Raw genomic sequence first — 129,021 nt, 5'->3', positions numbered from 1 at the left:
ATCCCTTCCGGACAGCTATCCTCTTCCATTGCTACTTAAATGCCATTGTGAATCAGGAATGGTTTCATTCTTCAAATTCCCCCTTTCTTGAAAGGATTTTTTTTTTTTAACCAGCTGCCACCTCCAGCCATCGATGTTTGGCACAGGCTCAGGATGCTGAGGGAGATCTGCGGTGTGTCCGGGTGTCCATGTGCATGCGACTCACCAGTGGGAACAAAAGGCCTGGTGAAGCCTGCGTGTGCCCCACGCTGCCTCAAATGCTGAAAGCCACTTTTAGGAGACAATTTACAGAAAAATAAAAAAGTTTACAAACTGCTTTACAAGACAGTTAAATGGCTCTTGAGGGGGGGTCTTTATAATTGAATTATGAGAACAAAAGGAATCTGAAGAGCAGGCAGAGGCCTTAAGGCCCAACATGCTTGACCTCATTTGGTTTAATTGCACTGCTGGCTCTCTTACTACAACCTTCACTTGGAGAACAGTCTCTGGAAATCATTTAAACTCTTTGCTTCAGTTGCCTTTGTTAGTGATTTAGTCAATAATTTTATTACCTCTTTGGTGAGATAGCTCTGAGTGCCCCAGTCTTTAATTAAAAGCCTCTTAGGTTTGACTCTTTTAGCAATATGACCATATCTATCTGAGATCTTTATCAGAACCTCCCATAAATTTTATAACTTCCTCCAAGTCATCCTGGAGATGCTGTTTTCCATTGTGAATAAGCCTGACTCCCCCTGTGCTGCTCGTGTGTCCAGAGCGCGGTGCAGAGCTGAGGGCGAGCCGAGCCCTGCGGGTCCCCTCCGGCAGCAGAGCAGAGCCAGCGGGAGGGAGGCCAGGGCCACGCACGTCACTCGGCACGGAGATCGAAGAAGTGTCTGCAACTGGGGCCAAGTGGGGCCAGCAGAGGTACTGCAGCACTGCTGAATCGGGATTCGGTCCTTCCCCTGCCACCTCTCTCCTGCTGGTGGCTATGACAGTATTGATGCCACAGTCGCCAAGATTCTTCCCTCTCTTGGTACATAATGATTGTTAGATTTTGAGCAAGCCCTTCCTGCAAGCCTTATCCTTCAGACTGACTTTTTGTTTCTATCCTCCCTCCACTAACTTCTTTATTTTCAATACTGAGGCTATTTTTTAAAATGAGCTCCTGTTTTTCAGGGTGGTTTCTGTTCAGACTGTGATCTTCCTGAATCACAAACTCAGTGCAACATTTCCAACTCCGAGTGATCTGAAGTGAATGCCTGCAAAGCTGGAAGCAGTCACTACCCCTCTGAACACGACGGCGGTGGTGTTCAGTTCACTGGGAGCAGAGCAAGGGGCAGTAATGATTACTAAACCACTACAACTCCTGGTAACCTGATTCTGTCAAGGCTCGATCCTGCTGTGGCAGGGCTGTGGAGGGTGGCCTCCCTGGGAGCACATTCTGGAAACACATGGGTTTGATCCTGGCCAGTGTCATGCTCTGAATCCTTGTGCAAAGTGGGTCGACTGTGCCCCTTAGCAGATCTGTTCAGCCCCAACTGTAAGAATGGAGAGAGTTAGACAGAAACAGCAGCAGTGGGTCCATCCCAGCTGTCTCAGGTAAAGCTGCCAGGGAGAATATGCCAGGAGGTGGCACGTTTTCCCCCCATCCAGAGGTTGCTTCCAGCCTCCTCCCAGTGCAGGACTAGCCTTGGCAGACCCGCAGAGGGGCTCACGCATGCAGCAGCTCTCAACTGCTCACTTCTTTGGCTTCTTGCTGCTTGCTCAGCAGCTCTCTGTGCAGGTTCTCTGGGGCTAGAGGAAGGCTCCCTGAACGTCCGACCCCACAGAGAATTTGATGACAATCTGCTTTCTAACAACACCAGTTCAGCCAGCTCTCCCATAAGAAGTGCCTGAGCATTGGTGCCAGCTGTAGCGCTGTCCTCTAGCTCCAGGCTCAGTCACAACCTTCCTGCCTCAGTTTCCCTTTCTGCAAAATTAGGGTAATCGTGCTGGACACCTCACGGGGGGAGTAGAGGGGGCTCAAAGAGATTAATGAGCTCTTTGTAAAGTGCTTTGAATATGGATACAGCTACAGATAGTAAGTGCTAACTATCAATTATTAAGTGGGAGTCAGGTTTCAGGAGCTTTATAACAGGGAAAGGTTAAGCAAGTGTAATAGCAGAAGACATGTAATGAAGCTCAGTGCTGCCCTGTAGCACCGGCTATGAAAAGCTAATATCCACAGGAAAAATTCCAGCTCTGCGGCCTATGCAGAGTATTTTGCTCTGCTGCTATAATGATGACACTTAGAATTAGACCGACATAACCTAGAGAGCTCTGGGGACTCATCATCTCTGAGATTTCACTTAATTATTGGCAAACTCTGTCATTTAGTATCCCGAGCAGGCTGCGCTATGTATAACCAACACATCTAATTTGATTTCATCTTGAATTGCTCCTATGAGTGGTCTTGAATGGAACCGCATCTGGTATCTTGGCAACGTCTCTTCTTCTCTTGGAGAGAGCTGTCCTTGAATCTATAAAATGGATCTCTTACGGCGGGGGGTGCGTGTGTGTGCGTGTGTGCGTGTGTTGGGGGGGATAAACCCTCTGAGGGCACACAAAGGGAGGCTCTGCTTACATGCACATTTGATGTGTTCAGGTTTTTAATATTTTTTTTTCCAGATAAATTATATCCACGAATCTTTGCGTGAATCTTTTTTGAACTAGGGCAGTGGATTTAAGAAGCACTGGGGTTACTTTATCCGTAACTGGGGCTTTCAAGAAGGAATTGGTTGTTGGTTAAATGCACAAAACACTGTTACTTTCCTCTATTTGCAATACACAATTAGAAGGGAGGGTGGGGGGATCAAATTTCACTGAGGAAGAAATAGTTATCATATAAGTCTAGTCAGAAATGTATTTTTCTGTGTAAGAAGGCTCAGGATTTTCCATGTGGAACACGAGGATCACTCGAGGATTCCCACTGCCTCAGGATTTCTCTGTCCAGCCTGCTCTTTCCCCTAACAGCTGGCTTGTGGAGAAGAAAACTCACCCCAACTTCCACATGCAGCAGAAAAATGGGAAACAATTCACAACTCATTACCTTCTTCAGTGTTTCGGATCTTAGGGAAAGCTCAGGTAAATAGCCTGTGGGTGAATGGCAATGGGTAAGTGGTGATGAGAAAATGAAGACGTGCCTTCTGCTGCTCTTGTTCTACATGGGGGAAATGTGCAAATAGCGCACACACATTTACGTGTGACTTTATTTTAGTAACTTCTCTCAGTTCCTACTATTCCTTGATAAAATGCCATTTTTTCTGAATTACTGGAACTTTACCTGCCACTTAAAACTTGTCCTCCTCTATTGCCGTACTATACTTAAATCACTGGAGTTATTCCAGACACTGCAGTATCCTACTCATCAATAAGAATCAATCCTGCAAGGCTGAAATCACAAGACTTTTTTCCATTTCTTTCCAAATATGGAGGATTTTATCAAATTTATAACCTAAACAGCTATGGGGAATCCTCTCCCTTTGTGTCACAAATGAAACATATTTAGGATCATATTTTGGAAGTAGTATGGCACTTTCAGCTCTGAAAAACAGAGAAGTACAACAGGAAAGCTCATGTTCTTGTTATTTCAGGTATGAAATAACTCAGGTTTATTTTTATGCTCTACAACTCAGAAACTATCTGACACTTTTTTCAGTCTTCTCTTGTTTTTTTTTTTCCAGACTATCAAATTAAAGTTTTAGTTGGACTAAAATATAGATTGGAATCATGAACATTATCAGCTACTTGGTAACTTGATGAAGTACTTGCCTACTTGATAAACTGATATTCTTGGAACTTTTTTTTTTTTTTTTTTTTTTTTTTTAACAGAAGGATCTTTTTCTATTCCAAAGAAATCTGTAGTTACTTCTTGCATTCAAGACAGAATTTTATCAGAATCTAGGATGGCACAAACTGCCTATGTGCAACAGATACTTACTATTTACCCTTCTATCCTTCTTTGTCAATTCTCTTATGCAGAGTAAAAATGCATTAACACACGCATTTGTGAGTACACTGTGTTTGAGTGGTCAATGTGCATTCATCAGCTGTAATAAAATGCTCAGTGCTTCCTGGATGCACAGGATATGAATCAGTTAATGTGAAGAAGATGACCACATAGCATCATCATTACAGAACCGTATTAGCATTCTGCTGCCTGTGGAGCAGCTGTGGCAGTGTGTTACTACTCTGCACATTTCAACAGACTCAGCCAAAGAGAGGTAGACGAATGCAGTCCTCTGCTCAGGCACACAGAAGCTGATCATGAAAAGGTGTGATCTTTGTTTGGTATTTTCTTCTGGAGTTATATCCCTTACTTACAGGGCTTCTTTCTGACTGTTCTTCCCAATAACAACATGCTTTGAAGCACCGAGTAATAATTGCTGTTGTTATTTGCATTGCAGGTTTGATTGGATAGAGGACCTTTGTATGACGTTCCAAACAAATGGAGAAAATAAAAATGATGCTGACATGATGATGTTCTGGGTGATTAATAAGGGAAGCAATGTTTGGAATCAGGGTGGAGTTGGTAACATTGCAGGGAGATCTGTACGCCCTGCTGCAGCACAGTCCCTGCAGCCTGAGAGCTGTGTGGGGGACACTTCCTCTGGTGCATTGATCCCACTACATTTCAACGAAGCTGGATTAACTGGTAAAGAAAATGTTTATGGGCATCTATGAAAATAAGTGATGTCAAGACAAAACTAATCAGAACAAGTGGACTTGTACCTGTTTTGAAGTATAAGCAGACGTGGCTTTAATTTTTCTTTGATAACAGTTACTCAGCATTGGCCTTTCTCCAATTTAAAGAATAAAATCCAATTTCTGGTTGTTTTTGTATTTAAACCATCCTGCTGGCACTCTGCAATGGTATAGGTTAAAAAAAAAAAAAAAAAAAAGCCAGGACAGTCCTTTGATTAAAGAAAATTGATGACTGCCAGACTAGACCATTTCTCAAGGTCTCTGCCAGCCTTATGTTTCTCTCATTTGTCATCAGGTCTGGAAAAGTCTCTGCTCTCACTCATATCCATGTAGCTGCACCTCTTCTTTTTAGCCAAAGCAGTGGTGGTGTACAGAACTAGCTTGCCAAGAGTCAAAAAAGGAATTAGTGATCACGTCTGCGCAGAAACCAGACTTCTGGTTTTCCACTGCATAACCAGAGAGCCTGCCCTCCGACGGATCTGCTCAGCTGTCAGATCGGTCCCCCAGGGAGATACAATCTCTGCAAACCTCAGCACCTGAGCCTACCAGTCAAACGTTGAATTTGCAAGCAATGTTTTTTAGGAATTCCTTTAAAATTCCTTCAGCCTCCTTCCAGTTTCGTTCTCACACCTGTCTCTTCACACGGCCACGCATCTCTTGCACACTTTCCAGGCCTCATAGGAAAGCTGCTCCCATCGCTTCCTTCCAAACAGCTTCTGGAGGCACAGCAGAAGGGAGCACATGTGCAGAGGTGGGGAGAAGAACTGGAGACAGGTTGTACTTGTGGGAAGATCAAATAGTCTGAAGAAGGGAACCCAGACTGTGCTGGCTTTGCCATAAAGCAGAGCATAAACGGGAGTCTGTGAAAGCTCTCAGAGGAAAATTTAACACAGAATGGCCAGAAAAGGCCAGGAATGTTTCAGACACCCTCCGGCCTGCCAGCAGCAGGTGTTAAATGCCAGGGCATGTGTGACACCTATGGCCATGAGACTGCAGAGTTCCCTTCCCTATTTAAATCGAACCTGCAGTGACCCCTCAGGATCCGCCTTCCACAGAAAATGAGGCTTCTGCAGTCTTGTTGTCTGCCTGTTCCTTGTCCCAGTAATGTTCGCAATGGACGACAAGTTTCGAGGAGAACTGTTTCAAAGATAGTAAGTTCCTACATTTCATGAAAGTGAGTGTCTGGACAGAATATGAAAGTTTTTGCCATAAAAAGTTCCTGTAACAAAGATCTGGAAGAAGAAGTGAGGTTGTCCATCCCACTCTGAGTTTCATTCAAGTTTATCTCATTTTCCTCTGTGAAGTTTATCTCATTTTCCTGTGTGAAGAGTTTTTGAGTCTGAATCTGTTCTTGAAAACCTCTAGCAAGGGGATGCCTCAGCATCCGCTGGCAAACCCAGAGCTGCCACCCAAGGCTTTGCCTTCCTCCACACACTGCTGCCTCACCAGCTTGCTATGAAAGACAGTTTTAGAAAAAGTGAAATTAAGAAGCTTGAAAGGACATAGAAAAAGGAAAATACTCCTGAGAAACAACATTAGATATCAGCTCAGTATCCTGAGACAACTGCTGCAGACCACAGCAGCTGCCTATAGAGGCAGTCCCTTCCAAAATTTAACAGAATATTTGGAGAAACCAGTCCCAATAGTCCTGTAAGCACAGGCCAAAACACAGCAGTGCCAGATGTTGCCAATTTGTTGCAGACAATGTTTTGTATCACAACTCTCACTTAGGAGCAGGGGATGGTAAATGCAGCCCTACTACTTGTCTCCGGTAGCCTCCGCTCCTTGTGTCATTTCATTTTTGCTCCAAGACTACTCTACATACCATATGCTCTTGTGAGAGGCAGGGACCTGGAGCTAAATGTATATAAATACCACCAAGACACATCCCTCAGCCTTGAATCCGAGCGAGGATATTACTCCATTTTGAAGTGCAGCGAGATAAGAGCACGCAGCCAAATGCCAGCTCCATTAACAGCTCCGCAGAAAGCACACGGGTGCGCGCAGCACAAAGGCACTCAGCCCGCCGTGCAGCCACCTCCCGCACACACAGCACACAAGACCCCAGCCCTGCAGAAACTCAGCGTATTGCTGACCCATACATTTGCCTCGGGTCCCAGGCCGGCCCCAGCTCTGTTTGGGAACCCAGCAGAGGGCAGTCCTAAACAAGAGCCAGGAGATGTCTTGGGCGGCTGCGGCAAACCTGCATTGGGATCCTGCTCTTGTGATGCGAAGACCAGCCAGCTTGCTTTCTATTCATGCAGGGGCATTCAGCAAGGGAGGAAATCCTGACAGAAAACGAGCTTTCTGGGAAAAAAAGCAGAGACATTCGTTGGCACATTGCTCCTCTGCTGTGTGTTTGGTTTGCCAGGGGAAAAAGTGACAGCTTTCCGTGTCCTCCAGCTCACAGCCGTGGCTCCAGCCGCAGTATTTCTGCCAGGTTTGCTGGCAGTGCCTGAGAGCTGGGGATTATATTTCAGTATTTATTAGAAATAAAGCCAGGATATAGGGAAGGATAAAAAATCTTGTTTTAATGGGGAGAGTGCAAATGAGGCATCAGCAGTTTTTGCTCCCCTTCACACCTTTGTGCTATCTTGTTGTTGCTGGTCCATCTTCCCTTCTCTCTGCCATCCTGCCAGACCAGCTCCCGTTGCCCTTTCACCCCTGCCATAGCGCAAAGGGGGGTTACAAATCCATCACTGCTCACAGAAAGCATTCAGCAGGGCTGCTCGGTCACCCTCTGCTTGGGTTGCTCCGTCTCTCAGCAATAGCTCGTGCATTTTGATTGCAAGCTCCGTGGGCCATAGCCACCCATAAATAATTAGGAAATACTGAGGGATTTAGCTCTGGCTTTCCCATTTTCAGAGCTGTCCTTTTCTCTGCTTTCAGTATCATATTTTATTTACTCTATGCTGAAGATTCTGTCCCTGGACCTTCCACGTTTCCAGGAAAGTTACTTCAGGGTATTGCCAAACTGGCTGGGGTCAGACAGACAGGGCAGGGAGGCAGCCGGGCATTCACACCTTCTTCCCAGCACCTCTCACGGCTCCGGAGTGTGCCAGCTCACAGTAAATCTTCCTGCTGCTTTCCGGGGAGCTAACTGCTTCTCCGCATGCAAAATTGCAACGAAGATGTAAGGAAGACTTAGTCAAATGTTTTGTGAGATAGGCCACTGTTTAGAAGGTAATCGCAAAGAATCAGGGAGGGCAGGAGCTGGCAGATGGCTGTGGGACAGGGGGTGGAAGCAAGCGCTGACTTCTGAACCGCTTCTGAGCAACGCCACAGCCCGGCCCGGTGCAGGTTGTGCTGCAGGATGGCGAACACGGGCACAATCTCTCTTCTGCCCTCCCGATTTAACGCCTGCAAGAAGAGATGAAAAACTTTTCTTGCCCTCACTCACAGGAGGGAAGTGATGGGTATGACACAAACCCCCGACTTTGGGAAATAAAGGCACTAAAATCAGTTCTACACGGGCTCCTTTGCTTCAGGTTTCAGCCAAACCCACCTCTGTCTCTCCATAGGCTCAGTTCTCCTGTAAGTGACAGAAATGTCTGTTGGACCAGGAGCTCGGGTCACGGCTCAGCCTCAACACAAAAGCTTGTCCATCTATTGCTGGGTGTTTAAGTTCTTAGGTTTTGAATTCTTGTGGGCGACTCAAGGAAATAAATCTGATTTAGTGGCATTTAAAAAAATTATTGCTTGTAAGAGACACAGACAGATTGCAAACAAAGGGCTGGTTCCTGCTCCTGGTGCAGGCATGGAGCTGAGGCACCAGAGTTCACTCCTGACTGCTGCAGGACAAAGAACGAAGTAAGAGCCAGCTGGAAGGCCAAAAGCAGGCACCAACTTGCTGTCAGACCCTCGTGATTACCTCTGAGGGGAGAAACACAGCTTGTAAAAAAAATTATAAGAGGATAACTGCACCTTCTCCTTCATGAAAATGAGCGAATTCCAGAGTGTTTCTTCCTCTGCCTGCTATGCGATTTGCTTCAGCTTCATTTCACGTGCTGTCTCACACAATAGCCTCCAGGGATTCTCAGGGAAAAAAAAATTTAGCTGCCTCACCTTCTATGCCCAACTCCTGCCTTCCTGCAAGAAAATTATTTGCTGCTTTCCTAACAAACCAGCTTCGGTTGTCACTGTAGTTAAGGTTATGTCAACACTTCTATTATAAACTCCTCTTGTCAGGAATTTACAAGTCGGCTGTAAAAATTCCCTTTGCACTTAATTCTGGCGTAGATGAAAAAGCCCCAGGAGCACATTAAAAAAAAAAAAATCAACATTTATGTATTAGATTTTAACACTTTCCAAGAAATGAAAATTTCCATGTTAGTGCAGACACCGTATCAGCAGACAAAGATGTACACCAATGGCTCCAGTCAGCGTGTGAATCCTCTGCTGAATTAAGTCACCTTGGAACGCTGCACGCCAGGGTTGCAAATGCAGAAACATCACTTTGAGAGGTACCGCTGGAACAAGAAGACAAGTCCCCCCCCAAAAAAGTCACCTAATTAGACTGCAGTAACTGAAAAGCAAGCCAGTCCCTTTACTGAGGGATACATCCTGTCTCTTGTACTGAGAAGCTGAGTTTAATGTATGAGGGTTTCACAGGAGTTGAGGAAGGATTATTTTCACCTGTCTAAAATATTTATCTCACCTTCATCCTCATCTGAGTTGCCCATAATCACCAGCACATTTAGCTTTTCTGGTGCATTACTGCCGTTTATTTTCATTTCAGAGACCGAACAGCGATACGGAGCGAGGTTAAATGATGTGCCCAAGGTCTCAGAGGACAAGCCTCTGGATTGGGAAAGGAACTTGTACCCGTGACTGGGATCCACCCTGGTAGATTCTCCATCCTCTCATGGCTTGCAAAGAAGTAACAGCGATTTATCGTCCTTAATACAGCTCTGAGCCTGCAGTTTCTTCCGTCTTCCCTAGCTACTGCTTGGCGGGGTTTAATAGCAGCTAGCTTCTCTCTCTCCCTCCGCTTCCCCCCTTGTTTTTTAGGGTTTAAAGAAAAGCCTTGAAAAGATCTGGATTTGGCTATGGGGAAGTCTAGAGCTCATGCATGGGCTCTGCAAATCCTTTGTCTATCGGAAGTTTTGCTGTTTACAGGCTGAAAGGGAGACAGGCCAGGATTTGCTGTGTTCACAGAGGTATGTACTTTGGGGTTTTATCCAGCCCCATACAGAAACAGCAGATTACATGGCGCTAAACAAAACTCCGTATGTCCTGAGGAAAAAAACAGGGGAAGGCAAGGAGAAGGAATAAGAAGATATATGTTTTGCCAGGGCAGACTTTAGTCTATTTTCAAATGTTAGAGGAAATCAACAACCAAAAGGGATCATAAACAATCCAGTCAGAACTAGTACATCTTCAGTAAGACCACATTTTAAAAGTATGATTCCAGCTCTGTAAACTATTTTACATATTTAATTTATGCAAATACCTACACCCATGAATATGATTTACCTTTGCAAAGTTATGCTCACGTTTGCAGCATTGCAAGCCACATTTTAAACAAAGGTTCAGATCTCTGTCTTTTACCTTCTTTCAACAGCACTGACACATGTACAGGGAACACTGCTTACTACAGTGACAACTAAGAAGGACAAGAAGTAACCCTGTGATGATTTAAGTCCAGTTTTGAGCTTGTGATGGTGTAAGTCTGGAGGGAAAATCACTGAATTTTGTGCAACAGAATCAGTCCCAAGAAGCGCAAAAAGCATTTACAAAGCAAGATTTTCTGTAATATGGTCCATTGGCTTTTGATAATAAAAAACACATTGTAAATGGCCAAGAAATTAATCTTTAAAAGGCAGCTGTAGCCCATGTGTATTAACTATTTTTTCAAAGACATTTCCTCTGGATTTTTGTTACCTTCTTTAATACGTGTTTCCAGCCAGCAGAGATGTTATGCTCTGTGGGCGAAATATAATATGCATTTTTAAAACATTTATAAATATGTATACACCCTATGGACTCACATGGCACTGTAGGAGCTGTGTTCTGGTCTGCCTTGAAATGAAGGCAGTCTTTAAAAAATAATTACAAGTATAGTAAGGTGTACGTTCAACACAATGCATGGGGATTTAGCCAAATAAATTTCATTAGCACTAATGAGAGGTGTGCAGCTAAAGCCCTGCATATCAAGACATAATGCATAAAGAAAAGCCTGTCTAATGATGCAGTTACTTATTAAACCAGAACAGCTCTGAAGGGCATGCATGTTTATCTATTTTTATTTATTCCTTTTTGAAAGAAATGAAATGCACACACACACATACACACACACAAGAGCATCAATATTCTACGCAACAGAGTATTTCTAAATTTTGATATATTATTATATTGAGAAATCATTTAAGTGATTCTTCAGCCATTATTATTTTCTGCAACAGTCATGATTAAAATGTCCCTTGAGGACATAAACCAGAAACATGCAAATAATTTGACTATGTGCTATGGCACTTTTGTGCTAGAATAAACAGGTGTGATAATAAAGGCGTTGGTGGGATATTTTAGTTGAGTTGAGACTGTGACATGTACTACTCAAAGCTGGGAAATTCTCAGTTCACCTACCTTGTTTTCTTTGCTATCACTTTTGTCTTTATAAAACTTCTTTCCTTTTCTCAACAGCAGGGCATGCAGAGGGCACACAGTCTGTGTTATGGGAAAGCCGTGTATTTAGTGCATGCATGGAGGTCAGTAACTGGGTATTTTTCATCAGAGTTTTGTTAATTTCTGGACGTGAAAGGATGCATTTTTATTTTGGTTGTGCTATCTGAAGTAATTGTTTATTTTCTTCTGTGGATGGCAGGTAGGTTCCTTTGCTGAATAGATACAACGTGCATTTGCTGCCAAGTTCAGGGTCCGAAGATGCTGCTCCGATGTATCATTTCAACACTTCGATGCCATCTACTAGATCATTGTGTTATGGGGCCAAGTTAGGGCCAGCAGGGTAAAGGCAATTTATAACCCACATAGTGACATCAATCTAACCTAGCAACCTCCCTAGCAACACTGCCAAAGCATCACAATGTGGCCCCTATAGCTCAGATGATATGAAGATAGTAGCATTGTTAGGGTGGGAGGTTGCCACTTTGGCCTAGCAACAAATAACAGCCTGACCTTGGGATCTATTGAAAGCTGAGAAGCCAAGCAGAACAGAGGGAGAACCACCAAATGAAAACCCACGGGTTCCTGCCTGTTTCTTTTATGTAACCTAAACAAATTCTTCAGAGAAAAATATGGCTATGCTTCCAGACATGGTGCATGCATATATATTCAACATTGCTTTTCCACATGGCTGCTTACGAGCTGTACAGCTTTTATGCTGTGGTTTGGAAATCATAAAATCTGGGTGCAGGCAAATGACAAGTATAGAAATCACTACAGCCAGCTCAGAGTGGTGGCAAATGGGTTGCATGTTGCTGTTAAAGTGCACTGATGTGTGAGGGCTCGATGCACACAGGTATGGCACATGGTAATCCATGGGCTACACGCACGCCAGGCCTTAGGTTCACTCAAGAAACCTAGCTGGAGCCAGCTTATATGCAGTGTTTTGTCACTGAAAATAATGAAATGGATATAAATCACATCCCCCCCCTTCTCTTTCTTCTTGTTACTCATTCAAATGAGCCCCCTATACATGTCATTGTGCCAGTTCACCACAAGCAGCTGCTGAAGCAAGGTAACGTTTCTCTCCCTTATATACATCAAGTGCAGGGCATCCTCTGAACACACTCTGGAGCTATAAGGAGTTGCACCTGACCTTCTTGATGTTTCCAGTTCCTAACCATAATCCTATACTTCTGGTGTTTGTAACTGAATACCACTTACAGCATCTTGACAGTTACAGCGATTCAGAGGCAACTGAGAGAAACAAATGGAAAGTGTGGAAAAAGTAAGTGATGTGTTTGTGTCTGTGCAGGTGGCACTGAATGAGTATATGGTGATGGAGGTTACCTCGTGCTGAGCCTCCAGGCACTGTTTGGTCTTGCTTAAAAAAATCTATAACAATATTAGCCCAACAGTTCCTGTGAATCATAAACCATGTCATTTCAAAGCTATCCTGTACAGTGACTGCTTCTACGACAAACCAGTGGGGATAATTCACCTCCCCCTCCCGGTTTGCTGGCTTTAAGCTACCAGCTGGCCAGTGCAGGGAAGCTCAAATTGCAGCTGCCTTCACCCTGTTTAGCATTCAAGATAAACAGATGACTTTGGTTTTCAGCAACAAAATATTGCAATGGAACTATTTTATTTTCAGAAAAGCTATTTCTTTTGTTAAAGTAAATATTTGCACAAATGCATGCATCTGTGTGCATCTGTGTGTGCATTAGACATGCACATATTTATATATAATTATGTATATTTAAATGGGGATTTTTTTAGGTTTTTAATATCTTCTATTTTGTGACTTGTTTCCCCATTGTATAACACTTGGTATCACTTTCAGTTTATAACTTCACTTGAGAGAGTAGCCACAAGCCACAAATAGTCAATTGTACACTAGCAGCAGACTTTAACAAAGGGACTGATAGAGCTGAACTGGAAACGGTATGTCTATACTGCAGTCACTGCCACAGTAACCACAACCATCATTTTGGTAACACAAAATTGGGTAATTTATCTTACAAAAATGTAGTGTAAGTTTCATAATACAATATAGCATCTATTAAATCCTTTTTGTTTTCTGTTGAGACCGTGACAAATTCAGACATTGTGCAAAAGTGCATGGAAGTTTCTCCTTTTGCACATTTCTTAAACTGAAATGTCTATATGCATTGAAAAATAGTGGGCACTGGGAGAAACCTCTCATGTTTTAGTGCCACTTTATCCATTCCATACTTCTTCAGACTGAAACTGGCCAGCTGGATTTTTCAAATACCTTGAATTTCCCTTAACAGCCCGTGTTGCAGATGTGCGTACCCAAACGGTAAAGCAGAAAGGGTGCAGTGGTAAACAAAGCAGTGTGCCTACCTCCCTGTGGTGCAGTGCTGCTGGGATTCCCATAGACACAGAGCAACATAAAATTTCAGCTCCCTGAAGGGCTTTCCTGCCCGTCTGCTCTTCCTCCTCCTGCTGCTGTCCCTGTGGCATGGTCTCCTCAGAAGGCAACTTCCAGGCTGTGAGAGAATGGGAGGAGAATGGGAACATGGATGAATTCTTACAGACCGACCATATGACTTTCCCCATGTGTTTCCCACTAAGCTTCTCGGTAAACAGTGGTAATCTCTCCCTAGCCCTAATGCTGGCTTTCCCCATGGGTCTAGAGGCAGCTCCCCAGCAGTAAATGAGCCTTCCCCCCGCCCTTTTCCATCTCATTTCCTTCCCCTCTTTGAACCACACTTCCTGAGGCAGGGCAGGGTCGCGTGTGGAAGTTTCTCCTCCATGCAGGGCTGCCAGAGAAGGAATGGTCGCTCCTGGCTGTGTGTCTTTTCCTTGGCAGGGTGTTTTGCCACTTTGTGGAATACCGTGTGAAGTAGACTTGCACAAAATAGCAGAAAAGCAGCTCATTTCCTCCTCCTGCACCCGCTTTAAACCCCCTGCCATGGCAGCCTGACCTCTCGCCAGTCCCAGCCACTGCATTTGAAAGCTCCAGCTCCAAGCATCCTCTGCTCTGCTGCAGTGACTTCAGCCAGAGCAAGAGCCCGGTGTAATGAGGAACCAGGAGGAGATTCAACAGGACCCAATGCCAGGAAAACAGCTTGATCTCTGCTTAAAAAATTCATTGTGATTCATTTTTTTTCCAGTTCTGAAACTGAGTAATTGAGGCGAGTCCAGAGTCAGTCCCAGGTACTTAGAGGATGAGACAAAAGACTCTTCATGAATGTTTCAAGATCAGGCAATGCTTTCACATGACAGACGTTAGGACTGCCTTGCATGGCTTTGTGGATGTGTGTACACTTAACATTCTTAATAGCTTTGTTATTTAAAAATAAAAGTAATCTTTAAAAATAAATACACCTGACTAAATACTTAAAATTCTTGTCCTTTCCCCTACAATTCATTCATAACTAGCATTGAAGCTGGGCCATTGCAACTGGGAGAAGTGAATGATTCTTCAGACAAGATACAAACACACTCTGCTAAAAGCAGACAGATCTGAGCATTAATGAGCACGTGGGGCTGGGGCAAGATGACAGCAAACTTGGGTTTGGATCTGGGATTTATTCCACCTGCGAAAGGGAAGATGATGGATGCAGAATCTGGGACCCAGTATACATAGAGTTATCTGTGTCTGATGCAAATATAGGGTCCTCTTTGGTGTAAATCATGGTAAACCTCATACACAAGCACTTGGGAAAGCGCAGGCTCACTCAAACCCATTCATTCTTGCACAGGAGGGAAAAAGAAGTGGCCCTGCATTTGTGAGAGGAATGTAGCTATATATAAGGATCTCCAGTGCCTGCGGTTAATGCCAAGGTCAGCTCCAGCTGACACCCGTGCCTGAGGCTGTGGGGGAAGGGGCTGCTGTACTCTGCAGTGGAGCCACAAGATGTCAGGAGACTGCTGCTGTGCTGCTGCTGCTGTGCTGAGCTGAGCTGCGCTGCTGCTGCTTTGCTGCTGCTGCTGTACTGAGCTGAGCTGCTGCTCTGCTGCTGTGCTGAGCTGCTGCTCTGCTGAGTTGCTGCTGCTGTGCTGCTGTGCTGCTACTTTGCTGCTGCTGCTGTGCTGAGCTGCTGCTCTGCTGCTGCACTACTCTGCTGCTGCTGCTCTGCTGCACTGCTGCTGTGCTGGCACCAGGGTCTGGGAGCTGCCTGCAAGCTCCTACTGTCATTTCTGGGGGCCAGCTTGCTTCTCCAGTGGGCTATCCAGCCTCCTTCCTGCGCCCCTTCATTTCTTGATGACAAGGTGTCACCAAGGAAATGAAGAACCCTCTACCTTTTGACAGCTTTTCCCAAGTCCCTATTTTACAGCTTGCTAACTCCCTCACCGTGTATCTACATGCAGCTTCCTCTGTTCTATCTGACTTTATCTGGTTGAGTGTGTTCATGTTCTCCACAGGGTCACTGGTGGTTACTTCATGCTATGAGGTCACTGATTCACCTCCTTGTTTTCACAACCCGCCCTACAGCCCCCTGAAGTAAAACTGAAAACCGGTCATATGTGAGAAAAGAGCAGTTTGCAGGTACACTCGCAATAAAAGGGTAAACAAGATCTTACTTGGGACTGTGCCTGGGCTTGCATCCAAACACGTTGTGCTCTACCTTTAATATAGAAGGATGCTTATAAAATGCATTTCATACTCACTGCATGCACTCTTCCAGTGAACACCCTGATAACCAGACACTAAGCTGGGTGCTATGTGCAAATCCTGCAGGAAACTGCTGGAGGAATAAATCCTTTTCCTGCACTTAAAGCACACCCCCGTGCTAGTTCCTGCATGTCAGACAGCCAGACCACAGCTGTGCACGCTTCTAAAGCAGCAATGCTCGTTCCACATGGTTTAGTTCAAGCAGGTGGTATTTAGGGTGTATATGACTGCTGCGAAATTGCACCTACATGTAATTCCTTTAAACATTCCTTCAGATCCAGCCTGGTGCAGAGCCAGCATCTATCTAATGGACTGACAGAGTGCTGTCCAAAGGGGAGCAAGTGATCCCCATTTTGTTGCTCCTGCCAGACCAAAACCGAAATGGTGGCCCAAGGAGAGGAGCAGCATCCCTCTCCCCCTCACAGGCACACTGCCACTTACCTGCCTATACTTGCAGAATTGAAATTCTTTTACGGAGAAGCAATTTTTTTTCCAAGTGTAAAACTGTTTTAAGTAGAAGATATGTGTCGCCAGATCTGCACAGTGCACAAACTGGACTGGGAATTTCAGGGGCCAGTGCTGTATGTGGTTGTTATTCTCATCCCCTTGCTCTGGCTGTAAGCCATTGCTCGTCTGAATCAGGAACTGTCTGTGAGCGTAACAGAAACACAAGCCACTTACCTGCAGGGAAGAGTCAGTCCCTTCTTCCACGTTAGGAACTTTATCTCCCTGTATGGTAAGTGCTGCAAAAGCTCAATTGCTTTGGACAATCTCCACTGTTAAGATACTTTCTGGTATGTGTTACATCCGATTACCCAAATGACTACAGCAGTATACCTCCAGAGACTCCAAGGAGACCTGAAAGCCTTTGTTATATGGTGGCACTGCTGGTGCCAGGAAAGGATGAAGCAGTGCCACTGAGGTACCCCATCCTGTTCATGATCTGATCTTGACTGTATCTGAGTCCCTCAGCTTCTGGATACTGGACAGACACAGTGAAGTCTCTCTTTTGACACTAAACAGCATCTGCTAAGATCTAAGAAAATCAGAAGACGCTAGAGAAAAATGAAGAGTACAAAATTTGTTAGGGTGATAGCACATTTGCCAGGGCAACTTGAAGAAATACAACACAAAGACCAGCTTGTCTTGCTCCACATTGAAGAGTCATTGCCAGGGATGTCGAGGTGGGATGCAGAAATGGATGTTAGATAATTCGAAAGCAAAGCACAGGTACTGGCCTACAAGATATTTTCATGCACTGAACACTGCAACATTCAGCTCAGTAGAGACTGGAAATTTTCATTTCACAGCTTTTGACTTGCTATGTGAAATGACATGAAAACCACCAAGTTTATGTTCACATCAAAAAAAAAAAGAAAAAAGAAAAAAAAAAGCACCAAAAAACAAGCACAGATGGCACCGTGTCTTTCTGGCAGCGTCAGCAGGTTGTATAAGGATTAAGCAGGTAAGAAGGGTGAAATGCAGGCCCCATGCCTGCCACTCATACAGCTCTGCTGCTAGAACTGATTTCGGCAGCATTGCTATTCTCTCCGTCCTGTCCTGTCTCCCACACGCTCATGCTCTCTGTCAGGCCTGAAGCTTATTAGTGGAGCAGCGCAGGATGCTCGCTTTGTCACTCTGCATTTGGTGCCTTGTAACTAGAAAATTTGTTTTCAGCTCTGTTAAGCAAGCGACTGACTAGCAAGTCAACTAGGAACATGAGTTATTTCGGAAACAGAGAAGTTACAAGCTCCTCCTCCGCTTTCAGCCCCACTGAATGCATCTGGTGCAAGGATGAGAGAAGGCAGGGAGTTAATGAGTGATGAGTGCTGAAGTTAAGTGGGAAAGGAGGATGTTTACAGGTCTGATCCTACTACCCGGCAGGTCAAGTTTTATGTCAACTTACTGCTGTAACTGTGAATTCTGAATTGAGCACTGATGTGTGAGAATGTACAAGTTGTGCAGGACAAGGCTGTAAAATTCACAGTATTTACCAAATTCTGCATTTGTTATCGTAATTGAATACCTGTATTTTATGAGGAAGTAGAGCATGCAGACTAATTCTTACTGCTGCCAATTACCGAAACATCAGGGAAGCAAGAATTACAGCCCTCTGCCTCTTTTAGGGATGGTGCACACTTGCTTCATGTAGAGCTCGACTGTTCTGTCATAGACATTTCTTTTGTGTGATTGCAATGTAGACCAAGCTCTGTTAACAAAAATTGTATGGCATTAGTTTTGTCGCTGTGACACCAGACTGGTGACAAAAATATTAATGTATTTGGCATTTTGAGTTGGCAAGCATTGAGAAATTATGGCACTTTCATTTTATCTTAACAGCTTATTTCCCAGAACGGTAGGGAGAAAGCTGCTAGATATCAAAACTGCTGGTTACTGACACTCTTGTACTTTAAAAGCAATTCTTAAAGAAAGCAAAGATAATGCTATCAAGAGCTGGTAGATAAAATTCTGCAGCATAATCTAATGCGATGTTTTTGCTGTTGTTATAAATAAAGTTTTTGATTCTGTAGATCCTGACTCCCTATTCATTAAGTGTACAGTTTATGTTCTGTGATACATATTAGTTTCTTCCAAGAGAAACTGCTTGGAGTTTTGTAAACTTACAGTTTTTTACCAAGTCAAGTAAGAAAGGTTGAACCTTAATAACCCTGACAATTAACTAACTTCCTCTATTTCAAGTAAGACCTTCCTTCCACTGCACCCAGCCCTCACCTTACCAAGCACATCCCAGGTGTTGCAGCACCTCCTTATCAAGACTGCCTTTTCCATGCAAATGTCTTACAAACCGACTTCCAGCTTGAAGCAAAATTTCTTGTGACTACATGGTGGTGGTATCCTGTCTGAACTGAAAACTGCGGGCTGACTACTTGCACGGTTGTGAGCAGAGAAAAAAATGTATTAGTTTCAGTGAAGCTTGTTTCCATGTTCAGAGTAAGACAAGCAGAAGATGCAACAGATTAGGGCAGCTGAATGAAACTTCCCTATAAATATTTGCAATTATTTTCAAGAAAAATATTCTTATTACCCAGCAATATCTTGCTTCATATATGATACCAAGCATTTTAATAAGTGAACTCTCGCACTGGTTAGAATGAGTTAGCACTTTTTTACTTTCTGGGAAAGTTTTTTTTTGCAAAACCACCCGACTCAGGCTGAGCATTAGCATGATGGATCTTTTTAGAAATAAATATTAAAAGAACCTGTGTTCCACGAGCCCAGCCCTTTCGCATGGAAACAAGGACAGCAATGTATTAGGACCGCTGCATGGTGTAGTGTGGTTTTGCACCTCACGTTGGTGGAAAAAACAAGTCAACAGCAGCCCAGTTTGTAAACCAGTTGCTGCTTCTGGAACTGATGGTCTCACGCTGCTAACTGGGGGTCTAGCAGGATCAGGTGTTTGACTGCAGCGATGACCAGACAAGGACAAATTAAGTGCTATCCTGAGCTGCAAGGGAAATATTACATTTCTTGCTCTACGTTAGCAACACCGAAGTTTTCATTTAGACTTCAAAGGCTTACACAGAGGCCAGAGCAGCATGTTGCTCTGCGGTGAGTTTACATCAAAAAGCAACAATGCTGGATTGAAAAGAAAACAAAAAGCCACTGAATTTGCTCTTGCATCGAAAAGACCACAAACTCTGTGAGCATTTGGCAGCGGTCATGTGACGGCCTTCCCCTGCCTCTGTTTGGTGGATTATCGGCAAAACTATTCGGACACGCACACATGACCTCACAAAAATGTGCAGTAGCAAAAATTTACTTTTTCTCAAGCCAGAAAGGGAACAATTTTTTTTTTTTTTCATAAGAGAGACCTTGCTTTTGCACTAGTGATTGGATTAGGTAATCACTAATTAGATGAAGTCATCACTTTCTATGTCACATATATCCAGTATTTATGGAGAATTTGCTCTTTCTAATTAACAAAGTAGGAATAGTTTCTCGACAAACTTCATTTTCCTGAAACTAAGAGCCTTGAATTTGTTCCACTTTTGATCTTTCTTCGGTGGCTATGTTTGCTTTACATTAAAATAACTTCTAACATTCCCATTAAGGATAATCCCTCCAGCAGCCACAGTATGACATTTCTATATTAATCTTTTAAGCATTTTAGAAAAGCAAGGTTTCATGTTTTAATAATCACAGTGTTTTTCTCCAAGGAGTTGTAAAAATTTATGGGGCCTTTCTATCCTATTTGACTTCTACATCTTTAGAGTTTGGTGCTAATGGCCCATTCAGCCTGCTTACTCTTTGACTCCTTTTTTATTTCTTTTTCATCTTCTTACAAAAGAAAAATTGCTTCCGTGCCTTATGCTGTTGCAGATGCTATTCAAGTGGTAAGTAATTTCAACCAACTAGCTGAAGAAAACCCACAGTTTACCCTCATCTTGGAATCACTTGGGGGTCTCCACTGTAGACATGTGCATTTAAGCACTTTAATTCTTAATTAAGAACAAAATATAGCCATTTGTTTAGAGCAGCAAAAGCGGAAACAGCAATACACATACATACATGTTAGCACGTTACCGAGCCATTAAAAAAGTTATTTTTCTGCTTTAAGATTTTATCCTATTCTTGCTTTTTTTAGCAGAAAAATAAAAGAGGTGAAGTATTTATGCTTATTGTAATTTTAAGATGGCCATAAAAGTGGTTATGCAGTGCCCCTAGAAGCACTCTTGTCCCAAACCAGTCACGCTTCGTTCTACGCAGCGCCAGGAAAGCCACTGAGACTACTAAAAATCCAGCCACGCAATCACAATAACAAAGCCAGCAAATTCTTTGCTGTGTCACCTACACCTTTCTTACTGCTCACCATCACATGTTCTGAGAACCAAGTCTCAGCCCTTTAGGACAAAGCAATTTCCAAGGCAGAGAGAAAACAATATGCCCTCTTTAAGTTATGTTTGTCTCTGTTGATTTCTCCTGCTGAAATCCCTGCAGAAGAGATGCAGCATCTCAGCTAGGCAAGTCTCACAGCACTTGTGGTTACGAAGGACAAAGCCAATAAATACACTCTGTTCCAACACAGGTGGAAGGCATTTAGCAGGATCAATTTCCTGTGAGATGCTTCGTGCAAGAAACAGGTTGACGTGCTTCGCACAAACGGCATTATCATCAGAAGAGTCCCAAACTTGGTTTTAGCCCTTACTGAAGCCACCATGAGTCAGTTCTCAACTGCCTACCCCGCAGAGAACCAAGGGGATCAGGAAGCTTTGCAGCACTTTATGTAGCAACAGTTACCTGTTTCTTGGTGCAGTCCCACTGTGACCAGCAAAGATACTGGGACAAGAGGATAAGGAACAGAGCAGTCAGCAGCACTTTGGAGTGAGTTTGCTAATGAAGGAGACAGAAGTTTCATGGGCTGGGAACACTCACCGGGTAAGCTGCAGTAACTCTAGAGGAGTGGGAAAATGTAGTTTCAGTTGCATATTCAGGACTGCAATCAAAGAGATAAGTGCCAAGAAAATCTGCAGCATCCAGAAACTGTCAGGGTTGTCTTGCCACAGCTTCCTCGGTGATCTTATCCTAAGACAAGTGTTTCATAACAGATTGAATGATAGCTAGACTGTGTGTGTAAGAATATACCAGGAGGATGCAAGTCTTTTTTTGCACCAGAAAGCTCTGTGCCATCCTCAAAAAAAGATCCTGTCAATCACCCCTGCCAGAGTCAGCAGTGCCCCAGTGCCCCGCAGCCCAGCAGGCAGATGGGGCTCCCTGCACCACAGCCTCTGTGCCTTGCTGCGTGCACACAAAGCCAGTCGCAGGAGTGCCTCTGGATGATCCGCAGAGGCGTGGGTTGCTCAGCTAAGCAGGGGAGTGGGATGCAGAAATGCCTGTGCTCCAACCAGTTTCTGACACGGCCTCCTGTGGCCCAAGGCACGTCACGCTGCTTCTCAGCCTCTGGGCAAGTTCCCAATTCCTAAAGCAAACCTCGAGCACTTTCAGACGTGCTGTTTGAGGCTCCAGGAGAAGGGGGGGAGCTGGCAGAAGTGCCCAGCTGTTCCGCTCCAGCTCCCCTTCCTTCTGCGCGCCCCTCATCCAGCCCCGGGGGGAGCACCGAGTCACTTGGTATGCAGCAAGGTGCGAGGGTTTCCTTCAGGAGCCATCCTTTGTCTCCTGCCTCTGGGAGAGCAAGTGCAGTGGATCTGTTCTGCTGGATGGAAAGGGCAGCAGTGTTGCTCATCTGTTTCACAACCACAGACTTTTTCTGGTCCTTTGCTACTGCAGAATTTTCTTTGGGCTCATGTTTGCCCAAGCACTTGGAACGACGATGTGCCACTTCGTTTCTCTAATTGTACAGCTATGACTGTTAAATTTCCTGCTCCATATCCTTCTCTAGTGTTTGTAAAGCCATTGAAAAATATAATGTCTGAAATGCTGCATTTCCACTGACAATCTATAGGTATCTTTTGGCAAATAGTGTTGATGATAGATATTGTTTTGCTCTCCACATAAAATTCAATCTTCGGCGGACTTTTGGGATAAGTAGGCTATTACCAGGCAACGTGTTGCACAGTTTGCAAACTTTACATCAAGGAATGGAGCCAGCAGCACAATTTAGAAGCTCAGAATTCGTCACCAGAAGTTAAGCAAAAGATGAAAATATTTTGCTGTTATTCAGCCCAGAGTTCTGCTGGGGATCTCCCTGGCATGTTAATGCTGCATGGGTGGGACTGGGTGGCCACTGCAGTGTCTTTGGTTTTCCCAGTCCATGATATTTATAGTTCCCTGTCCCTGCACCGTCCTGTCACCCATCACTGGTTAGGGCAGGCTAAAAGCTGCTGTAAATGACAGTCTGGCCCAGAGGCAATAAAATAGCACCTGCAACTCCCATTTTTATCTGGGTTTCTCGTATGTTGCTTTGTACATGCATTGTCCTTAAGCTCAAATGGTGTGAGAACATTGCCAGAGATAACGTGCCTTCACAGAAACTAAAGGAAAAAACAGTACAAATAGTAAAAAGAGGAGTGAGAAGCACAGTTTGCATTCCCATATATAATCCCTAAACTGGTATTATATCTAGAAATCCACAAGAAACCTCACTCAGCTGTTGGTGCTGATACAGAAAAGAATGAAAAGAAATTGCCCAAACATTCATAACCACTTTTCTGTCTGCTCTTGAAAAAAAAAAAAAAAAAAGAAGGAAAAACAAAACCCACCACCAATCTCTTGTTCTTTGTCCTCTGAACTGTAGTCACCTTGCATTACACGGCATGAAATGACTAGCCAGGCTCCCCATTGTCGTCGGTGTTAATCACAGAAGATGAATATGAACTGACCAACAGTGTTTTTAACCTTGTTTAACAATGTCAGGCACTGGGCTGGATTCTTCTCTTCCTTTCTCCTGTATCATTCCAGCAGCTCCAGTGTAGTTATTCCTGATTTACACCAGCACCAGTGAAGTCAGAATCTAACAGAAAGGCATTTTCAAGAAGGAAAAATCCAACAACATGTTTGAAATATAAAAAAGAATGAGAAATAATACCAAAACACAGTGAATTTCTTATTTTTTTTCCACTCGGGTGCACACAACAGACACTTTCCATGAAAACAACATAGCATGTGCTAGAGTAAGACAGGCTGGCCTCTGAAGCAGATCCCTGCCAGCATAAAGCAAAATATATTTCGCTCATGTCTTTTCACTAGCATTCATAAACACTTATGCAAAATCATAGCAAATACTGTTCACATTGGTACCAAACCAGAAAACGTTTCTCTGGTGGTAGAGGAACTTTTATCTTTGATCACCAGTGCCCTGCTGGCACTGGAGCATATTTATTTTTTTAGCATTCAGTGACCTTTGGAACCAGTAAGTACAGAGGGCTGCCAAGCTGCCCATGGGCTCTCCCATGCCAGTCTTTATCTGTTTGACAAGAGGTAAATAGGGCAGGTAGCAGCACCCTGCAGGGACCATGCCCCGAGTGCACGTGTGTGTGTCTGTGTGTACCATGTGAGTGTGCCTGGGGACACACACACTGATTCTGGGGCCACCGATACTCAGTTTATGCACACCCATGTGTGTGCATGTAATCAAGGGGACTGCACCAATCTAATGGGCAGGCAGAAGTAACACTTTGTCTCTCATATATAATTGCTACTGTATAATACAAAAGGAGGTATTGCGTGTCCATTGGATTTAAGGAACAGTCTTCACCTGGGTACAACATGTCCTAATATTCTGGTCTCCACTTTACATGGAAATGAGCTTTTTTGTTGTCCTTGCCTCTTGTCATTATCTTCTTCACCACATTAATTACAAACACTGCTGTGAACTGACCAAACGTGGAGTTCTTCCTGGCTTTACATTTTACACCAGGGCAGTGCTAACTCTGGGGAGTTTGCATTGCCTGACTGCTCCAAAGCAATTCCATTTTTTCCTGCTAAGCTCCCAGCTGGAGAGGCACGTGTTGTCCTGAGCTTGCTACTCCCATGTGAAGTCCCAGCAGTGACAGTTCACCTAGATGTGACTCTGAAAAAATGCCAAGTTGGGGAGGGAGGAAGAGATGACTTTTGGTTAGACCTCCCCCAACTCAATCAAGCTAAAACTGCCTATACCCTTTGCTTAAGTGCCACTGCTTGAGAAACAATCTCACTACGTGTGGCAAACATGTAACCTCAAAGGCATTCAGCTCAAACCAATCCTTCTGCTGTCCCCTGGTCACCGACTGGCAACAAAGCTCCACTTCGACACCCATCTGGCAACCTGTAGAGTTTGCCCTCTATTACATTTTGCTTCTATAAGCACTGCTATTATTGGAACTGCTTACTTGACCATATTGTGTGCTTTACCTCCATCTGACAATAAGTCATTCTTCCAGCCTGCAGCATTAATTACTTATGCATACTGTACACACTGCCATTCAAAGCACACACACAAAGAAAGCAAAAAGATTTTTTGTACAGACAAGTTTGCTGTTCTGTTGTGGGCTTTTTTTTTCTTCTGATTTGTATCAAATGTGAGGACAAGAACAGATTTTATGCTACCTGTAGCTTGAAAATCAATACCACGAATACTTAGAAATACCATTTAACAAACACTGGCTGGCTCTGTGGGTTATTACAAACCATACAAGATACAGCTTAGTATCTCTTTTATCTTCAAAAGAAAGACCATCAAAACATCACTTAAATAGGTAATTACAAATGTGTGTGTACATGTGTATGTACACACTCACATATACACTTACATGTGAACTCAAAAAAATTAAAGTGGGACCAAAATTAGTCAAAATATACACATGCTTTTGGTGATAAACACTCTCCTATCTATTCCTATTCCTATTCCTATTCCTATTCCTATTCCTATTCCTATTCCTATTCCTATTCCTATTCCTATTCCTATTCCTATTCCTATTCCTATTCCTATTCCTATCCCTATCCCTATCCCTATCCCTATCCCTATCCCTATCCCTATCCCTATTCCTATTCCCATGCTAGCTTTAGAAAGCTAGCATCTCTCATCATTACTCTGGGCATCCTGATAAATGAATATCTGTCTTAATCCCTGTGATGAGATCCTACACAACAACAGACACAAAGGTCTAGCAGCGCTTTGTATAATGGCAGTGGTGCCTTTCTATTGCTACTGGAAGAGTTTCATCTGGGATCATCACATTTATCACTTCTGTTACTGCCTCACGTATCCATGGTTCACAGTCATGCACTGACAAACTAATGCATTCAGCTCCTTCTTTTTTTTTTTTTTCCTTTTCTTTTTCTGTAGTCAGTTTTCTTCCTTGAAGAGAATTTATTTTCTTCATCCTTCTGTATAGGATCCTTTAGAGCTAATAGAGAGACTGACACATCCACAAAACAGTTCCTCTTTTCCTAAATTAGGAACCCAGAAGATGTGGGACAGACCTCCATCCCTGAGGTATCTTACTCTCTTTGTTGAGTACAGAAGCCCTGATGACCAGCTTGGTCATGACTAACTTTTGATGGCTAATGGTGAAGCACATTCCAAATGTATGCTTGTTTTTGCATGGAATTGTATCCAATTTTCACTGCTCGTTGCTTTCAGTGTCTTCCAGCTCACTGTCCATGACATTATGATCCTTTTAATGTCAGTGCCTCTTGATTTCATAGCATCAGACTTTTTTTTAGCACACTCCAGCTTAAATTACAATAGATCATTATAGTAAATATTAAACAAGTTCTGTCTTGAATCACCAGTAATCTCTCTATCCCAATAGTAATCTATTGGCACCTCTCCCTCAGACAATTCCTTATGCATTTTACTGTTCTTGTACTAATCCCCATCTTCACCATCTTAATTAATAACTTCCCATGTGGCATCATATCAAATACTTGACTAAAATCCATATAGATTAGATCTACTACATTTCCTCTTGCTTAGAATATCAGTTATCTCAGCAAAGAAATAGTTCAGGATACTCCAGCAAAATCAGCTTTGTGGTTACATTTTATCCTATTTATCATCTCTTTCGCTCTCCTGTTGTTGGGTTATTTTGTGTGTGTGTTTTGTTTTGTCTTTGGTTAATTGTATTTTCCTTCAAAACTCTTCTGAAAGCTTGAAATGGTCTCAAAGTCAAGCTAAGGAGCTCAGTGGCTACTTAGGTAATTTTTTATTACTTTTTAAAATAAAAGCATTCTATATATGTACTATTTTTAAAACATGCAAGAACCACCTCCAACTCAAAAGTGTATTTTAAAACTTTGCTATCAATCTGTTGTTTCTCTGGAATTCTGGGATGGAAATGACCTGATCTCCCTCACTTGAATATGTGGAGCTCTTTTATATTTACTTTCACATTTAGTGGGATAATTTCTATTTTCATTCCCTCATTCCAATTAATCACAGTGTTTTTGCTCCCTTCTTTAAATCCATTCTTTCTCTTAAAAGCTATGGCCAAGCTTTCATTTAGATTGTGTGTGCAAAAGTTATCTTTGCTCTTTTCCTTGTCCACACACTTCATAGTAGCACCTGTTCTTTTTTTGTTGCTCCCTGTTTATTTACATGGCTAAAGAAACGTTTCCTTTTTCTTTTAATTTCCTTTACTCAACTACTTCAGTGTTATTTTCAGCAAATCTCCCTTTATTCTTAAGACCTATAAGTTGTTTTTTGTTTTTTTTTTTTTTCATCAGATGTTTTCCTTATTTTTTAATGCTCTCCCATAGTCTAGTGAAATTGTGCCATTGCACAGACTGCATTAACTAACAGGGCAGACACAGTTAAATACAGATGTTTTGTAGATAGGTACAAAGTGAGCATTCAGCAATGAAATTCATGGGCCAACAGAAATCAAAGATCTTGGTATAATGGAAGCAATGTTTTTATCTGATTAGAGTAGCAAAAAACCTTGCATCAGCCTCGCGTATGCCAGAATGCCTAGCAAAAAGCTTCAGCTTCTAGCAATAAAAATATTGTATGTTCCTTCTCTTCCAAGGAAATTAAAACTTTCTATCACTAAGAATACAACAGAAGCAGAAGGGTACAAAATGGTACTTTGTACAAGCACTAGATGACTAGCATTGTTTTTCAGGATGTTACCTTCAGGGTTTTGTTGGTTTTTTTTTTTTTTTTAGATGGTTTTCTAACCCCATGACTTTTAAAAGAAACCTTAAAATGCAAGCCAATGCAGAGCTGACTGAATCTGTGATTAGCTGCAGTATAAAACTAGCTCAGAACTGGGGTTCTTTGTAATTATTTTTGATACTACAATTTCAGATTACATTTAGAGATTTCGATTTGCCTTGATTATCTGTAAGTTTCCTGAACGACTGTAGTTTGCTTTTCAGCTGCGTTAGAATAAACCTGTGAAAAAATTCATCGTCGAATTTGGGTACTATCAAGTTTTGGTTAGTAACAACAGGAACAGATATGAGAAATTAAGGTATCACTATAGAAAGGTCAGAACGAAATATTCTTTGTGTCCATCCACCCGCTGCAGTCAAAAGACCAAAGAAAGCAGTGGGGGAACCAACTCATACAGTGAACTATATAGGGGCTTTACTGCAGATAGTATATTCATACATAGAGGCATCTGCAGCTAAGAAATGAAAGATTTTCACAACACATCTTAGCATAAAAAAATAGTCTCCCCCACGGACACTTCGAAGTCTGTTGGAAAAGACCTTCCAGACCTGTGTGTCACGCTGCAGAGAGATATTTCTATTGAGGAGACAGGAAAACACCTTCATTTCATGAGCTATCACTGTCTGTTCTGTTGCCATTCAAGCAGAACTCAAAAACTTCTCCCAGGTCACTGAAATGCCTCCAAGGATGCCTGGTTTTGGTTCCTATCTGACGTTCTGGTCCCCAGCATTTTTAGGCACTGTCAGGACGACCCCTCTGCAGAGGCAGTAACTGCAAACCACTGCTCAGAAGCGTTTTTATTCCTGGAGCTAAATCCTTTTTCATTCTTGAGGAGCAGGCTGGCCAGCCCTCGCCTTTGCTTTGCTCTCAGACACACTGCTGGGTTGCCATTCTCTGCCCCGTGTGCTTTCCCGAGTTCCTTGAATCGCCGTTTTCTTCCTTTTCACTTCAACTTTTCCTCTCAGCCACCGGTTTACTACTGTAAACAACTGTTTTGCCTGCTAGATGGCACTGGCCATCCACCAGCGTCGGGACTGAAGGCAGGTGGCACTGAAGAGCTGTGAGGGCACATGGCCACACTTCGGTCGTTCCTCTATTGACTTTCTGCAGTGGCATTTTCTTTGCTCAGATTTCTTCATTCCCCATCCACAGCACTGACTCGCCACTGTATCAATTCTACCCACGTCCTCTTCCTGTTTTATGATGAGTATAAACTTGCCATTAGCACTGCTACAAAGGACGGGAGGTGCTCCTGAATCCATCAGTTGGTCGGAAACGATTAAAAACAAACCGAAGCCCTGAAATTCCTCTGGGTTTCTGCCACCACTTTGATTTGAATCCAAATATTTTGCCAGCAAGAACTTGGGGGTAAGCAATATTAATTACACTTTTATGCCTGAAAGCAGCATTACAAAGCTATTTGTGAATAGATACTGAGGGCTAACACACAAGGATGGCATGACATTCCCATGTGCTTTGAATTCTGGTCTGAATTCATTTTATGCAGTTAGGACAAAAATCTTTTCTTCATAGCTACCATGGGCATGTAGTATTCAATGCATTCATCAACACATTGGACTGGGAAGTCGAAGCTTTTATTTGTAGCTGCAGAGCACCCAGCACAATCCACTACCGAGTCCTTACTGTGCGCTTTTTAAAATAAATGTTAAAAAAAATACAGTCAAGCCAATTTTGGAAACAAAGTTAAGCACAAGTATCTATCTGGAACCAAAGTGCCTCTTTCTTTGAAGTGTCCATGAGCTCAAAACATCCTTCCTGATACACTCATTGTGCCACCACACCTGCAAACAGAAGGCCACCGTTGCCTTTTTATTCTGGTCTTTCACCTGTGAATGCCATTCTCCGTGCCGCAGTAGGCATTTGCTTTTCACGTACATGGGCACGGGTTTCACCCGGTGCTAGGCATGCCCACAGTGGGTGTGATTTCCTGGAACTTGAGGGTGTACCCTCTGTTTGGATGGCAAGTTCCCTGGCTGAGGTTGCTTGGAGACACCGTAGGTATCATGGTATCTCCCTTGCATGCCTGTAGATGTTTTCCAGGTAGGTGTGGTCATACTTCTACTTGGCTCATCAGATTCTCCGCAGATGTCCATGGTTCTAGTGACAGCGCCAGGTCTAGCTTTCTCATTAATTCCTTTTCAACCTTATAATTATCATGTATATATGAAGCTGAATGCAGTGTTGCATCCTACCATATCATTTCCAGGTGCCAGACACCTAATTTCTCTCTTTTTTTTTTTTTTTGTCTTCACTGAGACATTTCCTCCATTTCCTTAGGGATGCTCATGAATTGATCTTTCCCAAACCTTGAAAGGATTCAAATAAAAGTAAAGCTTTTTGCACACCAGCTCCAGCAAATCTTATGATGGGATTTTAGGATGTTTTTCCTCTTCTTCCCAACCTTCTTCGCTCTGTTCACACTTAGAGGTTATCATCTGCATAGCAAAGTTGGCACACAGACTGAAATGCTTATGCCTCAAGCCATTCCTGTGCAAAACCTGGCACCTTTGTTCAGATGTTTGATGAAAGTGGGTTTGAACTAAGACGTGGGTCTGTGAACTGGCAGGGACACACAGACTGTTCTGCTGACTCTGTTTCTGGGGCGGTAAGCTTCTGGGGAAGGAAGGAAGGCTGAGGGCAGGCAGTGGCATTGTTGAGGTCTTGAAATGACACACGGATTCACAAAAGTGAGTCTTTCTAAACTCAACTGCCTAAACCAGCCTGAAATAACTCCAGGATGCATTCTGTTTCCCTGTTTAGGTAACATGGTGCAAGGACTTCTGTTTATTTGCCTACCAATTCCTCTTGCACAGCATGAAGCAAATGGCTACCTACACCTCCCTGGCTATTTGCAAGGCCGCTTAGCTTTAAAATACAGCTAGGAGCAGCACCACCAATCTTAAATTAACTTTCCCGGTGGGGGAAGAGTCTTGAATTGATCCTTATCTACTTCACTGGGTCTTGTGCTGACAGTCAGGTTTGCTGTTCTCACTGCGGTTAAAGTGTTCTGCTCTTTATGGGGTGTACTGTGAACAAACCACCAGTCCAGACCTTTCTGATACGGCTGTTGTGATCTGTCTTATCTTTATTTGCTCCTCGAGCCACTTTGGTAGGGCTGAAGAAACCATCTCCTGCAAAAACACTTTGAACTCTGGATGAGCAACTAAAAAATATCTTTATTATCGGAGAAGGAGAGCTTAGGCTGCAGCTGTGATACAGCTGAGGTGTACGCGAGCTGCAGAGATCTGCACAGGAAGTGGCCGAGAGCCGCTGGTGTTGGAGCTGTTAGGGAATTCTTAGAGCTGTGCTAAATGGTAGGCTCGGCTTCACTAATGAATCACCTTGCTCAGGCTGCAGGGAGTTTTGGTTATGGGTGGCAGGGATGGCACAGAAGGACAAAGAATGTCATCTCACACTTGCAGCTAATACAGTGATTCTCACGTGGGATGGCGGAAGAGCTCTTGTGCATAATTACTATAAAAATGTTTATATGCATTGCTCCTGTATTACAGATTAACTAGCTACTGTCTTTATAACACTGAAGGGGAGAAGACGAACAAAGGTACAATTCAGAATTCTGCACAGTTGCACTTCATGGCAATGGTCAGTAAGATTAAAATATCAGTTCACTTAACATTTTACAAAATAGCATTTTGAGCTGGCAAGCTGTGCACATGCTTGGTGTAAGCATCTGAGTAGCCTCTGCTTGCTCAGAGTGATTACTGATGTGCTTAAAGTTAAGCATGCATGAAAGTCTTTGCAGGACCAGGGATGCAAAATACAAATAACTTTTTCCCTCAATATACTTCCAATAGGTAAACTAACCAAAAAACTAAAACTTCAGATTTCTACTGATTCTATAGGTGCAAAGGCCACGTCTTCATCTGTGTCACGGATGGTACGAAACGCACTGTCAGTCCTTAACAAATAGACAGGAGTGATAAAAAGCTAATATGCAAATTGTGTTAACATGAGCATGTTAACACAATTAATTCGTGTATAAAGCTCATTTAGGATTCCGATACATGTGCAAGTTATAATTTCTATAATTTCCCTTAAAACACACTTGAGACCTCATTGGTGATGGAGGAAATAATCTTAATAAATGCCCTTTTTTGCTGCTCAAAATCTGGGTGGGAGCTGCAGTATTTGGGCTGCTGGGAGCCAGTGGTCGGGCTCGGGGCTGGGTGTCGGGGTGTGGGTGGCAGGGAAGGGGGGCGGCTCGGGGTGGGGGAAGCCCTGGTCCCTCAGTGGGAATTACCCAGCTCCCATCCCTCTCCCAGCCCTGCCGCTGCAACATTTATTGCAAAAGCAGGAAATTGCTTATTACTAAACTAGCTGGCAAGGGAGCGGGAGCCGATGCTGTTCCACACTGGCACAGCACTTGCTTAGCTGCTGCTTCCCCTGCCTCTCCTTGTTCCGCTCTTTCTTCTTCTTCTTCCCCCTCTTTCTCTCTCCTCTCTCTCTCTCTCCTCTTCTTTTTTTCATTTTGGCTTCTATTCAAATGTGGGTCAGGGGTGAGCGGCTCCCAACGTCACAAGCTTGCAAGATGGCGCTGGGAGGAAGGCTGTGAGATGAGGAACAGGCTGGTATAAACCGAGAGGACAGGAGAGGGAGAGGAGGAGGAGAGGGGCAGGGGAAGCCAAGCTGCTGCTCCAGATGCAATAAGAAGGTAACGCGGAGCGGGGCGCGGGCGCGGCCGGGGGCGCGGGGCCGCGCGTCCCGTTGGGGCCGGGGGCTGCCGGGCTCCGCGGTGCAGCCCAGCCCCGCTCCCCCGCTCTTTATCCGCCACCCTCTTTCTGTGCCCGGCTGCACCGGGGCCACCCGGCAGAGCCGCCGGGGGGGTGGCCCCTCGGTCCCTTTGCCCTGCGCTAGCCGGGCGGCAGTGCCCCGAAAGCAAAAAGAGGATTTTCCGTGCTCGGTGCCGTGCCCCCTCCCTTCCCTCCCGGTCCCCCCCGGCTCTCCCAACGCGCTGCCCCCGGAGCTTTGGGGTCGGGGCGTGCAGACGGTGCGGTGGCCGCGGCGCCTGGCTGGGGATCGCCGCTGTTGGCTATTTGGTTGGAGCGGCTGGAAACTTTCCCCCTCCTCCCGTGCCATTTGTGTGTGTGTGTGTATGGGTGTGTGTGTGTGTGCACGGGGGTGCGCTGCCCCTTCCCCGGCGGCGGGGGGCTCGGGGCGGGGGGGCCGCAGCTGCCGCCTGCCCGCCGGGGGTGCCCGGCAGCCCCGGAGCTGCCTTTTCCCCATCCCCACTCGTGCCTTGCAAGTGAGCCGGAATTTTTGTGTCTTTATTTATTTATTTTTAACCCCCCCGAAGGGAAGGAACGGAGCCTCGGGGTGCAGGGGTGGGGGGGGTGGGGCGTGTTTGTGTTGGGAATCTGGCCGTATTGTGGAGGAGAGGGCAGGGAAGGGGCTCCCGGGACTCGCATCGCCTCCTTCCCCCTCCCCTGTCCCTCGGCGGGGCTGCAAGGCGACGGAGCCAGGCCGGCATCCCCCAGCCAAACCCCCTGCCCCTGCCCCACCGGGCACCCCCTGGCCCCGCAGGCACCGCGGTGAACTTTTGCCCCGGCTCCCCCCTTTCCCCGCCGCCCCCCTGGGCCGCTCGGGATGGCGGAGGGAAGGAGCCTCCGGCCCCGCTCTCGCTGCCCGGCGCTGCGGGTCTCTGGCTTTTGTTACGGCACCGGCTGGGATGCAATGGACGGAGCGCAGGAGCGCGCACCCTGCCCGCCCGGCTTTGTGCCCCGGAGGAAATGCACGCCCCCCGCCCCGCCAGCCAGGGCGCAGCGCTGTTCCAAAAAAAATATATAAAAATATATATATTATTAAAAAAATAAATAAAAACGGTCCGTCCGGGCTGGCAGCGCTGTGGCCGGGGCTCGCTCCGCGGTGACGCCGGAGCCGCGCTGCCCGGTCCCGTGTGAACGCGGCGCGGAGCGGGGCGCAGCCCGGCCGGGCTCCGCATCCCGGGCGTGCCGGTGGCGGGGCGAGCCGGGCTTTTTGGTGGTGCTGGTGGTGTTGGTGGTCTGCTGTTTAAGAGAAAAGCAAAGCCTTGGGCGGGGAGACGGGGGGGGGTGTGGGCGAGCCCGGGGGGTGCGCGGCCCCCTGCGCGGTGCGCGGCCCGGCTGCGAGCCCCGCGGTGCCCGCGGCGCCCTGCTCCCTCCCGGCCCCTTTTGTATGGGGCGAGAGCCGGCGGCGAGAAGTCAATAATTGACCCGGGCTTGGCCGCGGCCCAGGTGGCAGTGGGCACAGCGGCGAGCGGGCGGCTCTCGGCGCGCCCCCCGCGCCCCCCGTTATCGCGGCCGCCAGCTGCGCTCCGCCCGGCCCCGCTGCGCCATCGGGCGCTGGGCTCTGGGTGCCCTGCAAACTTTTCCGCCGCCCAAGCCGCAGCTTTTGGAGAACTCGGCTCGCCCCCGGCGGGCCGCCAGGCTTGTAACTTCACGCTCGGTATCCGCGAGTCGGGAGGGTGGACGCGGCTCGGCATCAAATTAATGAATTGGCTGAGGAAGCGAGGGGTTTAGCGGTGGGTGCTGCGACCGCCCTGGATGGTGCTTAGCTGTTAGAGTGGCTCTGAGGGAGCAGCCAGAAGGCAGAGGGAAGAGCATCAAAATTGCATTCTGCTAATAAACTGTCCTTTGACCAAAACTGGTTTAAATTTATTGCGGAATGCTGTTTATATTTGAATGGCTTCCATGTTTTTCCACAAATTAAAGGGGAAAACAATATGCAATAGTCACTTTCGTTGGAAAATGTCAGAACTGCGAGCAGATGTTTGCTATGCTTGATAAATACAGTGTATAAACAACTAGTATTTCAGGATGACTTATTACTATTTTTTATGACTCAGAACTATTGTATATGCTACAGCGGCTCTGGAGAGAAAGCTGTAAATGGCTCCTTAGGATTTCACAGCAAATCTACATGGAGAAAATGACATATGGAAAGAAAATTGACTTATTTCCACAACTGCAAGTGGCCTCCCTTTTGCGCCTTTTCATTAGCAATCTAATCCTAAAAGCATTAGGAGCAATTATTTGCAGTGGTGCCTGACATTCTAGGTCTAATTATTTAAATCAGTTTAACTTTTGATGGTTGACCCATCAGGTCAAATCTGTGTGCCCTTTGTTATATTTATTAAAAAAAAAAAAAGGAGGGGAGGGGGGTCTTCAAACTTGCCACCTGCCACTGACATATCATTTTAGCTCCGGAGGAGATCAGCATTAAGAATAAGCAACCTCTTACATTTGTTACTTTCCATTCTAACACGGGTAAGGAAACCCTACATGAGCGCCGTGCTCTTTTGCATCTAAAATGCATTGCTTAATCACAGCAGACTTGTGTGGCTGGAGGGGTGCAAGCAGGAGGAATGGGAGAATCTGAGGATACAGCAGGTTTTTCTTATGTCACGCTTCCTAATCTATGTGAAATGCAGATGAGGCACAGATACATAAAAGGGATGATTTTTCAGTGTTTGGGGAAAATGCTTCTGCCAAGGAGCTGGGTGAGCTCTAAATCTTTAATGCATAAAGACATAGCTCATGTTAGTATTCACATACGTTGCTGGGCAGAATGACTTATGGATGTATAGATAGTAATAAGTATGGCAAGATGCTTCAAGCACTTGGTATCACGTGGTGCGTCCTAGTGTCAGTGCTGAATTGTTTGGCAGAAGCCAATGTGTGACAAGGGGTGGGGGAGAGAGAAAGAGAGAAAGAGGAGGTTGGAGGCCTTATTCCGGAAGGGTACGCGCTCAGTGCACTTTGGTTAGCTGTTTAGAATGACTGGAACAGAACCTAATGTTAGTCAGTTTGGCTGTGTTAGTCGGCTTGGCTGTGAATGACTGAAACTCCCTAACACGGCTACTGTAGCCCCAAATTGGTGGTCGCAGTACAAAATTTGAAGTTGTAACCAGCAGATCATGCAACAAGAGTTCTTATTTTCTAGCACCTTTACAGCTCACAGTAACTAAGAACTGTCAAACATAAACTGCATGTTGTGCATTCCTTTGACCTTGTCTAGAAAATAGTGCACGGCTACACGGCTATTTTTTGAGCTCTTGCTACCTTCTTTGATGACAGATGTAGAGAAACAGGATAATGTTTGAGAACTGAAGTACATTTCCATTTGTATCAGAACTCCTGTATGTGCTAACTGCAGTGTTTAACCCTCATATCCAGTCTGATGAACACACTATAGCTTGAAAGACAGAAGGTACTGGCATTAGGAGGTTTTTGTGTTTCTCCTACAGAAAACCAACCTTCCAGCCCCCTAACCAAATCATCCTGATCAGGTGTAAGAACAGAGCTGCCCTCCCTGGCAGTATCAGTGGAAGAATGTTGCCACAAAGTGGCATTGCAGTGTAGCAGCAAATGTGGTCTTGGAATGGAATAAAATAGAAGACATTTGTGACATAGCCACTGTATTGGCTATATGGTGACGGGCAAAGCTCAGTGGGAAGGAGAACCATTTCAGCATCAGTGGACATGCCTACCCTGCTGGGCTTGGAGAAAAATTAACAGGGCTCAGCTGTGGAATTAGAACAGAGTCCTGACCCAACCGTAATATCTTTTAAAAATAAAGATGATTTCTCCTTTGGTTTGGTGTGGATTGAACCACTAAGGCTGCTTAAATTGGTTTTAATCTTGCTGTAGTATCAGGGACAAGGACAATGTAATGTAATAGTGATTTCAGTTTGCTGCGCTGCAGCTCACTGGCAAAGCAACTGTATTGGTTTGTTTAGTGTTTTTTTTTTTTTTTTTTTTTTAATCAGCTGTTACAGTGTGCTTACTCCTCTCAAAACCAGCAGAAACAATGTAAAAAAACGTTCCTGAGAGTTGTATTTTCTTGTTCAGTTAGCATCTCCAGCTTCCAACAGAATGCCAATTTTATGCTGGGTTTCTTTCCTTGAAGTGTGTGAGTATTACGCGCTAGCTGTCCAAACATGTAAGTTACTCACACTTCTTGTTTGTAATTCCTGGAAAGAAAATTCACCCTCCAGTGCTGGCTCCCGCAAAACAAGGAAGAAACGAAACGGTGAGGTCAATCCTGAATTTTAAGCTGATATAAAAGGGATTGTTACAGTAGCTGTACGAAGGCGGCTGCAACACCGCAATAGCTGTACCTGCTGTAAATGACAGGTGGGAGAAGTTTTGTTCTTTTTCATCTATGCCTGGATGACGGCCCAGTGCTGGCCACAAACTGCAATCCAGGATTAATCCTCACATAGTGTTTTCTTTCTATATATCAGATTTCTCATTTTGTTAATAAGCACAGCCTAGCATGCACTTCAAGTCAGCTGTTCTGGAGTGGAAGCAACAGGGTTGTGCATTATTGAAATGACGGCTCGCAGGCTTTCCTAGAGACCGTTTTGTCTGACCAGGGCAGGGCGGAGGGTGATCCTTGTAATCACAAATCCTAAACAGGGATTCTAGTTACTGATTTTACTTAATGGAAAGGGGTGGGGAATCTAGTTTATCCAGGATTACGTACGTACATTTTCTTATTTGGAGAGGCTAAAGAGTGATCTTTTACACTGAAAACCTCAAGTGGATGTTCAGAAATGGACCTATTGTGGGAAATGGTTGTCAGCAATAGGCTTCCTTCAGTGTGGGCTTATTGCTAATGTAGAGAGGACAAAACTGCTTGGTTCTGCTCCAGAAGACACACTGCAACATGCGCAGACAGCTAAGCTGGGAGATGAAGGGTCCCAGTCTTCAGCAGACAATTAGAAGAGTTTATAGAAGTGTAGGGAGCTTCCTGCTCAAAACAGTCATCAAGGGCTGCTTTCCTAATAAAAATGGCCCTGAAAATAGGATATACTTGCTCCTTTTGTAAAACTTTCTGCGACTTCTATGTGGGAACTGGGAACAATTCCCTCCTGTCCTTGCAGTTTTAGATACTGGATAGAAAAACTTGCCAGTGGTGTCCTCAGTCAGGTTCTGGATGGGAGGTAGAGAGCATTTCACTTCAGTATGCTGGCCTGAGGCATTAGCTGTCCTTCTGTCTCTTGGGTAAAGGAAGAGGATAGCTTTCAATAATATATGTTTGCCCTATCCACTACCTTCCCCCGCTGAACCAAACAATATGCAAGATAAAATTGTCTTCAGATCAGCCTTTTGCCATGGGTTTAAATGAGACACAACAGACTAACTGGGGAAGAAACCTCAGATGGCAAACAACCTCGCTACGTTCTTTACACTGTGCTAGTCCCATTTATACATGGGCTGGTTTAAGACGACAGAGGTGTACAGCAGATTTTTTCTGATAAATGTGTGATCATTCCCTATTGTATAAGAAAGGATTCAGTGTGTGGATTCAGTTTTCTGGGCGTCACATAAAGACGCTGCCATGTAAGACTCCACTTACAGTGTTTCCATCTGCTGTCAAGATGCCAGCAGTCAGTTTGACAGTTTGGAGGTCTTCTCTTGTCCGATAAAGAACAGAATAGAGTGATTTGCATTGCCAATTTTAACTGTGAATTGACACCAGCCAACAAGAAACCTTATTTTAAAGCTCTCTTGCTTGCCTATATAGTAGATACTCTCCAGTGGAAAGACTGGATCTCACTGGTTTGTATCTATTAAAACACGTGGACATGCAACTAAACATACCATTAAATTTGGCATTGTTTTCTGTTAAGCAGGAAGACAGGGCTTAACACATTCAAGTTATGATTTAACATGCAAATCAGAAGCAAAATTAATGTACTATGTTATTGTTTATGATAAATATACCAAGCAACTTCTATAGCATTTATTTCAATTAATGCTATAACTGAGTATTTTGAAGTGCTAAATTAAAAATAATACTTGGAAAATGCTTTCTTATCAAAACACTTCTTGATGTCCTCCTAAGATCCCTTCCTATGTGACTTACTCCATGATTCTTATTCAGCTCCATTTTAAATGCAAAGCAAATGAAATGTTCTTCGAGCAAAAGGGGATTCATGATTTTCTAGCAATGCTGTTTTTTTATGAGTTTAGAACTAGCAGATACTAGTCTCTAACACCTAGTTTTAATTTGGAAGGAAGCAAGCTTTCCTGCCCTTCTACCCTTCCCAAATTTCCATTGCTTTCTCCAGTCTGAAAGAACTGGTTGTTGAACTAAAACTAAAACTGGAAGAAAACATCCCCTCTGTCCCTTTACAAGAGGGTACTGATGCAAAAGGTTAGTAAAGTGCCCAGAATTTGATGAAACAATAAAGTAGTGGCTTTCTCTATGTAGGATTTGACTTTCCTCAGATCACATACAATTGAAGACCATCATTTTTTTAAACAAGAGCTATTTAAAAGTATGCTTGAAATTATGCCAGTGTATAGTGAGACTTGAACTTGTGCTGTTTTTATGTAATGTTCTTTCCCCCACCTCTGGAAGGGTGAGTTGCTTTGTTGTTTTTCTTAGTTTCTGTTCATCCTTATAAAGTATATAAAGGATTCAGAATGGTCCTCATGTGGAGCTTTTTGCATCAAACTTCTTGAGTCCTTGAAAAAGGCTCTTTGTTCATTTTCTAGGCAGTTCAAATGCTCTTTGATAATGTGATATTAATGACATGATCATGCTCAGTCTTCAAAGAAAAACGTGGATGTCCTCCTAGGCAGGAAAATATCTACCAAAGTTGTATATGGCAGGGAATCCACTAAAAAATACAAATGTGCATGTACATCTATGAAGTGTACACAGCCAGCACTGAAGTACCAAAACACTAAATAAAAGGAATTTGGGGGTGAGAATGAAAGCTGTCTTGTACTTCAGATATCACCAGACTGGTATTGGCTGAAAGTGTTTTAAAAGCAAAGGAACTTGAGACTTGGGAAATATTTTACACTGAAAACCTGGTTTTAGGTATTTACTGTTATGAATTGGTGCAGTGCTTGAACGTATGCACACATTTAATTCTTCTAGGTGAGCTGTGGTCTAGGGAACTCTGGGTTCAGTTTGTGTCACCGATTTAAATTTTCCATGCTATGGTCATAAAGGAAGTTAAGCAACTTAAGTTTTCTGCATGTTTAAAGTATGGAGAATACAATGTTCTTGGTTTGTCTTGTGTATTTATCTTATAAATACTCATCATATTTAAACGTTTGCACAACGGGACCCTGACCTTAGCAGGGGCTGTAAATGCTGTCATCGTACACATAATTCTAATCAAGCTTCAAAATGGTAAAGCTGCCAAAGGACTAACACTACGGTATTCTGCAAAACTCACACTGGGCAAGGAAGAATAGAAAAGATCGCTCTCCTGTCTTTCAGATATGCTGCATTTCTCTTTCTTACTGTACTTTCTCAAACAATGTTTCAAAAATTGTTATGAGAATTGAAACATGCCAGGTATAGCATTCCCCTGCATTGAAAACTATTTTTTTGTATTTTTTTTTTGGGGGGGAGGTCTGTTTTGCAATGCCGGTCTCTTCCTGGAAACAAATAAGTCGCTCTAAATAATCGCTTTCAGGATGCGCTGAGCAGCAGCTTTGATTTTTTTGCCTTTCCTCCTTGGGTTGTGTGGTGCAGTGCCAGCATACAGCATGACGCAACAGTCTTGGAAATTCTTGGAAAAGCACTTCCGCTTGCTCTAGGTAAAAATTGTATTGGCAGCAAAACTGACTCTGCTGTTTACAAGTTGGCAGCATTCTTAAGTGAACTCCAAAAAGAGCAGTTAAATGTATGTGGTTCGGCATACCCATCCAAGACGCAGAGGTGTTTGAGACTGTTGGCCTGTTATTATGGGTGGTGCCTCTGGAAAGGGAATGTCTCGAGTATTTCCCCAAGAGTGGACTTCTTTTTAGTAGCTGTAGACAGCTGGCTTGTCCCAGTTTTGCTGGGCCTTCCAGTTTCTGGCTGTTCATTTTAAGTGATGGGTGTAATTGCCATAGTGATATTGCTTAGCTCCTAAGTGAGGGAAAAAGTCACCTGGGTGAGGGGAGAGGACTGTTACCCATTATCTTCATTCTGACAGTCAGTATTACTGGGGCTAAAACAAAGACTTGAGTATGAGAACCTGCTTGCTGCTGATTTACCATTTGATTCTGGAAAAAACATTTCATCTATCTGTACCTCTCTGTTGCTACCTGGGTAAGGGCAGGATAGTCTGAAGATGGGCAGAATTTCCATTATCATTTAATCATCAGTAAATAACAGTAGTAGCCGCTATTGTCTAATATTTCACCCTGCTAATGGTACGCGAGGATATCATGCTGAATGCTGTGCTAATAATTCAGTGGCTTGTAAGAGGAAGCAAATGCCCAGAACACCAGCACACGTAATTGTGCTGCAGTAGTGGAAACCACGCTGTTATTTAAAAGCTGTGTGAAGGTGTAACTAACAACAGAGGACAGTCATGGAAGACGTATATTTTAAGGGTCTTGATGGAAGAGTGATCTTTGGAATATGGAATTAAAGTATTTACCTAACCAGCAAAGAGATTCTTTCTACCCTAGGATCTCAAAATGCTTTCTTAATTGGTAAACTATGCTTTGCAGTTCTACCTCTGGTATCTTCATATAACGATGCTATGCCCAGCATTTTTGAGATGTTTTTTATGACTTTCTGAAAGCTGCACAAGGGTTCTCCCTTAGCAGAACAGAGGGCACGGCCACAGCCAGACAAACCAGCTTCCACTCCCAGCAGATGCAGCAAACGACTGATTAAGCACCCCAGTTTTTCTCATTTGTAACAAACAAACAAAATCTCCCTTTCCCTTCCAAAGTTTGAGAGGTTCACGTAAAATGGACCAGGGCTATGTGACACCAGCTGTACCATTTCAGGAGATCTATCAGTCATTTTAAACCTAAAACCCAGAGTATCTAACACCATATGCCAGAGGCTTGGGATGTTCCCCAGCCCTGAACTGGTTGGACTAGAAAGGGGGAAAGGAGTCCAGGTGAGTCCAAGCACATTTCCATGTGCGTCTACTCTGATATTATTCAGAATATTTGCCTATTTGTGCTTGCTTCCTCCATGGTCACACACGGACCTGTGCTACCCCCGTGTTTGTCTGCAGCGCCTTGGGTTGCATCCCCACCAAAAAGCAACCAACGAACAAAAACAACAGAAACAGCCAACCAACCAATACCCAAAGAAACAACAACAAAAGAACACAACCCGCAAACCAACCAAACCAACCAAACCCCTCAAAGAGCCACCCTGAGCCTAGCTGGAGCACAGGGCAAACGTAGCCCTTCGCGAGGTGGAGGGGAGGCTGCTTCCCTACAATGGCTTTGACCATCAGAAGCGGTGCGTGGGAGGGTATCTGCCAGCGCTGGGGCTGTGCATTGACTGGCTGGGGTCACGTTTTTGTAAGTGAGAAGGTAGCAGCTGTCCTTTGTGGCATGCAGGACGCAGCATTTCAGGGGAAGTTGGGGATTTTTTTCCACTCGCTCGGTGCTGTGCCACGCTGCTGTCCCACCCCCTCCCCCTTGTCTGCTTTCGGGGGGAAGGGGCTGGGTGCCCAGCAGGAACGGCAGCGCTGGCACCGGGAGGGAAGTTGGCCTCTGCTAAGCTTACACACGACCGGAGGCTAACCGGTCACGTTTGCTGCTTTAATTTTGGATTTGGTTCCCAGTTCTTTTAAATCTTCAGGGAGGGAAGGATGGCAGCGTCTGAAGTGGAGTCAGTGTAATGCCAGGGTGTGGGATTTCTATAATTCAGTGCTTGACTGGTTACTTTTTAGCAAAATGCTTGAAATTAAAGAAGTGGAGAGGCAATATGGACACGGTGGTTTTGCAATAAAACAAAATAATGAACAGTGCAAACTGGCTGTTGGTCAGAGCGCAGTCTTCAGGGGAAACTGTCTCTAATAGATGTCATTGTAAGGGTAATGCTGCACTTGGCACCAAAAATTAGATTTAATGCCATAAATGGAGATAAAGCACGTTGCAGCTGACAATATACTTCCAGACCATGTCCCTGGCTAAGAAGCTTGCAATGCAAGGCACAAATAGGTGCAGTATAGATAACTGCCTGGGGGGGAGCAGATTCTGCAAATGCTTACTCAGGCACTTCGCTTGAACCCAGTGTGACTGCTGGGGTAAGAGCTTGCACAATCCTGCCCGAGGAGCGGGGCTGGAGCCTTATAGCTGTTGGGTAAAGCAGAACTGCTCGGGGGGGTTATTTATTTTTCAAGTGCCTGGTGAGGCTGGTGTTAAGTAAAAGCCTGCTTCCGACCCTGACTTGTATGCCTGCTTATTTGCTGATATTCTTAATCACCTGTAATCTAGAATTGCAAAACTCCCGTGGATACGCTAGTGATGCCTTTGTAAAGGTTTTCTAGCAGAAAAAAAAATCAACTGGATTTAAAAATCACATGCTTCTTTCAACACGCTTAGCTATAACGTTCAGTCCTGCCAGCCTGGTGGGCTGAGGACATTTCGGAAAAGGTCAGAGGGCCACACTGAGTACTATGGGTCCAATTTCCCAGGCTGATTTGTTGCCTGAACACTTTAAAGGGAGTGGAGCACCTGCAAATCCCCTTCTGGGGATTCCCTTAAAATGTGGGGAAGCCTCCAACAGGTGTGTGGAGCTGGCATGGCCTTGGCCCTAGGTGGGGAGAGGTGTGGCTGGGACACGTCTGAACCCGCGCCTGGGCTGCAGCAGGGAGGCAGAGGCTGTGCTGGTAGCAGCTCCCAGCTCCTCTCACTTCCCCGCGTGTAGGGGAGGGATGCTAACCTCCACAAGGCACTTCTGGGAGCTGTTTCTACTTTCCTGCAGCCCATGGAGAGGAAGTGGGCAGTAGGGCAGCATTTGTAGGGCAAGGCAATTGCAGCTGCTTGTACCCCCTTGGAGAGGCAGCGGCTTGGCTGCAGGGGCAGATGCTAATTGTATCAGGAAAGAAGTGGGAGGCAATAGAGCTGATTCAGATCCCTGGTTTAAAAATCCTTAGCCTGGCTGTGTGAATGCCTGATTAATGTATTTTCTTCTCAGATTCATTTGCTTTGAGGTCACAGTTCAGAGGCTTGAGAGAAATTGGCCAAAACATTACAGGTCTAGCGGGAGGTATGGCACATGCTCATCGTCTAGGTGCTCCTCATGCAAAAGGCTCTGACAAAGCTAACTCCCAGACAGGCTCCAGTACTTCTGTGCCAGAGAAGGCTTTGGCTGGGATGTCTGCTTGGGTAGGGGTTTGAATCTTCCCTTTTATTAGGGAGCAGTTTGTTGGCTGGCACTAAAAAGTTATTCCTTCTGATGGGTCACTGGATCTTGCTCGTAAAGCTTATTTAAAAAAAACTTTATGTTTAAGGAATAAACAAAGCATTTATTTTGCTTTCATAAAAAAAAAAAAGCATAAGCACTGATTTTGAGTAGGAAAGAAAAGAATTATTATTCATATGAAGTCAGTCTCTGCAGTGAATGACCAAAAAAAGCCAAATTAAGAGGGTACATCAATTCTACTGAGGGCAGTAGGCTTTTAAATTCTGTTCATCCCCAGAAGTCTTAGAGAGGAATAAGTTTTCTCTCTCTTGCTTCTTGTCAGAGGATTTGGCAGAAAGAAATCTACCTCCTTCTCAATCTAGTTTTTAGAACGCATTTGCTCTTTAAGAACAAGTCAGCATGGTAATCCTGTTTCATGTTAACTGCTATGAAATATGGTGTTAACTTTTTAGCCCTATAGTGGCAGGAAATGGGATTTAAGATTTTTTTCCTTGAGTATGGAAGAGCTTAGGAGCAGGATTTCAATAATAAAATTCCTTACAATCCTCCCTCTGAGTCTATTCCCCTAGACTAATCTTCTTTCAATTCGTATCATTTGTCTATTATGCAATTTGGTGTACGACTAACCATGATAGTCTTTAAATGCAAGCTGATGCTTTAGATCCCAGTGCTGGCTTCGACTTAAGAGTCCATCGAGCCATCTTATTTTGATTTGTACTTTGCTTTGCTAACTTGCTGGATTCTTTACTTCCTCCAGAATTCTCAGCTGTGCACATACTTGCTTTGTCCAACCATTTCTACATATTTGCCCTATCACTGTAATCAGTTCATTCTCTGGCATGTGCCCATTCCTATCTGTTTTCTCTGTCTCTTTCCACACAGACTTTGCACCATGTTCTGGGATGTCCTTCATAAACACAACAGTCATTTCTTCACTTTAAACTACTCCAGAACTTCAGAGAGTCACCAAAATAGTCTCAGACTGCGTCCACGCAACTGCTGGTGTGGCATCTGTTTGTGCGTGAAGCCTCTCTTTAGAAGGAGATCTGTGACCCAAACCTCCCTGCAAACATTAGTCCTACTAGAATACATGAAAAACGCTGGGCAGAAATATTTGTTATTTGTGACTTGCATCTAACTGAGATCCCAGTAAATAAGAAAGCATCATGCTTTTAGGGAGATGAAAGTGACAAATGTCCATTATGACTTGCAGGAAAATCTTCTGGCTGTTCTGTTGGAGAAGATGCCTTTCTGCTTCCCTCAGTTTACCTTTCAATGTTTGATTAATTCTTCTGGAGAAGAAGAGTCATATGATAAAGTTCTAAGGAATATTCCAGAAGAGAGGAACTTTGATGTTTTGCTGCTTTGTCTTGCTAGATACCAGCGGTTACATTGAAGCCTCTGGTTGTACAATTCCCACTTGTTTTGAGGCTCAAACCTCCAGCATGTGTCAAAGTCCTGCTTTCCAGGTCTACATGCCCTTATATCTGAGGGAACTTGTGACTGATGGAGGGTTTGATACCAAGTGCTCTCAAATCCCATTGAAATGAGTTGAGAGTGCTCATTGCTAAGATCAGGCCCAACAGCTGAGATGCAATTTGCAGATCAGATCAGTCATTCCTGCACTTGGGTCACAGAGCTCTGGGGAGAAGCTGTGTGGGCTCATTCCCTGCCAGGGACAGCTTTGAGCCTTCTCATTACATTGATTATTACTTAATAAAGGCAAATATAACACATGCACTCTTTCTCTCATTTGAATATTGGTATAATACGAAACAAGAGTGTGCCTGTGTGGACTAACTGAACACATTTACGCTTGGTGCTCAGTTACAGCAGGAAAAAGTAGGTTTTGGTACTTAGTGCTGAACAGCAGAGGCCAACTCATCAAGTTTTCCAGCTGCAAATATTCTATGTCTGAATTTCTTAAATAGTGTGTGTCTATCACAGGCCCAGAGACATGACAGCACATGTGGAGCACATGAAGGGGAAGACACAGGACATGAATTTTTCTGCAGGTTTTAACAAAGCCAGAATTTTCTGTGCCCTCTGCTCTGCCACACAGAATGGAAGCCCCTGGGGATTTGTTTCTAGAGTCATCTGAGAGCTGCCAGCACAAAATGAAAGCCCCAAGGGTTTCTCCAGTCACTGAAGGGGCACCCGGTGCCTGTAAATGTGAAAATGCAACTAAGCTGCACTTTGAAAGTGAGAGGACAGCAGCCTGGCACAGTCTCTTGCAGTCTCTACTGCACAGTCACTGAGCAGTAGAGACTGACACAATGTGGAAATCACGAACACGTGCTTAAATAAGTCATTTGGTTAGCTAGTATGTGACTTCCTACATCTGGGTGGCTGCTGGGCCCCACATCCCAAATGGGGCTGTCCCTCTGCCACCTTTCCCATGTCTGTGCATAAGGCAGCTTCCCTTCAGGAGGGGCAGGACACCTGCTGTGACACCAAGTCCTCCTCCATCGCAGAGCTGGGCCCGTGGGATGCCTGGCTCTAACGAGCAATGTGGGCTTTCCTCTGCTGTCCCTTTAGAGGGCCTGCCACCTGTGTGTGTGGAGACAGAGGTCTGCATGGCCTCTGTGGGGAATTTCACCATGAGCCTGCTCCCACTTTTGGCTCCATCAGACAGATACACAGGCCGTGGATGTGAGTGATGTTGCTGCCCTCCCCAGCTGCCTCAGGTGCAGCTCACCTTGGGGGAGAGGAGCAGAGAGCGCTGCAGGAGGGCGCTGGGGGGAGCGTGGGCAGCGCAGGGGGTCTGGCTCCAGCCCCGGGCTGTTGGGACCCCCGGCAGCAGGGCTGCTGAGTGGCTGCGGTCACGGACAGTTGCACCTGACGTGTGGGAGCTACCTGGCACCTTGTGGCTGTAGCTGCCCATTGATTTTTGTGGAATTGATTCATAGAGCTATTTAATGGAATTGATTCTTTTTACAACTTTTTTCCTCTCTTAAAGACCAACTGTTTTTCTTGAGTGATGGCTACAAGTTCGTGTTTATGTATTAATATACTCACGCACCCACGGCCCTGACTGTATTCCTTCTGCTCACACTGCGAAGGAAAGTTTCAATCTCAAATGCAATCTTAAATTTTAATACTACATTTGATGTATGACCTGGAATAAATTAAACATGCTACAACTTGTGAGCTGAAATCCTAGTGGTGGGTATAACCACAAAGCAGTGTTCTATTAAGCCAAGGACTGTCGAGAATGTCTGTTGTGGTTGTGTCTGGGTTACGAGTGGCTCCCTTTGGTTTAGTGTAGGTGGATATTTTTATTCCGCCTGGCTTGTGAACAAGGGGATGAAAATTCAAAATTTACCTACGAGAAGTGTAGGACTGTGCCGAGTTTTCCTTTACAAGCCCATAGGTAGGAACCACATTTTTATCCTAAACCCAATATTTTTATTGTACTTAATCTCTTTCATTGATTGTTGCTAACTGGTTTGCATTAAGAAAATCTGGTATTATGTGCCTGGAGGAATACTATGAGAAACACTAAATATTATCATTCTTTGTCATTGTTTTGTACCTTGTAGGTCAGTTCTACCAGTAAGTTTAACTTGCCACGAATTTCTTTTATGTTTTTAGGATTCATTCTTTTTTCCTTACTTTCTGTCTTACTTCTTTTAAGAAGCACCAACATAAATTTGGGCAGGGTCCTAGCTCTGTGTGAGAATCCTGAAGGGATATTGCACCACCCAAACTTCCAGATCAGAGAGACTTAAAAATGTTGCTGAGGGGTTAGGATCCTGCTAACAACTGCCTGTCAGGATACACTGAAATACATAATCTCTGAAATAGCCAGCACCCAAGTCATACAAGGTATTAATAATCCAGAAGTATCTCCTTGAATGGCAATGCCAAACCAACAGGACATCAACAATCACAGTTGTTCTGTGTGATCCCTGTATGAAATTTAGCTAAGCAATTTGGCAGCTGTACGTACTACTAACTGCAGCCCTAAGCATAGTACATTTTGGTAATCTAGTTATCACCAGAGAAGTGACAGAGATAGTACAAGCCAACACCCTATTTGAATAGAAGAGCTCTCAGCTTCATGACTGCATATCAAAACTTCCACCCCTGCCCAGCTATCATTTGTAGCCATCTAAAAACTGTTGAGAATCCAGCAGGGCCCCCTACTGTGCATTTAACTTATACTGGGAGTTTAACAGGATGGCCAAGAATAATATCATTAGCATGCTGAATGTGCAACTGCTGTAGAAGTGGGTTGTACATGTGAACAAAGCTTAGTAGGAAAACTGTAGATGGTACGTGCATGATGCAGAGCAGATAATAGCAGTTCATCCGGTTGTCTTATATCTGCAACTCTAAATCCCACATGCCATTAGTTTTGGAAAAGGACTCCAAATGTAAGCAAATTGCCTTGACCCAGATTTTAAACTGGTAAAGGGACTTGAATTCACATGCAAGATGATATGGGCCTTTTTGCAAAACATGGTATTTAAATGTGGCTTGCTTAGAGAGGCTTCTAACAACAATCAGCCTTAACCATGTGTCCCAGAAGACAGCTAAGACTTTATTCAACATCTTAGTGATCCTAAATGGCAGTCTTTGAGAGGGAAAACTACATCATTACTTTGTAAATTAAACCTGCAGCAGTTGAATTATACTGTAGTTTTACAGAGGTGTTTTATATACCACAGCCACATTGTAAACTAGATTTTGTTTGCTTGGAATTATACTAGTGATTTGTAGTCTGTCTCTGACAGATGTGTATGTGTTTCTCTCTAACCATCATATGCCCTAAGCAATTATGCGGAGTTAACAAAACCTACAGAGAAGGCAACTGCTCTTATCTGTCTTGCCCCATGCCAAGTCTTTGCCTTCCAGTCTCTGCTGGGAAATAGTAGAAATTCCAGGCATTCTTTGGAAGGGAGAGGGTTAAGTTTAAAGAGAAGGGTATCTTGTCTTTCACCACTACTGGGGTGGAAAGTTTTTAACTGTGCCTGCTCCCTAAAGGTGCTTCATTACAGATGTGATGATACGGGTTTGACATGTCCTTGTAGGATAGCTTGGACATTAAGGATCTGTACTGCTGAGGGTCTTCCTTGTCACATGGACAGATTCTGGCATCATGACTCTCAGGGTATCAGAAGAAGCATTTATGTGAGTATATGAGATTTTCATAGTTGGTGGTACATATACTCCTCTATAGCAAAGACTATAGATAAAAGCATTGTTTATTTTAGGGAATGCAAAGCCCTAAAGCTTTCACTAGGTATGATACAAGCACAGTCTCTTCCCTGAAGATGCCACAGTCTAAATGGACAGGATAAGCAAAAAGTGAGAAAGGAAGCAAAACCATGAAGAGATGCATTTGAAGCCAAGGTAGTATGACAGATACAAAGGACTAGGAGAGGGAGAGAACCCTGAGTTCCAGTTTACCTTGCTACCAGAACAGACTACTGTTATCATAACACTTTTTTTTTTTTTCATCCTTATTCTTCCAACTAAATTAACTTGCCTTGCCTCAACAACTGACCCAATCCCTGCAGTCTTCTGGTATATTTTAGCTGTTCCAGAGAACTGGACCAGCAAGCACGCTAACAGCTTACTGCACACTGACGGATCACTGCTGACACTCGGTATGGGAGTCTTTAGCTCATGGCAGAGGAAGGTAACCAGACAAGACAGCTTTGTGCCCAGGACAAAGGCAGCCACACAAATAGAAGTTGCTTTTGGGTTTGCACAGCTACATGTCAGTCTTGCTAGTTCTGGAGATGCTTACCTTCTGTTTTGTTTCCTGGTGCTTCCCACAAGCAGGAGTAAGACAAGACAGTGCTAACACCACACGAATCTGCCCTAGGTGTGTTCTGGGCATGCATGTGCATCTTACCTGAGCTGTGACTGAGCTGTAGTCAGCTCTCTGATTAAGTCATAATGGTGCAAGTTGTTCTTGACTATTTAACTTATAAAGAGCAACATCATTCCCCAAGACCGAGTCCAACCTCTGGGCACCTACCCTCAGAACACAGAGTGGAGGCAGTTTTTATGTGTCTTCCCTGAGACACAGTAACAAGAAGATAAAACACATACAACTTCTTACCACTCCATACTGCACAAGAGTGGTTTTATCAGAAAGGTCCTGTGGTTGTCTGCTCTAATCTTGCTTGTTTAAATTTTCTTGCCAGACTCCTGTCTTACCAAGCATTTAAGGGATTGCATTTCTGCAGTGCTTGAACTTGGAAAGTTGTGAGACGGAAACAAATATTCCCACTCCAGTATATGGTAAACTGGACCAAACAGTTACTTAGTCTTTGTGAGTTGCCTTGGTAAACTTAAAGACTTCCTTGTATTAAATAATGCAATAGCAAATTCTTCTCGAAAAATAAAAATAAAATGCCTGTAATCAGATAATGGTTGCTCTGGTGCTAGTGGTAACATGGCATTGAATATCTCTTGGTTTGGCTTCCACAGTTCAGGGGTGAGGGGAACTGGAATGGTGTTTACTGAGCCAATAAACTTCTCACTAAACATAATTCATGGGCTCTAGCTGGCTAATAACCAGGACCTCAATGCACTAACAGTTGGCCTCATACATTTTAAAACAAAGCTTTATTTGAAGTGAAAACTTTAAGAAAAATAAACTTTAGGATTTAGTGGCCTCTAATATTATCCGCCTCCATAGGCCATGGGAGATCTCATAACCAAGGAGTGCATTTTTAAATATTTCTATTGCAGATTTTTGACCAATGCTAAAAGACTGCTTGCTCCATAGATTGCCTCAGCATCATTTTTTGTTTATTTGTTTTGAAACTTACAGGAATCCATACAGCTCTTTTAAAACAACACTATGCGGGGATATTTTTGCCCTATTTATGTTTAAAAGGAATTTCTGCTGGCCATTTGAGTGCTCCAGGCAATCAGCGTTTCTTCAGTTAAAAGAATAAGGTGAAGCGCTGAAACAAGGCTCTCTTAAGATGGCATTTTTGAAATTATTTCCATGACCTTTCTTGTAGTATTAGATTTCCTCCAGAGAGGAGAGATCTTCATCTGAACAGGTTTATTTAAACACTTGCTAGGTTATGAAGCAGCATTTTCATTCCTCGCCTCATGAATGAAAACCTGTGCTTCTGCAGATTGAATCAAGGAGTGCTTCTACTTGGAGCACTGCAGAACTTCAGATTTGGATTGGTTTCCAATCCCCATCTTTTGCATTTGTGGAGAAGAGTGCTGCATTCCGTATTTGTTTAGTTTCTAATGAATGTGATTTAAATTCTTAAATAATCCCTAGCAGTTCTCGGAGGAGCGTGGGTGAGTGGTGGTTCTGCCCTCTGGTGCACGTCTAACTTGTACTGGGAGCAATGTAGTTCCTTTATAAGGACTGGGAATTAGTTAATTTAGATTTCTGCTAATGGTTTTACCTTGTCTGGTAGACATTGCCACTTTGTGCTTCAGCTTCTTCCTTGGATGGATGGAGAAACAACGCCTGCCTGCCTCCTGTCAGCTGCTTTGAAGTCTGTAGATGAAAGATATCATATGAATGCAAAGTACTTGCCAGTTAATGTCAGTAAGTCATTTTGCTTGTACCTTGATGGAAAAAGCTTTATTGTAGGCTTACAATGAATAGATTTGCATATGCACCAGCAGTTCTTTCCCTTTTACTTAAGTCTTTTGGAGAATTATATTGACTACCTCTCAGAAAGATAAAGGGAGGTTAAATAACAAACAATAAAAGATTATTAGAGGAAATTCCTTGTCATGTGATACCTTAAAGATAATACTTGTTAATATTTTGAAAAAGAAAGAAAATAACAACTATGCACCTAGTCACAAAGAGTTCCTGCTAAAGAGTATCTCCTGTCTTTAAGGGATTATTTTCTGATGCCAAGCCAAACCTAGTTCCATCAATGCAGAGAGAAGTTCTATTATTGTACGCTGATTTGATAAGATAATATAATTAGTGTCTTGGTCCATTGATGCAGACCTCTACTGTCCAAAAACAACATTAGGTTATTAAATCAATTCTCATATTTGTTACAGTAATAAGCTAAAATAGCATTATTTAGATACCACTTGTCTAAACTTAGATAAGTCATTCAACTGTATCTGTGTTTGCTTATCCACATTCTTCTGCTGCTTTTAAAAACCAACACAAATTCAATAGGTAGGTGTAGGCTTTGGATTTCCTGGTTTTTATTATTTGGTGTGGCAAGGTCTTTGCTGTCGGCTATTTGTATCTTGTCTGTTTAGCTCTGCCTCCCCGTGAGCAGATGGGCAGTAAGGAAACGAGGGCTCCACTGGATAAATGCATCATCATCAGCTGCTTTCAAGAGTACCCATGAAGCAGGCTACAAGTGAGATAGTGCCTGGGCAGCTAATCTGAACAGGTACCTACCAGCAATTTCTGCTAACACACAGACTGGGAGACCTGGGTTTGAAGGTTAAACTGGCAGAGAGCCAAAATCAACAGATCGAAGAATATTCAGGTAGAAAGGCAGGGCTAAGTTTCCCCAGAGTACAGCTGGCTTGAGGGACTTGGAAGCCCTCTGGCTCCTAGACATTCGAGGAAGAGTGGGCCTTGCAAAATGCTCATTTCAAGTATAAATGCTATCTCCAAATACCTAGTTCCTAAGCTGCTACAAGTATTTACGATTCTACGGGAGATGTGCTGGCTTATTCAGAGGTGGCAGAGAATAGGTTTTGTAGGTAAACTTTGATGGGCTCTTTTTAGCTGTAGAGACACAGATTATACAGGACAGTCTAATGTAGCCTGATGTTGAGGGACTATTGTGTCTAGTGAGATCTGTGTTTTTTTTTTTTAATATTGCATTCTATATTAACTTGGGCTGCAGTCCACAATTTTGCTGTGGCCCCCTGTTCTGTAACACATTTACTTGCGTGGGAACATCCTGCTTTTTGTATGAGTGAGGACTTCCAGGGTGAGAGCCGAACCCTGATCAGCTTTGATCCCGATTCTGCAGTGGAACACAGAATTCTTTGAAAATGTAAAGAGCCAAGCTCTGCTGCTGTGTGCTCCCAGCGTGCTGCTGGCAGGAGAGCGCAGGGCCAGATGGAGAAGGAAGGCTATTTAACGGGCCGTGTGTTATTGGAACTTGCCATCTAACATTCCTCGCTTTCCCCAGTGTGTTCTCCCCCTTCCAGGGTGGAATGCAGTAATTGCCATACCAGAAAGAAGCCATGATCTGTCTGTCTAGTCTGGCATCCTCTCTCCAAGAGAGGCAAACACCAGATGCTTGAGGGAAAGGTACAAGAACTCCTAAAACAAACAACTAAGCAATAACTTGCCTATAGAGGAAGTTAGTGGTTGGCTTATGCCCGAAGGCAAGAGAGTTCCTAGCCTTTCCGTGAGTGTTCTGTGTAGCTGGGTATCCTCCTTCACGTACAACACACTTGCAGTTAATCCATTCTTGCTGACTCCTTGCCTTTTTGGGCAGGGGACCAAGGCACACTGCAGGTCAGCTGCACCACTGTGCGCTGTGCTCCAGTGGTTCTCAGTCTTCAACTTTCTGTGGGACAGGGAAAGCGAGATGTGATGTTGTTCCTCGGTGCATCACTGACATTGTTGCCTACAGACCAGTGCTCGCTCTGGGCAGCTGCTATTCACGCCTCCTTTTGCTTTTCTTTCTTTTGCCAGCTGTGTTTGCTGACCTTTTTAATTCATCTGCCAACAGTAAGTAGCCCAGCCTCTTGTGCTAAAGGCATGAACTATGTTTGGCAGTGTGCTTTTTCGTAGGGCTCAGTTTTGCACGTCTCTGTCCTCTGCTCTCAGTCCTTTCCACCTCTGTACAGAAGTCTTCCCACACTGTGCACGGCCTTATGCTGTGCCTCATCTCTTCCTGCGTGCTGGGCCTGGTTAACGTAGTAAATGTCCCTGGTCTTTCAGTAGATTTTCCTGGAGAGGATCCTGAGAGAGTGTGTTCCAGGTGGCACTACCAAATGATGGGATTTACCCTGTCCAGCAGAGTGGGATCTGAGCTCTCTCCTACTCCTCCCTTCCAAACACAGGAGCAGGAGGCTGGCTCCACTGGTGCAGAATCAAGGCCACCAGTAAAGGGCCACTGAGCCTCTACTGCAAGGCAAGATAAGAACTAGCATCTAGTTCCCTCCCTCCTGGTGTTCTCCAGTGGCTAAATCTTTCATCACAAGCTGCACATACGGACAGCATGTCCTGCTGCACAGGAACATTGCTGGTAACTGGTGTGAAATAGCCTCCAGCAACTGAAAGCAAGAGGGAGAGAGACCTGCCTAGAAATGAGAAAGACCTCAAGCAATATCTTCATTCTCTGGTGCTGATGTGGAAGTCAATATTATGCAGGACCTGTGTTCACCTCAGGGATGAGGAAGGGGAGAGCGCTTTTTTAATTATGTATTGCTAATTCTTTCCCAACCAGCCAGCCTGGGATTTCCTTGCATTCTGAGGCGATGCTTTCATCTGTCTCCTGTTAAACAATCTTTACTTGCTTGAGAAGTTGGTTTTCCCTCCTGTCGAAGCCTGCATCAGAGCCAGAGTGTTGCTTACTTAACATTTATAATAAAAATTCTTTATCCTTTTTTTCTTCTTCTCCTGCTCAAAAAGAGGAGCGTGTATTTCTGGAGGGGGGGAGGGGAGAGGACGATCTTTGGGGTTCAGCCTATTTAGTAACCACAATTACCAGGTGCTCTCACTTCAAGCATTTGGTCAGTTTCCCGTTGGCTAGCTGGACTTCTGTAGTTCATTTATATAAATATAAGAGGCGTTATTGTATAGGTATGACTAGCAGGGAAAGAACTGGGTCTTCTGGTTCTGATTTCCTCCAAGATGTCCCAGCAGTTTTAGGTAAACTGAAGTAGAGAAGTTGAGTCTCATTTCCTAAGTGACAGCTAGAAATTTACCATTGCTTGCTATTTCTCATCTGTGAAATGATCTTTGCTGAACACTTGTGATGAAAAAATGTTGTGGCCATGCAGCTGAATTGTGGTGTTGTATGGCCATGCATGGAGCTAGCTCTAAGAGGTTTGGATTGCTTAGGTAAGCTGGAAACATACCAGTTGCTTACAAACAGCACAACAATGTTGCCCTAAAGCTTGAGAACTGTCTGGTAGGTGGTAGATGTAGGTCATGGAAATGGTGGAAGTCAAATCTAGATGTAGGTCCACAAGCAGCCTGTTGTACAGATGTGGCTGGGGTCTGGCGTCTGTCATTTCACTGCATGAAGTAATACCATGAGTGTTTCTCATGCGCTGCTGTCTTTTCCCAATTTTTATGATATCAACGTCCTTTTTCCTCACTTTTGCCTGCTAATGCTTTTATTCTTAACAACACATGTTCTCTGGTACATTGAAACAGAAGGCAAATGTAGAGCCAGAATTCTGTTTCATTGTTGTTTTTGTTTACTTTTAATGCAGCTTGAGATTTGTAGATATTAATAATTAGTAAAGTTGAATTTATAATTTTAGTTTGGCTTGTTTTTAATTGTGGGTGATAATTAACTTCAGCATGGAAGTGGGGGGACTTCCTATGCCACATTCAACTCCAACGTAACGTGTAACTTCATCCTTTGTTCAGCTCATTAATCCTGCATGGGCACTCTTAGAATTAAAATGCTCTTAATTCAGTAAAATGAGATAAACCAAATTAAAGTTCCTTTTCAAACTGAATGAGTGTGCCTGCACAGAGATGTGGTTTAGCTCATTCACTTTAAATTTACAACTTTAGTTAATCTGAATTAAGTTTCTCAAGTCCTGCATGTAAGACCTCTTTATTTAGAAAGAGCTGCTCTTGTGGAAAGAGGGATGGACTCAGCCCTGTCCTGAGGCATTCGGGCGTGCAGCTAGCTTTTTCAGGGAGAGTTTCTGGGCATTAGCAAATTGTCTACCACATCCTTTTCTTCTCCTCCCAGAACGCCTCTGTGCCACCTCCTAATACCAAAGTTTCTGAGCCCTTACCCTGAATACTTGCTCTGTTCTTATTTGCGGTGCAGCTGGAGAAACAATATTTCAGCAACTTACATTATTTAAGAACAGGGAAAGGCAAACGCATTGTAAAACCAGCCACGAACATACCCTTTGATTTGAAAGTCCTGGCTAGTGGACACTTACTGCCCACTCCAGATACAGAGCAAGAAGCAAAATGTGGCATCTCTCCACAGCAGTAAAGGTTTGCATTTCGATGTGAAAGCCAAACTATTAGCAGAACTATTTTTTGGGGTTGGACTTGAGCTTGGAGATTTGCATTTGGACATACATGCTTTTCTACCTGGAAGTGATCTTGTGGCCATGTTACACTTTTCTTATGAAAAGACAAACTGGTCACATGGGTCAAGTATGTCCATTTAGGACAAACACTGCTTAATGAAACTTGCTGCTTGCCAGATGTAAGGAGCGTTGGACCATGTGAGCTCTGCCTGCAAGTTTCACCCAGTCCTGTTTATTGCACTGTTTTCCAACTCTTGCCCTAATGGGATGTTGTTCACAGAATCCTTGCATTGTTTCACAGGTTGCTGTTTTTGCCAAAAAATCAACTGGGGAGGATCAGTTGGCTTCCTCTAAATTTTTTTTTCAGTTGGAATTTCCAGTACATTGATCACGGATGTTATGAATAATGGGGAGGAGATAAAAGAGCAAAAATTTTCTTTCACTCCAAATCTGAGCTGGAGTACAGAAGAAGACAAACACAAGGGAGGTGGTTTTCTATGGATCAGTTGAAGAATTCCTGTTCCTTCTAACTGGCAAAGTCATACGTAAAATGCTGAAGTCTCCAGAAGCCCCGAAAGCATCATGCACTGTGCGCGTGTACTATAAATAAACTTTTAAAAACCTGATTTAAAAACACCTCTGGCAAAGCACATGCTTAACTGAAACTCAGTTGGTGGAGGTTGACTCAGGGGTGTAGGAAGGAGATGGGGAAAGAGCAAGTGGGAGGAAATAAATGGAACCTGCTGTCAGAGAAAAGCCACTTGTTTGTAATTTTTAGGCTGTCCAAGCTCTTGGCATCTCAGCTTTGGGAGATCCCTAGTGACTTTCTGGATGTTTGCCCTTGGCAGGCATATGTTTGTGTGAACTGAGAATTCAAGTATTAACAAAGCTGTATGAGCAGGTTTATTCAACCTACTAGAAAAGGATCAGATGTCTTGGAATTGCGGTTGATTCTCTGGCTCTAGGAATCCAAATGCCTCTTGCTGACAGTTTCCAATCAATTAGACAAAATAATTTCAACAAGCCCTCTTAATGAATTTTCATACATTCAACCTGCAATTTAGATATCTGCATCCCTTTATTTTAAATGGACAATACTTTTGATCTGCACAGAACCAGAGGCTGTTTGGGAAGATGGAGCTCTCTTAGGGTAAATTTCCCTGATAGTATCTGTGTAGGTATGTAATCCGCATTGCTGCTGACTCAAGGCAGGGCTGGCTTACGTGCTTGCTTGTTTTTCAAGGATGTATGAAACCATGATGCATCTTCGAGGAGGGAAAATAGGTCTTTCATACCTGAGCCTTTTAATGTCAGCCACTAAGGGGTTAAACACATTGCCCAGTTCTGAGGAAGCCCCTTCCAAGGAAGGCATTGACTGGAATAAGGTTTTGCTGCAGACACAAGCTGATGTGCTTGCAGCAAAGATTGCAGGCTTATCAGTAAAGATAAACAGGCAAAGGCTTCTAAAACTGTGTGTCCCTGCCACTTGTTTGGGATCCTTTTTCAGAGACAAAGGGAAAATACAAGATCTTCTCCCAGATAGATGCTACAGCGAAGCGGGCAGCCAGCAGGCTGTAGAAACAGAGACCATGTATTACTGCGTGGTTTGGAACAGGTACAGGAGGTATTAGTTTACCTGATTCAAAATAGTACTTGAGACTTTGCAGTATCATGTGGGGTTGGCTCTTTCCACTCAATCATCAGCCTTTTGCAGAGTGTCCAAGTGCTGGACAATGCTGGGTTTTGTTGTCCTCACTTCGTTACTTCCCATGGCTAATTTCTGCATGCGGCTTTCTGCTGCTGAGCAATCTCCAGACTTTACTACCCATTTGTTTGCCATTTCCCACAAATACTTTGAATGTTCTTTTATTTTAATCCTGGTGCTGAGAGGAGGGGAATGGAGATAAAGTTTCTTTAACAGAATGGAATAAAAATGTGCAGGATCTGCTACAGAATTTCTGGGCATAGAACAGACCTCTTGAGTTGCCTGCAAAGGCAATCCCAATGATAATATTAGGCATTAATAATACACCATAATTATGGTGTAGCCTTATATATCATATATTTGTCTTTATTTCCCCCTTTTCCTACTTGTATCATCAACACTGCAAAACAGCAGATGCAGAAATCAAGCAACTTGCCTCTTCAGGTCATATTCAAGAAGTCTGCATTTTAAATACAGAAATTATTCCAGATGGGTGAGGACTGGCACTTTGTTTCTCTCCAGGAAAGTCTGTGCCATTCTGAAATCTCAGCCTGGGCTCCTCTGTTTTGCCACAGAGTCTGATTGACACCTACATGTGTGTGGCCCTTTTATACAGGGGAGGACTTAAGTTTGAAAATCCGGACATTTTTGGACTGTGACAACAGTTGGTATGGTGTTTCAATCCATATTTTAGTTTTTAAAAAATTAGGTTGATTATTTAAAAAGAGATTGTAGCCACTTATTGCAAAAATCAGAGAGGTGAACAGTTTGTAGGTTTTATAATTTAAAAGCTTCTCTCAATAAAGTGATTCTTTGAATTTGAAAAGAGGGATTTGTACTATTTTAAAAAATTCTCTTCAACTTGCAATGTGATAGATAAAGCTAGTTCTGAGAATGTGAAAATGTGGGCTCCATGTGCTAAAGCTATTTGAAAAGAGGTGTGAGTGAAGGGGCCGAGGTTGGTGTGAACGTCAGACTTCCTGCCTTCTGCACTTTCTGTGTCGCAGCTGTAGCACGTTCGTAGTGTGGCACTTTTTTTAAAAAGGGACTCTGAACTTACCCAGCCTTTCAGGAAAAGACTAGCTGCAGCCAGAAATTCTGGTCCATTGCAGGATGACAAGAGGAAGAGCTTTGTTACTAGCTTGTGTTTGATCTTAGCTGCTTTTTTTTTTTCTGCTCTCAGTAGCATGCTAATGATACCTGTGGGAGGTGAAAAACGGGTGAATTCCTGCTAGGGTGCGGACAAGTTCGCAGTTTAGTTCTTGTCCTCTTCTTCCCCTCTGGTAAAAATTTTGGGGGCTGTCCCAGATACATAAAAAGGAACTTTTTCATAGAATAGTTTTCTGTCTTACATCTGCTGAGGACTCTGAATCAGAAAGACAGTAAGCAGTTGACTCAGTTTGTTTTGTCTCCTCTCCCCCTTTCTTATGTTTAAAATGATGAGTATTTATGGGAAATGACTGGCTTGAAAGCCTAGGACAAGTCTGAGCTGCCCATAAGCCATTCCTTTGCTACAGTTCAGGTTTGCTGTGTTTATTTTAAACTTTAAAGCTGAAATGCCAAGTGCATCCTGAATTCTCATTCTGCTTCAAATGCCAGTTGCCAGTTTTACATTTCTTATATGTGATTCTTGATGTATTACTCCACTCTTGGTATCAGAGAACCCAGCAAGTGTGGGTAAGCTGCACCCCAGTCAGAAGAACAGGGTAATGGTGAAACAGAAGGGTGCCAAATGTGGAGGCAAATATGCTCCAGTTTCTGCTGCTGCCCAGGAGAGGGTCTGTAAGTCTGTGATAAGGAATGGAAAGAGACCAAAAGGGATGGGTGGGCCCCCAGAGAAGGCGATCTGGATGCCAAAATATCTTGCTCCAGCTTTGCACGGAGCAGTGTGCAACTGCTTCAGAGGGAGGGCTAGCTGTGGTTTGTGGTTTAGGGAGTCGACACAAATAGTCTCTGGACCCTTTTTACAGGCCTGCAAAGCAGTGTTCTGCCCAGCGAAACGGAACTTGCCCTCCTTGGTGTAATCCTTTCTTGCTTAGCAGGTTCGAGGCTCCGTTCAGAGCAAGAAGTTCTGTCTGTCTGTCAGAAAGGCTCCCAGCTTAAGAAGTAGGGTTTAGCATCCTATGTAGTTTATGCTATGCTAGAGTTAGATTATGCTGGACATGTCTGTAATTAAACACTTGGGTTTGGGTTTCTGTTTTTAAACTACTGTTGTAAACCAGCAGTAAGTACCACGGCAGACAACCCATGAAGATGTTTCTGTGCCCAAGAACCACATGGTAGGCTAGGCTATTTTTTTCTTCTCTCAGTAAGTGAACTGTGTAACTTTTTTGTGGACAGAAAATACAGAACAGTGTGTTGACCTTCATTGCTGATCAAACTTCAGTTGCACCCAGATATAACTGATAGCAGGCCTTACCTGGATTTACTTTCTCTCAATGCACGTAGCTGGTCACAGGGAGGGGAAGTGAAATACTTCAGTAATACACACAGCATAAATGCCTGGATGGAATAAAGACAAACAAAGCACATCAGAAGGGAAAAGGCACTACAAATATTTCAAATTCAATGACAGAAAATTTCAATAGTTCAAATATTTCATTTTGTACGCGAGGCTGATGCTGTGCCCCATAAAACTCATCCAGACAGGGGGAGATCACTGCTACGTGATACTAAAATACCAGCATGCCCATTGCCCAGTACCATGCTCCTCATACCTGGCAAAGCATTGGTTATGCTAATCTCTCACTCTGCTTCCCTTCCAATTGAGTGTTCTTCTATAGGGATGACCAGAGGGAATTTTAGTGATACTACAAAGAAGCCTGTTTGCTTAAAGAGGGCATATGTATATCTTTTAACAGTTCGGTTGTGTACCTCCTTTGTGGGAGGATCCCTGATCTTATACAGAGGGGGACAAGTGCTAATTAACTTAATTCTGGGAACAGGAGGTGGTATGACCTTTTCCAAAGTGATTCTTTTGGGCTAGAGTTTATGGAGAGGTATTTGCTAGATCAGTGCCTGAATTTCCTATAAAAACACTGTTTGTTCCCTGGTGTGGCTGAGGGAAGAAATTAACCTCCTGTCCTGCTGGTTTGGGTTCACAGTTCCTTGCCTAAAGATTGTTGGCAAGATTTATCCATCTTATCTTTTAGCACTGAACACAGCAAGTAGATCCAAGTTTTTAAACTTAATTTGGCCTCCACTCACCATATGTTGTGAACATCCAGTCTTTTACTGGTACCTCAGGAGGAAATTCATTTCTGGGGCTTTTTTTTTTCCTTTGTAACTATCAAGATGTTGTCTGTCCTGCACATCTTAAAAAATTCTCCCCCTTTCACCAAAGAAGTGTTAAGGATCCTTAATGCCATCTCTTTGCTGCACCCCCTCTGAGCTGCTCAGGGACACAATTACAAACGCCCCGAGGGTGCCGATGCTGTTTGATTTTTATTCTTCCTACCAACACTAAGCGATCAGTTCCAGTGGCCCCAGTGTAGACAAAACCAGAGGCAGCTACAGCACTGCCTTAGCACTAACTGAAAAAAGCAGAAGTTACGAGACGTGGCTGATATTAGCTGGACCGAGGGCCTTTGGTCTGAGTGCTGAGGAACCGAAATGAAGCCCCCGCAAAGCAGGCCAGACCCTCTGGGTCACCACGTCCCTGGCTCACAAAGCACCCAGGAAGCCCTGGCTGCTGAGCAGCGGGCAGAAAGCTGGCCACAGGGTCTTACTACCTTGAGAGAGGTAAGGAGGCAGCCGATGAGACTGAATTTTCCTCACAGAAAGAAAGATCTTTGGTTCCTGCCCCCTGTTGTCTTCTAATGTTTCAAAAAAAAAAAAAAAAAGCAACTCTAGCAACTCTTCCTCATTCCCCACCTCCACCCCCACCACCAAAAAAACACCCACAGGTTTGCCGGACCCTAAGAGAAACAAACGTAAGCACCTCTTTGGAAAACACTCCTGAGGCCTGCGGCCATCCGGCATTCCTGAGGAGGCCGCGAGCCTCCCGAGCCTCCCAGCGCCCGGCGGGCAGGGCAGCGCTCTGGGGGCTCGGGGCTGCCCCCGTCACAGCCAGCAAACCCACTCAGCGCCGTGATTAAAGGCTCCGGCCTCTCCTAAGTCTTTGGGCTACTCGTGCTCAGGAGATGACGGCTTAGTTTTCTGTCTCGGTCTGTCCCATGCCTGAAGTGTGGGGGACTCGTCCCCGTCCTACTGACACGGCAAAGGAGATGCTGTGTCCTCATCTCACTTGGTGCCACAGCATGGCCACTGCAGCGAGAAGTCATTTGGTAACACAGCTAGGTAGGGGGATTTATTTTGATCAAAATGAAGTGAAAATCTCTATTTCCCACTTGGTTTGACCCCTATTTACAGAGATCTATCGGTATGCGTATGTAGAATAAAGATCTACATGAGTGGAAATGTGCCCTGCTAATATTAAAAGGTACACTGTGGAATTTTGCCTAAGGATAAGATGTAATTTTAATTGAAAGCTGCTGTAACTTGATAGGGAATATCCACAACAGTCTTGAGAATCTACTTTAAAAAATAGTTAAACACAGAGCCAACTCCCATCACTCTGTCTCTCAGAGCTCTGTGCCCTCTTTGATCCATCCATGGTGCTTACGATTCCTCAGAGACACGCACACTGCCAGTAGTCAGAGCTCATTAATATTTATATGATTCCTTCCATCTTAAGATGTGCGCTTTGCGATTATTAATTAAAACAATTTCACCGAACCCTAGAATTTAGCTCCATTTTTATAGCTTACAAAACTGAGACCCAGAAAGTTTGTGTGTCCTCGCATGAAGACAGAATGAGATCAAGAATGAGGAAGCTCGCAAGCGCGGACTCCTATTAGGCTGCATTTATTTATCTTCTCCAATAATTGAGGAGGCAGCACAGGGCTCTTCTGGCACTAAGGCGCTATGTGTCTGTATAGCCTGGGCAGTGCTGAGAGGGTGAGTGAAGGGAACCCACTCTTTTATTTTGGTTCTTCACACGGCATTTGGTTGCTTTTTAAAAGCCTCTTTAAGAACACAACCTGGGAAGGACTCGCCAGCCTTGCAGAAAAGCGAATGCATTACAGCTTTCCCCAGCACGCTGCGTTTTAGTTCCAGGGTGGGAGCAGACAGAAGGGATGGTGGTTATAATCCAAGCCAGACGTGGGCTCTCTCCTTGCTGTCCTTCCTGGTGCATATGGAATGAAGGAGCTGGGCTGAGTGTGGGACTGATAACGGGAGGGAGGGAGGGCATGCCACGCGATTAGACCAGTTCACTGTAAACACCTAAGTTGCACAAGTAGCTCAAACTTTGATCTTTTTTGTTGTGGAAAAGAAATCTGAGACTGTGAAGCCTGCCTTCAGTCACAAACAAGGAGGTGGACATTACTCAGACCCAACTTTGGAAATGTAAATACAGGTAAAAAGGATCAAAATGGGAAAAGCACTATTTTTTCCCCATCTCTGGCTCCCTGGCATAGTCTGCTTTCAGCAGGGGCTCCTACTCTGACTTGTCTAGCTCTGTTTGTGAATGCAGGCCCCAGTCCCACACCTGAAACGCCCAAATCCAAATGCTCCCAAATACTGTCTGGGATAAGGTTTAAGCCACAGGTGCAATTAAGCTTTTAAGTGGTAAGCCTATTTGGTTAGGGGCACACCTAGAGCCTACAACAAGCTGAGAGAAAAACGATCAGTCTTTCAAACTGACAGGCGGTTCCCGAAATACTGCTGGAAGGGTTAAGAAGAAGCTACAACATTCGTAATTCTCCTGGTATTTATTGTAACGAGTCTCTGAACAAGTTCTCTGTGGATGCATCTGGCTGCCCTAGTGAGGTGGGACTTGCTTTTAATTACAAATCTGGTAATGGATTGTCAAAATGATGGTGTTGCTAAGGCCCTGGGCACACTTTTCTTTGCCCTCTCTTCTTTTCCCCCACCCCCTCCTTCCCAAATCTGCCTGAGCAAACACTGGAGCAAAAGGAGAAGTTTCACAAGAGTGTAGGCTGTTAGCCTGTGGCCTCTTTTCCTATTGGCATTTGGAGCTCTGATTAGATTTTTAGAGGAAAAATGTCATAGCAGGTTAAACAGTAAGATACTGACGAAGATTTTAGACAGAAATATTCAGAGACACTCAACGAGCTTATGAAAAATACTGGGTGTAACACGGGCTGATCCTCGCCATTCTGATTTCTTTGCACCATGTCGTAGTGCTGCCCTTACAATCACTGGGACAACATCAGAGACCTTTGCTTTGCATAGCCTTGAGTTCTTGGGCAAGGATTGAAGCGTGGAACATCAGGACGTGTTAGCGAACACGTCCTAATTAGCCTCTGCCTTGGCTACCACAACCTTAAAGGCCGTGAGCCTTGCCTCCACGATGCCTCCCAACATGTTCTACAATATTGCATTTTATCCGAGTCTAGACAAAGTCTTAAGGGTTACGTTGTCAACTAATCACTCGTTTTAGTGGGAAAACTGCTTTCCTTCAGGTTTGTTTCTGTGCCTGCTTTTTCCCCATTGCTGTCTCTTTTCTCCTCCTTCCCTCTGCATACCTTCCCTGCAGCAACTCCCGTTCCATCTGCTGTAATGTAAGCGTTAACTGTTTAATTGCTGATTAGGGAAATCTCATCACGTGGCCTTTGGAACCACACTGGAGTGGGAAGAGTGGGGTGGGGGGCAGAGGAAGGAGACGTGCGAGTTCCCACTTCTCTCTCACAGGCTGACCTGCGAGGGCATTAGTCATTTTTGACACATGAGGGTGTTTAACGTCTCCTCGATCTGATGGGTAGAACTGGTGAATGGGATTTGGATGTAACCGAGTCCTCGTCATCTTCTGCTGCTGAACTTGCTATTTGACCTTGAGAGAGTTCGGCCTGGCCTTTCATCCTTTAAGTGGATAAAGGGCAAGTACTGCAGCTTCATTCTGGGATTCTTGAATGCAGAAGACATACTCATGCAAAGGACTAGTGCTCTTCCTGTATAATAAAATACTGAGTTGCTGAGTCTTCTCCATTTTTTTTCATGGTTTTGCATCAAGTCGCAGAGAGTGAGATGATAAGCTGGAGGAGATCTGCAGTTCTCAAAACAGTGAAAGCCCTTTTAGCTCTATGTTCCCAAGCAACCATATGGGGGGCTTTTACCCAACTAACTTACTGCATTGTGTGATGCGCGTTCAGCTGGTGTGCCCCTTCTCTCCCTCTGGCACCAGCTATTCTAAGCCTTCTCATGTTATCAGCATTTTGGCTCCTCTTGCACTTGCAGCACCTAGCTGCCACAGCAGCTGTGGCATGCAGAATAATACTTCAGAAAATTTGGCAGAGACCTTGGGGACCGTGGGCGACGGAGGAGAGGAGGTGTGCAGGTGGACTCTGCTACCCACGTAGTCAGTCTCTGCTCTGAAAACTTTTTGTGACTAGACGTAACAGCCAGTTTCGCATTTGGTTTCGCAGGACTGTAGGAATTGCTTGGAGATACGAGCTGGACATTTTCCTTTCTGTCATGAAAGGAAATATTTTGATAATTGGCAAACTAATGAATTTGCCATTATAGCAGAGAAGAAAGTGGTATTTTTAGCAATTAGCAAAGAAAAGCATTTTAGTCAAACTGAAACTATCTTCTCATTTGTATGGGGATTTTATTGCTAGCAGATGTTTAATTTCCGTAAGCAATTAATGTTTTGGAAAGCTGAAAAATTATTTATACACATGTAAAAAAACACTTGTATTTCACTTCAGTCAGAGAGTAAGCACTCACACGGTGCAAGCTCAAAGACCCCACAAAGACCAGAACTGGCATTCTTCATACTTTCAAGGAGCAGATGGATCTATGTAGAGGAGAGCATAAAGGAGAGAGTAAGTGTATATATGGGAGGGAATGGAAATAAAGGGAAATATACCTTTGAGGAGAGGGACAGTAAAATGCCAATATACTTATCATGCTGTCTGCCTTCATCACAAAAAAATCCACTCCTCTTTTTCCCCGTCCCCACCCCAAAAAAGTCCAACTCCATTTAGAAAACACCCTTACAGATCACGTGGCAGCTGGCAGAGGCTGCCTGCCCTTCTGCTGAAGCCAGCTTAAACTCCTGAAACAAAGCAAACTGGGCTGAAATTCTAGGCATTAAAAACCCAAAGCAGCTGCCTCCCTGACATCCTGGGTCGGACTCTCATTTCAGTTTCGCTTCTGCTAGATCAGGTAATATCAGCGCTACGGTGTAACTGAAATCAGGGTCTGCTCATCGTGACATCGGTCACCCGTTGGTAATCCATTTGTTATCTCTGCTGCGTTTGTGGGAGCACACCCACCCACTCCCTGTAGGCTGCGGTAATTTATTTGGCCTATTTTACGTCTGATGGTCACTTGAAACTGTACCTCTTGCCTGTCAGCAGCTGTAGTTGTTTTGCTAAGTGACTATCTAAAGCGAGACTTCCTTGTGCAAATGTGGATTTTAGCCACTGTCACCAGAAATCCAGTGGTCCTCTTCTCTCCCGACCCCTCCCGTCCCCTTCAGCTGTTTAAGTTTCAGGACACATGGCTGCCACGAACGTGTGCTCGGGGTTTGCAAAAGGGCTTGGGTGACAGGAGAAATCGGATCACACAATGCGCGTTCAGAGCCCAGCCACCAATTGGTACGGCAGGAGCCTGCAGCTCCCTCACGCTCCTTATTGTCTCGGCCTAACATCGAGCAGCCTGCCTTTCTCACGTCCCCCCCTCAAAAATGGTAACACAACTGAAAGGAGCAGGCGGAGGAATGTCAGCACCTCCCGCTGAGCGGCCGGGCCGTCAGCCTGCGCTCGCTGTGGTACCCCCAAGGGCTGTGGGTATCGGGGTGGGGAAGGGCCTGCACACCTCATTGTGCCTTCTTGCTTACGCTGGAGAATCTCCAGCTTATCCTGCCAGTGCAGTGACTGCATGTGGAGGAGGGGGAGAGGTTGTGTTGCAACCTCTGAGAAAATTAGTTGTCTCTATTTTATCTTTTGCAGCTGCAGCACTTTTTTTTCCCCTCATCACTCCCCCCCCCCCCCATGCGAGTGGTATGTCTGAACCATATCCTTCAAAACCAGTTTTCTAAGCAGATTAGATGGGTAGCAGAGACAGCTATGCAATCAGGCAAAAATGTGCACTCAAGCCTCCACTTTTTGCAGTGGCCGGAGCAGTAAGTGTCTACCACCTGGATTTTTTTTTTTCCTTATTCTCTCCCTTTCCTGTTGCTGCAGTGCTGCACTCTGTTGCTGTTGTAGGCTCAAGCAAAATGCTCATTTGGGATCTGAATTATATCCCAAATAGGGAGAGGAAGGAAGCTGGGTTCCATGCTAATGGTCATTAACGTGCAATTAAAGCAGACTCCCTGGCTGGCATGCTGCACCATGCAAAGTGACATTTGCTCCCTGTGACTGCGCTGAGGGGTAAGCTGGGGATTACCTCGGGTCTTCCAACACCAGCCCTCCCCTGACTGGTCTGGAAAAGCAGCGTCTAAGTTTACTGCCCCTCTGAATTCATTCTGCTCTCATGGACTGCAGCTGCAAGTGAATTTGGTTTCTTGCTGCCCCGTATCTTTCGGTGCTCCCTGTCGGTCTCGTTGCATGCTAGGAATCTGACAATAATGGTCGTCACCTGCTTGGAGATATCATGAGAACTCTTAAGCATTGGTATTGGTTTCACGTCTGGTCTCTTACAGGACAACGAGCTGAATTTAGGGCTAAGCTCTTCAGACGAGTTTGGAAACCTTGCAGCTTGTTCAGTGTGGGTGGAAAATGGGGATAGGTTAGTGGGCTGAGCGGCAGACCTGAGGAAAAGAGTTGAGTAAGCTTTGGCTTTCTTCCATGAGAGGAAACAGAGCAAAGTGTCCCAGGAGGCATTTGTTGCTTTTCTGGAGGACAGGAAGGAACCCAAAGCAAAGTGATCCAGAAATGGTTTTCACGGCGAGTCTGGGGAAACAACAATGCTTAAGGGAAGGAGGGAGAGAACTCAAAATATTAAGCCAGAGAAGTTTAGGATTGCGATTTGGGAGAAGAAGGGGGAAGAGAAAATAAACCCTTTATTTGCCATATAAGGCACAGGAAAGAAAGAAAAGAGAAACTATCTTGATGACTTTAGTGTGCTTGATGAGGTAAGAAAGAAACTACCAGAAGCCTAGGCAATTGAAGTTGTATTTGAAATATTGATAGAAAAATGAGCTTTAACGTGTTGGCACAATGCACTTGTTTATCTTCTGCTGATTCCCCAAAAGTGAAGAATTAATTTGAGAAGATGTAGAAATTACACGCAGAAGGAAGATCCAATCTTACTGGTAGAAAGGGGGTGAAAAAGTGGGTGGAAAGCTGGTTGGATGTGTCAACCACAAAAGCAGTGAGATACGATCATAAAGAATTCGGGTTTTAAAACACAAGGAAATCATGCAGATACCTTTCTCACTGACTAAAGCAGCGTCTTTGGGTGCGCAGCGCTGCCCTTGTCACAGGGGCAATGTTCGGTACGTTCTCACCAAAGCCATGCGCCATCTGTTTGTGTTGCTCAGAGAAAAGGTTCGTCTTCTTATTCCCTTTGTATTAGATGTGACAGATTAATGTCTTTGAGGGCAGATCACTGTTAGGCTAAATCTTTCTCTGGTTATGATTCCTTATAACTATAAAACAGTCACAAGGTTATGGGGTTTAAAAAGAGAGGTTTATTACAGTTTCCAACACTAAAACTACAGGCTAAGTGTCTCTCTCTCTTTTTTTTTTTTTTTTTTAAGTAAATCAAAACCATGCATCCACAAGCACTCTCTCTACCTTCTCTCGGATGCACAGACCTAGGGGTAAAAACACACATTACGAGACAACCGTTACAGATTCTGCAGGAAAAGTGCTAAATTAACTTTCTGTGAACGTACACTAGACCTCATTGAAACCTCTCGCCTTGTTTTAAGAGCAGTTTGGTGAGCACGAGCTGGTGGCAGCCCTTAGCTTTGGGGCAGAACTCAAAGCCTGCAGCAGCTCCACCAGCACTCGCTCCACCTCACCAATGCAAAAGCCACGGCCATGCCTCGGCCAGAAGCGAGGTTCAGGCATCTGCTGCTAAACCTCAGCCTCCATCCTCTTCAGACCCTCTCTAAACCAGACGTTATACTTGGTCGATGAACTCAGTCCTGCAGTCCTTGGGTCACACCAGGAGCTGTGTAGGAGGCGGAGGGGCGCTGATATTGCTGCGATATAAGTTCCCTGCTGGGGAAATTTCTGTAAGAGTGAGCTTCGTTCACTGCATTGCTTTTAAGACAGTGTGTTCGAGTGCCCAAACGAAGGTGCTGCTGTGGTCGGTCTGAGCCTGATCTGAGTTTTCCTTTGGAGTGGCTTTTCTGGGAAAAATAGTTTCTTTGAATTAGAAACTTTTTTTTTTTTCCCCCTTAGAAAAGCCCAATTCTAGATGTCTGTTTACCTGTAAAACTAAGAAACTTGCTCCTTACCAGAACTATTACATTGACGGCTCTATGCTGTGAGAATGGGCATACTTCTTCCCTTTGCTTTTCTTCAACTGGTCTGAAAGGTTTCACCCAGATTAGTTCAAAACTTTGTGCCACACTCCTCACCGTGCACAGCTGCTCAGAGAGCAGCACTGTGATGTACCTGTCCTCCTCTGGACTCCCGGGGACCTGGATGTCCCATACAGCTCTCCCTGGGACCACGCTGTGCCACGGGGCCTTCCAGCCATGGAGACAGACCCAGCAGTGCAAGCAGGGTTATCAGGCTGCCAAACTGCAGGGCCTCTGAGGCTGTGTGCCACTGTGAGAATAAAGGCAGTTCAATAGGGTACTGACTCAAAGCAAAATTTCTTGGGTCAGGTCACCAAAACAAAATGAACCAACCTTGGTTTCAGAAATGTCAAAATATTCCGTTTCAAAATGCACTGATGTTCATTAATAGGTTTCTCTTCTTTTTTCTTCTTTTTTTTTTTTTTTAACTTGTGAATTTCCATCTAAGAAGAGTCTCTAATTTCATTTTTTCTCCCCAGTTTGGGATGAGAGCAAATGTTGAAATACTGGAATTTCTTCCTTCCTGGGCAGGAGGCAGCTGATGAATATGAGCAGCCAGTTTGAGGGTTAGGACAGCTGCCTGAAGCCTTGCACACTGGAGCGGTGAAGGTGATGGGGGATCAGATACAGAAAGGTGATGGAGGGGGGCGGGCAGGCAGAAGGCAGGCAGTAGGAGACAGGAACGAGAAGTAGCAATGAGGGCAAGAACAGAAGAGAAAGGAGAGAGCAGAAATTTCTATGTAGGTCCCTGGGCCCTAGGAGCTGCTGCATTTTTGTACTGTTGTGCTGCTGGCCATGCCTAGCACAGCACCTTCTGTTTTGCTGGGCGACCAGCAGAAACACAAGCTGGTGCTGCACCGAGGGCTCCATCCGAGAGAGCTTGAGGCTTATCTGAGAGAGGGCAGAGCGGGGTGAGGTGGAGACCTGAGGTTCACCCCAGCGCACAACCAGGCTGTGCTGTGCAGTTTCACTTCTGCTCACTGCGCGGTTGAGCTCTTCCACATTAATCGAACAGGGGTGAAAGCAGGGCTAGAAGTTGAACATTTCTCACGGCACGGAAGCCTTCATCAGCTACAGAATCTCTGTGTCACTAATTTTTATTTTTATTTTTCCAAAGAGAAAGAACAGGAATATTCCTCTGTGATGTGACTGGGAAGGAGCACCAGTTACTGTTCCTAACCTACTGCACAGTGTTTATAGTGTTTATTATGCTGATGCTTTTATTATTTAACAAGTTTCTTAACTTTTTTTTTTTTTTAAAGTATACCAAATTGATACACTCCATCCATCAGCAATGCCCTCCAGGAATGAGTAGCTAATTAGAGAGCAGGACTTGTGAAAAGACAAACCTGGGTTATGCACAGAACAGGTTTCTCCAGTATTTATTGCCTACATTACTGGCCAAGCTTCCTTGTAAGTAATAGTCAAATAATCGGCCTGGGTCCTTTTGTGAATGGCTTGAGTCTGTGTGGTCTTCCTTTGTTAGAACAGCTCATGGGTTCTGAAAGCTCCTGCACCCCCTGTTCTGAACAGCAGAGCCTGGTGGCACCAGCTGCTTCTGCCTGGAACAAACATTTGCATGTGACATTAAAAAAAAAAAGAGCCAATTTAAAAAATGTATTTGCTTTTCCTTATCCCCTCATTTTTCAGGCCTCCTTAGAACTCTGGAAATATTTAAAAGATGAATATATTTAGCTTTTGCTACAAGCATCTTTTAAACAAGTAAAGCTTGAAGAGGAAAGAGAAATCTTTCCTTCAGAAATAAAGCAGCAGCCAGTGTTTGGAAATATTTTAACAATAGACCATATGGGAGTCCCAAACTATTAAGCTTTATTATTCAGAAGGCGGAAAATGTGGTTTGATATTCAATTGATATACAGCATAAATGAGAGCCACAAACTCGGCTCCCTTGAGCTGGGATTCAGATGTTCTCTTGAATATAATAACTAACGCTTTGGCCTAGTTCCACAGAATGCATCCAGCCTGCTGATCACAAGCCAAGAAACTGGAGGCTTTTTTTTTTTTTTTCCTTCCTCTCTCTTCTCCAAAGTACTTTCCTCTCCTGCCAGCGTGAGCTTTTGGCCTGAATATAAATCTCCTGATATTAGATGTGTATAGAAAATGGGGAGGATGCTAGTAGTGCACAGCAGTGGAGCTGTGTGTGTGTGCGCGTGTTTGTTTTTCCTCTGCTTTAATGATAATAAGGTTTTCCTTCTGTGATATACTGTCAGGGGATTATGTCGGTCATCCTAGGTGGGAGCTTCTTTGTTCCTGTTTCACTGTTTGTTTCTTATTGCTGTGGGAGCAGGTGAACATCTTTTGGGGTTACTGTGAAGTAGTGCCAGAGACCATGAGAGTGTGGAATTTGTTGGATAGAGAGACTGGAAGTGGTTTCAGTTTCTCTCTTTTTTTTTCTTTCCTGATCTGACTTGCATATATTTATAATTGCCCTTTCCCATTTGTATCAGGTCTCTCTTAAATTTCTGTCCTATAGGGAAAAGAGACCATAAAAGTTGCCTATAAAATAATACATATGTGGACTAAGAATGCCTATGTGCAAAGGGAGACTGCAAGTTACGCAGATCCCGCGACCAAGTAATTGCAGGCTGGGTCACCTGCTATTTTTTGACATAGGATCCCTGATTCACCCAGTGTACGGGATGGACCAGCTCTGTCAGTGTGGATGTGGGAGGTGTGGGATGAACGAGGAATTGCAGGGATACAAAAAAAATGGTCTTGTGGATCTGGCAGTTGAACGCTGCCCTAAAATACTGAGTGCTGTGCCTGTCTTTGTCAGAGTTCCTTGAGATGCCAGCATTGTCCTTGCAAATGGCTGAACTCTGGCCACTGACACTTTCTGCCTGGGCATGGGCTTCTGGCATAGGAAAACGTGCAGAGGGTCGAAGTGGGAAGTGCTGTTTAGCCGTGCAGTTGGTGGGTGAAGTGACAACAGCATGAGAGTGGACCTGAGAGCAAGGACTTCTTGGGCAATAAGGCAGCAGAGCTTCCTCCTGAGGCCACAGTCCCCAGGAGAGGTGCCAATGTGCTGGGGCCCCGCTTACAGAACAATACCTAGCACCAGCTGAAGAACTGGCTGTGATGCTTGACAGCTGGGTAAACCAAGTCATACCCTGACAGCCTAGATGCAGCCTTAACAGAGTAGTGTTTTGTTTCTGTTCCTTCCCTGTACGTGTAATGGTTCTGAATATGTTTCAAGTGGTAGATGTTCTCTGAATTTTGTGCTGTAGGACTTGATGAGTATTTCTGAATACCGCTCTACCCAATTTTGTAGCTGTTGTCCTCTCTGTGTTGGGTCCTCTCTTTTCCAGCCTCTCAGAATCTGTTATCAAGCAGAGTTCTCTATGGATCTGCGACTTCCCCTGAGCTGGCTGGAAGGCTCCAGCATTAAGCTATTTGGCACTTTTCTCTATAAATGTGATGAGCCCAAGGAAAAGTCTTTCACTTTACGTTTAAGTCCAGGAATGCCTGTAATACAGAACACTAGAGAGAATATAAATTATGCAGTCTGAATGTGAAGTTCAGTTTTGGCTTCTGTCTTTCTTCCATTTCTCCTCTCAGTTGTTCATGATAGCTGAAATTTTCCATGTTTTTGTCTCAACCCACACACAAATTTTTTCCTTTGGGGAAAACTGGAGCAAAATCAATTTTAGTGCAATTTTTCAAGCCTCTTTGACTTGCACCTACATCTGTTTGGTGTGGGGGAGTGGAATTTTATCATAAAACGTTTGATTTATTTAATGTATTCAATAAGCATCCAAGATGTGCCAGGTACTTTCTCAGCCCTTTTTGGATGAGAAATCTTGCAAGCTAAGAACTTAATAAACAAAGAAGCTACAGAACTCAGAATTTCCCTGCTGTTGAAGTGTCCATATATCTAAGGAATAAACCAAGTTTGAACAAGGCAGTCCCAAAGACTTCTAAGTTACAAAATGTCACACGCAGTACTGATAAGATTTAACATTAAAGGAACAACTATTTTTAAACCTATTTCTTGATCCTGTAAACTGCCCAAGGTACAACAAACTCAGCTGAGATGGGTCCACACAGCAGCTCTACTTTCATTGCAGCTAGGAGTCTGTTTTTATTGACGAACCCATCACACTAACTGTATGATAATGTACTAACTAAGGGCACATTTACACAGGGTCACTGATTCAGACCAAGGTAAGTTACAGATCTGAGTAGAAGAGCTGTTCCCAGTTAACTTCATAATCCTACCGAAGAGGTGATTGGGAATAAGGAATAGCTGTTCTGGAATAATCCCTTTTTAAGACAAACCCTTACTCTTTCTATAATTGTATTCTAGGAAGCTATTCTGTACTGAATCAGCATGGGATAGAGTGCCTAGAAGACGTTCAGACCAAGCACAGCTAGCGGTGAGTGGGGCAATGTGCGCTGGGATGCCCTATAGCAACTATTACGAGTGAGCAGAAGAATAGCAAAATGGGTTGCCTGTGCATCTTTCTAGAAGGCAACCGGGAGTATTGTAACAAAATCACTGTGCAAAGGCCTCTCACTTAGCAGGGATGAAATATTAGCTACCTGTCACTGTCTCAGCATTAACTCCATGTTATGGACAGAAAACGTGTTTCAGCTCGTAACTGTCACAAGTGCATTAAATGTTGGGGTGTGGAAAGGACTTGTATGCTTTTTTCCTTGTGTATATTTACAGTTTTATGTGGGGAGCAATCAATTTATCAAACCTGTCTGATTATTCAATAGTGGGGAAAGACAGTTGTTCAGAAGAAAACTATTGTTTCTAAGAGGGCCAGAAAGTAATCTTAGATTTTAAAAATGCCTTTTTTTTTTTTTTTTTTTTTGTGGAGAACCTATACCAACAAACTAATTAAAAAAAAAAAAAAAAGAAAAAAAAGAAAACCCAATAACTTATAATGCCAAAGAAAATTTTCTTTTAACATTAAATTTTGTGCTTGACCTTGCTAAGGAGGATGGGCTGGAATAGAGATAGTGCTCTTGTACGTTAATGCATTGTAGTTGTGATATAGTTGCTGTTAATTCGTAATTCTCTTTTGGACTCCTGGAATTTGTCCCTCCCCATAAAATGGAAGGTGGCAGGCTGGAGTGGAGAAGCTCCAACTGCAGCCCTCTGGATGTTAATCCACCCTGACTTTCTTAAGCCTCCTACTTAAACCATTATCTTAATGAATCACCACTGCTGCTATCTTCCGTGCTACATAGGAACATGCAAATTTTAAACAGCCTGGGGGAAAGACCTTTTTGTCTGTGAAGTGCTCTGATACTTGCATTTAGATGTTGCCATGATAGGTACCTTGGATACTACTTTCTGCCTAACCCCATGGATAGATCATGGGCTCTGTGTATCCCGGGTGCATGCTGCTGGGCGGCTCTCAGGGCTTGCCTCTGAGAGGAGATGGATGGGATTCTGCTGCTGACTGTAAGAAGCAGCTTTGCTCAGGCAGATGAAGCCAGATCACTGTGCAGGTTTGTCATTTATTTAACTGCCCGTTGGCTATCCTTTTATTTAGTTACAAGATGATGAATAGTTAAGGGACCGGGGATGGGGGGCCTTCATCACCTCTGCAGCTGCCATTGTAACTTTGAGGCAAGTTTCTCCACCCCTATACTTGACTTTTTTTCCCAGCACAAATAAATATGTCATGCAAATGTTCATATACCAACTAAATTTTCTCCCAGATAGATGAAGAAGGGAAGGAAATTTGATGCAGCAGAAAAATTACCAGCTTGCAAGAAAATCTTAAGAGCATTTCTTTGAAGAAAAAATGAACATAGCAAAGCCACTGCAAAATACCTCCAAAACTTTCATCGTTGTGTTGTCCAAATGTTTTACTTGCAGAGTCAGCTTGGCTAGGCATTGAGCTTTCCCTCTGCCAGCTCCTCTAGATGACCACTCGAGAAATGTTTCCTTGTAGACAGTGGGTATGGAAAGGGAGCAATGTACAGCTGCTTCAGATGGCAAATCCTTATGGCTATTTTCAATATACATTGAAAGGCTTGATTCGCTTATCCATTAAACCAGGAACAGGGGAAGGCATTTTATGCAAATGTTCTGGATGATAAGAAGGACTCATCTCAAATTGCAAACTAAATTCACCCACAGTCCTCTTTTTGTGGCTTAGAAGAGCCCATTCCCTTCCAGCAGTAATAGTTCTGCTTCTGGAACAATGACTCCGGGTGAACAGAGATTCTAGAGTCTCTCCTGGAAGAGGACCCTATTAACAGAACTCACATGCATTTTCTGCAATAACATGATGAATTGTCAAGTCCTGCTGGGAGAGTCACACCCACAAGAGGCCAGAACATCTACCTCCAGGAGGGCATCCTCATTCTTCTCAGCCAAATCTTCTCCAAAACCAGTTGAGCTGGAACTAGATGTTTTTCAGCTATGAAGAAATGTGTTTTCTTGGCTCATGCTAAAGCTAAATAACATGTCCTTAATCAGTTACCAAAGAATGGGGATGTGAGCAAACTGCACATACTGACTTTTTGCAGCTGAAAGCCTGGACAGAAGTCCAAAGTGAGGCAGGAGATGTTTCCTTACTGGTTTGTGCACACCTTCCTAGATAGCAGCAAGTAACTAATCCTGTGACTCCAACTTCACAAAATCCCTACAAAGAGTAGAAATTTCAGAAGAAATACCAGAAGTGATGTGTGTGTCTGCGTGTGTATAAACATATGTATGTCTTTCAAAAGAGAGAGAACGGAGACGGCTAACATTTGAGCCTGAGTACAAAACTTAAATGCAATTTTATCTCATTCCAGCCTTGAAAAACACTGGTGATGGGTGTGGGCAGGTCGCTGGCTGACTTTCTGAATTGCCTCTGTCAGAGTTCCAGCAAAGGATTTGCTGGAATTTCTCATCCCATTGAGTAAAAGTGATGTTCTGTCCCACGTTGGTTTCCTTCAGAAGCAGAAGGAAAGGGATTCTTCTCCCCAGTACTTAACACGTCCGATGTTATTTTTGCAGGCACTGTATGCAAAACATTCAGAAAATGAGATACCCAGAAGGAAAGTTTAGATCTCAATTTGTTCAGCTGGCTGACAATATTCACCTAGCTTCTGGATGCTATCTGACGCTTCTGGGCACTGGTAGAATTCTGTCCATGTCCAAAGGTTGTCGTTTCAACCATTTATTCATTCAGATTGAGAGGTTTCTAACTGTGGAAGTAAAATGTGTTTCTGCTATTATTTTGTTCAGGTGTCTTGAGCTATCTTTGTTAACTACGTGTTCACAGCCATCTGTTTGCTCAAATTACCTGCTCAGTTTTCTGCTCAGCTATGCTGAGATGCAGTGCTCCAGCTCGTAACTTTGTTTAGTGTTACCTTTCTCATGGTCCGTTATAATGCTTCCCAGAAATTCTGAAGCTGGGGTCAAACAAACTGTTCTGATGTTTCTCCCAATATTCACGAATTTGGCAGGATTTGAGCTGCTACTAAGAAGCACGGAGAAATGGCAGCTGAGCACAGTGGCTGACAGAGCTGTCACGAACAAGTGATGCACGTGGCATTAGACAAGATTTTGATCTGCAAGCATATCTATCATTAATTTTAAGGGCTTTAGGAACCATGTAGAAGAGAGGGGAGATAAGCCAAGCAATTAAAAGGAGCAGCTATATTTGGTGAAGCATGCCTCTCGGGATTAGCGGCGACTCATGAGGCAGCGTAGTGAACTGAGTGCGTTACGGTGCCAAGTCTGACTGATCCTTGCAGGACACTCATTAATACGGGAACACTTGGGAAACTTCTTAAAACTGAGGTATTTGCTGGGATGAGCTTATGGAAGTTTTGCCTGGGTTGGTCAGTATAGATTTTAATGCACCCGTGCTTCTTCCTGCCTGCTGGGGAGAACCACGTCCTTTCTGCTTCTCTGGCTTGTGGGACTTCCTCCTGGGTGTGCAGGTGAAAGAAGAAACTGAGCTTTGAGGAGCTGCAAACTGATGTGCTCATGGGAAAAGGGGAGAGCGGCAGGGATTTGAAAGCTGTGAGTGTCATAAGAGACAATCAGACTGGGAGAAACGGCTCTTTCTTGGGAGCAAGGAAAGGAACAGAGGAGTGGGAGATGGAAGAGAAAGGACCACAGGTACCGCTCTGACCAGCTCGAGGCTGTCTGTGGCTTGTGCTGCTGCTGTGCTTTGGCTCAGCTCACTGTGCTGCTCCAGCTCTAAGCCCGGGGTAGCTGCAGTACCTGGCACACTGCAGGCCAGGAAATGGGGGGGGAGGGAGTGTCATTTCGGTGTGTCAGTAGATATTTGACAGTACGGGAGGAAATTACATTGTGAGTTAAGTATACACCAATGAAACAACCTGCAAATTTGCACCAAAGGTGAGCTTAAATTAGGAAGAAAAAAAAAAGTAAGTTTTAGCATTTTTGTTACTATTTGTTTTTAAGCAAGGTAAAGAAGGCAAGGTTTGTTGGAAGGTCTTACGTAAAACCAATTACCACAGCGGCAAAATCAGTTAAGGACTTGGGCTCAAAAGGTTTTTCTGGGTCTAAATGGGGGAAAAAATAACACACGTGTAGGTCATGTTTCATGTTTTAGCCTGTGGTGACAGAATGAGCTCGGTTTTGTGCTGTCCTTTCCTGGGGTCCTGGGACTGCCAAGCAAGAACCCTGTGAGCAGCCTCGGGCTCCTGCGGGGAGGAATCCAGCAGTTCGCAGGGAGCCAGAACACCAGCATGGGTGGAGGGGCGGTGGTGGCAATTGTAAAAATCTACCTCTGCATAAAAATGTAATTCTTTAAGACAAAGAAGGAAGAGAGCTTAACGCGAGCTGAGGGAAGTTAGTAAGCACCTCAGCTGTGGTGTCTCTGCAGATGATGACAGGGCTCGTCCCTCATGGTTCTGGAATGCCATTCTCCTCTCTCTTCATGCTGGAGCAGTGCTTTACAAATTACTTCTGCCTACTTTAATCCCCGTGTATTAAAAATAAGAAACAAAACAAAACCTAACCACAAACAAATCCCTATTTTTACTAGCTTGAATTGGGTAAAAAGTTTACAGATCTGCGGTGGCACTTGTTTGGAGATGAAAATGCTCACTCGCCATCCCAGCAGGCTGCTTTAGAGCACTGGTTGAAGTGAGTCCCCAAAATCTTCTTACAGAGAGGCCATGGGCCAGCTGGGAGGAAACACTACACTCCCTGAGCGATCAACAAGCTCTCTGGATGTTTACCCAAGCTGGTAAACCAAACAGAAACCATCAGTATGCTGCTGCGTAAATTCGTGGTGTGTCAGTGCCCTACACACCATGCAGTTCTGACTGCCACCTCTCCAAGGCAGTGGTGGACTAGGGACGGTCCGGAGACCATCAAAGACGGGTCTCAAGTCAGTCAACAGGATTCCTCTCCTCACCATAGAAAGGAGATGACTTATTACAGAAATTGCAGCTGTTCTGTGCTGTCATGAACGGGGAGGGGAAGGGGAGGAGGGAGGGATTCCTCACAGTTCTTGTGTTGTCTTAACTAAACTGAATCAAATCAGGCAAAGACAGCACACACTGTCAAGCAGCAGTTACCACGTGAAACACACTGCCAAAGGGTGTTATGGATAGCAAAAGTCTAAACAGATGCAAAAATCGATGAAGGGCAGATAAGTTCTTATTAAAAGTGATGGCCTGGATGCAACCTCAGGATCAGAAAATCTTTAACAATTGCAGAGGGTATTAGAAGGGAAAAGTCTGCCTGTGCTCTACCCTATTTCACTGCCTCTTTTTTCCCACTGTTCTGGCTACTCCTGAAGAACAGATAGGCAGCTAGACCTTTGCTCTATTGTAATATGGCTATTTTTATAGTTCAAAAGTAGAAGGGAAACTAGCTACACTGCAGTGCAGGGAACTAGTTTTGTCTTGCAGCCTACAAGTACTGCATAGCACACCGAAATAAAGAGAATTAGGAGCCAAATGCCTCCTAATACCTTAAAAATCTGTTATGAAATGCTTCTGTAGCCTGCTTACTTCATTAAAACTCTGACTTAGCAAAAAGCTGACCGTCTTAATGAAGCAGTGAGTCACTACAATGTTTCTGGTTATTTTTCCCACCTCTGTGTTTCCTGCTAGGCAGTCAGCTTGCCTGATAATGCACCTAATGAGCTGGCTTAGGCATTTGAGCTCAAGTAGTAGTGACACCTTGGGCTGGAAGCGGAGGATGCTTTGGGAGCACAGCAGGGAGAGCAGCAGCAGCAAGCTGAGCAGGAGAAGCTAAAATCCCTTGCATATGTAGAAAAGCAGGAGAGTCTAATACAGAGCAGGGCGTCTCGTTGTGACTGCAGTGGCAACAGTCAGTTGGTATTTGGGAGGTGAAAAAATCAGTTTTACATTTTGCTAGACGACCGTACTGTAATACAGCAGTGCCTCCTGGCAGGGAAAGCAATGTAATGTAAAGCAATACAGCGTGGTAGAGCAGTTGGAGCGCTGTCAGGAGCTGAGTAGCTTGGAATGCTTCCACGTGAACCTGGGAGCAGGCGAGCTCACTGCAGCATGGCATTCCCCGGCCGAGGAGCACGGACTGCAGCGCGGGCGTCAGCAGCGCATCTTACACACAGGGCAGGCCAGCTCTGGGGAGGAGGGCACCGGGAGGCTTTTCAAGGCAAAATAGCGAGTTTCTCTCTTCTCTCGGACTTTGTCTCTTCTTGGACGTTTGGTGGTTTCTTTTCCATGTTATGGAGCCCTTCGGAGTTTGCATGCCAGGCACCCCTGGGGCAAATGAGTCTGTACCTGTCAGCTGTCACTGCCTGCCACACCCGAGTACTCAAGGGAACAGGGTTGCCAAAGGTTTACCAAAAAGCCAGGACTCCACAACACAGGCTGCAGGACAGCTGCTGTGTCTGACCCGACTGGACAAACAAGGAAGTAATGACTTTTTTTAAAAAACAGTTTATATTTCCAGAGGGCTTTGGAGCATGGCTTTTATTCCAATTTTTAGTTGTTGGACAAACTTAGCAAACTGACTTGTGGTTTTTAAGCCTCCCCCCTTTCCCTGTCCCCAGCATTCTCTTCCCCTTCAAATCCTCTGCCCGACTCCGTGTATTGCTACTATAAACTGCTCTGGACGATGGGTCCAGCTTCTTACTTGGAGCCTCTGGATGCTATTAACAAGTAATTGCTGGGGAAGCTTGTTTAAACATCAAAACAGAACATTATTTTTTAAATTGCCCTTTGAGGTGGCTAAAATGCTACTGAAAGATTACTTTCCTTTAATACTGAAGAAGGGACTTTATTAAGAAAGGGAAATGGCATTCTCACTAGGGTATATTGAAGAAGGGACGTGCAGCTGTACTCCCTCTGCTTGCCCCTAGCTCCATACCAGCAAACCAACCGATGTTTAGACAGAGGAGCAAGGAAGTTTTATGGCTGTACCTCTTCAACAAGTCAGGATTTTTTCAAAACTCTGTAAGAACTCAACACTTCATTCTCCGTGCTTGCTCCCTAGCCACCACTGAAATCCAGCAAAAAGTGGATCAGTTACCCCGAGAGATTCTCTCAGTGGCCCAGCTCCACACAGGAGGGCTGTCCAGCAAGATGCAGACCAGGGCACTCTCTAATACCTGCTTCTCCTGCTATAATCACACCAGTCAGATTACTGCACGGCTAACCTGTGGTCACGGATGAGCTGCATCATTCTGAAACAGGGCTCGCTACACGCATGCTGCACCTCTTGTGGTTAGGAGGCTGTCAGATCGCTGAAGCACCGGAGGTCTCATTCAGGCTGTGACTGAGGTGTGCTCCGTCCATGCACGGAGTCACTGGGAGCCCACCAGCAGCCCCTGGCTGGTCAGGTGAAGCCCGCATTTCTTTCACATACTGATAGCTGTTAGCAAAGACTTCCTCACGAGATCAGTGTCTTCTGACTCCAGGAACAAGTGGTTCACTTTGCTTTGACATTTATGCAGTTGCAGGGACACAGTAAATGTATTGACTTTTTAATCTGGTTTTGCCGAGGCATTTCTTTTCATTTCAGTCTACTTAATGCAGTAAAGGATTTCATTCAAAGCTGAGAAACCAATGAAAGCTTAAGAAAATTGGGATGCTTGTTTTCCTTTTCTAAGTTGGTGAATAAAGACTAGGTATAATGGGAGGCAAATATCAGCTAGCTCTACATTTTTAAGGACGAGGAAATGAGAATTCAGTTTTACATCATCAGCTACAGCTCACTTCTCCATAATAAATCAGTTTGTTTTAAATGTTAAACATGTTCTGACTTAAATGCCTGATAAGGAAACGAGGTCAGAAAATTCTCAATGATTGGTTATTTTTTTGAGTTTTCAGGCAGCCTAATTCAAATGAAAAAAATAAAATGTCTAACAAATGTCATTGGCTGTTTATTAAAATAATAAAAAAGAGGGAAAATGTCAGTTGGATAAATACCTGTAAAATAAAATAAATGTTTCAACTGGAGATCGTGCATCCCTCCAGTTAGCAAAAAAATAATACCAAATTGAGAGCAGGAGAGCAGGCTACATTTAGATGTAATTTAAAATGGCTTAGCAGTTACCAGCTACTGATCATCCTTTACAGAAACAACATGAGCATAAATGTAAAACAAGATTAAAATTGGTAGCTTTAGATGACTGTTTTCAATCTACCCTTCCCTCACCATTGGACACTATTTGAAAAAAGGAGTAAGTAAAAGCACCTTAACTGCTGGCATGGCATTGCCACGGCTTTTCCTGTATGGGCTGTGATGTGACAGACAAAGGAACTCCCTCTGTGTGTGCATGGAGTAAGTCAATAACCTCACTCTCTGGTCCCCTTCTTCTCCCCTTCGTCTTTCTCTCATCTCCACTACCATGCCCAAATATCAAAATGGGCAACTGGATTGTAAATTTGTCACGTTGTACATACTTCTCAAGGTGTGTGAGCTGCCTCTGGAGATAAGTGCATCTGGCCTCCTGTTCTCCTGTCTTCTCTATGTTTGATACAAACTTCAAGGCAGCCCTAGAGAGGTTTTCCTTATTTTACTACTGGTCTCATGTTTGGTACTGTAACTTCTGAAAATTAAAATTAATTATGACCTTAGAGGCAGACGGTCCAACGGTGAAATAGCTTGTAATTTATTTGAACTCTGAAATTCTGCTGGTTAAAACTGTGTAAAACTTTCCAATAATTTGTTTATATATTTCAAGAAAAAAACACCTTAATTATTAGTCTGGTTCCTCAATAAAAAAGGATAGCTATCTGGTTAATCATGGCTATGCACTAGATCACTAATTTTCTTCTTAATGAGTGGGATTTTTGCCATTTTCCCCTGTAAAACTTCTTCAATTATATAATGCCAGCATTTGGTTTAAAGGGACGCTGTCTAGGATTTTCTGCCCCAAGACAGGCATGTCATGAAATAGCTGTAGGTTGGTGAAGAGCCTCTCTTGGATTAAACGCTTGCAAGTACTGACAAGAGTGGGAGTTGAGCATTTGGATGGAGGCCTGTACAGAGGCTCATGGACAGCTCTGTTCTCAGCTACTCCTACTAGAAGTGAGCTATTTTGTTGCTCTCTTACCAAGAAATTCAAACTTCCTGAACCTTCAGAGAAAATGAGTGCTGCTGCCTCCCCACGGGAACACAGCTTTACCTGGCTGTATGTAGAGCTTTCTGAGAAGAAGGCCTGGTTTTCTCAAAGTCTGAATTTTTATCTGTAGAAAAATGACATGAATGATTGCGCTCCTGTACAGAATGTGGGGAATTTCTTTAATGGTTTCTTAATTATTTGCTTCTGCATTAGATGCATCATTAAAAATGAATGTTTCTCAATATGCACATCCCATATACCGCACAGATATAAAATACAGCTGGGCCTCCATTTGTCTGCTGGGGACACAGACCTGCCCTCGTGATTTGGTTTCAAGTTGCTTGAGAAAGACATGGCAGTGTATATTCTAAGATGACAGATGTGAAGAGTGAAGTGCTCTTACCAGGCTGGCTGCTAACTGGCCAGGAAGTCACTAACACTGCGATCACCAGAGTAGAAATAAAAATGTAAAGATGTTAAATCTTGGCTATGGGAAACTGCTCAACATTTAAACTCCTCTTGTCTGAGAACATGGGGTGGCATTTGTAACAGATGCTTGTCTGGTAATCAAAGTCCCGGTGTAATAAATAGTTGGTTTAAGAGTAAGAGTTCACCTGGCGGTTAACGCTGATTTTTATGGCTATGGACTTGAGACCTCCTGAAAATGAGAAATGGCAGCGGTAAGAACTGTACATGTTTCTAGGGTTAGATAGATTTGGGGGTTTGAGAGTTCTGCTTATTTGTCTAAGAATGAAGTATCACGGCATGACCTCATTCTGGGATTCATTTGACCAGGGGCAGCCAGTGGGCTGAAGGTATGACTGGGACGTAGAGTATGTGAGAATTTCTCTTTGCTTCCAACCTGTGCTGGACTGATGAGTTGGGTACACTGAACCCTCTGTGTCACCCAGCCCTCGAGGCATTCTGGTGGCCTGAAAAAGTTCTACATACGCCACTTCTGAGGAACGTTTAGTTTGGCACTGCCTCCACCGCTGCCAGCTGCTTGCACGGCCCGGGGCCATTTATCGTAGGGATGAGCAGACAAACCTGATGTGTGCTCAAACCTGGAAATCTGAATTAATTAACCAGTGGAATAATTTATGGATGTGGTAGATTCCTCATAAATTAGACTTTTCATTAAGATTGGTGCGTGCACTCTCACTCGTGCACTCTCCTATAAGGTGCTGCCTGAATATAAGAATTCCCTGCTGGAAAATGAATGAAATTAAGGAAGAATAAGGCAGGAGGGTCCTGCAGGGCTCTGCAGTCCTCCGCCTCTGAGCCCATGACTGCTGGTCAGCAGCTTCTTGCCTCCATCAGTGCTCAGTCTCCTTGTCATGTACTGCACGATGCCCTTCATGAGATGGGTGGCATGGGAGCAGTTCTTCATGCTCAATACTTCTGTGCTGCGACGCAGAGCTGTAGCAAAACCAAGCAGCTCTTCTCTTTTTATTATCTGTGCCAAGCACAAAGACGTGATACAAAAACTGCCATTAATGCATTTGCTGCCCCCAGAATTTTCTTGCTGGCTTTTGCAGCCACTTAGGCCAGCAAGGCCTAGTGACGAATTAGGCTGAAATTGCCAAGGGGTGTCTGTTCCTGCACTGACTTGAAGAGATGTGTGAGGCTCGCTCTCCTTTGTCCTTCCTTCATCCTGTGCTAGCCATATCTGTCTTGTGCCCTGTCAGCATTTTCTGCTTAGGAATGGCTGAGTGGACTTTGCTTTGTTAGCCATGCATCTTTTTTTAGTTAAAGGAGATCTCCAGAGTGTCTGTTTGGCATAAATCAGTTGAGAATTTGCTGGTAGTAAGGGCAGAGGAGGGAAAAAAGAGAATTCTTGGAGCTCTCTGCTCACCGTCACTTGGCAGCGCCTCGTCATTGCTCTTGGAGGAGTCTCTTGCCCGTCCCTGGATTGATCCAGCCCCTCGAGCACAAATGCTGTGAAGCTGCAGGCCCGGGGTCGCTGCCTGTCTCCGAAAAGTCACGTGGCGAGGGCCCCGCGTGGTATGGAGAGCGGCTCCCCCCGTGCGAGGAGTTACAGGATACCGCTGGGGGTAGCTCCAGCTGGTATGCACTGGTACTAATATAATCCCCCAGGACTGTGTCCATGAGACACAAGTGTGACATGTGAGGTATTTAAGGAGACACACCTGTTCTAGGCACAGGCCCGGGCACTGCATGCTTTGGAAATGGGAGGTTTTGGTGGAGCAGGAAAGACTCCTATTTCATCCACAGGAGGGCTTTCCTTTCTTCTTTCTCCCCAGCCTCACAGTATTTTATAATTTCCTAATATCACGCGATCTTGTGGCCTTGTAGCGCTGGGTTGTTTCAAAGGCCAGGCTAGCATTTTGCATTTGAACTTTTTTTACCTTTGTGTGATTCCAGAGTGATTAGCACGCGAGAACAGCTTCTGGACTGAGTGATGGTTTGGGTGTAACTGCTCCCAAGAAAGGGCAGAGAATTTGGAGAATGCCATCTATGTGTGGGGCTGGGTTTTTGAGTCCTTTAGATGATTTAGATTTTATGCTGTGTTTACCTGTATTTTTATTATAAGACCTCTCTCTTGCAATTTGGAGCAGTAAAACACATAAGTGATATCAATTTACCAAATTTTGTACAAAAATATGTCATCCCTTTGCTTTGAAACCTTTGAGTGTCTTTCTCTCTTCTGCCCTACTGCCCCCCATTCCCAAAACTGTGAATGGCTACTTTCCACGGAGAGAAAAAAAAGCCAGCAAATGCAAAATAAATCTCATGGTTGTGTATTATAAAGAAATTAAATGGCTTAGATTTTTATCTCTCTTTTTAAAGTTAATTTGACATTTATTTGGCAGAAGTTTTTCGTCATTGAAAAAGGGATGTATTAAAGTGGAGAAAAAAAAGTTGCAGAGTTTGCCATATGACTTGATTTTATCTGTTGTTTTGGTTTTGTTTTTTTTTTTTTTTTCAGTCTTTCAAGTAGAATGGAATTTTTTATCAAATTTCTTTTCATGTGCTTTTTTGGATGTCAGTATGGAATCTCCTAGTTTGCCTTGGTCCCACTCTGTATGACACTTCTCTTCACGGATTCCTGCTCTTGGTGGTGTGGGACAGCTTCTAGGAGTGGGGCCAAGATTTCTCCTGTACCTGATTGTTGTGTGAAAATAGTAGCAACTGGATGGTCTTTCCCTCCCATACTTTTTAATAGAATTTGCCAATAAATATCCAATATTTAGTTGTTTTTAGAACTAATAATGGCTGGCAGAAATACAGGAGAGAAGGTCAGAGGTATGTTTTATTTCAGGACTTGGTTAGTTTGGGCTGTTAGGTATTGAGGTGGGAGGTGGTTATTATCCCCTTCCATAAAAGCTTTGAATTCTGAGCACGGTGGTAGAATAACCAGACCCTGAGGGGACAACAAATTCTCCTTTTCATATATGAAATGTTGTTGGCAAGGGAGAAGACGCTGGGACTGGAGATTCCTCAGCTCCAGCCTCACCTGGCCCATGGGGCAGTCCCAGAGTGAGCAGGTCACTGACCCTTATGGCACAGGGACATCTGGAATCTTGTTGATCCTCTTCTGAAAGGTGGCTGCCGTGTGGCTAGAGCCTCCCTGGCTGCATGGGTGAGCAGAGCTGCTGACCAAAACCCACGGCTCTCTTCAGTCCCTGCACGCTGGTATTCCCAGTTTGGCCAGCCCCAAAGCCTCAAGTCCGTTTTCCTCCTTGTGGGCAGATACTGGTTTCAGTCTTGTGCAGACACATTTTTGTATGGATTAATGTGAAAATACCTTTGATCGTGACACTAAGAAGCAAAATATCTCGTTGTAAGGGAAGCATTATCCTCGGCTGGGTGTGGTGCCCCCCAGACCTGGCCGAGCTCTGTATCTCTGCACATCACTACGTTTTGTGGCAAGGACACAGCCTAGGGTAGACACGGCCTCACTGTCCCTGCTGGCTGGTAATGGTGGGCTCTCTCCCACCCCTGTCCCCACTGGATTCCCACAGTTAGTCAACTTCCAACCAAAAACTGGAGAGAAAACTCTGTTTTCTCTCTTTTTTTCTGTTTTTTGTTTTTGGTTCCTTAACTGCACCCCACTGCAAAATGTCCCTGCTCGGTTGTTTCCAAATGCTAGCATCTCTAGGGAAGGGGTTATAAATTGCTAATTTAAAGCCTGCAACAGGATAATTAACTAACCAGTTTGATGTAAATGGCTTAATGGGGCTTTACTAGCCCCTTTGAACTTAAAGTAGCACTAAAAAGTAAACTGTAAATACCTTCAAGGAAAGTACTGGCATGCTTGAATGTGGGGCTGCTTCATTTTAAGGAGCAAGCCTGTTCGACTTGCCAGGAATCTGGTGTCCTGTGTGACAGCAGACATGTCAAGGGGGTGAGGGGACCGACCAGGCACCCCTTTGGGAAGGCTCTGCAACTGCTCTAGTTCTGCAGGAAGTGCATAAACTCTGATATATCAAGCTTTCAAACCTGCCCTGCCTGCTTTGGAAAATGTAAATCACAACCTCTGTTTAAATGCAACTGTAATGAATTTCATCAGGATTGAAGAAAAAAAAAAAACCCTGAGGGGGAGGCAGCTACTAGAGTCCACCCTAATTTTCCTGGAGTTGTATTTGCATTAAGGTCTTTTGGCAAGTCCAGGCAGAAACGCGCATTACATTTTGTTTCAGAAGCCCTTGTTACCCACTAAATCTGCTGAGACAACGTACTGCAGCCCTCCAGCAGCTTTCAGTTTCTGATGCATCTTGGGGACTTTGGGGAGATCCTCTAAATGTTCATCCTTGCCGGGCTGCTACAAAATTCCAAGGGAGGAAGGCAGCAATTATTAAGCATCTAGAAATGAAGATTATTTTAAAGGAGGAGCATCTCTCATTGCTAGGCATTGATCTTCTCACTGGAGTGTCAGAGAGAACTTCAGGCCCAAAGGCAGGCAGGAGTATTCACCTCTGTCCTTCTCTTTGATAGGAAAGAAGCTCCTCCTGGTCCAGAGTGCTGCTCAGATCCATCTTTTCATTGCACATGCACCATGCAGTGCCAGAAAAATTCTCACCACCTTCCTCATCTTCATTGTTCCTCTGTCTCCCCACCATATTCCACCCATTGCCAGCAGCCTTCCTGGATAGGGGAGGATGTTTTGGAGTTTGAAGCACGATCCTCAATTACTTTTGTGACCTCTGACATATGGGATTTGGCTTTACAGCCAGTTTTGCTGATGAGTGTTCCTGGTCCTTGGCTGTGCTTTCCTGCCTGCTCAGCTGCACTACAGTGGAAGACCGTGGGGTGTATGGCTGAGCCAGACCAGGCTCGATGCGGCAGGAGGGCAAGACCTAACCTTTACAGTGGCCTCCTTGATTTGGATGGCCTAAAACAGATCACGATGCCTCATCATTTATAGTAATAGATTTTATTTTTTTTTCCTGAGCTGCAAAATGAGGAAACAACGTACCTGTCTTTCCCACTGGCAATGTTAATGCTGGCTTAAAAAAAAACAAAGGTGAAAGTAGGGTGGGCAATGATATAGGAGTGCTACGTCTTATCCTAAAAAGCATGCCTGACATGGGATTCAGCTCTGCACTCTGATCCTGCAGGTGTTGATGGGCCCGTTACATGCTAAGACCAAGATGTTCTGCTGTCCTTTGGAGGAAGCGCTGTGCCATGGCACGTCTTTGCCCCTGCACGCTGCCTGAAGCCGTGGCACTACCTGCGTGCTGCGCGTGGGTGGGAGCAGTGCGGGATTCAGGCGGGGTTGGTTGTGTGAGCAGGGATCTGACAGCAGAGCGTGCCCAGCTGCCTGTGCGAGGCTGTAGCTGTTAATCCTTCGCTTTTATGAGCACGAACCTAGATCACATATTTAAAAATAAATAAATTAAAAATGCATGTGCTACCGGAGAGAGAGACTTGCAAGCAGGAGAGCCCTGTACACACGCAGTGCTGACGGCTGGAGACTCCCTAAAGAAACGCCAGAACACCTTAGCATGCCAGCATTGATATCTTGGCATCTGACTGGGAAATGCAAATCCTCAATCTTAATCCATCATTCCCACATGCTGACTTGTATCCAAGGGGAGCTTCTGTGAAGCTTGTTATTCCCATATAACTTCAGCTATTTCTTTGCTTCCCAGCATCACCCCACCATGTGTCCAACTGAGCGTGGTGTCTTCCAGGCCTTTTATGGCAGATCTTTTGGATTTGTTTCTCTCATGGGAAGGCAAAAGGGCATTGAGTGAGCATGTGTGGCAGGAGGAGCAAACCCTGTGTTTGGAGGGGGGGGGTGTTATCATGAAGCTTTTCTAATTTTTACCTCCCCGACGAACTCTTCTTTAGAATTTTTGTATTCCTTGGTCAGTCCTTTAGATATTATGATCAATTAAAAAATAAATGAACAAAAAAGTTTTTTCAGATGAGGAAAACAAAAATGCAGATAAAGAAAAAAGTGGCTTGTAATAATCACCCTCTTTCAAATGAGAGACAGTCTGAGTTGGGGATTCTTTCTGAAGCTCTGGTGTGCTTTTCACAGCTCCTAATAACCATATTTTTGTCTCCTACGATGAAAGTTTTATACAAATGGTGAAAGAATACATATAGGGAGAAAAAAAAGCTAGGAAGCCTAAGGATTTTTACTGCACCTTTGCTACATTCATCCCATTGCAAGACCCAAACTCGTCAGTTATTTTGGGGCATCTCAGTCAATTTTAGCACATTTTTTTAGGCTTTTCTGGAGCTCTGCTTATGTCCCAGTGACCCGGTCTCTTCTGAAGGGGAAGAAGTAGTATTTTCAAGATGGCAAAGCAGAATTTATTTTCTCAGCCATTTCACTGTTTGTTATGAACAACTGTCTTCAAAAATAAAACAAAACCAAACACAATCAACTCCCTTCCAATACACCTTTTGTTTCAAAACCCACCAAACCCGACACCCCTACTTGATTTGTTGGTTCAAGAGTAACAGCGAAAATGTGAGCAGTAAACCCTGGCCCAGCATTTTCAGTGACTGCTGCTAGAGAGAGAACAAATCATGTGTTACAGTGCTTTCTTGACCTTTCCTCTGTTTTTAGAAACACAAAAAATTTCATCAGCACTTTCTGGCTACTACAAATAATAGAAAGTTGTGTGAAAATTAGAACATAATGAAGACAAATTTTAGAGTGGTGTCTGCTGCAGGGTCTTGGGTGTGTTCGCTGAATTGCCTCCTACTTAGAGAGGCGTTGGAAAATCCAAGTCCTTTCCCAACATGTCAAAACCAACTTTTTCAAAGGATGCAGTAGTAGTGCCAAAGCACCTTGCCTGTTTGAAAGCAAATTCATAGCATTGGAACCCTCTCTGCTTGGGCCAGCATTCTCACATGCAGCTGGGCTGTATTAAATCAATTTGATGAATTACCATGTAACTTTTTTCTTCAGGCAGGTCCCTGCTATTTTTCCCCTGCAGAAGATGAAAAGGATTTTTATATTACGTACCTTGTTTTAAGACTTTGATTGGAGTGGGTCTGTGTATGCAATGACTGGTCCTGGAAGGATCTGGGGATTTGGGATTATTGTCAGGCTTCTTACATTGAGGTACCTGAGAGAGAAAGAGTGTAAAAGCCATGTTAGCATCACGGTGGCCTGCCTACAAATGAACACAGTCTCTCTTAGACAACAGATGTTTTCCATGATGGAGGATCCTTATGGTAAGAAGGATGCCACCTATGCCACAAATTCAAGTTCTTTACAGGAGACAATTGTTTGGGGATTTTTGAGTGCTTTCCCTGCTGCTAGAAAAGGTGTCTGCCAATAAAAGGTTTGGAGAAGCGATCAGTTAACCCCAGATGGATTGACCTGATGGGTCAGAGAAAGTTGGATGGCATCAGAACACCCCTATGTCTTACAAGGAAGATGAAGCACACCTCTTCTCAAATTGATGAGCTTTAGGACACGTGTGTTTTGGAGCACCTGCACTGTGGCATAACAGTGCTACAATTTATTTAGCCCTCCTCTAGGACAGAACTGCATGTGGCTGAATAATGTGCAGCCAAGGGCCTGGGACTGAACGCAGCTAGATACTAGATACAGGTGTATGGTAATGCACAATGCCAAAAGAGAGGTTTTAGTCCAAATATACCCTCATTAAACATACTTTCTGCATCACCTGGAAGTCTCTTGATGCTGTTATATTAGCAAGCTCTGCTGGAAGTGGTAAGGATATAAGAATTTTATTTTTTCCTTCCAGTCCAAGGTGTAGCACTGGTGTTTGTTGTGGCTGTTAGCAGTAGTTTGTACATATATTACTCCTTTGGCCAGATTCTGATCATATTTATGGAGCTGTAAAACTGCTGAGTTGTTTCATCTGTGTAACGGAGGTTTCAGTCCCTCTGGCTGTTTTGGTTTTTCTGTTTTGGTTCTGGGTTTTTTGTTTTTTGCTTTTTTTTTTTTTCTTTAACCACTTTTCTTGCTGAGAGGGTAGAGCTCTGTGGGAAGAGATCCAGCAAACTTTTAAAATAGCCTTTTAGCGTGTGTTGTTTTTTTTTTTTTTTAACTCTTGCTCAAGGTTTTAAATATGTGAATTCTCCCTGTGAATTCTCATCTAAGTGCCTATGAAACCTGCCAGTCAAGCCTGAATCTTGCAGGAGGTGCGGCCACGTTTGTGTTCTCAGAGCTCTCTGGCACAGACACCTGGTACACCTGCGTCTCCTGCTAGTTTCAGTACTGTCACAACTTCACCCCTCGTGCCTGTTTCTCTTGTACCTCCTGTTTTTCCCAAGGTTATCTGCTATAAATAGAATCTGCTCCAGCTTTTCACTCCCCCACACCCATCTTGAGGAGAATAATTACCAAATGAGATGGTTTTAATAGTGCTGAAAGAAGGAGGGCGATCCATTCTGCTGTGCTCTTTGAGGCTTGTTTCTGACAGGAAATAAATGCACAAATGGCTTAGCAATTTCCTTAGGTGACGACTGCAAAGTGAGTAGCTTTCGAAATACTTAAGCCTGAGTATTTAAGCATTTGATAAACCATGGGTTATCTGAAGAATAAAATTCTTTTAACTGTTTTGGAACCGACAGAATTCTGAGCCAAGGTCTCAGTCTGAGTATAAAATGTAGTTGTTTCCTTAATTGTTGCTAGGCGGGTGGAAATAATTGTGGTATCTGTTGTTCACCTGTCCAGAAACCAAAGCCGTGCTCAACCCAGGCTAGCAGAGATGCTTTGGGTGATGCAGCTTGCTTTCAGCAAGTGATGCAGCAGCCAGAGGGTGCAAACATGTAGAGCGTTCAGAAACCATAAACCTTCTTAAAACGAATGCAAGTAAGGGTTTAAGGTGATGATGCCAACTTTGCTGTGCTTTAAACTATGCTCACAGCAGCCCAGACGGTAACGTGGTTACAACAAGAGAAGCGAAAGAGAAGCTGTCTGTAGGCTCTATGAAGCAACTGGTGAGCAATCGCTGAGGTGCTGGGCTGCTCTGCGCAGAACAAGTGCCTACAGATACAAATGCTGTGCGAAGGAACCATTAGTGGCACGCAGATACACGCTGGCAAATTAGGCTGGAGGACGATAAGACGCTCCTACAGCTTTTAAAGTCATCCTTGTCATGATCACTTCACCATAAAATATTAATTTCTCCAGCGCAAATAAAAGCACAGCACATCTCCCAAATAATCTCTTAAAACCCAAACAGACCGGTAAGAGTAAACCAAGTCTTACCGCCCAGAGCTCAGAATGAAATGGGACTGGCAGTACTTGTTCAGGCTTTACAGCCACCTCTCTGCTCTACTCTGACACTTATTTATTACCACTAATACTGTGCTTTGTAAACTTATCCAGTGCTTTATGAAGTAAGACATGTTTCCTATTTTAAATATGTTATAATCTTGTGTGCTGATAAGGGGTGCAGGTTATGCCTTGGATGTTCATAAACAGCATTAGCACTAAGAGTTTTATTAGTGCTGGGTCCTTTCAAGCCCGTGGCTCTTTCTTTTTCGTAACAACCCTTTCCCGGTCAAGTGCTGGAATAAGGATTTTGACACCTTCATCTTCCAGGCTGGAACAGCGTGGGCATGCTTTTGTTTTGCTGGTAGTGAAAGAGCAAAACCCAAGCAGAGCTCCAGTGGAGTGACTGTTGCTCTGCATGGGTTTAATCCACTGCCTTTTGATGCTTCTTTGAGACAAATCTCGAGTTTGGATGATGGCAGCAGAGAGCCAGCTTGTGAGATCGGAGCGTGTGTGTGTGTGTGTGTTCGCGCGCGTGTTTTAAATAAACAAACAATGGAACAGCAACTTCAACAAATTGTGAGTGGTGCTAATTTGTTGTAGCGCTGTCTTGCCTTCTGGCAGTGTTGATTTAGGAGAAGCTGAGCAGGCTGGAAGGGCTGAGGGAGATGCTGGTTCTTTTGCTGCGGGGCGTGCATATGGTTCAGCATAAAGCGCTTCGGGGGTCCCGTCCTGAAGATGCAGAGGCTACCAATTCCCCTCTCAAATAAAATCTTGGGCAAAACTACCTTATCCTCTGCCTTGCCCCTCCCCTTTCACTTTTTTTTTTTTTTTAAATGGAGGCATGTTTTGAGCCGTGATTCATGACAAGAGCCTATAATTTGTGTGTTTTGAGAACTGCCAAATAATCCTTGACCTTGACAAGAATAGAGTGTAGGGAAGGTAAGTAGTAAGATACTTTGCTTTGGATTGTAGCAAAGCTTTCAACATCCCATGACCTTGCTGGGCAGCTTTTCATAACCCTCCTGGGGTTGTAATCACTGAAGCTGAGAAGCCTTCTGACAGAAGGCTGGCCAAATGTGCCTGAGATATCTGCAGCCCTGGACCACAGTTTTGCAGTGCTGCAGGGTGAGGATGGCAGGATGCAAACCTCACTGGGAAGAGATGGGTTTGGAAGCATATGTGGAGTGACCTCCCTGTAGCCAAATGTAAAAGTTTGAAGTCTCAGGTGGAGATGAGAGAGGAATAAAACAGTTGAAATGAGAATTTGGTGTACCAGTAGCATTTGAAGACAGTCAGAGAAGGAAATGTGAATTTTTAAAATGAGTAAAATCACAGAAACCATTCCTGCAATGCCCTAAGCTCTGCTGTCCCCTTAGGATATCTTCAGCTTGGACAGATTTGACTGCAATGCAAATAGTTTGCAAGACCTTGAGTCTGTGTAAGGCTGCCTGCTTTTACAAGTGATAGCGGCTTTCTGGCATCTTCTCGTTTGCCAGGCTCAGAGTTGCAGAAACAGTGTGGTGGTTACACAGCACCCAGCACCTGAGTGTTCAGGATGCTCAGTTAAGCGTAGGATTTGGAGGGGTGTTTGATGGGCAGTGCAGCACAGGGTCTGGATTCCACCAGGACTAATTCTTCAACAGTGCTGTGCTCAAAAGACTGCACAGGAGGGGAGCATACAGGAAGAATTTGAGGCCAGGCTGGTGCTTGGAGGCAAAGATTTCTCTGGAAGTACAGGCCTGAGCACACGGCCAGTTCTTGGCAAAAAAAAAAAAAATAAATAAAAAATGATGGATACAATGCAAAGGGTGCCATAGTTAAAGCATTGCTTATTTGTGTTAAGGAGAACTGCTGCTGCAACCACAGGTACGGCTGAGATAAGGTTATGAGATTTGATCTCGTAGAAAAAAATGGGACGGCAAAGTTTGTTTCTCTACTCACTGGCACCTGGCATATGGTGAGAGAGATGACATTTTGGTCCAAGACTGTGACTGCCCACGTCCTCCCCGCACCCCTCAACACGGAGCTTAGTGGAAATGTAAACTACTGCAACACGTTCACAGCATTAGCGGTGTTCTGTATGCAGATGCTCCTGCGCAGACTGCTGCTCTCTGCAGAAAAGTTTGCTGAGTCCACAACAAGAAATAAAACTAAGCAGGCCAATTGAGAGGATCTTTATCAAACCCTCTCCCATTTCTTCTAGTACTCCGAAGCCTTGTTTGCTCTAACAAACCCTGTAACTAAGGGGTCTGAGTCACAACAGCTCGTGGATTTAACACTCCCAGCTGTCTGCCTCATCCCTGTCCTGGAGATCCCTCCCCAGTCGCAGGGACAGCTGAAAGCCATGCATTTGCTCCAGAATTGCTGCATTTCACAACCCAGCTATCAGCTTGTACCTGCGGTGACTCAGAGCCCTAAAGCTGTGCTGCAACGGGGAGGCTGCTGTAAGACAGCCTCAGCTGGAAAAGGGTCACAGCGTTCCTTCCCCACCGCGCCCCCGGAGCAATGTCCGGCACGAAGCTGCCACCCCGAGCACCCCCTGCCAACTGTAGCTCACCACAGCGAGGAGCAGACCCCGTGCTTTTAGGACCAGAAGCATCTTCTCACTCCATGCAATTCATAGGGTTGTGGATTCTGCCTAACACTCTCTAGGATTAGCTGGGAGGTAGCAGCAGTCCTTTAGTCATGTCCTAAATTCTTGCATTGTAAAGGGAGAATTCTGTATGCCAAGGCTCAAAGGTAGCTGGGAGACAGGAGTTTTGCATACCAAAGGGCCCCTACCTGGTGGGTGGGTAGGGGCTCCCTTCCTCCTCTGAGGACTGAGCTACTCCACTGACTGTGTGGGTATTTTATTGCAATAAGGAGTCCTTAGATCAGTGTGGGGCATCAAAGCTGCCTGTACCACTTGCAATGCAGTTCCGAGCTGGAGCTGAGCCTGCTCAGTTGCTGCAGGGCTGCAGGAGGACCCGACATCTATTGCTGCTCACTGGCTTCTGAGCCTTTATTTGTGCCACTGCTGTGCTGACATCAACTGTGCTCTGCAGATCTGCCAGGGTTTGTGGTGCCTGGCTCTGCCTGACAAGATCTCCGACGTCCATGCCTCTGCTTTTCTCCTCGCATCTGAGGGATCTGGGCAGTCTTCATGTCAACGCTGAGAATAGATGTATAGTATACAAAAGCTCTGTTTAGGAATTGGCAGGAAGCTTTATTTCTGACTGCAGCGTGATGTTCTAGCAGTAGGAAACACCTTTGTGTTAAGCAGTTCTCTGCTAATCTCTGCCCTAGAGGGGAAACACAACTATGGAGAAGAGCTTCTTGCTTCACAGTAGCAAGAAGTAAATTGCTGTAATCTGGGTGTAAATCTGCTCTTGAGCTACTGTCTCGAAACCAGTCCAAAAAATACCTCAATGCAGCATTCAGCCTTCCTTAAGCTGAGTATTGCTGAGGGTTTTGCAGAGTCCCGATGCTGGCAGGCGAGGTGCCTTGCTTTTAGGCAGTCTGGAGGGTGTGATCTGCTGGAGAGGGGAGCTCCAGCTCCCCGGGGCTCAGGCCCTTTGTGCCTAAAGCTGAAGGCCGTTTCAGTGTGGGTTGGCCTGTTTGTGCTGGCAGCGGCCCGTTGTCCGTAGTTCAGCAAATGCTCTTGGATCAGCGTAGCCCAGGTCAGTAAGCAAACACTTGCTTACATTTCACTTCTTCATTGTATTGACAAGATTTAAAAATCGACAGCCCATAGCAGTCAAAACAGGACAATCTGAATACAAAAGCCCTGTTAGCTCATTGTAGAAGGGATTTAGTTACAGAACTGTGGGGTAAGAACGCAGGTGGGAATAATGGGAACATGCTGTCCTGGGCCTGAGCCCAGCAGATGTCTGGGAAGAATGAAGATCTCCTTACATTCGGTGTCCTTTTCGTGAAGACACTTCCTAGCTGCCAGGCCACTGTCCCCCCTTCCATTCCCTGTCCTCCAGATAGATTCCTTATTGTAAGCCTTTTTCATTCGGCCTTTTATCTTTTAAGGTTGAACTGATAATCGATATTCTTCTAACTTTTCACATGTAAGATTTCTATCTCCAACAGCACAGCTGGAGACATGCAGCCATCAAGAGCTCTGCAAAAGCTCCATTTTGCCAGGAAGGTCTAAAACCTATTTTAAATCCCTGAACAGCCACAGGCTTATTTCTGGTGGGTTGTTTCTTTTTCCCACTGGGGGAGCAGCATCAGTTGTAGAGAGAGACCCATACTTAGCCATCTACCCTGCAAGTATCCTCTTTGATAACTGCCAGAGCTGATTACAGGAACTGCTGGAGGAGGATATGCGCTGCAGAGGATATCCTAGGTTTGACAAGCTGAGTGTCTGTGGGACGTGCCTTTTCTTGACATGCAAAGGATGTTGTTGTTTTTACCTTTGGGCAGGGAAGGGTGGAATTACACCTCAAGTTTTGTGACTCTCGTATGAGCTGCAGTTCACCATGAATCAGCTTCATCTCCAGTCTCCAAGAACGGAGACTCAAATTGTTAGCGAAGCATTATTATAAACAGGAGTGGGTACACAAGATTCCCTTTTTCCTCTTCCTTGCTCCACAGATGTAACAAAAGCCAAAGGACTTGGCTCAACTATGACCACAGGCTACCAGGGGCTCGGGAAGAGGGACAGGGAAAAGGCCCCACCGCAGAGGATCAGCATTCATGTGTTTCTTTCATTGCCTGTATGTGGGGAACAAGACCATGAAGCTCTGGCACCGTGCTCTTCTTGTTGTAGAAGCATTTCTAAATGACGATATTTAGTTGCCTGAGTTCGTGGGCAGAAGGAAGCTGGTGCAGACACCCTTGGGATCTGCTGCTCCTGGATCCGTGTCGCCTGCTCCCCCCACAGCTCAGTGCCGTTGGAGTCGTGAATGGAGATGGCCCGAGCAAGTCAGCAAGAAACTTGCAGAGGCCTTCTGCCGTGTTCACTGCAGCTCAGCAGCTCCGGGGAGATGGGTGGAGGGGAGGTTGTTCTAGCACTTACATTTTTAAGGCAGGTGGCCATTTTAAAATGTACGTTTCAATTTTGATTGCAGTTTTTTAATTGCATTTAACAGCGCCTGGTTCTCCATTCTGCATCCGTGCAGCCACGTTCTATTGATGGCCTGTTGTGATTTCAATGGAACATCATGGGATGTACCTGGCACGTCGGGCAGCACTGGATGGAGGTGCCTTTAGCCCAATGTACCTGGCATGGTAAGCGGCAACCAAGCGGTTAATCTGCATTCTACTGCTCGTAGTCTCAGCTTGTATAGCAAGGTGTTCCTGCTTTGCTGCAGCCTTGCAATGACTGGAAATCACTTTGCTCTCCTGATGTTAGTGCTTTCATGCACGTAGGGCCCCTACCCCTTTCACCGATGGCGATTCCCCTTCCCTGTACAGTTTGCCATGCAGTAGGGAAGGGACTAGCCATGTCAGGCTCTGCTTGCTCTTCTAGGACAGGAAAGAGAAGGGACTGGGGACATCATCTGCCTCTTTATCTTCTCTCCTCTTTGGGGCAGGAGCTGGTAGCAGTTGAGCATGTATTGCCCACGTACCAAACGTCCAAACGTTGCCGCACGAGGGTACCAAACAGGTGCTTGTGTCCATAAGCAAAACAATTTCTGTGGGAGTCCTGCAAGAGCTGCTTCAGGGAGCCGGGAGGGCAGTTCTGCCTGGCACTAATTGGAATGTAACAAACTAAATAAGGGCCACTTTAAGTTTGCTGATGTGGTATCCTCTGTGAAATAATCCTCCATTCTCCTTCTCCTTTCCATGTCCACAATTGCAACAACAGCTGCGCATCCTGCTCTGCCTTGCATGTTGCTTTCTCTCCCTTGCCCAGCTCGCAGACCTCTTTCCGAGTAACTCAACATGTTGTTCTTACCTATTTTGAAGTGTGAGATATTCCTGTGTGAAAACAAGGGTGCTGCATCCTGTTTTCTGCTTGAGATCACCCCAAAGAGCTTTTGCTGCTCCACTGCCAGTGATGAACAAAGTGCATGTTCTTGCCTCTGCTTCCACATTCTGCTGTCTGCCTGCTCGCAGGGGCTGGGGATAGGGAACCGTGTGGGCTAACACAGCTCGTGCATTCCTCTGTCTGCCTCTGCTGCTCTGGAATGTGAATACATTTACAAGGCATGGGCTAATGACCTGCCAACTGCAGCTCCTAGGGGGAAGGTTAGCAGCCATGAAAGACCACCTCACTGATACCTCAGGAGAGCCATGGAAATAAGTTCTGTTGGGATGTGGGGAGAGGAAGATCAGATGAGCCGGTGAGCAACAGGAAAGCTCTTCCCACTGGGGTCTTCCAGTGTTCTAAAAGAGTTAGTTCCTCTGAGACTGAAGGGTGGAAAAGCGATCTGTTTCAGTTTCACCCAGATCCAGTAGTAGATGGACAAAGTATTTTTAATATTAGAAGTAAATTGGTGGAAAGAGCAACATAGGAAATGAGTGATTCTGTTTTGTCTTGTTCTTCCCCATGCTCACTACTGCAGCGTGTGCTCAGTGCAGCAGAACTGCTTGGGAAGGCAGAGATATAAGCCAGCAGGCCACTATCTTGTCCTAAGTATATTATAACATGCACAGTAGGCTAGCGCTTTGATGGCATCTAATTTGATACATCACATCTAATCTATTTGTTGGTTTTTATCTGCAGTACGGTTAGTGCACTGCTCAGGTGCTCGGTGTCTAGCCTTCTCATCCATCTACAAATCCTCTACGTGAAATGAGTGATTCCTTAGATCTGTTTTTGATTGATTCTTTGCTTCACTGGTGTTGCTTCTTAAAAGGTAAACAATATTCATATGCTGCAATCTATAACACAGAGGTGAAATCAAATAGCATCTCCTGCCAGAGGTTGCTAGGATAACCCATTTAGCATTCATTCAGGAATTACTTTTATGAAGAGATGTAGCACTATTAAAGAGAATCAAACCTGTAATGAATATGTAGATTTTATACTACTTAACGGGGTGAAGGCATTCCTCTTCTCCTGTATTTGGCAATCTAATTTTAGTGATTTCCAGAGTCCTTATGGAAATTGAGAGCAAATTATGTTTTTCCTGCTTTGTAGTGAGAGCAGCAAAGCTCCTGGAGCAGCTGGTACGTTCTGCACCATCTTCATACCCACTGGATCACTGTGTGCTCCAGGCTGGGCACAGCAGCTCAGTTACCCAGCTCCCTGGGCACAATTGCTTGTGAAAATGCTATCAGCTCTTAGCTTGCGTAGCTTTGTTTGATGTGTGGCATCTGCTTGCAGCATTACTGCATTCTGTGATTTGTGCCCTGTATTTCCCACACCTTTGCATGTGCTGTGTCTCAGTGCCATGGATATGGTGGAGGTAGTGGAGAGCCTCAGCCTTGCTTCCTTCCTCACTTGCACAAGAATATGTGGCAGGTTCACTGCTCTGAGAACTGCGTGCCTTGAATGACTAGGAAGCAACCTAAATCTGAAAAAAAAAACCATCTCGAATGCTAATTGAACAAAGCCTTTTGTGATTGTTTTAATTGCAAAGGAATAAAATTTTGCACACCAACTTCAATGCTAATAGACTATGGCCCCAGTGAGATATTTACATATTCTTTAGGTTTGTTTGGTGGGTTTTTTTTTGTTTTTTTTTAACCTGAAATGCAGCTGCTAGGCCTCTCCTTAGCCAGGGCTCCTCTGAATGGGGAGTTTATTTTTTGTATTTATGTGCAGAAGAAAGAAAAGGAAGGGGTCTTAAAAATTGTACTGAAATACATGAAATATAAACCACTGTAATTTTTCAGGGACTTTTGGGGCTTTTGTTGTTGTTATTGGTGGTGGTAGCCAAATGTTCAGGGTTTGTTAAGAGCCATTCTCTGCCAACTAATGGATAGCAAGGCTTTTGTAAGGCTGCACCTGCCATTTGTTTGGGAAGATCTGCTAACTTTTATGCTGGACTTAACCTTGTAGTTATCTTTGGTCCCATGCTTTCAGCTAGAAGTGAGATCTCAGGAATGCCACAGATTAAGGAATAATGCCTGCTTCTCTCTTTGCTAACAAGATTTCCAACACCCCCCTCTTTCCCTACCCCAAAAATGCATCATTGCTAAGAAGTGTTTATAACTGGTCAGCTCTGATAGACATCTCAGAAGGGATTTCTTTGTGTTCAGGACTACACAAGATACCGAAGCCAGGCTGATGCTATAAAGCTTTTGCCAACAAAGGTACGCAGTCAAAGGGTGTGTGCTCTGACCCACCTGGCTGTCCTGGGAAAAGCGCTCAGTGGGCAATGCCTGGCAAACCTTTAAACACGGGGCTCTGAACTAGGCTGAAGGTTTTCCTGCCTTGTTAATTACATTCATTTTGTTGGGGCTGCTAAATCCACGTTAGACTTCAGCTAACAAATTCAAATGTGATAGGCAGCGTTGTAGTATTTAAAGCTGACCACTGCTTTTAAAACCTCCTAGAGGTAATGACTGACCCCATACTTACGTCCTACTGAACATGAGTACTTTTGTAAAATTTGACAGGTGAGATAAATAGAAGTAATTTAAACAACTTGTACTATGCTAATTTTTCTGCTGCAGAATGTCCTGAGATTTAATAATAACATTATCTTCCTCATAAAGGTCAGTAAAAAGCAAAACTATAATTCTACGTCAGCTTCCTGGGCTTTCCCTGCAGGCTCATTACCTGGCTTCAAGATCATTTAAATCAGAAAGAAAAAACAGAAGTAAAAATCCCAAAATATTTCCTGCCAGTAGCAGCAGCAATCCTTGACTTTTTGCAAAGGCTTAGACAAACACGTACACAGAGATTTCTAGGCACTGCTTCAGGTGCCACATGAATGGGAAATAAGCTCACTTTTAGTTCAGTAACATACTTTTTTATCAGTGTGTTTAGGAAAAAAAATACTGGCTATGCTGTTTCCTTTCCCTTCCTGCATTTCTTTTTTTGATGGAACACTTACAAATCCTATTGAGGGATTTTGTGTGTTATATGCGTGGAGAAGCACCATTCTATCTGCAGTGAAAATAGTGTAGTAATGGGCTGTCTCCTGAGCATGATGCATTTATACAGAGAGATGCTGTGTTACGTTGCAAGCCATGTTTTTGTCCTTCCCTATCGATATATCTTGGTGACCCAGAAGCAAGTGCTTTTACTGGCCTGGTTAGATAAAAGTGGGTATTTGGTGCCTCTCTTGTTGCTTCCTCCTTTTAATCAGCAATTCTGGAAGCAAGCCACTAAAGCCAGACACATCGCCTGCGTGCTGCAACTCTGATGTAGCTAATTACAGCAAAACTTGTTTTTAAAGTGCTCAACACTGCTCAGCGCTGGTAATCCCTGTCTCTGTCGTGTTTTTGTGATGCTGCAGAATGAATTTCTATGGCAGAAACACTACAGAGAGAGAAGAACTAACTGGCTAATACCACGGCAAGCCTGCATTTCCTTCTTTGGCTGCAACGCTTTTTAAAGGCAGCCACCTCAGGGAACAGTATTCATGTGCCAAAGGCTCAGTGGTGGATGCCCCATCTACTGGGTTCTCATCCACTGCTGGAACGGATGGGAACAGAAGAGAAAAGCAGAGCAGGCATTTTAGCTGTGGGTCAAGGTGAAAAGCCCCTGAGATCCGTGCGGGTGCAGAACTAAGTGGCAGGGCACTGAGCAGGGGCCACAAAATTGTACCAAACGCCTAACCGAATTTCAGGCTAGCCAAGTGGAGACATGTGTCCCGTGGAAGAAGGGAGGCACATCCTCGGCATTTCTTTTGGTAACCACAAAAGTACCATGCTAGCGAGTCAGCAGTATGGGAGGAAAAAATGCATTAGTTTACTTTTCTGTAGCTTTTTTCATAAAGAAAAATCTTTTTGTTGTACAGAAATGGATGAGGTAAATTTACCACCTTTCTGCCAACTGAAATCTTTCTATTAATCACCAGTCAGTAAGAATCACGTTTGAAAAAGGCTTATTTTTACTAATGAGAGTCTCACTCATATTTCTTTTCCTCGAGTACACATACTTGACCCCGAGAGAAGATAATTCAGTCTAATGCTTCATCATTTGAAGTCTGATGGGACAGAATGTGGTAATGGGGCTCACAAGCAATAAAAACATTAACTCAAGATGATTTTAAGACAAAACTTAAGCTCTTCATTTCTATGGATGTATGGCCCGCTCCTCCTTCAAAAGCAGAAATCTGTTTCAATAATAACATGAAGTGGGAAAGGAATGAAGAAGGGGAAGGCTAAAGGTAGCTGTTTTATGTCTGGTATTTAATTCCTATGTTTGAAATTCAGCAATTGCTTTAAACCAACTTTAAACTAACAGATAAATGCCTATTACAAATAGTAGCTGGCACTTTCGAACAAAAGTCTCAACAACAAAGTAAAAAAGAAAAAGATCTTGGATTTCTGAAAGCAGCCCCAACTTTAAATTCTAGTTATTATGTGCTTTACTAGCTACCAAATTTGCAGTTGCAGTTAGTTAATTCTGATCCTCCTCAAAGTAGATGTTTCCTAAGCGTCATACTACTGGGAAAGTCAATATAAATATCTAAACTAAAACACATCATAAATACTGTTTGTGAAACACATGAACTACGCAGAGGGAACCACAATCTTCCTCTCTTCTCAGTATTTCAGGGCAGAGAGACCGTGACTTGAGACAGGTTATTTGACTCTATCAGTTGAAACAAAATTCCTTCAAGCTAAGGGAGGGGAATTGACTTAAGAAAACAGTTTCAGATTGCTGAAGACTTTTGGTGGCATTTGGCTCGCTCAACACCCTGAATTTCAGCCAGCTCGGGGTTGATTCTAGCCCCTGAGGTTAGTGGATTGGGCTGTGGACATTGCCAGGGGGCTGGTTTTTAAAGCAGCCTTTCATACTCTTAAAGAGATTTCCCATTCGCACCTCAGTGTGATTAATTCCATCTCCTACAGATTTAGTTGCTACATGTCATTTTCACAACCCCAGAGCCACCGGGTTTTGTAAGACTTCAACATGTAAAAGCCAGGAAACAAACTCCATGGTAAAGCAGGGAAGCTGCAGCTTATGCCAATTATTTTACATGCTCAGATACGCAAACGGCAGAGAGGTAGATGCTTCTTTTTTCTTCCCTTTTTCTATCTCCCCATTCACCCTTCAGATTTGCACCAGGGAAGGGAAACAGCTTTCCTCTGTACCTAACTATTGTTTCCTCGCTGGTAGCTTTTGAATGCTAATTCCAGCCAATGCTGATTTCTTTTGTAAAAAGATACTCGCAAATCTGAGTTTTGAGAGAACCAAAAATGAGAGCCACTGATGAGAACCACTCCTGTCTGTGCTCTGAGCAGGATCACAGCTTGCAAGGCTGGATCATTCCCAGGCCTCCTTAGTCAGTGTCAAGCCGAAGGCAGCCTGCACCGTGTTAAGCCAGTCTATTAAATGTCGACTTGCTCAAGTGGAAACAGCAGGTTCACACTTCTCGTCCTCCTGTTTTGCAGGTGGTAAAGTGAAGGTGAAAGGAAGAGAAGGTGGAGATGGAACTGCCAAATCATGCCAAACAACTGCTACTGCAGCTGAACCAGCAACGAGCCAAAGGTTTCCTCTGTGATGTGATCATTGTGGTAGAAAATGCCCTGTTTCGTGCCCATAAGAACATCCTGGCAGCCAGCAGCATGTATTTCAAATCCCTTGTCCTGCATGACAACCTGATTAACTTAGACACGGACATGGTGAACCCCACCGTGTTCCGGCAGATCTTGGACTTTATTTATACTGGTAAGCTCTTAACGACTGACCAGCCCGGTGAACAGAACTTTAATGCTCTCCTCACCGCAGCAAGCTACCTCCAACTGCACGACCTGGCAGCTCTCTGCAGAAAGAAGCTGAAGCGGAGCAGCAAGTCCTTTGCTGGCAAGGCCGGCGGCCTCGGGGTCGGGAGATCCGCCAGGAGTCAGAGACTTTCCACCGCTTCGGTCATCCAAGCTCGCTATTCAGGGTCAAATGAGGGGATGAAGGGCTCGCACTCGAAGGAGCTGTCAAAGGGAAAGCTCTCCGATGACGAGGTCTTCATCAGCAGCTCCAACCAAGAGAACTGTCACTCCTTAAGCAGGGGAGCCAGTAAGAACGGCGGTGGGGGCGGCAGCGCGAACGGGAGCACCGGCGACCAGGAGCTAGGCCTCGACCTGTCCAAAAAAAGCCCGTCGCTCCCTGTTGCAGCCTCCCACGATGACACGCAGCACAGCGAAAGCCAGCACGGCTCTCCCCAATCTGCCTCAGCCCCCGCAGCCAACAGTGCCTCATCGTTCGACGAGTCTGGAGTCGGAGCCCCTCACAGCATGGCGGACAGCAGCGACCCCATGGAGATGGATCTGAGCGAGGAGTGCCACCACGCGCTGACGGAGAGCAGCCAGCGCAAGGGCCTCCGGCACTCGTCCCGCAAGAAGGAGTGGATCAAGAAAGACAGCGCCTTTGACCGAAAGGAGGGGAGCAAAGACAGGGACGAGGGCGAAGGGCTGCCCAACGGCATCCTGCTGGGGCCCTTGTCCAAATCTGTGGAGCGGAGCTTGGCCGGAGCCTACGGCGCAGACCTGCCCTACCCGTGCAAGGAGGAGGTGGAAAACGGGAAGGAGAACAGCGACGACAGCGGCCAGAGCGAGAGCGAGAGCGGCGGGCACACCAGCGCCAACTACGTCTACCGGCAGGAGGGGTTTGAGCCAGTGGCCTACGGCGACAACCTGTACGTCTGCATCCCCTGCGGCAAAGGCTTCCCCAGCTCCGAGCAGCTGAACGCCCACGTGGAGACGCACACCGAGGAAGACCTTTACATCAAGGAGGAAGGCACGTACGGCAGCAAGGATGAAGCTGAGGATTTGTCCAACCCCAACCAGGCCTACGCCGCCGAGTCCCGGCCCTTCAAGTGTTCGGTGTGTGAGAAGAGCTACAAGGATCCAGCGACGCTGCGGCAGCATGAGAAGACTCACTGGCTGACACGGCCCTTCCCTTGCAACATCTGCGGCAAGATGTTCACGCAGCGGGGCACCATGACACGGCACATGCGCAGCCACTTGGGGCTCAAGCCCTTTGCTTGCGAGGAATGCGGGATGCGCTTTACCCGGCAGTACCGACTGACAGAGCATATGCGTGTCCACTCAGGAGAAAAACCTTACGAATGTCAACTGTGTGGTGGGAAATTCACCCAGCAGCGCAATCTGATCAGCCACCTGCGAATGCATACCTCTCCCACATAAGCCAAAGACTCCAGAATGAGCTTCGAGCCCATCCGCAGTGATTTACCTTTCTGTAGACTTGCTGCTTAAAAAAAAAAAAAAAAGAAAAAAAGAAAAAAAAAACAAACAAAAAAGGGGGCAGCTCCCCACACTCTGTTCAGTCATGGGAGGCCTAAACAAATGTAGCTTTAACATTTAAAAAAAAAAAAAGTTCCTTTTTTCCCTTTTTTTAAAAAAAAGAAAGGTCCACAGCCAAGCTGATGCATTTAGTCCAACTCTCCCTCCAAATCTTGGTGATCTGGCAAGAAATGCCGCTTCTCTTTGAGCACGTTGACTTCTTTGCCATATTGATTACCTGCAGCGGGAAGCAGGACTGTGGGGGAACTTTTGACCTCCGCTGGCTGCCTCCTCCCTGCCTCGTTCCTTTGTGTTGCTGTTACCCTACTCACATCCTCTTTTAACATCCAACTCAGTAGGGGCATTTCTTGCCATTAAAGAAAAAAAGTACATCTTTTCAGCGGCCTGAGCAGCTGTGAAATAACACAGCATCACCCTCACGAGCGTGGCAGCTGTGTCTGTGGACCATCTCACAGGGTCGGCAGCCCCTTTGGATCCGGTGGGAAAGCCACAGCAGTGGTGGGACCCCCCAGCCGTGCCCATGGGCTGCCCAGGGTGGGGAGAGCAGCCTCCCGAGGCGTGCACTGCCAGAGTGCTTCACTTCAAGAAGTGGTGATGCTTCCCTCGCCGTCCCTCCCTCTTTTCGTTTTGATCTTTCTCCCTGGCACGCATAACCACACGCCACCCTTCCCCACAAAACACGCAAACCTCTTCTGCCTTACCCATGACTGAACAGGGCCTGGATGCCCTGGGAATTTCCTTCAGTGAGCAGGGGGTCGTCTTTACTTTTCTAGTAGTTTCGTATGAATATTCTTTGCTTAGAGGTACTTGTTTTATTAAAGGAAAAACCATTGTAACGTTTATGTGAATGTTTGAACTGGAAGGTCTGAGGTTAATTCTAGGGTGGGTGGGTGGGGAGGGGGTTTGATGTAGGCTGGACTTGCTACAAGTTCCTTAGGTACTTTTTTATTATTTTTTATTTTATTTTTTGTGTGTGTGTATGTTTTTAGCTTTCCTCCCTCACTAAAGAGCGAGTCTGTGTGGACAGACTTGTTACCTTTGCTACCTCTTGAATTCATGAGAACAATAAGATGGTTAGTGAAAGATTAGGCATTTTTTTCTCTTATTGTAAGTAATTAAATGTATAAAAGTAGAAGCTAAATTAAAGTTAAGGGATTTTTACCACCCTGTCCTTCCATCGAAAGTCAGCTAGAGAAATGTTAACGCAAAGCTTGGCCAAAGACAAAGCAAAAAATACGCAGCGCCAGAAGCTGTGCTGGCTGCTTGGATTGGCTTGCTGGCAGCCTCTTGGCTGGTTGTAGTAACTTTTAGATAAAAGAAGAAAACTTCTCTGAGCTTTCTGGGCCCTTTCCAGCTTTGTTTATTGACTCTGGATACTTTGGGGAGAGGAAAATGTCCCCCTCATCTTCCGCTCCCCCAGCACATCTGGGTCAGTCTGCAAACACCTGGCAGGACAGAGGGTGAGGGCATAGCAGCCTATAATTTACTAGAATCCAGAGTGCAATAAGGTGGGGGAGAGGAGGAGAAAGCAAACCAAAGTGTTTCATATCCTCCCTTTTAGACAATTTAACACACGCACACAAAAAGAAAGAAAAATGAAAAGAAAAAGAAACAAAATGTTCTTGCAACATCTGCATAAGACATCACAGCCAACAGCTGCTATTGGTTTAGGAGAGAAGACAGAGAACGTAGCCCACCGATTCTTGGCCCCCTTGACTTTGTTGGCGTGACCTTGTGGAAAGCTATGGCTTATTTCAAGCCTCCCGTGACTGTGGTGGTAAAAATTCACAGCCAGTAGAATCATCCCTTCTGAATTGAGTAAGGTTTACACTTGCGTTTTTTCATATTTTTTTTTCTGCTCAAACCAGTATAGTCTCTATGCGTAGGGTTTACCAAACCTCATATTTTGTCTTTTTTTAAAAAACAAAAAACGAAACCATTTTTTTTAAGTTTTGACCAAAAAAGAAAAACGAAAAAAAAAGGAAAAAGTGAGCATGTTTAACTAAAACAAAGAAATATAAGCTTCATTTTGTTTTGTTTTGTTTTGTTTTGTTTTGTTTTAAGGTAGACTAGTCCAAAAGAAGTTTTTGGGTCAATTGAATGAACTGAGGAAACTGGAATCCAGGCTCCAAGCAATAGAGAACCCAACTGCGCCTTGGCCTGGTGTCACGTTACAGGGAACACGCTCGCCCCTCTCCTGCCCGCTCCGCTCTGCTTCTGCTCGTGCCATTGTCTGCCTGCTCCGGCCCCGCTGCGAGCTGGGGGCATGAGGGGAGCCTGGCCTTCTTTTTGCTCATTGTGCCGCGATGCACTGTTTTCTTTTGCGGGGTTAGGTGGGTTTTTAGTGTCTTTAGCACTTCCACGTTTTGAATATATATTGAATTCTTCTCCCCTCGATTCCCTGCCAAGCCCTGAGAACGTCCCCGGAGTCGTCTCGGGGTGAGACGGGGAAGGCCTTGCCATCTACCTTTTTCTCGGAGCAAGTCTCAGCAGGGCCCAGGGACAGCCGTGCGAGATGAGTTCCTAGGCACTTTGACCCTGCCTTTCCCTTCCCTCCAGCAGCCCGCAGGCTGAGCTGGACCCCGGGGCTGCCTGCCGAGCACGGCTCCCCTTGCCTGGCTCCAGACCCGTGGAGCCCAGTTTGCCCGAACAATTTTTATCTCTTTTGGTGAGCGGCACGCGGCTGGCGCTGAGCTCTGCCCCCCGCTGCCACTGCCCCCCTTGGCTGTGCCCTGCGGTGGCTCTGGCCCTGGGGACAGCAGGAGCCTGAGCAGAGCCCCCCTGGGAGCAGCCGGAGCTGCTGCCCTCAGTTAGTGCCATTTTTACAGCACGTGTGTGGGTGGTGCAGCCTCTCCTAACCCCTCCGCCCCTCCAGGCCCCCGCTTCATTTTTTTTTAAGCCTTGAGAATCATTGTGACGATTCAGGACCCAATGCTATTTGATTTTTTTTTTTTTTTTTTTTTTCCGGAGCGTTTTTTTAAACTTTACCCCCCTCCCCCAGCACTTAAACAATACGACATAAAGTCTGTGTACAGCGAGAGTATTGTACAAAAGGAAATTTTGTTCTTTTTTTTTCAAGTAGCTGTGTAAAGTTGTGTTCCATAGATTGAGTATAAACAACATTTTCCAAATTGTGACAGTAATAATGAATAACTAATAATACTCAAAACTTCAGGGACTGTTTAAGGCCTGCTTTGGGCCTGAACACTCAACTGCATTTGTACGACATAGTATTGTATCAAACATTTTTCTGTATTTTAATGAGAAAGCAAAACACTAGTTTCATATTTAAGATTTTAAGAGTTTTAGGGTGGGGGGGAGGGAGTTGCATTTTTTTTTAATTTTATTTTAATTTTTTTTTTTGAAATACACAAAGAGCCTCAAGAGGAATAAAGCAATTTAAAAACAACAAAAAAGAAAAAAAAAAAAAAAAAGAAAAAAAAGAGGCCTGGCAGCTTAAGTATATGCTTTAGTCACTTAGTTCCAGAATGTTTTCGGAATAACAGGAAAAAAAAAAAGATAAAATAGCAAAAGTTGTATAAAAAATAAAGAAGCTCATACCCAAATTCACAAAACTATTTTTTAAACCAAAGCACATTTGAATGAGTATGGAACCTCACTTGGCTCAGAAAAGTACTAATATATTTATCTCATTGTTTACATAAACTTTTACAGTTTCAGACCTCAACAGATCTAGGGGCCAGTCAAAATTAATCTTTGCTTTTTCCATTGGTTTGTCTTCTGAAGGCTACTGCAGCGTTCCCCAAACCGAGAGGGGAAACCTGCGACCCAGCCTGCATTCCAGCACTGCTCGGGGAGGGCGATCAGAAATACGGCACGGAGATTGAGGGGTTTTGTCTTCAACCCACGAGGGGCATCGCAGGAGAGACCCAGGCAGGACCGCGGAGGCACTCCTGGGAGTGTCTCCGTCTGGGCAAGCAGGAGGTGCTTTGGGCTAGGGCCACCGCAGCCAGGGCTTCCCAGGCCCTCGGTCTGCAGGTGCGGCAGGGAGGCGAATATTGGTATTTGGCCTAAACCAGCCGAGCTCTTCCTCAGAGGAGGAGGAGTGGGTAAAGAAAGGGTAGGGAGAGACGTGAGAAGCTCTGGAGATCAAAGAAGGGTGTTGGCAGAGGATGGTGGGAGCCGCTGTACCCAGCACATCTCCTTACCGCTAGCCATGGGTGAGCTGGGCTGAACTGTTTTCCAGTCCTTACTGCAGAACGTCCAAAACCAAATTCCTGGCAAAAAAAAAAAAAAAAAAGCCCAGCTCTGTGCATCTGGGGGAGTTAGCAGGAGCCACAGAGACCACAGAAGACACCAAAGAGCTATTGGCACGCAGCTTCTGTGAGGCTCTGTGGCTGCTGACGTGGCAGAGTACGCACAACTCTGAGCCGCCCGCCGCGCCGGGCAGGGGCTGCGCAGAGGCGGCCGACGTCCCCGCGAGGATGAGGCGGTGACTTGGGTAGCTTTAAGGGTCTGGGGTGAGGCAGAGAGCGCAGGTACGTGGCCTCCTGTTTCTGTCCAGAGCTGTGCTGGGGCCTGAGCTTCCCCGTTCGGACTGTCTGAGCCACCTTTTAGTTGAACAGCTGGATGGATTCACTCCAGACCTTACAGTCACGCGCAAAGAGACCGACCAAAACCTGCAAGGCTTTCTAGGTGAAACCTAAGCTTGATTTGCATGTTAGAACAGTCGAAAGATGACCAATGAAGATGGTTTGCTAAACTACCGCTGAAGCCAAAAAAAAGGATTTTTTTTTTTTTTTAAATTCCCCATCATTAGTCTTGACCCTTTGTAGCTTTTACCTTCTACACCAAAGCCACCTCAAACATTTGAGGGGGGGGGCTGATGGAAAATGAAATATTAATTTTGCCTGGTCTTAATATCTAACAAAGATGGTGCAAACACTATTTGACAGTGTTGTTTTTGTATCAATATGTATGTGCAGTAATGAATGTATTTATTTCTCAGATTCTGTATGCACAGTTTTGCAATGTAATTCAGAAAGTTGCAAACACAAAGATGTGTCCGCAGGGTCTTCTCTACAGGATTTCAAAAAAATGAAAAAAATATATTAAAAAAAAAAAAAAAGAATCTCAGAGACTCTCAGCATAGCCATAAACCATAACCTGTGAAGACAATACAAAGACTGGACTTTTGTAGCTTTGCATAGAAGAGGAATTTATGTTTTGCTGTATTTAAATGTTTCCAGTTACAGTGTCACTCTTTTAAGATTCCTGTTTTGTTTTTTTTTTTTCTTCTCTCTCGTGTGTGTGGAAAGCATTGTTTTCAAGCAGTGCAGGTTCAAAGTCTGGGTTAGCAGTATTTTACCGTGTCGCTTCAGTTCTGAAAAGCAGGAATATGGGTCTTGACCAGGGAAACATCCAGCGCACTCAGTCAAACAAAATTAATTCTGGGGTAAATGCTGGCAAAATTCAGAGAATGTAAAAGTTATCAGAGGAATGGTTGTGTGCTTCTGATTGCAACTCGTGACTGAGAGGGGTCTACGTCCTGCCTGAAGGTCAGGACAGAGCTCCTTTACCGACCCCCCTCTCTTCCTCCTTTCACTGTTTACTGTAGAAGCAATAAGGTCTGAAAGGTGGGGAGGTGATGCCCAAGGTAGCTGGAGGAAGCTTCGTGCCAAACTCAACAGCATTTGTGCCATTTTGTGATGGGCCTCGCAAACGACGTTGAAGCGTCAGATTCCCTGCCAAGTGAGGTGGTAAGAGTCCCTGGGAAAAGCTGTACTTCACAAAGCCTCTCGTGCCAGTATTGGTAGAGTTAGCAGTTATGGTCCTGCAATAACCATAAAAATGAGAACGAGGAAAGAGATGTTTGTTGGTTTGAGGGTACATGCCAAATTCAGAAACCTTCCCAATCAGCTGTACTGGAGTTAAGGGAAAAGTAAACCAAAAACAAAGCAAAAAATCCTCCCCACAGTTTAAATGGCTATGAGGTACTAAATGGTAAACATCTAGCTCTCTCTAGCCAGCAGAAATGCTTACCACTGAGATGGCATGTTTGATTAAACACTTATTGAAGCAGGAATTTAAATTCTAAATGAGCTCTGACCTGTGATCCTGCAGTATTTAATTGGTCTTCTAGCATTTTTTCTTGTTGTTGTTGTTTTTGTTTAAACTTAATGATTTTCTCAACTTCAACAAAGTCTCTTCATTTACTATAACCCCCCCTTTTTTTCCATAGTTACTCTTTCACTCCAGAACGGGTCACATTCTTGAAAACAAAATTTGGAGGTTGCTTTCAGCAGCTGCTTTTGCAATATTTTAAGTCCCATGGTACCTTATTGTCCTTTTTTTAGTGCAGGAGATAAGGAGGCAAGCAGTCGATGATTTTCAGCCCCTTTCTACTCCTTGTATTTGCATTTTTTCAGGGTAGGGGAAGAAAGCAATTTCACCTTTGACGATTTCCCAAGACACTCACTATATTTGCTACTTTCCTTGTAAAAGCAAAAGCTCTAGGATCCTCTGTGAGGCAGTTCAGCTCTGCTGTGGAGTTCCCAGCTGGGCCTCTTAGGAAGGCTTCTTCATTTCAGCCCTAGTTCATCTCTGTGCCACAATGTAACAGCTATTTATTCTGCTTTCCTTTTTTGAACTAACATGACTCAAAAATACTGAAACAGAAGTTCAGAGAGAGAAATTAATTTGTCATTCAGTCCTTCCTGCTGTCTCTTCTCCTGGAAGCCCAGTGGCTTCAAAATATAAACGGATCGGTGTTTTCTGAACAGAGGAGACCCTGTGGGATGCTGTAGGGAAGGTTTAAAACAATATTTTGTGCTGCAGTATTTGCTGGCAGTTAGGGGACACACCTCATAGTGCTTGCTTTTCCTGAAGAGTGGGATGTTTTTTAAACCTTCTCGTTCACAAGTTATCAATCGAAGCACCCGGACAACTGTTGCTCTAAATGCCACGAGAATTGAGGATAACTGGCTGAGGATAACTTTTCTAATGAGGACAGGACCTTGTTTTGGCTGGCTGGATATTTTCCCCCACTTTATTTTAATACTTTAAATACAACTAAAAAGGGGATGCTCCATCTCTCTCTCTCTCTCTCTCTCTTTTTAATTTTAAGCCTTAATTGTCAGTCAGTCTAGGTGCCCTGGATGTTTCCTGGGGAGGGGGAGAAGAGGGCAGGGCGAGGTAAAGGCCGACATTCCTGCTGCAATGTTCTGTTCATTTCCTTCAAGAGCTTGAATTCAGGTCAGAGCCACACGGAGTTGTGGCTTCAACTCAAGTGTCATATAAAAAGATACAGAAATTATAATATGATCTCAGCATTCAGAAATTTGCAGTCTTAATGTACAGTGATGAGAAACTGTTATTTTATGATCTTTTCATTAAAAGCTTGATTGAAAAATTACCTCTTCTGCTCTAGAGTTCACCTTGTTCCTACAGCTGACTGTGTCCATGTTTTCTCCTCCCTCATTTGTTCTTGCCCAGGGATTTGAACCAGCTGCTTCACAAAGAAGAGCCACTGCCTCACACAAACACAGCCAAAACAGCCACACACAGCAGTTTTATGCACTTACTGCTCGTAAGCCAGAATGTGGTGCTTGTTAGAATATAAGAAAGGATAAATAACATGGGCCAGGCTGGCATACAGGAAACGTGCAGGTGAAGGACAGTGGTGGTACCCTAATTTTACCTTTCTTGTTGTGACCCTGAGCAACCTGAGGCTGTTTCTGAACAGTCACTCTTGCTTTGCTCTGCTCATGTCCTAATGACAGTTTGAAAGCAGCCTCTGTCAGAGACAGAAGGAGGCAGATGCACCTCCTGATCTGCAGATCCCTGCAGTCTGTTTGGGCTGCACGTCTAACTCTGTAGGCCCATCTCCGAGGAGCAGAGAAGCATCTGAAGCAGAAAAGTTTCCTAAAAGAAATTAAGGTTCTCTATCCACATGTGGTGCACATAAACCAGGGAAATGCTTCCAGGGAAGATGACTGTAAGTAATGACAAAAGCACTGGTTGCAGATTTCGCCCTCTCAAATGCTAAAAACCAGTCATTTTTCCTTGGACAGGTGAAGTATGAACCTAGTGAAATTAATTAACATTTCTTTGGTCCATGTTTTAACAGCATTCCCAGTTGTTCCCAGGCCACCTTTCTGGATCTAAACATGCTTTCATATATATTTAATGAAGACAAATTAAGTATCTGCACCATAATGCAAGAGCCAAGCCTGATATTCTGCACCATTTCCCTTTGTCACACTGCGCATCACAGCAGTTGTGCTGTTTCTCCCAGAGCCCGTTGGAACGTCTTAATATTCAGCAGAGTAATCCTGGTGTTGAATTCCTGTATTTTGTTCTTCCTCTTCTTTTTAAGCGCAGTGCTGACTATATTTTAAAGTGACTGACTGAAGGAGCTTCAAGTTTAGTCAGTTTTCTGACAGGTTGCAAAGTCAGCAGCGCTGGTAAGAATATCATTTTTATTTGTCCTTGGAGATGTGTTTTACCCGGCAAGGTTAAGTAGAAGGACAAAAAGGAACAGAAAAACAGATGAAGAGCTACAGAAAACCAGCGGCTATTTTTCAACAGCTCAGATGTGGTAACGAGCCTGTACTCTTCTCCCAGCTACCGGTGACTTTTTTTCCTTTTTTTTTTTTTTTTTTTTAATATTTTTCTTTTTCCTTTTTTCTTCCCTTTTTTTTCCCCCTTAATTTCTTCTGGAAGTTTTTGCTTCCTGGCACCCACTTCTTTGTGGCATAAGTGGTTTCCAGCATAGTTAATAGATTGCATGTTCTATTTTACTTTCTTTGCCGCGGTCAGCTCCTTTTCATCTCATAAGATCCTGCGACAACTATACAGAACTCTTCATATAATAACTCACGACTGAAATGCAGCTGCTTCTGTGGTGGAACACTGAAATATGTACAAGTGAAGTGCCCAGCTCAGGATGTAAAGGATACCAGATATGTCTGGAATGCCTGGGAATTTGTACTTTTCATCCCTCTGCTTTCATTGCTCCCATTTATTGGTTGGTAGGACTTTTCTCCCAAACCCACACTTGCTTTCTCTCCAGTGCCTTTCTCCTTCTTGAGGAGTACACAGACGTTGGGTAAAACCTTCGAACGATAGCTTTGGTTTTGCTCTTTTGCAGGGAATACAATTTCAACAAAATTGGAACTCTTCCTTGGGAACAAAACTTCCAATTTTTTGTTAAATGAAATTTTGTTTCAGCCACTGCTGAAATACAATTTTGACCCTGCTGAGTAGATACAGATGCAGAATGTTTGTTTCATAAGAATTCTGATGACAGATATCATACTAAGAAGTTAAAAGGGAAGGACAGTTTTTTTTAATAAAGAATAACTTCAGGTCAGTAGAAGCCAAAAGACTAACACCTCATTTTGCAAATTGTTTCTAAAAAACGCCTTCATCCTGTTTTGTATTGAAACTAAAATCTGAAACACTGTTTTTTATCTGCAAGCAATGCCAAATTTTCAACAGCTCTTAGAATGCTGAAGCTATTACCACCTATTAATTCTGTGTATCTGCCTGGGTTTTGTTTGTTTGGATGTACTACAAAGTTGCCCAGGTTTAAACAAATTGATTTTGCGTGCACTTGTGCAAAGCCTGCTATGTACCAAGTGTAGTGTGACCTGGCTTAAGTCTGCAATAGCTAAAATTATGCATTTGCCTTAGCAAAACTCATTGTTCTTTGTCTACAAAGAATTTGTTATAGGAACAAAACCCTAAGCATGTCATTTTTCTAATTTTCTTCTCTTCTGAGAGAGGAATTCTTCTCAAAATCTATTACATATACTCTCTCAGACCATGAAATGTTAGAAGTATCTAAGAAAAGGCTTTCTTCTGCTGGGGTAAGAGTTATGGGCTGGGCCTCTTGCACAGTGGGAGCTGCGTCCAGCAGCACCCCTTAAACTGCACCTTGAGAATCCAACTGAAAGGGCTCCCACTGGTACCAGCAGAGCTGGGAGGTCCCTCACTCCTTTCATCTGGTGGATATATACTCTTCAGCTCCCCATGCTGGACCACAGGATACTTTATGGCAGGATGAAAACTGCCTAGAACTCCAATAATTCAATGGTTGCATCCATTTGGAAGCCTAGCCCCTAGCCTGCAAATGTAATGTAGTTTTCATCCTTCTCTGCACGATGGTTTGTGTCCTGTCACAGCCTGCTTCTGGTCACAACGCTGTTTCTTGGTGTTGGTTTCCGTGAGATTGTGTTCTTCCAGTAACTGAAGCCAACACCCATCCCACCCCACACCTTGAGGTACCTGTATGCCAAAACTTGGCACAGAGAGCCGGAAATGCTCCTAAGTTTGCTATTTGGGACAAAACCACTTCCCTTTGCACTCCTCTCGGCGCTGCTCTTGCCTCAGTTCTAGTTTCCTGCCTCCTCCAGGTCATCACCACACATCTTCATTCTTTCCCTTCATGGGCTCTGTAGCAGGTTTTTTTTGTTTGTGTTTTTTTTTTTTGTTTTGTTTTCCCTCTGCAGCTGTGCTGTGTCTTATTGATGAACACGATTGAAAACTGCTGCAGAGCAAGGTCTGAATCCATATGTTTCAGCTCGGTCGGTTGAGCCAGTTCTAAGAAAGCACGATCTCCCTGCAATTACAGCGCGTCCATGGCTCCAATACTATATAGCGAAAAACATTCATCATACTGTCTGCTGTTCCAGGTGCTAAGAAGAGAGGCCAATGTAGCTGGTATGTATCAGCCGAGGAGGTGATGGATGGTCCTGCCCACATCCTTTGCTTTCTGCTTCTTACCACTTTGCCCCTTCCCTTAGTTTCTTGCTCGGTTACAGAGAGGAGCACTGGGAGAAGAGGGACATTGCAGGGCTCTCTCAGCAGGAGACTGTAGTGATTTTTTTGTGGATAATTTGGCTCTGAAGCAAAGGCCTAACTCTCCATCTCTGTTCTTGTCCATCCCCTCCTTCTTGAACTCAATAATTAGATTTTAAAACAAAAAAAACAGTCCCACACCCTTCTTCCCTGGCTTCAAAATCAGCTGCCACATTAAAGCTACAGGCTCCTTTACTTCTGGTTAGAGAATTTGAATTTAACACAAATCAAGAACTTGTCCAGAAGCCTGACCTGAAGCAACCAGCAGTTAAGGCTAGGGAAAACATGGCAAGGCCCTCCCTTGATTTCAGGGGATGGTGATGGTTGCCAGCTCTGCGTTTTCGTTTTTTTTTTTGCTCAGCCTCCCTGCAGAACACGTGTCTGTTGTTTCGTTGCTTGGTGTGCGCCCACTCACCAGGATGGACACGGAGGATTCAGCTGCAGGAACCTGACCAGAGTACAGAACCACAGCCCTTGCTGTGGCCACCTAGCGAGCACTTTATGAGCACCAGGAATCAAGCTCCACACCAGTCAGGTCACTTTTCTGCAGCCTTACAGCTCTGGGTGCCTTTACTGTAACTGGTTTGGCCACTCAAATGCCATCTGGGCTAGCTGGACAGATCTGACTACAGCGCAGTGGAGAGGGCAACATCACCACATGTCACTTGTCTCCTCTCACTCAAGTCTAAAACATGCAGAACTAAGAGCTGAGTTTCTGGCCCTCTTGTCACCAGAGGCTCTCCCTACCCTACTGCCTGGCACCAGCCTCCTGCCAGCTCCAGCTGGTCCCCTTGCCACAATAGCAGCCAAAGGCCAGCCAGGGAAGATTGCACAACCAGGCCTTGATCTGTATTTTCCACTGCTCAGCCAGCAAACCCCTCCTTTTTTCCAGCCCAGCTGTTTTCCATCTCTGCTCAGGAAGCATGCCCTGTTTTTGATTCCTGGGTCTTGCTTTATGAAGCAATCATGGGCAGGCTGTCTGGGTGGAACGGGTCACAAAGTGGCTGCGGGATAACTCTGGATTCTGAAGCCAACATAGAACAAAGGGGAGCTTTGCCAAGGCTCAGGTGAGCCTGGGGTCAGCACACAGACAGGCTACTGACGCAAGCATGAAGGCAGGGTTTTCTTTCTCTGGGCCACAGGGTTTGAACTCCCCCCTCCCTTTTCCTCTCCTGCCTGCCTGCCACAGCCTTTTCCCTGCTAGATCCACGTTTCGGTAACAACAGGCGGGTGCATGCATGATGGTGTCACTTTTTTCTGAATCTTACTCACGCAGAACTAGACTGAGGTAGCTGTGTCTTCTTAGGCCACCAGCCTCGTGTCACTCGGTTAACAAGCTGCCAGCCTGTCCCCCTCCAGGCATCCTGGTTGACTGTATCACGACACACAGCTGCAGCTTGTAGCCCTGCCGTTACAGACACCTAGCCCACGGCGCAAGCAGAGGACGGTGGGGTGGCAGGCCATGGGTGGAGGCCTGGGATAAAGCACAGACCCATTTGTGCTCCATTCAGGAACACCAGCAACCAAAACCACCCTGGCATTGCTCATCTTGGCACCCTCCCCAAAACACTAGAAATTAGCCAGCTCCCTGCTCATATCAAGCTGGAAATTAACTGGCTTCCTTAAGGGTTAGGGCATTAGTGTTAACACCGTCTACATTAACTAAAAATAATGTGTGCAAAAAGGTCTGAGTTACAGCTTTACAGGAGTCACACCTTCACTTCGCTGAGCCCTTTACGTGTGAAGTGTGGTCCTTTGCTGTAAAGCCCTGTGAAGTGTCAGTTCTCGCATGTCTTTAGGCTGGAATTGGTTGAAGGGGCAGTTACAAAGAACAGCCTTGGAGCACACAAGGATTTGCTCTACAACAGGCTTTGAGATCACCAAGGGCAGAACAACCTTTTTCTTCCCAGAAAGAGCTAACAGCAACTTCTAAGGCAAAGCAGCTGAGCACTGCAACCAAACTGCCTGGCTGTGCATCTAGGTAGAGGCAACAGACAGAAAAAGAGAAGAAAAGCAGTGTTCCACCTCCTTTTCTTTAACAGATTTACGCTCGATCAGTTCCTGGCCACTCTAACTGGTTTAAGTGTCCACACAAGTGACTTACTGCCCTACGAGGAAGGATTCAAAAATCAGCTAATTGAATCAGGACTGTCATCACACAAGCCACAGCCTGCAGCAGCAGTCGACATTTGGGCAGCAACTAGGGAATCTGCTGCTACAGCTCCTGCCTTGCTTTTAGTGGGAGTCTTTGTTTCAGGGCTGGGGGCATGGGTGGGAACTGGAAGGAGGCAAAGAAAGCAAGCAGGCTGGGATGTCTCTAGCAGCGCTCTGCAGTCCTGCCCAACAGACAGATGCAGCCTGCTCTTCCAGTCTCTGCTTCTGAGCAGAGCGTGCCACTCACGCCAGGTTGTGCAATAGCAGTTTAGGATGTGTACAAATACTGGCAGCGGGAGAGATGTCAATTCTTGGTGTAAACTCTGACCTAGCCTGGCTTCGAGCCACAGATCGCAGTGGATAGGTCTGTATGTGCCAGAGCTTGTCACACGCTCCCTGTGCACTCTACCCTTCCTGACAAGGTCCGTCAGGCTCCTCCTGTGCTTTGCTTTATGTGTGTACACAGAACGCTGTTTATGAGCACTTTTGTCCTCTTTATTTCCTTTGAAGGCAGCAGAAGTGAGGGGGATCTCCATTATTTTAGAGACCATTTAGGTTAATCTCCTGAACTCCTAACAAGATGGATATTTTCCAAACCTCTTGAACACTGTGAACACTTTCTACTGAGGCATATTAATTTCCCTTGATTGAGTTCAAGTGCCTACCTACTCTCATTACACTTTTGCCCTGCATGGTACTGTTCTTCAAACTACTGCAGTGCAGAGGGCCTCTGATCAAGAAGTTCTCATCAGTTCCTGACCCACAGCACAACTGCAGTGTCAGTTAAAAAAGCAGTTTTCAGAAGGATCAACCTTCTGTCAGCATCAGCCCAACAGTGCCTGATGCGTGGTCTATGGGGCACATCTTCCCAGCAACATGGCCCTTTCACACCCTAGGAACCAGTGAGACAACATTCTTGAGCAACAAAGGGAAGCGGGACACAGTGGCACATAAAATGAACTTGTTAAACTTCTCCCCTGCCATCTTCTTTCTGCTGGGCTCTGATTTCGCCTATCTCCAATGGCAGTACCTTGCTTTTACCTTCACCCATATTTTCTTAACTCAGTGTTACAGTTTCACTTTGTTTTGTGTGAAGCACAGTTAAAAAAAGATTACAGAAAAGGAAGACCCGCTTTGTTTTGATGCCGAAGGTCAATTTTTTTCATTTCTTTTTTTTTTCCTTTCTCTTTTCTTTTGAATTTTTTTTAGTCTAAACAAGAGATGACATACCTTTTGAAAAGCAGCTCTCCTGTGGTTGCTTGTGCCCTGAGAACGTATGCACCTGGAAATTCCAGTGCTTGAGAGAAGCTGTAGATCAGTCCACAAATGTTCTTGCTGTACTTGGGGAGGTAGAAGATGGACTGGATTCCATGTCTCAGTCTTCCCTAGAAATGACAAGAGAGCGTCAACACTGGAATATAAGAGCAGACTAAAAGGCCAGGCTTCTTTTTCTTCAACAACATATCTGAAAGAGCCTTCCTCTACCTCTCAGTAGAGTTGACCCTACTGAGACATTCAGGAAGGCAATGCTTTGACAACCTGATCTCAAATTATGCAGTATGCTAGCGTACCTAAGAGATCTTTTAATACTGCGGTGATGTTACATGGCCAGAAGCACAAGACAATGTTTTTCCAAGTCTTCTTAGCAAATAGACCTAGTCCTAAATGCATCTTTATTGGCTTCTTCCACCTGTCTCATTAAGCTTGGAGAAAGGACAGAATTAAAGTGCGTTTTTTTTTAATATGAAGCAAGACCTGACCCTGTCTGCTGCTGGAGAGCACTAAGTTCTTCAGACAGCACAGGAGTGCTTGAAGAAAGGATCTGCAAACGCATACGAAAAGATTTGCAAGCAATCTCTGAAGTCTGGTACAAAAGCCAGAAAAGTTTAAGCTGCGCTGCCCTACAAAGGAGGCCTGTTTTGGGCAGAACTCAGTAAAATCCCACCTGAACCAGGACTGGGTCAGTTATGCTGATGGAGTTGAACATGTATGAACCATGGAGTGAGGGAGAAAAATTCAGAAAGGGCCTTTTACATCTTACATGATCATTACCTTGGTGCCTGCTCTAGCCAAAGCACTCCCCAAGGCAGCCAAGGGGCTGGCTGGTTTTGAAGTGTGCAGAGCAATAAGGAGAGTTAGCAAAGCTATGTCAGGTTGCTCTATGCCTTATCCAATCACGTTCAGAAAATCTCCAAGGATGGAGCTTTCACAGCCTTGCTGGGTGACCTGTTACAGTGCTTAATGCACTCTTACTGCAAAAGCTTTTTCCTTATATCCAATTTGATAGCTAATTCGGTGGGCTGAGGGGTTTGTCCAAAATACCAGCCTTACGCTTTCCTCCCTAACTCGACACGTTGGGGCTCCAAACCATGGGGAAAGTCCCACAGTGCCTCCAACACAGAGGGAGCCTGCAGTGTAATTCTGTGTGGGCACACAGGCTGCGGAGGCCCAAGGGTCTGGAGATGAGGACAGACACAAGAGCTGCTAACTGGCTGGGCCTTGTCTTTGTTCCCAAGGCCTGTACAAGCCATGCTGCCAACCACGTGTGGTGTGCACATTAGATAATAGTTGGAAATGTTTTTCCTCCAGAGGCATGTTCTGTGCTCATGGTCTCTGCTGCTATGCAGAGAGCCAGCTCTCCTTCTTCCTTCTGAACTTTGTGAGCCCGGGACTGAGCAGAAGTCAGCCCATGTAAGGGCTTCAAGGGGCTTCGAGTGTGAGGCTGCTTCTGCAGGGCACAATCCTGAGCAACAAGCGTGATAGAGCCCAGAGAAGGAAAGACATGAGAAGCTCTGTAATACTGAAAGCAGCATATTCTCCTCTTCTGATCTGGGCCAGCTGAACCTCAGTGGCTTTATTTCCTTTTACACTTTAAGTTACAGGGAAATCCACATTCAGAAAGTAGCAGTTGGAAGAATTCAGCTAGTGCCACCATATCTGCATCTACTATGCTTTTATGGGTACGCAGGGCCTTACTTCCTTCTGATAAATGGGTGAAGGGAAAGGCCAGGCATTGGACGTGTATTCAGATGCTGCAATTTATTCTCCTGGCTTTAAAAGGCTTAGTTATAGTAGGGCTGAGAGCCAAATACAACTCTGTCTTGAGCTATTCCTTCTCCTCCCCCCCTGAAGAATGATCTTTAAGGTCTATACCCTCATCTCCACCCAAAACGACGGCCCTGATTTATTTTATGCTTTTTGTTGTTGTTGTTGTTTCCTTTTAAATAACTTCTAAGCTTAGCCTTTGTTTGCCAAGCTTTCAGCCTGGAGCAAGATTTTACAGTTGAATTATAACCTTCTCTCCTTCCCCTTGAAAAGAGGTGTTTTTCTGGATATGCTGCTGTCCCACCCATACTCACCTAGCTGCGGGGAGGCAGGGGAGATGACAAGCTTTTTACAGATCGGCAGCTCGGAGTTCAGTGTCACAGGCATGGGCACACATCTGGTTAAACCATTTCCCTGATATCTTGGCTCAAAATCCTTGGCTGAGACATCTCATGGCAGCAGCCGTGTCCAGGGAGCTGAGAGGGAGGGAATAAAGGAGACAAAGTGGTTAGGTTTCTCAGAAAGGGAATGGCTGTGGGCTGGAATATAACGAAATGCCAGGACTGCAGAATCTGCTCTCTCAGCATGTTACAGGGTTTTTGACTCACGGCAGCATGATGCCAACCCACACTTGAAAAGCCCCCTCTGAAGCGCGGGGAGCAAAAGGCAGAAGGCTGCTGAGGCCAGCGCCTTCCACAGAAGGAAGGAATGGGTGATGGTCTGAAAAGGTACTATAAGCTGGAGCCTCAGACAGTTTTGGACACTTCTCAGGGGTTTCAGTTTCCCCACTCAGACCCCAGTAAAACCTGAAAATCCCTGCTCAGCTGCCAATGCATTCCCAACACTGAGCTGAAGCCAGGCAGGCTCTGGAGAAGACATTTCAAAGCACGCAGCGTCACCTCCCCAGCTGCCTGCTTTACCAGTGGGATCCAGTCCCCTGTGCTTACTCACAGCATGCCTGAAAGTGTTATCTGTGGTCCAGGATGGGGTGTAGGAGCACGAAGAGGAGGGAAGTAAGGCATATTTGGTGGGGAATTCCCTGTGGATGTGTCAGACCGGGACGGTAAGTCCTTCACTGGATTAGGGATGTTTCTTGTACGGGAACTGGTGCCCAAATTTCTCTGGGTTAAGATCTTTTATTATTTTTATCAGCACTCTCCTCCTCCCACACGATCAGTTGACAAGAAAGGTTGCCTCTCCTCGCTCCAGGCAGGCTGCCTGCCTGTCTGCCACACTCCCTCTCCTCCAGCATTGCTCCATGTCAAGGAGCCACCCTAATGTGTAACCTGACATTTTCAAACACGCTGATATTGGCAGCGAGTTACGTGATATGCTAGGCTTTATCCACCCTGCACAGGTCTTCTAGAAAGGCTACTGACTTGGAAGGAGAATGCCCAGCATTCAGCATAACAAAAAGGCCACTCCTGGTGCTGAGCACCTCTGCAAGGACAGAGCTGGACCCAGGACTAACTCTGAATTTGAAACGTGAACTCTGTGAACTTCAGGTGTGAACAGCCATGGCAAGGCTCAGAGGTAAGAAAACCACAGGGCAAAATGCATCTCTGTTGCTTTCCCCTGTGAGTTCGAATCCAAGTGAGGGACAGCGAGAGGAGCTCCTTCCTGCATGCAAGCTCTCAGCTGCATGCAAACCCCCACTGGTGCAGGGAGTCTCAGAAACCGAGGACAGAAAGGGAGCTTCTGCTCTGTCCATCTGCTTGCTCCAAGGCAGGACAGTTCAGTCTGCAATCTGAGACTGAAATTTTTATACCTTGCTTTCAGAACTGCCTTTGTAGACCCTGCAGCCACTGTTGCACTTTATTCCAGGGCTTCATTAGCCTTAGCGCTAGGAAGATTTTTCCTAACATCTTGCTGTAGTCAAAAACCTTGACATTTTGTCCTATATGCCTTGGATATGGAGAACAAATTATACCCATCCTCCTTGTGTTACTTGCATTGTCCCTCCAGCCCTTTACTACTTCATGATGTTATCGCATTGCTCCTTCATTCTCCTTGGCTCAGAGCCTCAGGGTCTCTGCGTTCTGCTCATCGAGACCTCCTCCATCCTCTTCTCATACCTGCAGGCAAATGCCAAGCTTGCTACCTCAGCAGAGAATGGCACAGGCCCACACTTTGGGGGCAGGGACTGAAGTGCAGTTGCATGACGGATTGCCTTAAATAATAGAGCTGGCTTAGAAATTTCCCCTTTCCATTGTCTCTGCCGTGCTGCAGCTCATCCCTTTCCTCACTTGTGATTATCAATTAGTCTGCAGGCTGTGTTCCAGCACAGCCTGGACAAATATACCTTAAAAAAGACGCGTGGAGAGTTGTTGTTAGCTGGGATATTTTCAGAGACCTACTGAGAACGTTTGAAGCTGGTTTCACCTCCCAGGCAGCCTAGCAAACTACCCTTTAACAAGTATTTTGCAAACATAGCCACAGAATCGTGGAGTTTAGAAGCATCCATGGAGACTGCTTGTCCAACCCCCCTGCTCACGCCAGGCTCAACTACAGCAGGCTGCCCAGGAGCTCTCCAGTTGGGCTTTGAGGATCTCCGAGGATGGAGATTCTGCAGCCTCTCAGGACAACCCCTTCCTGTGTTCAGTCACCCTTACAGCAGAAATCACTGAGAAGACTGTGGCCTCATCCCCTTTATCCCTACCCATCAAGTGTTTGCATAGATTGACTAATCAGGTCCACATGGAAGAACCTGCTCTTTTCTTGCCTCCACACTTCCTTTTCCCACTAATCCGTGCTTCAGTGGGTGAAGCAGATTCCAGGTTTCGGGAGCTGCCGGGGTGAAACATGCAGCTAACAACCCCGGGGGAGCCCAAGTGTTTGGTGGCTCCTGCTCTGGTCAAACCTACATGACCAAGGCTGTGGTGCCAACGCTTACTGTACTTTGCAGTGACAGAGGAACACAGATGCAGCACCACAGACGTCAAAGCCAGCATCAGAAGATGAGGGTGAAGCAGTGTTCTACCGATCTTCTGTATTGCATTCTTGACAGTCATTAAAAAAGGCAAAAATAAGCCACCATCATGTCCATAAGCCTGCAGGTGATAAATGCATAAAAGACCGTGCGTGAGGAATCTCATGATGTCTGCCTGAATCTGCAGACAGCCTGAGAAGCACAAACAGCCTCCACTTATCTCAGCATAAGATAACTCAGGACCACAGATCTGGAAGGGGTAGGAATGGGTACGGCAGCGGCCGCCTGGTATCCTCCCCGAAACACAGGGTTTCTCACCCAGCCTCCACACCGCCACCCCAGCTTTTCCAGGGAAGGAGGACATGGTAGCATGGAGACAGAGATAAGGGAACTGCTCCTCCCTGCACCCTCAATGCCTCCGTGGTGTGCCAAGATCCCAAATTGCACTAATTTGACCTTGCCAGACTTGTCAAGGAAACAATTACCTGAGTCTTTGCCCTTGGGACTTTACATTTACTCCAACCCTTCCAAGATGTATGCACTTGTGTGGCTCCTGCACACCCCGACGTGATAGGAATGAGTTACAGATGAAGAAGAAAGGCTGGGACATGCAAATTCTTGGGAGGTTTGCTGGAGAGCCGAAGACAATCACAGACCTTTTTTCTGCATCAGGTGAAAACTGTTACAAACCATGGAAACTCGCAGCCTTCCCCCTCATCTGGAGTCTGCTTCTTCCCTGCAATATTTATGTTTTCCAACATTTCCCCTCAGTAATGATCTAATCAAGCAGAATTCTTTTGGTATTAATCAGAAGAGCAGGGAGACACTTCTGTGGTTACTATTATCAATTGGGGATGTCAGGAAGACTTTGACAGGATTACCCTTGGAATTTGCCATTTATTAACCAGGCTGTGAGCTAACATGGCAGGGCCGGGGTGCGGCTGCTTTTGCTTTGCACATGGGAGATGGCTTGTTTGAGGGTGGGGAAGCTGAGGGTGGTGGAGCTCTGTCTCCATCTGATTCAGAGATCTCAAACAGCTGCCCTGGCAGCCCTGAGATATCTCTCCCCATCTGTACGTCTTTCTTTGCTTTCATCATCTCTTCCCATTATTGGGAAACCATCACAAATCAGGCTGCACGCGGAGCTCGGAGAGCTTGCACCACCAAGAGTAGGCTTGCGGTCCTGACCCAGGGAGGACGGGAATGACACGCTGCTCACAGGGTGTGCTGCTACGGGAGGCCAGAGATAAGTGCTCCAAGCCCTCAGGCCAGGGCTCCAGGAAAGAGAAACTGGGTTTAGAGGCATTAGACTTGCAGAAGCAGCTGGGATGCAAAGTAGGCACACGTGAAAATCTAGCCAAGTCAGGAAACAAAATGAAAAATTGCTTCTCTCTCCTTGAAATGTAGGGCTGCTGTTCACCCAGCACAGACAGAAGGTTAACCGTGGTAGGTAAGGGACAAATCCAATCAAACATAAAAAGGGAAACACAGGTCAAAATACAGCTGCAATCTGCCCACACCCCTCCAAAAAAGCAGGTTTTGCTCCCATATTCCAATGGCACCAGACATCGTTTACTGTGGTTCACACTACTAGATGGCCCTGGCCCATGGCTCTGACCCTGCAGGGCAATTTTTGTGCTGTTTCAAACCCCCAAATCACAAAGGCATTGACTGAGAGCTTTCAGCAGCTCCCGAAGTTTGTGCTCCGCAGTACCTGTCACTGCATCCACATACCCCACAGCATGCATTTGTCGTGAGTGACTCAGTGGAGTAATGGGACACACTGGGTCCTTGCAGAGTGTTCAGGCACTCTGGAAAAGAAGCATTGCTCTTCTAGGCCTGAACACTGAATATTGAAAGGCAAAAATGTTGGCATTCATTTCTAAATCCTGTCCTGGCTGGTCAGCTAAAGAAAGAATTAATGCTAGAATCTAAAATGCTGCAGGAACAAAAGCAGATCCAATCCATAGTTTCCTCTGCTTCGATACACACAGAGAGCTTATTTATGTAATTCTGTCCACTTCAAACATTGCACTTACGCATAGGAAGGCCCTTGAAATCTCAGTAGAATTTGTAAAACGGAGTTCCTAGATCATAAACCAAGGTCTTGCATCAGCCCTTTACCATTTATTCAGCAGGAATAGAATGAACTGAAAATTCAACAGCTAGTCCATAATTTGTCACATTGCGTATGGAAAAACCCATCAACTCATGTCTCAAAATCCAGGTGTGAAATTCCTTCTTCCCAATTTGTTCCAGCAATTGCTCTGATGAGGGAACATCCCAGAAGAGGTACTTCTTCACTAGGTACTTTCACAAGCCTGGCTTCCAAACCCAAATTCCCTATGCCATCTTCCCAACGCCTTCTTCTTCACCTTAAGCAGAGCACTTAGTCCTTGGTTTAGAGAGAGGGCTATGGGTTCTCCTTGAGGCAGCTGGCTTCGTCGGAGATGTCCACCCAAAAGATAAATGAAAAGCCAAAAAAACGTCAACATAAAATAGAGACTCAACCTAACAAAACTGCTGCTGATATTTGGGAGCACAAACCACATGCCTCTTGCCTGAACAATTTCCAAACCATAAATGGTGTTTAATGTGGAAAAAGTCATAAATGTACAAAAGTTACTTCTAAAACCAAAAACACAGAGCTTCTTACTTATGGCTTTGATGAATGAAGTGTTTTCTATTCTGGCGTCACGCTTGGCGCTCTGAAGAACCTTTCTGTTAGGTGGAAATTACCGGCACTGCGTGTCAGCGTGACCACTGGCTTTGCAGCAGACTGGAGAGTGCCCGTCCAGGTCCTAACATGGGCTACTTCTGTTGGCTACTCAGCAAAATGAAGTATGTTCTCCTTCCATCAGAGGTATATTGCAAGAAAGAGTTGTGAAACAATACTAAAAGGACTTAAAATGGTGCTGTCTGTTATGTTCTTCCATGCTCTCCATTCAGAATTGTCTTTCAGCTACATGTTCTTTACTGTCTGTCCAACCCAGCAAGAGATAATGCATGAATAAATCACACACCAATCACAAGCAGCTCTCATAAAGCAAAGCAGATTAAGGTATTTCTAAAGGACACAGGAGTAAAAGAAGGGATGCTCTGCTGTCCTCTCCATTGCTGTTGATCTGCAGACATTTCCAAGTATGTTTCCAAAACTATAGTTAAAATTAAGTTTTTAAAGTAAACAGCTTGCACCGGGTGCCAAGATTGCTTTAAGGCCAAAACAAAAAACATTGCTTGTCTGGCACACGCGTCACTTTCCAAGCAGGAAATCCAACAAAGCTGTAACACAACAGACATCATTTGATAGTCTCAACTCAGACGCCCACTTGGCACTGGCAGTAACCAGTCTTCCATCAACCGGATCCAAAAATGATGCTTGCCTAACTTGTTATCATGCAAAACATTAATGGGAGTATCTTCCTCTTTTGAAGTCCATTGGAACTGGAAATGTGGGCTGAAAATGCCGGTACACAACCACGCAGAACAGCTGAGAACCAGCCTTCCAGGATAGCAGCGCGCAGAGGAGCAGCAGCAAGCAGAGCTTCCCAGCCGTCTGTGCTGTGAGTCACATCTATGCACGGTGCTGGGAAAACCTTACGGGAAGTCCAGCCACTGGGAATACAGGGAAGCAAAGCTAATAAATACTTGATATATTTGTTTGAGTAGCTGGAAGAGGTCAGCGAGCCTGGAGCTGCCCTGTCAGCTCTCTGAAGGCAACTAGTGGCCAGTCAGCAGGCCACAGGTTTGAGTACTGCTATCGAAGCCCTTTTCTTTTTTTCTCACTGCCATTTATTTTGCACATTATGTAATCCCAAACTTTGTCTTTTCAAAGGATCTTTTCCTCTTATGCATCAGTGTGAGGCATGGGGTCACATCTTGACCTGGGGTGAAAGAGAGCTATATTAACACCTTCACTTACAAACAGCAGTGACTTCAAAAAGCTGAGAGGGGTAGTATAAAAGCTACAAGTATATATATATAAAAATGCTACAAGACTGCACGTATTGCTGCTCATAAACATATATATGAACCCCAACACCAGATTCTCAAGACGAACAGCCTTGCTATCAACACCTGAAGATTCATAGTTTTTCTAGGCAAACGGGGGCTGTTGAAAGAAACACATAGCTGAAAAGAATACATCAGCACCACCACCATTTGTTTAAGCATATTCCTCTGTGACATCCTAAAGCCTTGCCCCTACTCAGAGAAAAAGCATGCTACCTACCACTGGATCTTTTTGAGCAGGTCCTGATAGCTGTTTTCATTATTTCTAATAGCCAGTGACTCAGTTTTCCTTTCTTCCTCTTGCACCTCACTCGCTGCATTAAACTGGCTGTCAGTGGCTCAAGGCCAAGTCTGGCCCTTTCTGACAACTCGCTTCAGTTTTGCTGTTCAAGCACTTCTCCCGGGACAGGTGCCCAATAAGTGCTTTAGAAAC

General features: G+C 44.7%; 1 protein-coding gene across 6 annotated transcripts; it reads left to right on the top strand.

The window, feature by feature from the left end:
- Positions 1-31,981: 31,981 nt before the first annotated feature.
- On the top strand, positions 31,982-106,476 carry HIC2 (HIC ZBTB transcriptional repressor 2). 6 transcript variants are annotated; one of them, XM_082773775.1, is made up of 5 exons: positions 31,982-32,256; positions 73,431-73,500; positions 97,387-97,525; positions 98,967-99,099; positions 103,760-106,476. In XM_082773775.1, the coding sequence occupies exon 5, from the start codon at positions 103,796-103,798 to the stop codon at positions 105,506-105,508; it is 1,713 nt and encodes a 570-aa protein (XP_082629901.1). In that variant the 5' UTR covers positions 31,982-32,256; positions 73,431-73,500; positions 97,387-97,525; positions 98,967-99,099; positions 103,760-103,795; the 3' UTR covers positions 105,509-106,476. The 6 variants fall into 6 exon arrangements, with proteins under 6 accessions (XP_082629901.1, XP_082629899.1, XP_082629900.1 ...); XM_082773777.1 differs by lacking the exons at positions 31,982-32,256; positions 98,967-99,099 and adding exons at positions 48,780-48,857; positions 96,890-97,011; XM_082773773.1 differs by lacking the exon at positions 98,967-99,099.
- Positions 106,477-129,021: the final 22,545 nt, after the last annotated feature.

Source organism: Aythya marila (genome assembly GCF_965140915.1).
Source record: "Aythya marila genome assembly, chromosome: 17".
Taxonomy (NCBI): Eukaryota; Metazoa; Chordata; class Aves; order Anseriformes; family Anatidae; genus Aythya; species Aythya marila.
The sequence above is the reverse complement of the archived record's forward strand: the minus strand, read 5'-3'. Positions and strand labels throughout refer to the sequence as shown.

Coding starts and splice junctions, on each gene's coding strand:
- HIC2 (XM_082773774.1), top strand. CDS start 103,796: ATGGAACTGCCAAATCATGCCAAACAACTGCTACTGCAGCTGAACCAG.